The sequence below is a fragment of the Panthera pardus genome, unplaced genomic scaffold (assembly GCF_024362965.1).
Source record: "Panthera pardus isolate Hobbes unplaced genomic scaffold, ASM2436296v1 HiC_scaffold_2, whole genome shotgun sequence".
Lineage (NCBI taxonomy): Eukaryota > Metazoa > Chordata > Mammalia > Carnivora > Felidae > Panthera > Panthera pardus.
Genome location: NW_026526765.1, coordinates 864718 through 1003735, shown reverse-complemented (window position 1 = coordinate 1003735; position 139018 = coordinate 864718). Strand labels below are relative to the sequence as shown.

General features: G+C 60.7%; 2 protein-coding genes across 5 annotated transcripts; both read left to right on the top strand.

Moving 5' to 3' along the window:
* The first annotated feature begins 25403 nt into the window (after positions 1-25403).
* Positions 25404-78139, top strand: LPCAT1 (lysophosphatidylcholine acyltransferase 1). 4 transcript variants are annotated; one of them, XM_053906857.1, is made up of 14 exons: positions 25404-25427; positions 51032-51174; positions 56693-56907; positions 57907-58019; positions 60636-60696; positions 61240-61298; positions 63074-63108; positions 64260-64314; positions 66269-66351; positions 70385-70510; positions 71080-71233; positions 73515-73613; positions 74863-75001; positions 77434-78139. In XM_053906857.1, the coding sequence occupies exons 2-14, from the start codon at positions 51032-51034 to the stop codon at positions 77616-77618; spliced, it is 1467 nt and encodes a 488-aa protein (XP_053762832.1). In that variant the 5' UTR covers positions 25404-25427; the 3' UTR covers positions 77619-78139. The 4 variants fall into 4 exon arrangements, with proteins under 4 accessions (XP_053762832.1, XP_053762829.1, XP_053762830.1 ...); XM_053906854.1 differs by lacking the exon at positions 25404-25427 and adding an exon at positions 33858-34093; XM_053906855.1 differs by lacking the exon at positions 25404-25427 and adding an exon at positions 35860-35916.
* A 14841-nt stretch (positions 78140-92980) lies between these two features.
* On the top strand, positions 92981-135904 carry SLC6A3 (solute carrier family 6 member 3). The gene is given in 17 exon segments (XM_053906849.1): positions 92981-93078; positions 96844-97058; positions 97060-97171; positions 98349-98389; positions 98391-98481; positions 105183-105414; positions 112854-112992; positions 113715-113849; positions 118777-118880; positions 120078-120202; positions 122861-122973; positions 124148-124276; positions 125010-125109; positions 128567-128667; positions 129851-130018; positions 131166-131237; positions 134672-135904. Coding segments are annotated over 16 exon segments (1830 nt in total). The 5' UTR covers positions 92981-93078; positions 96844-96914; the 3' UTR covers positions 134696-135904.
* The last annotated feature ends 3114 nt before the right edge of the window (positions 135905-139018 follow it).

Below are 139018 nucleotides of genomic sequence, written 5' to 3'. Positions count from 1 at the left end.
TCCTCCTCCTGAATTAGTGTAGAAGTAATCGGGAGTGCCCACTGGGTTCATGCAGAAAGACGTTCGTTGCCAAGTTCACAGTAATGAAGAAAACTCACGACCTCTCCCGCCGAGCCCGCTCTGGCATTGTAATAAAACGCACACCGGGAAATAGCGTTGCCGCACTTAGCACTTAGTAAACCTCAGCGCTTCATAAACAATTCAGTAGAAATTTTCCTTCTGCTTCCTACACACAATAATTACCGAATGAGTCCAAGCAATCAAGAGAACGGCCAGATACTTCAGAGCATAATTTTGTTGTGATTCTGTGAACTCTCACTAAAATGCGATGTTTCCTCTCCTTCCCCTGAGACGATTCTGTCTTTAACTGGCCCATTGGTGCCAGTTACGGTGTCACCGGGTGTTCTCAGGGCTGCCGGGAATTAAGGATGCCCCAGCACCCGGTGCTCCGTTCTCCACGTGCCCCCTGCCTTCGTGCCACACCCCACAGCCAGGCTCGCGGGAGGAGGGGGCGCAGTGATTAGAACTGAATTCTCACGAAGAGACTCCCGGGACCAAGTCCCTACTCCACCTGGCCCCGGACGAGGTCCGAGGCCTCAGGCACGTCCCAGGTCACACCCTGTGTGTCCACCAAGCACCTGATTCAAGTCGGTCATGGCCCCCGATCCACCGACCCTACACTGTTTTCCTGTCCCCCACCCTTCCAAGGCACCGACCTGCCCGGCGGGGAATTTCAGGCTCAAAGGTAGCAGGAGCCCTGTGGCTGTGTGTGTGTGGTGCCTCGGGCACCCGGGCGTGGCCTCCACAGCCTCCTGACCCTGCCCCCTCGGCCCCTCCCAAGCACCGCCCCTCCCCACGCACGCCCCACACATTGGCCACAACTCGAGGCCGACGACACCACGCGTCGACGGGTCCACCAGTCGGAACTCTCACTGACGGTGGGAACGTCGAATGTGCATCCACTTTGGGAAGTGGTCGGGTAGGTTCTTATAAAACCAAGAGGGCCCCCGACCTTGACCCCCTGGCCCCGCTCCTGGGTAGTCGCCCAAGAAGAAGGCAGGCTACGGAAGAATGCTCGCGGCAGCTTTCCCCTGACAGCCAAACATGGAAACAAGCCAAGTGTCCATCAAAAGGCGGCTCGATGAGCGAACTGGAAGCGAGTCGCACGATGGAAGGTGTGCACAAGGGGGGAGAATCGAGTGCTGGTGCCAGCCACCACCCGGACGTGTCGCGCACACGGCGTGTTAACGCTGTGTTCCGTCGGTTGGTCAGCTGCCCCGGTTTCTCGCTCAAAATGGCAGTGAACGTTTACTACCTGCCAGGGTCCGTGGGCCAGGACCGCGGGAGGCCTGCCTTGTGGGCTGTAGCTGGGTGTCCCCTGCGAGGCTGCAGGACAGATGCTGGTCAGGGGCGTGGTCAGCGCGAGGCCTGCCGGGGCTGGCAGACCAGGACGGCTCGCCCCTGCGTCCGGGGCAGGGCCCTCGGGGCTGCGGGAGGCAGGGACTCGGTGGCCCCCGCGGGGGCGGCTACAGGTGCGTGCCACGGGATTCCGGCTGGTGGAGCTCGTGGGCGGCCGCCGCTCCAGGGCCATCGAGGCCACAACAGTGGCTACTCTGGGGTGAGGTGGGGTGACCCGGGGGGTGAGCGCGGAGGCCCGGACGCACACGGGAAGCGAGTGACCACGTACGACCTGTGCTCTGTACTGTCTGGACGCCAGTTCACTTCAGCGTAACGTAGGAGTGAAAGCATACGGCTGGCGCGTGTCGTGACGAGTCCCTGTGAAGGGACACTGGACCGGAGGCCGGGCGCCGAGGAAGCCAGCCTCAGGGGGAGCGCGGAGGCTCACAGGGGCGTTTGGCAAGTGCACGTCCGAGGGGAGACTGGACACCGGGCCGTGAGCCCAGCGGCCGTCCGGGCGGGCGGCGCTTGGGAGGTCCTCCCCCGGGAGACCCCGCGAGGGAGCCCCCGGCGGCTCCCGTCCCCCTCCCCGTCTTCCAGCTCGGCTGACATCTGGCCCCCACCGCAGACACCCTGAGCCAGATCCAGCCCAAACCTTCCGGAACCCCAGGCCCACGGAGCACGAGTGACGTGGCTGAAAGCCACCCCGTGTGGGAGGCTCCCCGGAGCTTTGACCTCATCCTCCTCCAGCGGCCACGCCGGACCCCAAGGACACTTGTGGCCTTTTGTGTTGTGACACGTTGCAACGCGGCTCTCAGGACCGTGTTTGAACAAATCAGACGGTGAGGATCACACTCAGTGCCCGTCCCCAGCGGCACTGGGAGGTCTGGATTAAAGTCGTCGTCACAGATGCCGACCGCGTCTTGAGAAGCTAGAGGTCCCGCGGCAGGCGGTGCGTGACCCACCTGCTGGTTGCAGAGGCCGGGCCGGCCCCGTGTCCCACCGGCTCCCTGCCCGTTTCGATGCTTACAGGCAGCCCCCAGCCGCTGACGTGAGCAAGGGCCCGAGGACAGACCGAAGACAAGGACACAGGAAGAGAGAAAGCAACTGGCGGGGCCGAGGGCTCCTAAGCGGGAGCAGAGGGGCCCCCGGGCCAGCACCGCACTTGGCTCTGTGCTCGAGGTTCCCAGCACGCCGGTCCCCTAAAGCCACATGATTTCAGATGGTGTGCGGGGCCCTGGGGGGCTCACTCAGCCCAGAGGGACAGTCACCCTCCCAAGCGCTGGGTGGGCTCTCCAAAGGGTGATGTTTGAGTGTCCTGGGGCCACAGGAACAAGTGACCACACATCGGTGGCTCAAAGCCAGAGAAATGTGTCTTCTCCCAGCCTGGAGGCCAGAGTTCGGACATGGAGATCCTGCCTCTTCCAGCTCCTGGTGCCCCAGGCGTCCCTGGGCTGTGGCCAGGTCCCTGCCTCCGTCGTCCATCAGGTGGCCTCCCCGTGTATGCACCTGATCTCTGCCCTGCCCCCTCATAAGGACACTTACGATGCATTTAGGGCCAACCGGCTAATCCGGGATAATCTCCTATCTCAAGATCTCTAACTTAATCACATCTGCTGAATCACATTTCGGCTATTTAAGGAAAGGTCACCTTCCCAGTTTCCGGGGATCAGGACGTGAACGTGGCAGCTGTGAACAGCCCACCACGGCGAGGGTGTGCGAGGATTAGGGACAGCCACGCCAGCCTTCTGCCAGCTGTGAGCAGAGGAACAGATCTGCCCAAGTCGGAAGCAGTGGACCCGTTGGCATCACATCAGACGGTCTCCGGTTTTCCGGGAAGCCCGGAAAGCGAGGCCTAGAAGAGCACAGGGGTGCGGGAGGCCAGAGGCCAGCCGAGGACCGGGTCCAGGAGTAGCCTGGGCAGGGGTCCTGCCTCAGCCACTGGACCCTGAGGGCTCCCAGTGACCTGGAACGGATTCTGCTCTGACCCTGCTCTCGGTGTGTACGGGGTCCACGGGCTAATGCCTGGGGAGCCCCAGACCACCAGGCCCCTTCATGGGAGGTACCCCTGGGTGGGAGCTTCCTGGATCAGGGGACACGGAAGGGCCCAGGTAGGGGTAAGTTGCAAATGCAAGGAATAAAAGACAAAATATATGAAGACCCCAGGGCCCCTCCCCTGCAGGACCCAGCCATGCAGCAGGAAGGCAGCTGGCGAGGGGGAAAGGTCTCCGGGGACCTGACCCGCCCGGCCACCACTAGGTCCCTTCCCCGGCTGGCCGGGCGTCACCTCTACTGGGGCTCCAGTCCGCATGGCTCACCTCCGCTGACTCCTGAGCCACCGAATCTGTGTGGTGGGGTCCCGAGTGGGGCTCCGGGAACCCGGGGCCACCAGGCCGTGCAGAGCCAGCATCCGCTGTCCTGGTTCCCTCCGGGGGACGCCTGTACCGTGAGCCCTCAGGGCAGGGCTGCCCAAACGCAGAAGGGGGGGTGGACGCAAGAAGGCCGAAATGACAAACATCTGCCACAGATGTTGGGGTGCGGCCCCCACAGAGGTGGCAGGAAACCCACAGGCGATAAGAGCTGATCTCTAAGCAGTGTGTCCTCATCTGTGGCCCCTATGTCACATACCTCTAGCGTTGGCTTTTCTTCTATTGCGAAATTCTGAAAGCTCGTGACCCTGTCACTGCGCGTCTCGGGGCACTGCCCGAACAGCCACCTGAGGCCTCGGGAATAGGAGCACACCCGTGTGTGGAATTGTGAGCCGGAGGACAGGACCCTGGCCAGCCCCGGGTCACAGAGCACAAGTGACCGTGAGCACTGAGAGCACCGATGACGGTCGCCTTCTCTGCGGGAAGGGGCTGCTCCCCCGCACCTGTCACCATCCGCCCCTCCCCGTTTGTAAACCAGGAGTCGCCCTGTATGTTTTCCGTGTGTTAGTGAAACACAGAAAGGTTAAGCGCCAAACCCAAGAAATACCTAAATCGCTGGACAGATGTGTCATGTTCCCGAGGGGCGGCGCTCGGCGGCGTGGAGCGTCCACTCCGCGAATTCACTGTAACCCTAATCGGAATTCCAACAGAATCGGAGCCCCAGGATCCCCATGGAAGAACTACCAAGTAACAAAGAACTAGCTGATGCCGCGAAGCGGGAAGGGGGGAGGGGACCCGCCCGCGAGCTGGTGCAGACACAGTCACGCCAACGAAGCAGGTCCGATCACCGCATGACTTTCATGACTTGCAGATCCACGGAGGAAAGATAAATTGCTCGATAACCTATATTTTGACAAATGAGTGTACATTTGGCGGGGGGGGGGGGGGGGCGGGGGCGGGGATGATACCCCAAAGATGAACTCCGAATACTTTAAGACCTAAACACTGACACACTACAAACGTGTCAGAAGCAAACAGAAGACAGTGGGTTTACAATCTTCGATCTTCGGGAATTCGGTCCTTCTTAAACCAGCTGCTAAAAAAAAGGCCCACCAGACAGAACAACCGGCAGAGGGACCACACGGAAACGCGAAACTTCTAAAACACAGTAGGTCAACAGACTGGGGAAATGTGCAACACACGCAGAGATCAGAACTGCCATCCAGCACGTGCGAGGAGCTCGGGAAACCCAGAAAACAGGGCGGATGTGCAACAGGTGACAGGTCACAGGCAGGCAATTCTCCGCGGAGGACGTGCCCGTGGCCAATGGCAAGCGAGCAAGTCCTCAAACTCCCCACCTCGCAATGAAATGCAAGTTAAAGTCACAACTCTTCGCTGCTCAGACTACAGTCATCGGGCCTTCCCCCAGGGGCAGGGGAGGCGGGTCTGCGGTGACCCCCCAGGTGTCCGGTGTGAGCGTCCCTCCTCGTGTCCTACAAGAGACTCTCCAACGTGTAGCTGGGGGCGTCCGTGTCCCGGCCTCCCCGCACCTGCTCAGCCACGGGGCTGGGTCCCAGTCACTGGCTCGTGATCGGGGGGGGGGCGGGGGGGGGTGTCTCCGGGTGAATGTCCTTAGGGAAGGGGACACACCTTCTTCCTTTTCCCTGGCTGGTTTCCGGGGGGACATGAGGACTGCATCTGGAACACGGGGCCCTGCCGCCGGCTGAGATGACAGAGCCCCGAGACGAAGGGGGCAGGGCCCCGTCTGACCCCTGAGCCCCCGGCAGCCAAGCCAGGACCATCCTCTAGATTTCGTTTCTGTAAGTCCTTGCTCCTTCTGATGTCCCGTCCACCATGGCTGAAGCAATCCTTACCGCCACAGGCCCTCCTCTCACTGTTGCTGAGAGTGACAGTGGGGGGGGGGGGGGGGCATTTGGAATTAAATGTAAACTGTGGATAGTGGCCTGCCTCCTGGTCCTCAAGCAGTGTCCCCACTTTCCTACCCTCTGTTACGCCAGAAACGTCCTCCTGGAACCATCACTAAAATAGCAGACTTGACCGTGGTCCAAATGGCCGTGGCCAACGGGGCAGTGGCACTGGTGGATGGAGACAAGATCCGGGTTTGGTTGTGGTCGGGGCAATGAGGGACATCATGTTGGGTTGTGGTCACCGGGTCCCGATGTCACCTCCAAAGCAGCGCCCCATGCGGTCAGCGGATGGGCTAATGGTGTCAACGCAGGGGACAGGGAAGGACGGCAACGAGGGGCCGTCCCACCCGCGTGGCCTCTTTGGGACCACGTGAAGGAGCCACGCCGGGTTGTGCACCTCCCCACTGGGGCAGACGAGCCTCGGATCGGGGTGTCTCCTGGCACCCCCCAGCCTCCTTCCGCAGGGAGCCGCGTGGACACGTGGATCTCGGGATTGGTTCCCGTGCGGACACTGGACAACGGTGCCCGGCACTTTGTCTCCTCGTCAGAGTGGCAGGAAGGCTGGTCCAGTTGTGGGTTTCTGTGCGCTCTCCCAGGCAGGACAACCCGATCATTTTCCACTGAACGGACACTGGAGAGACTCACTAATTCAAATCTTCTCTTCTTCTGAACAGAGCAAATCACTCACTGAAACAGCTCAGGGACCGGGCTCAACCCCGACATGGGGACCCCGGCCAGCACAGTCCTGCGGTGACCCAGCCTCACAAGCTCTGGGCCCAATGGGGCAGGCCAGACACCGGCTCGGGGGCCCAAGCTGGGACCGAGGACAGTGTCCGATGGGAACGCAGAGCCGGCCCCGAGGCGCGGCCGGCGAAGGCAGGTGGAGGCGGCCACAGTGCCCCGTGTGAGCAGGCTGCGTGAGCCCTGGAGCTGAGCCAATCCCGCCCCCCCTCGGCGTCACCAGAAACTCCCACAGGATTTCTCCCGGGACGGAGCCGCCCTCCCTCCCGTTCTTCCTCCGTTTCTTTCATCCGTCACCTCCCGGGCCCCGGCCCTGGCCCCGGCTCGGTCTTCACGGAGCTCCGGGCCTCGTGGCCGAGGCTGACGGTCCACAGATGAGGCAACATGGAGGGCGAAGGCCACGGGAGAGGGAGGGCAGAGGGTGCTGACGCCTCAGGGGACGGAATGGTCCCCAGTGTTTGGGAGACAGGGCGTCCCCACGGGAGCCGGAGGAGGGGTCTGCCTACGTGAGACACGGGTGGGCTCCGAGGGACCGGCCGTCAGTAGTTGTGGCTCCCACGTGGCTCCCTCGTGGCAAGGCGGAGGACACGGTCACGAGAACCTCACACACCGAACGACGCGTGTCTGTGGAGTGTCGCACGCAGAAGCCACAAGCAGCAGCAGGGGCAGGTCTCCGGGTGAGGTGGGGCGGTGGTGACAGCCAGGCGGGGCATGGGCGACTGCCGTCCCGGCCGTCCAGGTAGCCGCCACAGTGCCCCGGGCACCCGGCGATGCTGGGTCCCTGCGGACACAACTTCTGAGTGCTTCTGGAGACGTGCTTCCCTTTTCTGAGCAACAGAAGGAAGGAGGCGCTGTCGTCACGCTCCGATGGTGACCTCAGCGTGCCACTTGCAGCCCGGGCCTCCTTTCTCTCTGGCCGGGACACTGACGGCGTTCCTATCTCATCCCCACCTGCCCCCGCCCGGGACCAGCAGCTCGGAGGGGTCGGCCCGTCCGTCAGGACAGGACCCACGTGCACGCACCGCTTTGCCCCGTGTTCTCTGATTTCGTGTCCAGTTATAACTGAAAATCCTAAAACCAGGGGAGAAAATACACCCGCCCGTCCTGTAGTTCTGCCCCAAGGCCACGGCGACCCAGAGGCACACTCCATCCTGGTCTGGAACAAACCCGCCTCATGGCTGAGTCCGTGTGAGAGCAGCCAGCTGGAGGGTTTAAACAGTGCGACGGGCTGGCTGTATTTCCAGAAACTCCGGGCGGTGTAGGTGAGGTTGCCAGAAACTCCCAAAGTTTGCTGCCGGCTGGGCACGGCCGGCGGGTCTCACCCTCGCACCCTCCCCTGCTCCCCGTGGGTCCGGTGGAGGGGCCACCGTGTGGGCGAGCCACCGTGTGGGCGAGCGCTGTCCCGGCGTGGCACGTGGGGGCCACACGCGGCCTCGTCAACCTGTCTGCCCGGCACTTGGGGAGCTTGTCCGAGCAAAGAGAAAATATTGATTCAGAGCTTAGCAAATAACGCTATCGATCGAAACAGGTCTGCCTTCACGGAGAGTAGTTTGAAATCACAGCGATTTTAAGGTAATGGTTGGTTTTGAAATGCTCATTTAGGTGCATTTAAGTGCAACTGTTTTCAAAACGTTATGGTATTTCTGAGAAAGCTTTCATGACACGGGGCAAATAGTGTCATTCGTGTCCTTACCACCATCACCAGAACTCAGATCAAAAGCAGGGCACGGACGGCCTCCGCCGTGCTGCTGTCGCCGGCCCCTGAGGGACCCCGGCCCCACGCGGAAGCCACCACTCAGCTTCGCGAACCACGCGGCAGGACGTGGGCCCTCGCCGCCCGGTTTCCTCCTGTCTCTGGGCACGTTTGCAAGGCGTCTGTGGCTATCATTGTCGCGTCGCGGTGCAAACCGGGCACACGTCTTCGTCCGCCCTGTTGTTAGCGGCACTCGGTGGCCTCCGGGCTGAGGCTGTGAACGTTCCCATCCGCGTGTTCTGGTGAGCACACGTGTGCGCCTGCGTACCCCGGGTGTCCCCGCGCCCAGCTGCACACCCCCGTCCACGATCCTGCCACCAAAGATTTCTCTTTTTCACCTTGGCCATTCTGGCGTGGAACAGAAACTCTTAATTTGGGTGTAAGTCGAATGTGTCTACGTGCAAATTTGTTTCCGGAGCCCCTGTTTCTTCCAGTGTCCCCTCAAGAGCCCACACCGGTACCTGTGGCAACGTGAAAATAATCACATTTCCGGTAACATACAGCTCCAGCCTCGTTCTTCTTCAAGTTACGTTGTCTGCTACTGACTCTTTGTATTTCAATATACATTTTAGAAATGGTTTTTTGGGGTGCCTGGGTGGCCCAGTAGTTGAGATCTGACTCTTGATTTCAGCTCGAGTCATGATCTCACAGTTGGTGAGTTCAAGCCCCACGTCGGGCTCTGTGAAGACAACTCGGGGCCCGCTTGGAATTCTCTCTTTCCCTCTCTCTCTCTCTCTCTCTGTTCCTCCCTGGCGCACAAACAGACTCTCTTGCTCTCTCTCTCTCAGAATAAGTAAATAAACTTTAAAAATGGTTTGTCAATGTCTACATACACACACGTACTGAGATTTTCATCTGGAACACCTAGGAGAGAATTAATATCTTTAAACATGAGGCATCCTGTCCATGACCATGGTATATCTCTACCCTTTAGGACTTCTAAATTTTTTCTGAATGATGTTGTGTAAACATTTATAAATGATTCTTGTACACCTTTGATTCTATTTTGTTCTTGGTTATTTTATTATTTTTTGGTGCAGTGTAAAAATTGTTTCTCTAATTGTCGCTAACACAAAAAAAGACAACAAATTTTAGGAGTGCCTGGGCGGCTCGGTCGGTTAAGCATCCAGCTCTTTATCTCAACTCAGGTCTTGATCGCAGGGTTGTGAGTTCAAGGTCCATGTTGGGCTCTGTGCTAGGCATGGAGTTTAAAAAAAAAAAAACAAACTACAACAGGTTTTAAAATAGAACTATTTAGGTCTGCAGAAACATTGAGCAGAAAGTACACAGAGTTCTGTAGACACCGCCCTCTGGCCCCGCCTCCACCAGCGGTTTCCCTTGTCTGTGCCGACACTGCTACAGTCAATGAGCGGTGCTGATACATCACGAGTAATTAAGGTGCACAGTTCGCGTTAGGGTTCTTCCTGTCGCAGGTCCCACGGGTTTGGACAAATGGGTCATGACTTGTATCCAGCAGGTAGCATCACAAAACCCTAAAAATCCTCTGTGCTCCACCTTTTCATGCCTCCAACCTCCCTCACCGCTGGCAAACGCTGATCTTTCTACTGTCTCTGTGGTTCTGCCTTTTCCAGAATGTCACGGAGTTGGAATCATACAGTCTGTATGTATTGGGGCGTCTGGGTGGCGCAGTCGGTCAAGCGTCCGACTTCGGCTCAGGTCACGATCTCGCGGTCTGTGAGTTCGAGCCCCTCATCGGGCTCTGTGCTGACGGCGCGGAGCCCGGAGCCTGCCTCGGATTCTGTGTCCCCCTCTTTCTCTGCCCCTCCCCCACTCGTGTGCTGTCTCTTTGTCTCTCAATAATAAATGTTAAAAAAAATATAGTCTGTATGTACCCTTTTCAGACTGGCTTCTTTCACTTAGTGATATGAATTTAAGGTTCTTCTGTGCCTTCAGTTGGCTAAGATTTTAACTTTTTATGCGTCTTTGTTCATGAGAGAAATCGGTCTGCAATTTTCCTCTCTTACATTTTCATGAGGTTTTGTGATCAAGGTTATGTGAGTGGCAAAAAAAAAAAATATATATATATATAATATATAAATATATTATATTTTATATATATAATATAATAATAATGATAAATATATATAATATATAATTATATAATAATAAATTATATATAAATTATAATAAATTATTATAATATATATAAATTATATATAAATTATAATAAAATATTATATATATATATGTGTTTTCTCCTTTCCTATTCTCTCATAGAATTTGCTTAATGTCTATGCTCTTTCTTTCTCAAATATTCGGTGGATTACATGAGTGGATTCACTAGGGAGCGTCATTTCCTTTCTCAATATACATCCAGCTTCTTTAACAGACACAGGAGCATCCCTGCTTCTTTTCTGTCTTACGTCAGTTTGGTTAACCGGGTTTCTCAAAGTGAGTGGTGCCCATGACTTTTATCTCATTGATTTCTGCCCTTGTATCATTTACTTCCTTCTGCTCATTTGGAATTTTGTTTTCCATTTTCTAACTTTTCCAAATGGATACTCAGATTATTGATTTCCAAGCTGTCTTATTTTCTAACACATTTAAGTCTATGAATTTTCCACTAAGTATGGTGTTAGGTGAATCGCGCAATTTTGTTGTTGTTGTTGTTGTTGTTGTTGTTGTTGTTGTTGTTTTTCTGTATCATTCAGTTCCAAATAGTTTTAAATTTCAATCATTTTAGATTTTTCTTTCCTCTGCTGCCGGAGGAGATGCATAGGTTATTTAGAAGAGTGTTGCTTGACGTCCAAACGTTTGGAGGGCTGTTTTTTGAGGGATGTTTTTGCTACCGATTTTTAGCTTCCTTGTATCGGAGTCAGAAAACATTTTATTATTTCAGAGTTTAAATATACTGAAACTTGTATCATGGTCCAGCCTGTGATCAATGTTAGTAAAGGCGCTTAAAACAAGCGTGTGTCCCGCAGTCTGGTGAGCGAGCAATACCCCGTAGATGTCAATTAGACACAGTTTGATAACTGAACTGTTCTGCTTGTCCTCAGTTCCTGGTAAGGGTAGATTCAAATATCCAACTACGATTGTGCATTTGTCTATTTAGGGGTTTTTGTTTTGTTTTGTTTTGTTTCTGCTTTACATACCTCTGAGGTTAAGTTATTCGATGCGTCAAATTTAAAACTGTTAGGTCATCCCTGACTGGCTCCTGACCATTGCGGGTTGTCCCCTGTTCCCTCTAACGCAGGCACTCTGTTCCTCGCGTCTGCTCTGTTCCTCATGTCAACGCCGACTTCGTCTGACATTATTTCAGCCACGCCCGCTTTCTTCGGTTAAGGCCATGGTATAACTTTTTTCTCTTCTTTGATAACCTTTTCAAGCTGATGACCCTCGTGTTAATGCAGTTAACGATGATGTAAAATATGATTACTGGTATAATTCAGTCTAAATCTACGCTTTTGCTTTTATTTTCTTTGTTACCCCACCTGCATTTCGTTGCTTTATGCCCTCTTTCCTTCCTTCAGATTAAGCAAACACTTTCGTCATTCTGTTTCACTTCTGCTAGCCTGTGGTCGCTCGAACGGCCTTGCGCGAAGGGGGTTTGGCAACAACATTTTCCCGTCCTGGTTCGTGAAGAGTCAGGCTGCTTTCTCGCGTCCAGTCCAGCTGGCCTCTCTGTCTGCCGGCCTCATCGACCCTCCCGAGTCACGATCGCCCCTCAACTTGCTGTTGTGTTGTTGTTCGGTTAACGACTTCTTCACGCAAAAGGACAGCGAAACACAGGAAGGAGAGGGAACACGAAGGCGAAGGGCAAAAGCTTCGCCCACTGGGCAGCGGGTGGGATGAGGGGGCGGGGGAGGGGACACAGGGCGGGCTCTCTGCTGCTCAGTAAACTTCCAAAAACCTAGAGAAGACAGACAAGAGTCCTCAGTGCCAGAGACGTCACCAGGCATGTGAGCGTGTGGGCGTGCCTAGTTTATGACACAGCAGGTGGTGGCCGTCACGGGCTCTGATCAGGCCACGCTGCCTGCTGCAAAAGGAGGTGCGGCCTCTGCTACTGCCAAAGGAGACGTGGTCATGGACCCTGTTGGACTCGGTCACCTACGTCCCCGTGTGCTCAGCTGTGCTCCCTGCCCGGAAGCCCCTCCCAAGCTCACACTCTTATCCCCTGTCACCCACCAGCTTTGTGTTTCCCAAAATCCTGCAAAACCGGGAGCTGGGCTCAGGCAGTGACCCCCAAGCGTCAGGGCCCTAAAATGTCCGGGGCGCGACCGTCAGAGGACAGACCCTCCAACACCACTGGCAGTAGGACCCAGTCGGTGGGGCTGGGACCCGTTTCTCAAACGCTGCTGGTCTGGGGCCGACCTTGAGAACGATAGACTGAAAATGTCCTGTTAAATGAATCGTCGGGATCAATAAGAGGGTGGACCGAGCAAACAGCTCTGGTTGTTAAAGCTTCCGTTTTCGAGTGAAAGCTTTTATAATAAAATACGTGACCGACATATCTATTCATTACAGCGGACCCGGTCGGAATCCTTCTGGGAGGAACTTCATTATTGATTTTTTGTTCTTCAATGGGATAAGACCAGCCTGTATGTTTTCAACAGAATCTCTAATTCGGACACTTCAATAATGAAAACCAGGTCCCCGGTAACCCCCCAACAGCAAAGTCCGGGCGTAACTCACTGCAGTCACGAACCAGGCCTGGCGGGCACGTCCGAGTCGTATCTTATCTCCAGTACAACTCACTCAACAGGTACGACGTTTCCCACTGCAGGTGGGCACGGGTCCAGGGACAGAACCACGGCCTTGCCGTCCCGGTGGGGCGAGGCAGGGGAGACCCTCTGCTGATGGGCAAGTGGCCGTTCAGGTGGGGTGGCCGTCTGCCTCCCTGAACCCCATCCAGAAACACCCCCCCAGACACACCAGGATAATGTGTGACCCACTATCCGGCCACCCCGTGATCCAGGCAAGTCGGCCTGGTTAACCATCACACCGATGTGTATTCCCACAGGTGGTCCTGCTTCTGTCTTGAGAAAGTGCCATTGGATGTGGCAGGGGTAGGAGCTGGGACGCTTGGGGCTTTGCCATGAACCGGGCAGGAGTGAATTTGCCCTTTTACATCTGAGACTTCACGTGGTTTTGAGGGCAGCTGGCTTCCCGGCTTGGTGCTTCCCTCCAAGTATCTGCTTCCAGAATCTGATATGGGGCTTTCTGAGGGCTGGTGTGGGGGCCTCTAAATGCCACAGCCTCCTGGCGGCCCCTTCCTGCCCAGGAGGGACCAGCCTTCTCTCGGGTGAACTCACCGCGGTCGCCTGTGCTCTGCTGCCCATTCCTTGTTCCTCAGGGCTGTCGGGGGAAAAGGAGCAGCCCCCAGTGTGTCCGTGAAAGAGTGGGCTTTTCAGAGTGTCCAAGGCTCTGAAATGCAAGTTGCTGGTGGGGTGGTCTGCTCGTAGGGTTGGGGGGGGGGGTCCTGGATACCTCCTGGGAAGCTCAGACCCAGAAGCAGCCAGCCAACACCCGTGTTCTGTCTTCTTTAGAAACTGGTGCTTGGGCGCCTGGGGGGCTCAGTCGGTTGAGCATCTGACTTCGCTCAGGTCATCAGGTCGCTGTCTGTGGGTTCGAGCCCCGCGTCGGGCTCTGCGCTGACGGCTCGGAGCCTGGAGCCTGCTTCGGATTCTGTGTCTCCCTCTCTCTCTGCCCCTCCCCTGCTCATGCTCTGTCTCTCTCTCTCAAAAATAAATAAATGTTAAAAACAAATTTAGAAACTGGTGCTCAACTTAATCATTCAAGTGCATTTGCAGTTGAAGGAAACTGTGACCCTTTTAAAAATCTCTGTAGCCTTGGCGTTCCAAACGGGACTGATTTACCAGCCGTGACCTAACCCGTTATTTCCCATAAAACATACACCCGTCAGAGTGCACTGATCCAAGTGACCACGCGAGACAAATACACCCGAGAGGACAGCGAGTGGCAGCTGGGACACACTGAGACCATTCTCCCCTCTTGACCGTAACTCAAACCCCCCAAATGAAGGAGAATTTACGAATTTTATTTTTATATACGCTCCTCAAAGACGTTTAGAATAAAACGAAAATATTCCAATGCGTGTGAGCCGTCCTCCAGGTAAAACGTCAAATCTGAAGAAACGTATCATTTGATGGGCACATAGCAGTGAAACACTTAACGCCCACACACATCTCTGCGGCTTGCCCCTCACGAGCCCGCACGCTGGCCCAGCGGACACGCGACCGTTGCCGGGCGAGACACGGGGCTGGGTTCCTGGGGCCTCTGGCCCCGTGTCCCTCAGCCATCCACCCCCGACCTTGTTGGTGTGTTTCCGTTGAAAGGCACCGTGTGGAACGTCTGCCGTCAGCTCTTCAACCCCGGACGCCCGGCCCACGGCCCGTAACCAGGCCTGCGAGACGCGTGGCCGACGTGCGTTTTCTGTGCGGGGCACGTCACGGCCCCCGGCGCTCGGGGCCACCGGGAAGCACTTCAGCTCCACACCCAGGGGCATTTTAAGCCAACAAAGGCGCCAGCAAAAAGCACAAAAAATGCACAAAGCACGCATCTCGGTCGGCTGTGTAACGGCCACCCGTCAGAAGGAGCTGAGACGGAAGAGCCAGGCCTCAAGGTCCCGTCACGCCAGCACTGGCGCAAACGTCCTCGAAGGTGCCACGAGAGTTGGTCTGAGGGTCACGAGGAGGTTTTGGTGAGCTGGCGGGTTGGCAAGTACGGACACGGAGTGTGACGGGCACCAACGGGGCTTGTCCCTCACTCCTCCCGGCGGGGACCTAACCTTCGCCCCGGACAGGACAGCTCCTCCTGGAAAACGTGCCCAACCGGGGTGTGCGTGTCACTGGCACAAAATACACACAGGACGAGGGCTCAGCGGTGCCTACGAGGCAGGGCAGGAGCAGACACCCCTCTTCCCAGGGCCACGGTCCGCCAGCCAGGGACACGTCCGTCTGGAGCCAGCAAGCCGGACGGAAGTCTGACCCCAGCCCAGTTCCTGGTGCCAACTGGACCTGCATAAATAGTCCCTCCCGATGCCAAAGGGCCTCTTGAACCCGCACCGCCACTCCGACGTCCGTGGCACGGCGGGCCAGGCGAGAGACCACAGACGCGGAGCCCCGCGGGGAGCCGTCCTTCGCCCTCCGGGACTCGGGGGGCCTGTTTCTGGGGAGAGGAATCCCCGCAGCCGGCGACGGGGCCCCCGCGGACGTGCCAGTGGTCAGTTAATGTGCAGGAGGGACGGGAGGCAAGGGGGGAGGGGTGGCGGGGGCTACCCTGGCCCGCTTCCAGGAGGAATCTGCTGGCCGAGGAGACGTGCTCAGAGGACACGAGATAACACGGAGCAGGAGAAAGGAAGACAAAGGAGAGACGCGCAGACAGACGTCAGACGCCAGAGACGGAGGCCAGACGGAGGCCACCACGCATCTGAGCGTTGTCTCGGTGGGTGGCCACGCCTCGGCCCGCCGTGCCTGCCATGGGAACCGTTGAGCAGCATAGCCCGCGTGATGTGGGCTCCTGACCCAAAGCCTACAAGAGCTGTCCTGGGGTCCACGCCGATGTCAGCGGTTGGATCGGCAAACTCACGGGGCGAGACAGCTTCCAGGACAGAAGCCCCAGGCGACCAGACAGGCCGTTGGGCTCCCAGGGCCGAACGGCGTCCTCTCCTGCGGGCGGGCTGCACATAGCCACGCCCCGTCGGTGTGCACAGGGACCCCGGACATGCCTGAGCCAGAGGTCAAGGCTGAATCCACAGTGAGCTGTCCTCCACGGCCTTCCTCCCAAATCCCACAACCCCAGACCGTCCACGAGAAAACCCACTAGACACGTCCTAATCGAGGGACATTCTCCAAAACACCTGCCCAGCCCTCCTCAAGATGGTCCAGGTCCCCAAAACAAGGGAAGTCTGAGAAACTGCCATTGTCCAGAGGGGCCTGAGGGGACATGATGTCCGGATGTCACATGGGACCCCGAGCAGGATTCTGGGACAGAAGACAGACACCGGGTGAAAACCGAGGAGATCTCAGGCCGCCCCGGGGGGCTCAGTGGGTTAAGCATCTGACTCTTGGTTCGGATCGGGTCGTGATCTCACAGCGTGTGAGTTCGAGCCCCGAGTCAGGCTCTGTGCTAACAGTGCGGAACCTGCTTGGGATTCTCTCCCTCTTTCTCTCTCTGCCCCTGCCCTGCTCTCGAGGTCTCTCTCTCTCTCAGAATAAACAAATACGTTTTAAGAACTGAGGCAATCTGAAAAAGTGATCACCACTATCCCCCAGTGAGCAGGTGTTGGCAGTACAAGTGGGGCGAGTGAGGGTCCACGGGAACTCTGCTGCCGTCTTCTGTAAATGCAAAACAGACCTCAAGTAACAAGTTTGCTATTTCTCTCTCTCTCTTTTTTTTTAAGCTTCTGCATCCTCCCTTATCCACTTTGGGTTTTTGGGGTTTTTTAAATTGTTTTTAATGTTTATTTATTTCTGAGACAGAGAGAGACAGAGCATGAGTGGCAGAGGGGCAGAGAGAGAGAGAGGGAGACACAGAATCCGAAGCAGGCTCCAGACTCCGAGCTGTCCGCACAGAGCCCGACGCGGGGCTCGAACCCACAAACCGTGAGATCATGACCTGAGCCGAAGTCGGTCGCTCAACCGACCGAGCCACCCAGGCACCCCAACAAGTTTTCTTTTTAAAAAGTGGATGATTTGTTGGGGCGCCTGGGTGGCTCGGTCGGTTAAGCATCTGACTTCGGCTCAGGTCACGATCTCACGGTCCGTGGGTTCAAGCCCCGCCTCGGGCTTTGTGCTGACAGCTCAGGGCCTGTAGCCTGTTTCGGATTCTGTGTCTCCCTCTTTCTCTGCCCCTCCCCTGTTCATGCTCTGTCTCTCTCTGTCTCAAAAATAAATTTAAAAAACGTTAAAAAAAATAAAAAGTGGATGATTTGTATGGAAACCAATTTGACAATAAATTTCATATATTGAAAAAAAAAGTGGATGATTGGGGGATCCAGGCTGTCCCCAGTGCTAAGCCTCCCCAGAGCCACACCCTTCTCACTCGGTGGCCACACGGACACGCCTGCCCCTCACAGTGAGAGAGGAGCCTGCAGACGAGCAGGGTGGGGGCAGGGCCCCGGAGCCCCAGCTGCACAGGACAGCACCTGTCGACGTCACTGGGGAGAGTGTCCTGGGCAGCGCCTGCCTTCACCCCAGCTGGCGCATCCCCCGCCCCCGTGGCAGGGCCACCCACACACAGGCAACGACAGTGCATGAGGTGTGGAGCCCAGGCGAGCCGCGGAGCAGGGTCATGGCTGGCCTGTGGGTGCTGGGGAAAGCCATGCCTACAGCCCACCTTCAGAGTCCCACTCCCACCGCCAAGGAAACCAGAAGGAAAGGCGGAGAGGCCCCAACAGGGCTCTTGCGGGAAGGCTTGCCAGCGGGCACGGAGGAGGGGACCTGGGAGGGTCCGCCTGCCGAGGAGAGCCCCTTCCCCGGCCTTTCCTTTCAGAGGACGGCATGCTGCAGCCTCCTGGAGTGTCTCCATCCCGGGTCCCTCACGAGTAAGGCACGTGATAACCCCCAGCCTGCACGGCCACGGCCACCAACAAGATCCTTGTGTCAAACACAGTGCAGACTATAACACTTGGCTGTCACGGGCGTGATCACCGCGTCATGATAAGGCTCCTGGTTAAAGCCAAACTGTGAAAGAGGAGTGTGACTACTGGTATTTTATCGCAGAAACGGAACACCGAGCTCTAAAGTGGTGCCCACGTCAGAGGCACCAGAGTTGTGTAAATTATAATCTTTCAAAAATCAACTTTGTCTCAGAAATCACTTCTCTGGGAGGAAGGGTATCAGTGGGCCAGCCGTGGGCCTGAGTCTGGGGGACAGTCCGAGGACGGGGCTGCCGGGACAGGAGGGTCCCCCCCGATGCCCTCCCGACCCGCGTGGCTGGCGGCACGGAGGTGAGGTGGGCAGACCCGTGGGAGGCGGGGGCTGGGTTGGCTCTGGGCCGGCCCCCCAGCCTTCTTCTTCCATCGGAATCGGAGTGGCTGGAGAAAAGTCCAACCCCCACAAAGGGGTTTTTCAGAATCCCGGTGGGCAGAGTGAGTCACCCCGGGGCAGGCAGGGCTGCACGGTGGCTCAGCTTGTGACTCTGACTGTGGCCCTGGAGAAGGAACTGATGTGACTGCATTCGCTCCCAGTCGCCTTTGCTCAGCAGGAAGGAGGAAACGGGGCTCGAGGTCTGGTGCGAACGCTGCGTCTGAGCTCCCCTTGTCCCCAGAGGCCCTGGGCAGGGGTGCTCGTGTCCGTGGAAAGCAGACTCACCTCGATCCGCTGGCACAGGTGCCCTCTGGCCCAGGCCCTCGGGGATGGCGGAATGGTGCGCACCCCCGCTCCAGAGTCCCGGTCACCCTCGGGGACACTGAGCCCCGACCTTCACGTCAAGCTGGGCGTCTGAAGAGGAGGGGGAGTCCCAGACAAGGACGGCGTCTGGCCGAGCTCCAGGACCGCAGAAACTCAAGCGGAGACAGCCCAGGACCTGGCTTCTCACGCTGACTGATGGCCAGAACTGGTGCAAGCAGTCACGTGGAATCACGTTGAGTATTCTGGAAGTCCCACGTTCCAGAGCTTCTCCGAGGCTCGCTCTCACTGCAAGATGACAGCACTCCCGGAGCGGAGCAGACGCCTTCAGGCAAATCCCCGCGGCCTTCCTTCACTGGCTGCCCACCCCGCCCCCCGTCAGCCCCCAGCAGCAGGGCCCCAGACTCAGCCCCGACCTCCCCTCTGCTCAGGGGTCCACGTCCTCCAAAACCCCACTCAGATGAAGCCCCATCCAGAGCCCCAGGGTCTTAGCCCCAAGTGTCCAGGCAGACAGCGACAGTTGAGGCACCCTGCAGACCCCCCGGGGCAGGGAGGCCAGGAGCCTGAGCTCCAAGTGGAACAGAGAAGCAATGTCCCCACCCGACAGGCAGGACGGGGGAACCCGGGGAGCCGAGTGGCCATGAGACAGCCTCCCGTCTCCATGCCCCAGCGTGCCCCGTGTGGACACACCCACGTCCTGGTCCTGGGAGCGGCCCAGCCCTGGCTCTGGTCCGTGGCACGTGTCCCTGACCTGCTGATTTTGAAGAGTCAGCTGACGCGCTCAAGTACAAGTTCCTGTCTGCAGCAATCGCCAGTGCTCACGGCCCACAGTCGCTCGAGGGGCGGTGGGGACACGGTCCCTCCACGGCCCCCAGATGCTCACAAACGGAACCCACATGCCATGGTGGCCTGGGCACCGTCCCCTGCCCGGCTTAGGTTCCCCAAGTGAAAGGCCGTGGCTACAAGGAGCTTCTGCTGGGGAAGGGGCTGTCCTGACATGCAGTCACACGGCCCCGGCCCTGGACACCCAGTGGTCTGGGGCACCTGGAAGCTGTGTCCGTGAGTGGCTCCGTTGACCCTGCGGAAGAGCAAGAAACTCAGGGGAGTGAGCGTCTGCCCGCTAGGAGCTGGGCAGAGATGGCCCCTGCCGCACCCAGCTCTTCAGGGCACGCCCACCGAGGCCCAGAACCTGACCTGAACCCAGACCCTCCGTACAAGGTGCACCGCTGACAGGGACGCCTGCGTGTGCCCCCCCAGGACCCTCGTGCTCTGGGGGTTGCACCCTGTGCCCCCGGGGGACCCTTGCGTGCTGGGGGACGTTCCCTGAGCCCCCTGATTAGCATTCAGGGAGGCAAGTCCCCTGTGTCTGCAGCCTTTGCCGTGGAGGGGAGGGAAGGGGGAAGGGGGGAAGAGGGGAAGTCAGGGAAGGGGGGGAAGAGGGGAAGGCAGGGAAGGGGGACCAGGCTGCTCCTCCCGCCACAGAGACCCTACCCTGGGAGGGGGCCGCCCCCCCGCCCCTGGCAGCCTGGCTGAGGCTGGGGTCCCGCTTGCTCACGTGAAGGCCATGTTGCATCCCGGGGGCCCACCCCGGTTTCGGGGAGAGCCCCGACTGTGTCCCCCCAGGGCCCCTCCCGCCTGGGCTCACCTGGGGGCTGACCCCCTGGTTCAGGGTCCCCTGCACGCTCCCTCCAGAGGTGGTGCTGGGGGTCGGCCAGCGGCCGTCGGCCCGGCCCCTGCTCGTCCCTGGCCTGACTGAGGCCTGCGAACGCGCTCTGTGCGTACAGCTGGACCCTAACGGTTCCGGGCTTCGCAGGCCGTTCCGTGTCGGCCACTCATCCTCAAGTAGCCGCCCGGCAGCTGGCGGGGCTGCGTTCCTGGAACACTTCGTTCGCTGACCCCTGACCCATGACAGAGGCCTGTCCCCGCCCTGGACCTGCTCGCTGAGGGACATCACCAGTGAGCAGGCCCCGGGGACCGCACCCGACCCAGACACGTGCGCCCACGGCTGGACGGCAGGTGGGGCGTCCTGACTCGGCAGGCGCACGGTCCCGTCGGGCCAGGCGCGGGTCCTCGCAGGATGTGGCGGCCTAGCGAGTGTCAGTTCCACATGCCACACCCTCAGCACCTGGCTGCACAGCGGGACCTGGTCCCCGGGGCGGGGCACCCGCAGCGGCCGCCCCAGCAGCCTCGTGGCCTCTGGGCCCGGGGGCTTCGCCCGCCGGGTGTGGGTGCCGCCGGCCTCACTTCCACCTGTGGCCCCGCCGGCCACAGGACGCTGTCCACACGGCGGGTGGGCGCTGGGTCCCGCCCCCGTGCGCTGAGCTCGGGATCGTGGGCGTCCTCCCGCCCGCGTCGCGGGCACGTCAGAGATGAGCAGAAGGCAGATGGTGCTCCCCTCGCTCGGGGGCGGATGGAGCACTCAGGTTAAAGAGTGAAAGTTTAAGAGCAAGGACTGGCCGCAAAGGTCAAATGACCCTGATTTCAATAGAAAAGCGTTAGGGGAGAAAGCCTTGTGTGCCCAGATGCCCACCGCAGGGAACGCAGGGTGCCGACAGGCACCGGCGACAGCTCCTGCCTCCCAGGGCCCGGCCCCCTCGGGTCATGCCGGACGCCAGGCCTCCGGCGGGCTGCCAGAAAAACAGTAAAATTCGCCCGCGCGCGGGGCCGAGGGACCGAACCCCTCATCCCACGGAGGAAAAGTCTGAGGAGCGTGGGCCCGGCCTCAGTCAAGGACACAAAGTGACCCGGCCCTCGCCGGCCCCGCACCTGCGTCACACGGGGCTGGGTCTGCAGAATTTCTGTTTGGCACACAGACCCTGCATCGTGACGCCTCCAGGCTCTCCCGCCCTTTCCCTGCCTCGCGCTGCAGAGTTCAACCCGTTGCCCCACCTGCTCCCAGACACACTCGAGAAAAGCAGGCAGGGCAGGACCAGGCCCGCGAGGTCGCGCTTTGGCTCGCGTGGCCCTCAGCCCCGTGGGAGGGCAGGCGCCCTCGCAAAGCCCCAGGCTGCCTCCCCCAATGCAGCCATCGCCCGGGCTTGCCCACGCTGCACCCCGTTATCTCTGTGTGTTGGGAGGGGCTCATCGGGACCCAAGAGACAGGAGTGGGGGCCATACACACAGGGGTCAGGGGTCACTGCACCAACCCTCTGGACACCACGCTCCGGGGCCACGTCCCAGGCCAGAGGCACGAGGTCTGAAGGGAGAGAGGAAGGGGTGTGACTGGGGCAGGAGAGCACCTGGGGGAGGTGCCTGGAGAGAGGAGGCCCAGGGGGTGAGGTCAGCCCTGTTTCTGCCCCGGGGGTCTGGGCCAAGTGGCACTTTAAGGATTGTGCCCGAGAAGAGGAGGAAACGTGTCCCTTCCTCTCCTGCTGAGTCCCGAAAGGGGCCCAGGGCCCCCCGCACGGAGGGGTGCCACCCTTCCATCGGGACCTGAGTGCATTCCTCTGAACAACAAGCACCTTCAGAAGATCACCCCACAGCCGGCAAGAAGAAACATCCAAATGTAAATATCTGAGACGGCACCGTGACATCGCAGAGCGTCCCGGCATCTGCAGCCCGACCCTGAGTGCCCTGCCCTCACCGGAAACACTGGCCTGGGCTGGGTCCCCGGGGAGGGGGCCGATGGCGTCCAACTTGCTGCCGGGACGCAGAATGTCCAAACAGGCCCACCATGCGCCCCCTCCCGCCAGGGGCCGCCCTGCGCTCTTGTCATGACCCAGCCTCCTTCCGCAGCCCTGCTGGGGCACGTGGTGCCCCAGGGCCGCCATGTAGCCCTGTGTGGCAGCTGGGGTCCCTCTCCGGGGCTACACCTGTGACTTGTCACCTACTGTCTGTCTCACCTGTCCAGGGTGGGGGCGTCCGGGTTCAGGCCACTCTTAGGACAGGACCCCACCCTCCCCACCTGGGTGCAGAGTGGGTGATCACGGCAGCCCAGACCACCGCAGGGTCTCCCTGGACGCACTGTCCCCTGGGGCACCGGGCATCGGCGGCCCCTCCCCCTTCCTTCCAGAGAACCATCCAAACAGCTCAGGAGTCAAAGCCAAAGAAACAAAACGGACCAAGAACTAAAGGCAACAACCCAGGCGTCGGGGGGAGGGCGTCTGCTTCCTGGAACCGGGCTCCCCGTCCTGAGCACGTGGGCTGACCTCCCGGTGACAGCAGCAGAGTGCTGGCCAATGCCCACCCCCAGCACTAAACCCAGGGTTCGTGCTGTCGAGCAGGCCAAGAAGAGGTGGCTGTGAGGGCCCGCTGGACTCCAAGCGCCCCGGAAAGCGTAGGACGGGACTCCTCCGGGTTCACCTACTGAACCAGAATCGGGGTGCCCTCAGTTCCTCCCCGCCCGACGGGATGGCCTAATTAAAGAGCTTTCTCTCAGCAGGCGCCTGTCTCTGATTCGTCACCCACAGCCGTGGTGACGCAGGGACCCTTCTGTACAAAGCCTGTCATCGATGGAACAGAGGCTTTTGTCGCCCAGAGATTTCCAGCTCTGAGTGATCTCACTCCATAGACCGAAGACGCCTGGCCAGCGGCCAGTGGGGGACAGAGGGATCTGTGTGTTGTGTTGGGTCAACATCACAGCACAGCCACGGCGGGAAAGTGGGACGGCTGTTCATAAAACTTGGACTCGTGTGAATGAGGTTTCTTTCTCCAAAGCAGCCAAAATGCCAGTCCACGCTGAAAGCCCGCCAGGGCTGCGGCATGTAGATTTAAAATAAAGTTGTTATAGGATCAGAAGCTAAGATAAATTCTTTTTTCTCTTACTCTCCTTTAACGAAGCTGAATGGAATAATTGAGATCAAATCCTATCTTTCAGACACGCATTCGGCTGAGAATGTCTGTGCCGGACGCCAGCCTGGACTAACCCCTTTGCTGACATTGTAAACGCCCGAAAGACCATCCCCCACAGGCTCTGACACTGCTAGACGCGGGCGGGGCAGACGAGCCGCCACCTCTCTTTCCCTCTGTTTCGAAAACCCAGGTGCCGCGTCTAAAACCAGATGCACGAAAATTCTGTTAGCGGTGAAGAAAACCTTCCTATCGGAAAAGCAGTTTCAATCTCCAACGTAAAATAAAACTGGAAAGCCGAATTTAAAAATGCAAAAGCCATAGTTTCATTATCAAATCAAATCAAACTAAAACCCTAACACTTCAGTTTATGACTGAGCCCTCGAAAGCTTCCTCAGCACCACCCGCCTCCTCGCTCGCACCGGACCCCCTCCCACTTTTCTAAGCAGACCCCAGGGTGGTCCCCTCCCTCCCCATCCCCTGTCCCCGCTCTTGGCCGCACTGGGTTTGTTTGCCGTGGCTGAAACTTTCCAAATCACGGTCCGCCACCTCTGCCTGTCAAAGCCTGTCCATTCGGTCGCTTAGAAACATCTCGGGCCCCATTCAAAGTGCGGCCTGGGAACCCCCACCCCCACCCCCGCACTCTGCCTCCCATTTGTGCTTACGCTGTATTTCAGTGCTTCTAAAAAAAAAAACAAAAAATCCCCATTCAACTGTGGCTCTCGAGCTACGCCGGGGCATTCGTTACTCACACCAGCGGGTGCGTTTAGTTCCCGGTGGTTAATTTGACTCTGTTCGGTGCTCCGTAGGTGACCACGCAAACTTAGGTTATCACTTCCCTCCTTGATGCCCAGTTTCCATTTTCTCTCAATTCCACAATAAAAGGTGCCCTCCTCGGTGAGGTTTCTCTGGGATGTATTCCCAGGGGTGTAACTCCTAGGTCACAGGGCCTGGACATCACTTGCTGGATGTTTGCGAACTGTCCCCCACCCCAGGGGGGCTGCTCTCCTCCTTGTACCGTGTCGCCTCATAGCCCCCAATGCTTGGCCTTGTCAGAACCCCCAGGACTGTGCAGTGGCGGGGGGGAGGGGCGCACCTCCAGCGAGCGCAGGGGCAGACGCACCTCCTAGTCCTGCGCCTCTCAGACCAGCAAACAGGAGCGTCTTTCATCTGTGTTTTCTGCCGCGGGGGCTTCCTCTTCTGGGAATTGCCTGTTCACGCGCTGTGCCCATTATTTTGTTGTTTGTTTTCCTGTAAGCTGTGTACAAGTTCTTCATGTTGTGTGGACGCTGATCCATTTGTAATGGTATCCTTTGTAACTATTTTTTGCACAATTTGTGGCTTGTATCATCAGTGGTTTATTGTAAGACTTTTACACTGTTGTCTTACTTAAATGTATCAATGTTTTTCTGTATGACTTGTGCTCTTTGTGGGTTTCATAGGAAATCCTTCTCTATCCCAGATTCATGAAGATAAGTTCATGAAGAAAGATTACACTTTCCACATTTAATCACTCATGTACTGTGGGGCTGGGCTAAATAAGACCGTGTGACTGGGGCGCCTGGGTGGCTCAGTCAGTTAAGCATCTGACTTCGGCTCAGGTCATGATCTCACGGTCTGTGAGTTCGAGCCCCGCGTCAGGCTCTGTGCTGACAGCTCAGAGCCTGGAGCCTGCTTCGGATTCTGTGTCTCCCTCTCTCTCTGCTCCTCCCTGGCCCGTGTGCGCTCTCTCTCTCTCTCTCTCTCTCTCTGTCAAAACTAAATGAATAAACATTAAAAAAAAAAAAAAAAAAAAGACTGTTGTGACCACAGCCAAAACCCCTTCATCACTCCAGATCCCCACCCAGCACCTTCCAGGTGCTGGTTCATGTCAGGAAAGGAAATAAATAAACGCCCTGTCCTCTGGCGCTGACCCGCCCTCCGAGGCTGATGGCCAAACAGCGTCACGTGTAAGTGGTCAGGAAAGAGAGACCCGGGCAAGGGGCGCCAGGATCTGTCCCTCTGGCCACCACGCCCGCCAACTGGAGGTGACGAAGCTTTACACCAGCCACGCGCAGCAGCCCTGATCCTAAACTGGGAGCGGCTGTGGATCCAGGCGGTTCCCCCAGGAAAGGCGGCGAGAGCCCCTGTGGAGAAGCAAACCCCCGTTGTTGTGGATGGTGGGGTGGGGTCTGTGTATGGAAGGGAAGGCTAGTTTCCATGAAGATTTCTGCAGAGCTGAGACCCTTATCCCACGCTAGCGAGGAAGGGTCCCCGACGGACGTGTCACGAGTGGGTCACTGTGCTGGGTTCGTCTGGCAGGGAGGCACACAGCTCAGCAGGGAGCCGGGCTTCTGGAGGTATGGGCAGTGCACCCCAGCCCTGGGGTCCGGCGGACAGAGGGCGGCTCTGAGGACGGAACTTGGGCTGGGCCCATTGGGGGCCAGCGGGCAGGCCCTGGAAGCCTCTTTGCGGGTGCGGCCAAGTGCAGCCTGGACCCCTGCGGCCGACGGGGGACCCTCGCTCAGATCGCACACTGGACGGACAGGCTGATCTGGGCCACGCTCCAAGCCCCTGCTGTGAGATCACGACCTGGGCCGAGATCGAGAGTCTGACGCTTCCCCAACGAAGGCACCGGGCGCCCCTACTGTGACTTTGGACAAAGGGGACCACGCTTGATTCAGCTCACTGTGCTCCTCAGAACCCCCAAGGCGGGAGGCTCCCCTCTGGGCCCGGCCAAGTGGAGAGAGTCCTCCCACGCCCCCCAGTGCCCCTCGCTCTGAGCCCCAACCCTGGAAACGGCATCCGCGGGCAGGACGAGCAGAGACCTGCTGCATCAGCGGTGTCTTGATGTGCCCCCTGCCCTGCGTCGGCTTCTCCCAGGACCCGACCCCCACCCCGCGCCTTGTGAGGTACAGGGTGGCTGCAAACAGCAGGGGCCACGTAGATGTCCGCGTGTGCAGCCGCTCGGGCATGGGGGACTCGGGACCCCTTGTCACGGCGCACCGGTTGGGAACCAGGCACGAATTTTTCGTGAGCACTTATCCCGGCGGGAGGTGGGTCTGGAAGGGCCCCGGGGCGCACTCCGCGGGCGCCCCCCGCGGCCTCTCCCCGGGCGCTGCGCACAGGGGCAGCTGCGATCACACACGAGACCGGCTCCCCTGGGTCATGCTGCTCTGCTCTGTGCAGCACCTCCCCCGGGCTTCTGTTTTAAAGGTGGGAAGTCAGAGCTCCCTTAGTTCTTACCGCCTCCCGCAGTGGGATTCAATGTCTGCAGGTGCACGCGGGAGGACCCGGGGCCCTGACTCCCGCCCCCACGCGCCCAGCCCGCCTCCTCGGGACCCAGGCCCGGGACCACGCAGGGAGTTGTTCTCTTCCTAAATCTCTCTGATGGTGACAGAACAAGCCAGGTCTGGAGGCGGCCACTCCCACAGACACCGGGATGGAACTCGAACTCAGAACCGACGACCTTCCGGCCCGGCTGGCGGGCTCCACGGAAGCCCAGCACCCCACGGCAGTGAGGTGGGAGGTGGCCTTTTCCGATGAGGGCAGGCTTTGCCTTTGCAGACATGGGCCCGGCCACCTGTTCATACCTGACAGACCCAGGCGGGAAGGGGACACGACCTGGCCAAAGTTCCCGTCCTGGTAAATGATGGTGCCGGACCCCCACCTGCACGCAGGCCGCCCCCCGGGAGGGCCCCTCGTCGGTGTGCCTATTTACGCATAGTGGGACGTAGAGCCTTTGTTAAGTAGTAACAGACTCCAGAGTCGAAGTGAAGAACCCCATTTGCAACCCGGATCTAATTCTCGAAGCCGTGTGACCGAGTCCCTCCCCTTCAGAAAAGAATCGACACCCGCACTGACGAGCCGCGTCAAGCTCAGAGCACCGAGGATGTGGGCATGTGCCCTGGCCACCCCCCAAGCCCCCCGAAGGCGGGAAGTGAGTGCCACGTACTTGCTACGGTGGCTCACGTTCAGCCTGTGTGCCATGCGTCAGACCCCATCCTGGGCACTTCGGCTGCACTCACCTTCCCAGCCCTTCGAAAACCCTCCAGACCGGTTCAACCCGACCCCACCTTCCAGCCAAGGAGGGCACGGGAGGCGGACGGAAGCACCGCCTCCCCCCCACCCCCCCAGGGCTGCAGCAGAACCCGTGCCCACGGCCCCAGGCCACCACCTTCTCGGGTCACAGGATGGAACCCGCGTAGGGAAGCAAAACTGTGGCCTGTGCGAAACCCTGGTCACAGGCACGGTGCTGGTTACGAGAAGCTTTCTGGGGCAGTCCTATGAATTCTGAGCACAGAGGGAAGGAAGATCGCCGAAAACACTGTCAGAAATCATTACCTATGGGGAGTTTTGTCCAAAAGGACAACTGAGCCAGACCGAGCTTAGACGTGTTTGTCGTGTTGGTAGGACCCACCCTCTGTGGCGGGTCCCACGCTCTGCGGACCCCCATCGAATATTCCTCTCCAGCTGGGAACAAGTACCAGGGTCGCCTCGAGTTACCAACACATGTTCTAACTGGGGATCATTCCCCAAAACCACATGATGAACAAAACACATCCCGTGTCCGTTTTGATTGAGCAAACAGCCCAGGGCTCGAGGACGCCCCCCCCCCCACCATGTCCTGCCTCAAGCACAAACACCCGCTTCCTTGTTTGAAGATACGCTCTCTCCCGCAAGGCTTCAAAGTTGAGTAGCTTATCAAAGGCCTCCGATCCAATAAGAGAGTTCTTGGCCTCATCAAATGTTGAAAATATGTACAAGGATCCTCTTATGGCCAAATCCTGACGTGAAGAAGTCAGATCAGGTGATTTCCAGCCTCTGTGATGAGAGACCAAATGCTCTCGCTCAGGATGGTTTCCGTGTTTGCTAAAGCACGAGCCACTTGTGAAAAGCACACCTCCTTGGGGCCCGGGTCACCGCGGCTTGGGCGTCAGTGCACGTGAGGTGATGGGAAGAGGGCAGGTGTGCACGCAGGTGCAGTTTTGCTTTCACGTGCCAGTGCCCACGCACGTGACGGCTGGACACCCGTGGCTCCCCTGCCCGGCCCACCCCCACCTGCTGTGCCCACTCACCTCTGAGGGCGACTGAGGCACATGATACCACCCAGCTGCGTGACAGGCTCTGTCCAGGAGCCTGCAGCGGGCAAGATAGGGAGGGGAGGAGGGAGGAGGGGAGGGACCGGCTGGATGGGAGGGGGCAGGGAGCCGTCCCGGCTCCACGTGAGGCGCCGCCACCCGCCCAACGGCCCGGGTCTGGGTTGTAGGAGCCTTGCCTGCACTGGGGCGGCGGGCGTCCCCACCTCCTCGTGCATTGCTATCTCCCGGCCTCGTTCCGGGTCTCAGGTCCTCCTGCCCGGGACCCCTCTGGGCCCGCCAGCAGGAGCCGTTCCTCTCTGCAAAGCGCCAGGACTTGGCGGCAGGCCCCCGGCTAGGTGCCAGGCAGGCCGGGCAGGCTGGCTTCACCCTGGGGGGCCATGTGCTTCTCTATCGACAAGGAGGCATCGCAGGGAGGAGAGCCAGCGGGTTCCCGGGGCCCGGACCACTGCCCCCGCCTCACGGCGCATCTCCCCCCTTGGAAACTCGCCCTCCCCCCAGCTAAACAAGATCGCTGTCTCTGCAAATTGGCAGAAATAATTCGACACAGCGTTTTTCAAAGCCAACTAGGAAGAATTACTGTAAACGATTGTTTTTCACGCGGGATGGCTCCTTTGAGAATAACTGTTTTCATATTTGTGGGGTTTTTGACATTTGGGGAAGCAGAATTACATGTAAACATTTGCTCTGCAAACCCAAAGTGTGAAGAAAGTTGTGCTCAAGCACCAAAAAAAAAAAAAAAAAAAAATGCTTCCATGCCTCTGAGTTTCAAAACCCTCTTAAATTTTGATGAAGACCCATGGAAGAGATCATCACTTCAGATCATGTTTTACACGAGGATCGGTTTTTTTAACGTCAAGGAAAATAAAACAGACGACAGACGACGTGGCTAAGAAGTGTGCCGTGTGGATGAGTTTTTTAATCTCCGGGGCCCTTTAAAACTGCACCTCCACGATAGTCAAAACCTACACATAAAATATAACGTCAAGCATCTACGTCCCTATTTGATGTCAGATGTCTGCATATTTGAGGGAAGCGGTTCTATCTGGAATCCAAGTGTCGCAACAATAGGACCTCTCTGTGGAAAGCTGCCTGCGGAAATGGATGACCACGGGACAGTGCCCACCGGGGAGTCCTGACACGTGGGCAGAAAGAAACACCCCTGGAAATGAGGCCAGAGCCTTCTGTGGCCCTGGCTATGATCTTGGTCCCTCAGTCTGTTACGCCTCAGTTTGACTACGTATAAAATGGCCCTATTTCACTCACAGAAGGTGTCTTGGAAACTATCCTGTTCCAAACAAATGAACTTCACGTAAAATGCACGTGGGCTGCACGGGTGTACTGAGAGCCATACGCACACGAGGGGCCGGGGCTGACAGGACCCCCAGGTCTTACCAGCCAGACCTGAAGGAAGTGCGGAGCTTTGAACGAAGGTGTCCAGGCACAGGGGACAGCAGAGGGGAGAGACCTGAGGCCACCTGCCCGCAGGGCTGGGAGGCCGCTCCGGGAGGGGCCACGCCCGAGGGGCCGGGCGGAGGGGCTCCCGCCTTCCCAGTGATGGGGGAGGCATTGCCAGCGAACTAGGAGTTGGTCCGTCCCGCCGGCCTGTGGAAGGACCTCTCTGGACGCAGGCCCCGAAGGTCTGCCTTACACAGGCCTTTCCGCTTCTGCGTTTTGACACCGGGCCTGCTGACCCTGGCGGGTGGCCCTTCCCGGAGCTAGTAACTCACCTCTCACGTGCAAACCAACTCACCCCTCCTCTCTGTGGGCTCTCTACCCCCCCCCCCCCCCGCCCTGCTCACCCGGCCTCCTCTGCGTCCCCCGGGGAAGCCGCAGTGAAGGGCGTTGCCCCCTCGCCCCGCTGCCTCCTGACGGCCCCTGGTGCTTCCCGGGGAGCACCCCATCCCCATGCCTAGAGAAGCACGAGGAAAACTTCATCCTCTGTCCCACGTCCACGTCTGTGTGTCTTAGAGCACCAACCTGAAACAGACTCCAGGTACCCTTACAACACATTCTCGTGAAGTGTGCAGTTAGCACATTCCAGAACAAGGCTTCCAGTGGACTTTTTAGCGAAATAGGACAGACTTAAAAAGAGGCGGCAACAGGAACTCACCCTACCGGTCACCAGCGCACGATTCCAGAGGCGCAGCGGTTAGAACAGTGTGGTGCCACCAGGAACTAACAAACCGTGAAATGGAACATCCGGAAATGGCTTCACAAGCACTTGTGTTCGTGCCCAAAGGAGCCACAGGCCGGGGAGGCGAGCGGATGATGGTGTCGACTACAGGGTCTCGGTGTAGAGGAGAAAACGTGCGGATGGGTTGGAAACAACATGAAAGGCAGAACTGAAAAGAAGTATCAGAAGGAAACGGAGGAGAACGTCTCTGAAATCTGTAAATAACTCTAAAACTCTGCAAACAGACCCAGAACACTCAGCCCCACGCCCGCGACCACGTCCTGTGCTCTCGGTCCATCTGTGGAAACATTTCTCTCTGAACCTGCCTTCCTCAGACAGGAGCAGAGTAAGAACAAGGGGCCACAGGGACACCGCTAGCGCTTCCCAGAGCCTGGCCCGCAGCTCTGTGCGCCAGGGTGTGTTCCAGAAGGTTCCTGGAGAACGCCGCGGGATTTGCCTTCCGAGTCCGGGTCCGAGGGCCCAGCTGGCAGTTTCTCCAAACTAAGAAACTAAGTCCCAGAGATGAATGTCTTTTTCCTTTCACTGAAAGAAAACTGCATATAACCCCTTGCCCAAGCCCAACTTCTCCTAGTCAAGCCTCCAGAACACTCTGGGACTTCTAGAATATTCCATCACAGGATTAAAACTGAAGCAAAGAAAGTATGAAGCAGTGTAAGACAATGAACTTCCCTGGACTCATCCCCTTGGGCCCTCCACTCCTCACCCTTCCTGTTCATGGACCCACCCTTCTGGGCCCTCCACTCCTCACCCTTGCTCTCCATAGACTCACCTTTCTTGGCCCTCCACTCCTCACCTCTGCTCTCCATAGACCCACCTTTTTGGGCCCTCCACTCCTCACCCTTCCTGTTCATGGACCCACCCTTCTGGGCCCTCCACTCCTCACCCTTGCTCTCCATAGACTCACCTTTCTTGGCCCTCCACTCCTCACCTCTGCTCTCCATAGACCCACCTTTCTGGGCCCTCCACTCCTCACCCTTCCTGTTCATGGACCCACCCTTCTGGGCCCTCCACTCCTCACCCTTGCTCTCCATAGACTCACCTTTCTTGGCCCTCCACTCCTCACCTCTGCTCTCCATAGACCCACCTTTCTGGGCCCTCCACTCCTCACCCTTGCTCTCCATAGACTCACCTTTCTTGGCCCTCCACTCCTCACCTCTGCTCTCCATAGACCCACCTTTCTGGGCCCTCCATTCCTCACCTCTGCTCTCCATAGACCCACCTTTCTGGGCCCTCCACTCCTCACCCTTGCTCTCCATAGACTCACCCTTCTGGGCCCTCCACTCCTCACCTCTGCTCTCCATAGACCCATCCTTCTGGGCCGTCCACTCCTCACTTTTGCCCTTGCTCTCCACGGACCCACCCTACTGGGCCCTCCACTCCTCACCCCTGCTCTCCATAGACTCACACTTCTTGGCCCTCCACTCCTCACCTCTGCTCTCCACAGACTCACTCTTCTGAGCCCTGGACTCCTCACCTTTCCTGTCCACAGACCCACCCATCTGGGCCCTCCACTCCTTACCCCTGCTCTCCTGGCTGTTTTCTGCCCTTGTTGGCCTTTGGGGTTTCTCCACGGATCTGCTTGTTGGGAAGGAGTGGAAAAGCCCTCTCCTTGTTGCCTGTCCCTGGATAAATTCTCACACTGTTCCACCAGCTCCCAGCTGGGCTCTTGTGTCTGTGATCAGGGCAGTTGGCAATTGAATGCTCAGAGGTCAGCAGTGTGCCCACGGCCATGCAGGCAATGGAAACAGCGCCCACCGCAGCCCACAAGGGCTACCCTGCCATCACGCACAGCAGAAATGTGGGCACTGCACCAGTTTCCTTCTCCAGATTTGACAAGCGAGGTTTGGAGGAGAGGTCACCTGCCCCAGTCCAGCGTGAGGCTTCGAAAGGGTTTGGGGACCTCGCCCCACTCTTTCACCTCTATATAGGTGAGGCTGTGGAGGGTGTCATGGACCACCGCAGAGTCACCGGCCTCTCTTTTGTCCTGTGTTCCTCTCTCCATCTAAACACAGGAGGGCCCCCAGCAAGGTCACACTTCACCTTATCAGCTGGCCAGGGTATCAGCTAGATTATCAGAGGGTTGATCGCTTCCTGACCTGCTGCCCAAGCAGGGACAGGGCTGGGGAGCCTCACAGGGCATGGACACACCCAGGACCCCATGGCCAGGCAGTCCTACAGTAGGGTCTGGCCTTCCCCTAGTCCCAGAGCAATGCAGGAAGCATTCAGACTACTTCCTCATGATTTCAGGCATCATGTGAACCGAGGGGCTGCTGGACTGTGTCCAAGTTGCCCTCCCTCACCCATGCCCGCTGCCTGCTTCATGGGTCACCTCCTGCCCTTCAGGGTCACAAGGACAGTCACATACAGAAACTTAGCCCTGCTCACCACGTAGCATTTGCGGTAAATTTTAGAAATTTATAAATTTTGATACCTTTTGCCCAGTTAATACTGTGCCACAAATGAAGGATCCCCAAATGCCTCCCCTTCGTGCAAGGGAGTAATTCCACGAACTGGAGTAATGAGCCAACAAGAAAGAATCCTTTGATTCACGACCCTGTTGAACCGCTGGGTCCCATCAGCAAATGCCTCTGTGCACCCCTCCAGCGGATGGCACTCCCCGGGTGGGAGACCGTGCCTCTCGGGGCAGGCCCGCTCTTGGGGTGCAGCTCGCGACGGGGACGGCGGGCACAGACGGACCCAGCAGCAGCGCCCGGAAACCTCCTTTCCCTCCCGCCGCTGCCCACGGAGGTCAGGTCCCAGCGAGGGCAGGCAAGCAGGAAAAGCGGCAGGAGCTGGGTCTGGGCCCGTCCCTGTGGAGCTTCGACAGAGTCGGCGCGGGCCTCTGCACGTGCGGCCCGGCTCGTCGTGTCCCTCGGGATTTGGGCTGGGGCTGGGGCTGGGAGTTGGGGGCTGCCGCAGGACGGGGCGACGTGGCGGGCCTCGCTGCGCGGGGGGCCAGGCCCGGCCTGAGGGTCCCCGCCGTCTGGCCACTGCGGGAGGGGCGCCGCCGGAGCCTGGGCGCCCTTCAGGACCGACGGTCCGGGACGCCCCGCCACCCCCTGCGGGTGGGGGGTGGGGGGGAGGGCGGGAGCCGAGGTCAGGCGCAGGGCGCGGGCGGGGCCGCCCTCCGGGCCCTCGGGGGCGGGGCTCTCGGGACGCCCCGCCCCCGTCCGCCCAGGCCTCGCCCCGCCGGCGCCCCCCGCCCGCCCGCCCCGCCCCCCGCGTCACGCCGCCGCCGGCCTGCGCCTGCGCGTCCGCCCGCCCCGGCCGCCGCGCATCCTCGGCCCGCGCCCCGCGCCCCGCGCCCGCTCTGCGTCCCGCTCCGCGCCCGCTCTGCGCCCGGCGCCCGTCTCCCTGCGGCGGGCGGCGGTCATGAGGCTGCGGGCGCGCGGTCCCCGGGTCGCCCCCGCCTCCGGCGCGGGGGCCGGCGACGCGCGGCGGCTGGCGCCCCCGGGGCGGAACCCCTTCGTGCACGAGCTGCGCCTCGGCGCCCTGCGGAAGGCCCAGGTGGGTGCGCTCCCGAGCCCCTGCGGCCGGGGAGGGGGTCTCGCCGGCCTGGCCCCGCGGCCACCCCGCCGCCCCCCGCGGCCCGCGACCCCCACGCGGCCCTGCCGCTGGCCGCGCTCACCCCGTCCCCGTCCCTTCTGGCTCGCCCCCCCCTCCCCCCGGGCCGGGCCCCACATCCCTTCTCCCCACGCCCCCTTCCCGCCATCCCTGCATCCCCGTCGCTCTGCGCCGCGCGGTCCCCCGGTCCCGCGTCCCTTCCCGCCGCTCGCAGGCCCCACGAGGGACAGGCGTGGCCCCCCCGCCCCCGGGATGGGACTTTGTCGCTTGATGAGCTTCTCGTGTGGGGACCTCGTGGCTCCTTCGAGTCCGCGCGAGGTGCCTTGAAGGGAGCGGCAGGATGTCCGCCTCTGCGTTTGCAAGTTGTGTTCTGCGGAGCGTGCAGGGGGGTCCCTCCGGGTTCGTCTGTAACGGAATCGGCTTTATGTACTCTCGGTTCCGTGACGGGAGGGAACAGTGTGCAGTTTTGTTCGCGGCGCCCTCTGGTCCTGGCTGAGGATGGGGCCTGCAGGAGGCAGTGGGGCCCCACACTGGTCCTTTTCCTTCACATCGATCCAGGGTTTCCAAGGTGGGCTCCATTCCCTGACCCGGTGGGGTGCGCCCCCCAGTGGGGTGCGCCCACCTTGATCCCGTGGGGGTGCGCCTCCCCCTGACCCGGTGGGGCGCACTTCCTGGCAGTGTTGGGCCTCTGGTTGTTCATTGTGTTTGCGTTTCTGTAAGACTGCGCTCAGTACAGCCTTTCCTTTAGCTCCAAAACCGTAATAGAAACAGGTACAGATTTAGGACTTCAGCTGTTGTCCAGTTGACGGAGAGTATATTTTCCGCCGTGACAGAACTTTTTCGGGTGACACTTAGATGTCTTTAATGCAAAAAGTTATTCACTTGCAACAATATCAAAGTGAAAAGTTCTCGAACCCGGTCTGAAGTTGTCGTGGGCTGCCTGCTTTTTCTCGAAGCATCCTCTAGGTGGACTTGGTATTGTGGTGGGAGAGGGAAGGGTGGGCACAAGGTTGAGGACAGAGGAGAGAAGGTCGGGTGGCATCCCTTCTGGTGACGGGAGAAAGCAGGGCCATCCCGGTCGGCTCCTGGGCCTTGTCCCTGTGTCTGTCTGGAGCCAGACGCCAGTCGCTGCCTGCCTGTGTGGTCTTTGGTCCCCCTCTGCTGCGTTCCTTGGCTCGCGGACTCGAACTCCTCACCCGCGGTGCCCTACCCAGCTGTGAGGGGGTTAGGAGCGCAGCAGCTTCCTCTGGGCTCCTGAATGGCCCCCCCACCGGCCGACCCCCTTCGCGCCTGTGACCCATGGCTCTGAACCCTCTGAGGGCGACCCTGGGACTGAGCCCTGACGCTTCTTCCGGGTGGCTTCCAAGGCCCTGCCCCACCTGCAGCCTGACCCCTGGGCGCCAGCTGCTGTAAGCCTGCATCTTCCTGCCTGTGCCTCCTACCTCTGCATCCCTGTCACTTTTGCAGCCTGGCCCCCGTTACTGTGGACGGACAGGGGCCAGGTCTGTCCTGTCCCAAGCTATGTGCTTACTGCTCAGGCGAGGTGCACTGTAGACACCCAGCTGGCTGTAGAGTGAGTGAACGAGCGAAGGGGGCCGGATGTAAGAGCCGAGCCAGAAATCCCCCACACCCCTCAGGCCCCGGTCGCAGGGTCGTGGAGCCGCCGGGGTTTGGAGCAGCTCTAGGAGCTGTTCTTTAGCGCCAGGCAGAGATTCTGGTTTTAGATGTTGGCTCACAGCTTCTGGAAGACACTCAAGAAAGAACAGGTGAGTGGACTGTTTCAGCCCCTCAGAAAGGGAAGGTTACTTTGTATACACCTGGTTGCGCTCTTTCAGAGGCCGCGTCAGAATATTCGCCAGAATATTCGCCAGAATCTTCGCCAGAATCATCCTGGTGTATTTATACGTTGGTGGCAAAGCTGTGGTTACTGTTCAGCTGTCCCCAGCGTGGTCTGGAGTATGTAACTTGTAAAGGCTAACTTCCGAGTTTCGCTTTGCAGAAACATTTTGCTTTTCACAAAGCAGTGCTTTGCGAAGCTTTTTACTTCTCTGCGAAGCTTTTTACTTCTCTGCACCGTGTTATGCAAAGGTTTCCACAGAGGAAACTAGCCTGTGCAAGCATACAAAACCTGCCTCCCGAATCAGTAAATAAACCGATCCAGCAGTGACTGAGACAGCCAAGGGCCGCTCAGAGACTCACCTAAATTCCGAGTGAAGGGAAGGCGGTGAGGGCGCCTGCCCTCACCTGTGCCGCTGGGGAGGGGCTGTTAGTCACCTGCAGGCTAATGACCAGGCCATCTGTCATTTAGTAGCAGATTTAGCAAGGAGCTTAAGTATCTCTTTGGGCAGAAAATAACTCGTTAAGACATGAAAACTGAATAGTAGGGAATTGGTTAGCCTCGTGCTGATGTGCTGTTTTGGGAGTCCTAAAGCGGTGTCTGTCCCCTGGGTGTTGGGGGTTACTTCCTGTTGGAACCCCCAGGTGTGAGTGCACCCCACTTCGAGCTCTGATGTTTCCTCATTTCTGAACTCCTGTGACCTGGGCCAGGGTCGGGGTTAGGATGTACTTCCCAGAAAGCAGTCTGGCTTCCTGTACACCTTGGAACGGAGTCCTTTATGTGAGGACACTGTGGGGTTCACCCTCTCCCAGTTAAATCCACAGAGAGCATTGCCGTGAAGGCTGAACGCAGGGACAGGCTCCAACCCAGCACATTTGCAGGGAGGCCTGTGTGCAGTTTTAATCTCCCAGAGGCAGGTGATCTTTGTCTCCAAGTTCTGTCCAAATACATGAGTTTTGATGAAGGAAGGAAGGAAGGAAGGAAGGAAGAGAAAGAAAGAAAGAAAGAAAGAAAGAAAGAAAGAAAGAAAGAAAGAAAGAAAGAAAGAAAGAAAAGAAGGAGGGAAGAGAAGAAAAGAAAAAAAAGGAAAGAAAAGAAGGAAGGAAGGAAAGAAGAGGGAGAGAGGCAGGCAGGCAGGCAAGCAGCAGGTGCCCCTGGTTTCAGCCTGCATCCCGAGTCAGGTGTGGCCCTCCTGGGGCCGGGGGTCCCACACCCCGCACACTTCCAGGCCTGGTGGCTTCCAGCTGCTTCTCTGACCTGCCAGGCTTCCGGGCACCCACCCCAGTGCTCCCGCTGCCCCTCTGTCTGGGTACTCCACGCATGAGACCGTACTCTGCTGAAGAGCGTGAAGGGGTGGGTAAAGGGGAGGGCAGCTTGACTCTGGTGTTCGTGAGCCGCGGGTGGCAATGGAATTCCGGGAGGAACGTAACATGGGAATGAGGATTTCCAGGACAGCAGGCGTCGCGTGGGAAGACACAGAGGGCCGGCTGCAGCGGGGCCCGGGGCCCCCCCAGATGCCTGGGAGTCTGAGGCTCTGGAGCGGGGCCCTGGGAGCCTGGGAGCACGGCCTCCGTTGGTGCACGTGTGGCCCAGTAAGGTGCAGCGTCCTTGCCGCTGGCCGGCAGCGCAGCCCCCGAGGCAGGGGGTGGAGGCCCCACGTCCGTCCTGGTGTCCCAGGTGAGTAGGCTCCACGTCCCCGGACGCCCAGGCGGGCTCAGTGCCCATGAGCCCTGCCCTCGGGGACTGGCTGTCTCTTCGAATGCACCAAGAGCCGCCTGTAACCCGGTTCTCATTTTCCGGAAGGGCGTGCACATCGCACTTAACTGTGGCTAGAGTCGAGGAGTGGGGAAGGGGGTCCGGGGTGGGAGAGACTTGACTTTTCATCCTGCCTGCTCTCTGGCCCTGAAACAGAGTCTTAATGTGTGTGTATGCACACACACGCGAGTATGGACGCATTCATACTTCATTTCAGTCGTGTTTCGCGTTCTTCTTCATTTCAGAGTACTGAACAAAGTGCTGTCAGTTTTACGGCTCGTTTTAGAAAACGGAGGTTTTGTCCCTGACACTGGCCAGTCAAGCGCCCTGTTGCAGAAGCCGGTGCTTGCCCGCCCTCTGCCCCCCCGCAGGCATCCACCCACCAGAGGCCTCGCCCCAGATGGTGGAGAAAGTCCGAGGACGTGTCCTGAGCGCTCTGTTCCTGCGAGTCTGAGCAGGACTCCCACAAATCGTGTTTCACAGAGCTTCACCCCTACCCTGCCAGAGACCTGGGGCCTCGCTGGCACTTTGCTCCTTCACCTTCCTGCCCCCGGGGCCTTCCGCCTCTCTGACCTTCACGTCCGGGACCGAACGTCCCGTCCCCAGAGCTCGCCCCTCACGGTTTGCTGCAGTGGGTCGGGACGAGGAGTGTTTCCCACATTTCTGGTGTTCCGCACGCCGTTAGTAAGTCTGCAGATTATTTTGCAAAGGAGGCCAGAGCGAAGGGTGTGTCTGAAGCCTGAGGACAGTGCTTGTGCTTCTCAGGCCCAGTCAGTCATCCTGCAGCCCTCCCTTTCACGATGGGCAGCAGCGTGACTGCTTGGCACGTTCCCGGTGTTTTGTGTTTTCCCGTGTGGTAGCCTTGCACACTTCAGCGAGTGCACCTCTGCTAAATGCTGCCCTTAATCCCAGACGCAGCAGTGGCACCTGCCTCTTCCAGCACAGGGTCCCCTCGTTCTCTCACACCTGCTGATGCCCCACGAAGCTGCCAGGGACCGGCCTGGGCAGAGCCGCTGGCTCCGGCAGTGCTCACGCGTGGGACGTGTTCCAGGTGCCTGGACACCGTGGCCTTTTTACTCCCACAAGTCTTACTTCCGTGTTAGAGCCAGCGTAGTGATTTCTTTTCCCACATAAAGTCTTTCTGCAGGACATCTTTAGCAGTGTTAGTATTTGAAACCCGTAGGACGGGGGCACAGAGCTGGGCTCAGACAGAGTCCCTGAGGCCTGGAGGGCAGGTCTGCTCCATATAGAGCGTGTCCAGAAGTGGCCCTGCTCCGAGACAGCCGGGAATCCGAGGGCTGAGGGCCTGGTTGGGATCAGGCCCTGAATGTTCCCAGCACAGGGCCCACAGCGGAACCCCGTCCCTGTAGTGCTAAGTCTCTCACCAGCAGGAAGGAGTTGAGTCCTTACTCACTTCTGTGCCACGTGACTCACGAGCTCCACGTCCTCGTGGGCCCACGGAGCTCAGCAGCTCCCAAGCTCAGAGTCCCCCTCCCCCGCCCCCCAGAGCAGCCACGGCCACTGTTGCCTCCCGCCCCCACCCCACGCCCTCCCATCCTGTCCCGGTGGCTTTTGTGTGCTGCGCCCAGGAGCGCTTGGACCAGCCCACTCCACACTTCCCCTTCCCCAGGGTAGTTGGGGCAGCGAGCTCCCAGGCCCCTCTCCACCCCTGCCAGGCTTGGTGTGAGACCCACCCTGACCCCACAAGTGTTAGGGTGGGCCGGGAGCTCCCTGCAGCTGGGGGGTCAGAGGCGGGATCCTCCCTACATCTGAGGGAGGACACGGCCAGGATGTTCTGGGAGCTCCCTACACCTGGGGGGACAGAGCCAGGATCCTCCCTGCAGCTGGGGGGTCAGAGGCAGGATCCTCCCTACATCTGGTGGGGGGGGAGAGCCAGGATGCTCCGGGAGCTCCCTACATCGGGGGCGTCAGAGCCAGGATCCTCCCTACATCTGGGTGGGCAGACAGCCAGGATGCTTTGGGAGCTCCCTACAGCTGGGGGGGGGGGGGGGACAGAATGTACCCTCGAGTCTCCTTGCAGCTGGAGAGGGACTCACACAGCTGGGGGCTGGAGGCGGCATGTGGTTAAGGGGCTCCCTGCAGTTGGGGGACAGGGCCTGGAGGCTCCCCAGGAGCTTCCCACAGATGGTGCCCTGGAGCCATAATTTTGGGGAAGCCAGCTGTTGGGGGTGAGGTTGAGTGGAGATGTCCTGGGGGCGCTCGGTCTGTGAGGGGAGTGGGGTAGGCGGTGCCTGGACGGGGGTGTCTGCGGCTGGAGGCAGGGCGCCGTAGGGCTCCAGGAGGGGCCCCTTGCGAGGGACTGACGATGTGCTATGACCCTGGGCCCCACAGGCTCTGTGGATGTTTGCCGAATGATTGGAAGCCTCTGGAAATGCTTCAGCTCTTGAATTTCAAGATTCTTCTATTCAGATCCTGCCGAGGGCCCTAGAGATAAGGGATTTCCTGGGGCGCAAGGCCAGGTGTGTCTGTGGGGGTGAGCAGCTGGGGGGACCGGGTCTGCGTCTCTCAGGTGCGTCTGGGTGGGGGGGAGGGAGGATTGACAGTTACTTATTTTTCTCGGTCTTCTGCCCCCCTGCTGCACGCCAGCCCTGAGGCCCCCACCAGGCAGGGCAGGTTGGTGCCCCTCGCACGTTCCCTGCCCCTCGGACTGCGCTCTGCTCTGCTCTGCTCGTGGCTGAAGCAGTCCTGACCCTGAGGCGAGCGACGGTAAGCTGCTCCCCAGGACCCTTGCGCCCCCTTCCGTGCCAGGACACGCCCCAACCTGAGACACTGCTGTTAGGAGCTGCGGGCTGTGTCCTCGGATGGATGGACCTGACCTGAGCGTCACTTTGTCAGGACTGAGCTTCAGGGCCGGGCCCTGCTGTGTCCGGGGCAGCGGCTGTGGGAGGAACAGACGCTTCGTGGGCAGGTTAGCTCACAGCTCCTGGTGTGGCCAGAGCACAGGGACTCAGGTGCTCATCCCCAAAGGCCCCGCTGCATCCTGACCCTGTGCTTTGCTTCTGAGCCTCCTTTGCTCAGCGGACAGGGACAGGGGGCCTTCTCCGTGCTCCCTCCCTGCTCCCGCCTACTCCCTGGTTGGTTGGTCAGGTCCTGGTCCCTCCCCTTAGCCCCCTTAGGTTGGGGGAGGCACTGTGCCTCTGGGGGCGGGGCGGCCCTCCCCTCCCAGTCCCTCCCTCACCAGGATGTGCCACCCCCTCCCCCGCAGTGCCTCACCAGGACGTGCCCCCCTCCAGCTGTGCTCCCAGCCTGGGCTTGTACCCATCTGTGGGGGAGAGGGCTCCCGCCACCCTGTAGGTGGGAGCTCTGCCTGGAAAGCTCCCTTTCTGAGGACGTGTAATTACAGGGTGTCCTGGCCCCACAGGTGAGACGCCTGTGGAAACGGGTCAGTTGTCGCTGAGTTCCTACAGTCTTTAAATAGGGATCTGGGGCCAGTTCCTGCTCTGGATGTGAGCCTCGTCCCCAGAGTGGAACGTCCAGCCCAGAAATCTTACTCTTTATGGTGTTTCGGCTTCTGTCCCGCTGGTCTGTTCCCGAGCACCTGCCAAGAGAGCCAGGCTGGGGCGCTAAGTTCTCAGGGTGACCCGGGACCCGTGAAGGGCCTCTGGCCTGCCTGGAATTTCACGTCTGGGGGGGGGGGGGGGGGGGACAGAGCTCTGGGCTCTAGCTCAGGGGTCCTGAAGACCCTGAGGAAATGAGATTCTGCGTGAAACTCTGTGGGTGGGAGGGGCGAGGAGAGGCGGAGGCCGAGGGCGAGGGCGTTTGCTGGCCATCTGAGCCGGGAGGGGCCGGCCGCGAACACCCACAACCGCCCCCTCCCCCACACAGGTAGCGGGGAGCTCTCCCATCCCCTCCCCTGGAGGATAGGTGCTCCCTCCCCTCCCCACCCCTGCCCGCAGGCAAGCCCTCTCCCCCGCCTGCTGCTGCCCGCAGGGCTGTGAGCCAGCCAGGGCTGTCCCCACTGGTGTGCATTCCGTGTGGGCGTCGGGAGCACGCTGGCTCTGGCTCGCGATAGACACTTGGCGTGCGTGCACTGGCCCGGTGAACTTGTTCTCCAGCACATGTGTTCTGCCTACTCCCAGCCCGAGCCGCTGCCCGCCCCCCCCCCCCCCCCCCAGGGCTCCCTGCAGGTGCACTTGGGCTGAAACCCTGATGTGGCCCGGACGAGAGCTCAGGGAAGCCCAGACTGGGGGGGAGACGGGGGCACACAAGGGGCCCTGGGAGCTCAGAGGTGCTCAGGTAGGAGCGGGTCTTCAGTGGAGGGGGCATCGTGCCGCTGCCCAGCAGTGTGCTCTCAGGGCTGAGCGCCAGCGGGGGAGCCTGGGCAGCTGAGGTGGCGGCCGTGACAGTGACAGTGCGGCGGGGGTCTGGGGGTCTTCCTCTCTGCCCCCAGGCCCGTCCAGTCCTTCATTCTCTTGTCTGTGCAGCAGGGACACCGAGGTCCCTGCTTTCCCAGGCCTTTCTCCACCAGCCGCTGCGTCCCTCCCCTGCCTGGGGGCCCAGCCCCTGGTGGTTTTTCCTGGGGACCTGGAGTCTGTGTGGCAGGCATCTCCTGATGTCCCCGAGTGCCCTGCCCGCCCCCTCGGGGCCCCCCGTGCCTCCGTCTCTGCTACATTCACTGGGGGCCCTGAACTGCCCTCCCGGCTGCCCGCTGACCACGCGCTTGGCTTCACGCCTCCCTCGCCAGCTGGACTGTGTGTGGGCCCTGGTGCCGGGGGCCTGCACATGGGGCCCCATGAAGTGCCTGGTGACAGACCAGACACAGGCCTGAGCCCCTGCAAGGCTCTGACCTCCGCCCCCGGACCCTCAGACGCTCGTCAAAGGGCAGGTGAGGAGGACCGTGTAGTGCAGATTCCCTTGGTTACGGGGCGCGTGCCCCGGGGTGCCGTGGACAGAGCAACTCTGATCCCACAGGGAACCGCACAGTTGTTTGCTGCTGCCCGACGAGCCAGGCCATCCAGTGCAGTGTGTCAGGCACGATGTGTGTGTGTGTGTGTGTGTGTGTGTCTGGGAAAACGGCTCTGCCGTTGGATTGCGTTGCAGGTTGCAAACTCAGAGTGAATTACCGAAAGACTGTCCTTTTGCAGAAACTCCAGGTTGGGTGAGTGTATTCGAAATGAGGTTTGAAAGCTTCTGGACAGACAGGACCGGGGCGCCGGACGGACAGGACCAGGGCTGCCTGCGGGTTGAGGGAAAAAGCAGGTTTTAGGAACGCTATATTTAATTTTAGGTTTGAGTGGGAGAGCTGAGAAAAAATAGCTTCTGTGTAGCGGTGAGCGTGGCCCGACAGTCACACGGCCGGACAGACGGCTTCAGAGTGAGGGACCGTGGGAGCCCAGGGGCGAGAAGACTATCACCTGCACACATCAGCCAGGAAAGGACGGTCAGTCCGATGGGGATTTGGCACCAGAGTAAACAGAATGACAGTCACGCAGGAGGCCCAGTGAAGACAGAGCTGTGCCTCCGACGTGACCCCCCACGTCCCTGCGCCGCCCCCCGCCCCGGATTTCTAGCCTCGCTCCGTGTTTTGTCTTTTCGTGGAGGGGAGTCTTTGCATGAGAGCAGCCGCGTGTGAGGACGTGGAAGCATTGCGGCACAGTTCAGGGCGCGGCTCCCTCCGTCTGCTTTCCAGTAAGGAAGCTACTGGAAGGAGGTGGTCATCCCCACCCCTGCCGCGTGCGTTTGGGGCACAGCGTGCTCCCCGTCCCCTGCTCCGTCCCCCTGTGGGGACACAGAGGGGATGTGCTTTCTGAGGTCGGCTTGCTGGGCAGGCATCTGTAGGACGCTGGGTCCGCGTGGCCGCTCCCCTTCCGAGGCTCCGAGGCCGGGGGTTTGTGCAGGGCAGCGCTGGACTGCCAGCTGATGGCTCTCCTGTGACAGTTGCCGGGCGTTTTCTAAGTTCTTTAGAAGGAAAGGTAGATGTATGTGTTTTGTTGCTGCGTCGAGGGACAGTGGCCCCAGGGGACATGGCTCTGCGGACCGCCTCCCTCCTGGACCAGGCTCGGGGGGCAGGGGGACATTGGGCATTGGCTTCCCAGTTTCGGAATATTCTGTCTGTTCTAAATCAGGATTTTCAAAAACAACTTGCTTTCGAATTTTTAACTAAGTGACGGCAAAGAGAAGAGAGCGATTCCCCAGGTAGGGTTCTCCTCTGTTTATCCCACGTTGCCCTGGCGATCTTTCTGTAGACTCCGTATGTCTCATCTCTCCTCTCCTCGTGGGAAGAGCCTGGAGCGACCCAGGCCAGCCCCCCAGGGTGCTGTGTGAGGAAACTACAAGACCCACCCCGGACGCCGGGGTGCCCTCAGCCCCTGAGCCCTATGCAGGCTCTTTTCAGAAGATGAGCCCCCGCTAACCCCTGAGCCACCGGGCCTACCTGATGGGGCTAGCTGGTTCCCTCTCAGTGTGGCTCCCGGAACTGCAGCCCTTCGGGGACTTGGTCCTGAGGCGTCCCTTCAGCCAGTGAGCTGGGTCTCTGGGCTGGGAGCCCCCCAGTGTCCACAAGTCTGGGACTTCCCTGCTTGGCCCTGGGAGCCCGTCCTGCTGGGTGTGGGCAGGCCACCGCTCAGATGGCACCTCACTGCCAGCTCAGGGTGCCCGTGGTCCCCCCTGGACCCTCTCCCGTGTTCACTGTATTTGTAGCAGCCCCATTAATCCAGGCTCCACCATCCCCCCGGGCCTCGCTCCTTCGGGATTGTCTCCCTTCCCTGCGCTCACTGGGCTGTTGTTCTGGAGGAACGTGCCGTCCGAACACTGGGGTCTAACTGATGTGAAGGTGGTAGCCCTGTCTCCTCCCCCGGGAGCCGGTCCCCTTGGGTCTGTCCCCGAAGCTCCTCCCCCAGGAGCCGGTCCCTTCTGGTCCATCCCCGAAGCTCCTCCCCCGGGAGCCGGTCCCTTCTGGTCCATCCCCGAAGCTCCTCCCCCAGGAGCCGGTCTCTTCTGGTCCATCCCCGAAGCTCCTCCCTCTGGCTGGCCACCAGCACCTGTCACACAGCGACCATCGGCTCAGTGTCCCCTGGTGGCACCATCCAGCTGTGCTGTTAGCAGCAACACCCGCGCGAGCGGCTCCCAGGGAGCTGGGCCCGCCAGCTGCACACACAGGCTCCCTGAGCTGTCACCCGTAGCGCCTTGTCACGCAGCTTCGTGGGAGAGGACAGTCGTTCGCAGAACCCCAGGTGCACCTGGCCTCCACCACAGCCGGTGGGCCCCGGGGCCCTGTGTTCAGCCTCGTGGCCACGGTGCCGAGCTGTGGTCTCCCACGTTCGCTTTCTCGTTCGTCTGTGTCCAGCAGCCTCCAGGAGGGGCGTGTGTGGCCTGCGGGCTGATGGGGTGCTCGCCGTGTGTGAGAGTCATTCCCCGAGACTTTCTAAGCCGCTGGGTGGAGCTAAGTGCAGGGTAGGACCGTGTGTCACGGTGTGGCCGGCAGGCGCCTCCGCGTGTGTCTCCTGTTTTCTCAAATCACACGGAGGGTGCATCTTTCTCTGCTGCATTTGGGAACACGTTCTCGTGTCCTTTGGATGGTGGTGGTTATCCTTTCTGCAGTTAAAGCACGCTGGCCCCGGAACCCGGTCTCCCTGCAACCTGCCCTCCCCCCGACAGCACCTTGCACCGCGGGCTGGGGTCCCTCGGTGTGCGCTGGGGGCGCACGGTATCTCGGTGCCTGGCCAGCCTGTGCACGCCCTGCGAGGACACGTGTCCCTGCAGTGACCTGGCCTGCCACAGGGCGGCACAGGTGGAGACACCGGGGACGCTTCCTCGTGTGCGCCCGAGGTCTTTGTCTCTCGTGCACCCTGTCGGCGGTTCTGTGTTGATTGTGAAACACAAGGCACTTGGACCGGCTTGCGTGACGATGATGTCGGTGGTCCTGGTGGCCTTCATGGCCTTGGCAGAGAGGAGGGAGTGGCTGCCACGTGAGCCTGAGCGGGGGTGTTGTGACCACAGCTGCAGACACCAGATCCGGTGCGGTCACTGGGAATCGGGGAACGTTTTACGTTAGAACCGTCTTCCTACGGGAGGTTTGAGAGAGACGCCAGTGTGCGTGCTCGGGTGCTGACCCCACAGACCTGCAGCTTTAAGAGCAGGTGTTTATCTGTCCCGGTCCTGGGAGCTGGGAGTCCGAGACCCGGGTGTGGGCAGAGTGGGTTCCTCCTGAGGCCTCTCTCCTTGGCGTGGAGGTGCCGTGACTTCCGTGAGTCCTCACCGGCCGTCCCTCTGTGCGTGTCTGTAACCTAGTCTCCTCTTCGTATGAGGACACCTGTCCTATGGAATTAGGGTCTGCCCTGGTGACCTCATTGTACCTTAATACCCTTTCCAAGGCCCTGTCTTCAGTACGGGCACGTCGGGAGGTGGGCTGGGGGTTGTGGCATCAGTACGTGAAGGGGGGCCCACGGTTCAGCCCCTCACACTGAAGCAGAGAAAACGTAGTGAGCCCCGTGCCCACCCTCGCGCACCTCAGCAGTCTCCAACTTCCGGCCTCTCTGGCCTCGCCGATGCCCCCTCTCTCCCTGGTCTCACTGATCCACAAGCAAAGCCCAGACTTGACCTGTAGATGCTCCCGGCTGCGCATGTCTCGAGCAGGGCCGCGGGCATCAACCCCGGAGCCTCACACACGTCCTCCCCTGGAGCCTCCTTCCAGCTCCTTGCTTTTATTTTCTTACGGTGTGTTTGGGGCTTTTGTCCCTGAGCGTCTTGCCCTGCGTTTTACCGATCGCCTCCCCGTGTCTCCCGTGTCTTCTGATCCAGAATCAGGAGGCTCTGTTTCTGTTGGCTTGTCAGGTGGCTCATCCACACGGCGCCCGGCTCACATGTCTGTCTCCGTCCACACAGGCCCCTTCACGTGGGTGTGTGCGAGTGGTGGGGTTCCGGAAGCCCGCGGGGACACTGCCGGGTTCTCCCTGTGGCCGCCCCGAGGGACAGTCTCGGGATGGACAGCACAGTGCCCGATTCTTCGTGCTTGTTGGCCCGGGTGCCACTCGGAGCTGGTCTCCTGGGGTCCGCGGAGGCCCCCGGTGAGGTGGGGCGTGTGCGCCTGGTTGGTGGACCCGTGAGCACGTGTGAAGTTCCGTTACCGCATCGATGGCTCTTGCCGTGCTCACAGTGGCATGTCTGCCGCGGGGGCTCCCGGGCCCAGGGACCTCTGCCCGCCTTCCCCGTCTCCGCTGTGCCGCTGGGCTCCAGGTGCCCCTTCCACGTTTTCTGCCCCTGCTGGGAGTGCCTTTGCCCAGGAGCCCTGGTTCCGTCTGGCAGGAAATAGTGCCGGGAGCCTGCAGGCGGCCGTGAGGGTCTCCTTGCGCCTGGGTCTGCTCCAGCGGGGACTCCAGACAGAGCATACCGGGCCGGAACAGCTGCTCTGTGACTCGGGGCAACCGTGAGCCTGGAGGGCGGCGTCTGTTCCTGGGGACCCCTTTCCAATGGGACCGTGTGTCGAAGCCAGCTTCCAAGGAGCGTGAGGCGACTCAGCCAGGGACTGTCACCGCGGGCGCCCCTGGGACTGGGTTATAAACCCTCAGCTCATGGGAGGGCCAGCCTGGCACTTTTGAGGGTGACTGGGGCTCCCGACAGGGACAGGCCGCAGCCCTCGGAGCCTCTTGGAGGGGACGCGGGTCCCGTGTTAGCAGCCTTTTCCTGCTTGGTCTGCAGCGTTCCTCCCCGTGTGCCACTGCTGCCCTGGCCCCCGCCCTGTGCCATCACGGGGTGGGGGGGGGGGGCGGGGGTAGCATTCTCTCCCCGAGGCCCCGCTGACCCCGCCCTCCGGCCCAGGGCCGCCCTGAGGGGGGCTCCGGTGGGAGCGGGCACTCCCCAGCCAGGGAGTCCAGCACAGAGCTGGGTCTTACTCAGGTTGTGGGGAGCGGAGACCCGCTCTCTCCCCGGGGCCCCCCTCTGCCTCCCGGCACACTCCCACTGGGGAATGGGATGCCCCCCGCTGGCTCCGGGAAGGAAATACCGTGTCCAGCCTAGTTGCTAATTACAGTGCCTCCCGAACGTTGAGCCGGAACTGCCTGGAAACCGCGCAGTTGGCCCCTTTCGTCTGCTTGTGGCCCTGTTTGTTTTCCAGTCCAGCCAGGACGTTCTGAGCACGCGTTTCCTCGGCCCCAGCACACTTGAGAACGTCCGTGTGGCTGACACGGCTGCCCTGCCTGTGGTCCTGTGGCTGGAAACTCTGAGTGTGCTCCGACAGGCTGGGCACAGGGTGTGGTGGACAGCGAGGGCACCGGGAGGTGGCCGGGCCTGGGAAGGACGCAGGTGGGCCAGAAGATGCAAGGGGACAGGAGGGTCCAACCAGCCGATAGCCTGGAATTCAGGAGAAGTGGCCATAGCCCACAGAACGTTCTGGAAGAGGCTGTAGGAAGCCTTCCGAGTCCTGCCCCTTCTGGGGACCGTTTGCCTCTCCGGGGCGGGGCTGAGCCCAGTGGACAGCACGTGGGCCCAGTGCTGGGGCAAGGTCAAGGCAGGGTCATGGGGTCCTGGGGAGCAGCCCGGGAAACACACGGGGTCTTAGCCCAGGTGGCCGGGGCCCTCCTGCACCCCATGGGGCCCCCGAAGGTGCTCGCTTTCCCCAAGCCGCTCACGTGGCCCTCGTAAACCCGTGTCCACCTTCTCCCCGTCCTTCAGGCCCAGCCAGGCGGTCACTGCAGGCCTGTGACGCTCACTCACCACACTGTGCAGGAGCCCCGTCTGTGAGCTGGGGGCCTCGGCCCGTGCTGGGCACTCACACGCCCCCTCCCCGCTCGCCGTGAAACTCGGAAACCAGGTGGTGTTCTCGGGATGCGTGTAAGAGGTGTGCGAATTGTCATCACAGTCAGTTGTGGTCACTCACGTGCTGTGTCCCGGGTCCAACAGCTGCTGGCCACCCACGGGAACAACGTGAGGAGCGGCACACGTGCCCTGACTCGGGGGTACCGGGCGGGTCTGGGTCACCCCTGGAGGGAGCGGGACGCTGCCCCCCGGGGACCCCTCGCCGCCCCGTCACCGTCCTCGTCTGTGGCTCTCAGAGGCACGGGGCGGGGCTGGCGCTCCCACGCCCTCCAGGAACCCGTGTGGTTCCGTCTTTGTCGACCCAGAGCGGGGGGTAGGCCCGCTGGCGGGCAAACAGCATCGTGACCGCACCCTCGCAGTGTGAACACTTCCTGGCGGGCTCTGTTCACGTGCTTTGCTGCCCGGTCGTCCCTCGGCCCGTCCCGCGCGGGCAGCAGGTGTAAAGGCCGTCCGGGGCGCCCGTAGCCAGCCGTCCGGAACTTACAGTGGGGCTGGAGAAAGCTGGGCGTTCTCAGTGTGGCAGTGGGAAACGGGACGCTTCTGAAAATACCGCTCTGTGCTTTTACCTCAAGAAGTTAAGAGGGACGTTAGAGTCAGAGTAAGAGCGGGGTGCCTGTAGGAGCTAAAATTCATACGACCGACTGACTGGCCACGGGGACGGTAAACCCATCCAAAACTGGTTCAGTAAACAGACTGATAGAGTAGAAAAATACCGGTCAGCGTAGGCAGAAGAGTTTCAGAGGGCACGAACAATGCTGATTACACGGCAGGGCAGGGTGACGAGAGGCACGGGAGAGTGCCACGGGCAGCTTCTCAGGTCTCTTGAAGACGCGTGCGGGGTGGGAGATTGGTTAGGGGAGAAAAAACCTGCTGGGGACTCCCAGAGAGGATTTTCTCAGTAGCAGAGGCACTGAAGGATCACAAGAAGTGGGACACCTAGGTAAGCGATAAAAATCAAATTAGAACAGTGCTTGTGTGTGCATCTCCGTGGAAACTCCCCCGAGAGGCAGCTCGCTGGTGTGCAGAGGGGGCCACGCCACGGGATCGCCGGAGGGAAGCTGTGGGTCAGGCTTGCCCCCGACTCGACCCAGCGACGCATCGGTGAGCAGACTCAGCAGTTCCTTAAAAAATCCCCGACTCTTGGTTTCGGCTCAGGTCATGGTCTCACGGTTTGTGGGGTCGAGCCCCACGCGGGGCTCGGTGCTGACAGCGGGGAGCCTGCTTGGGGTTCTCTCTCCCTCTCTCTGCCCCCCTTGCTTGTGCTCTCTATCTCTCAAAATAAACATGAAAAAAAAGAAACCCCAGCGCTGTGACCAAGGTTCTCACGTCTAAAAGCAGCATGTGGCGGACGCGGGCTGAGCAAACAAACACTAGAAGCAGGAAGGACAGCGGGTCGCGTTCACCCATTCGTGACGTAGAGCAAACCCAACTCCCAGAAACCCAGGGGCGGGAGGGTACTTTCTCGTCAGCAAAGCACATCTGCTAGAGCCCAGAGCAAGTCCGCGCTTGGTGGGAAACGTCGTCACCAGCATCAACCACAGGACAGCAGATGTGATGTCTGTGCTACGTTCACTTCCTCACCTTGTGGGGCCACTAGACGGTTTAAACTCACACACACGGCTTGTCTCCCACCTGCTGGGTGGTGCTGCTCCTGACAGGGGACCCGGGAGCGCCTGCAGAGAAACCGCAGGGCCGTCCGGTGTGGGTAACGGACGAGCAGGGGGGCGGCCGTGGGCCGTGCAGCCGGTCGGCCGGGAGCTGGGAGACGTCGCTGTGCACTTTCTCCTGGCCTGTCTTTTCTGTCCTCCCTGCGCCCAAACCTACACGTTCAAAGCGTTTTTTACTGCAAATAATTGTAAGTTGCATCTGTTGATCACCAATCCTTTGTAAGTTTAGGCTTTGCCATCCGTCCCCTGCCCTGTTTCCTCCCTGATTGCTGAGATGCTGGCCCTCTGAGACTGCGTGTGTCCCCAGGCGTGTGCCCCCAGGCGGGGACCACAGCCTGGTTCTGTGCGCACGGGCGCTTGGTTTTAGGAATGGCCATCTGTCCACCGTGTTCCTGCCCTGACCCCTCTGGTGAACCATGTGCCCATCCCCACAGAGCCCCTCCCATGCTGTCACCCCGACCAGACTGCCCGTTTGGAGGTGGGCTGGCTGTGCCCCGTTCTCTGCTGGGCTCCCGCCCGTGATGCCCTGGGGCTGGAGAGTCACGGGCGTCCCCAGTGCTCCCTGAGCTCCCACATCCGCCTCACCGCGGGGAACCCCAGCGCTGCAGAGGCGTCCCCGGGTTGTGCTGGGGCTCAGGCGTGTGCCGGGGCCGGCCCCAGAGGGGCTCAGGTGCGGGACTGTGGGCTCCGGGGTTGGGGGACGGCGGTGCAGCCCAGAGCCTCGGCAGGACGTCCTGGCCACTTACCGCCACGTGTGAGGGCAGGCGTGGCATTTCCACGCCAGCTCCGGGGCTGGCTTCCCGTGTGGAGTCCTCCGGTTCTGGAATGACCTCGCCTCTGTCTTCCCAGATGGCCTTCATGACGCTGACACTCTTCCCCATCCGGCTGCTGCTTGTCCTGATCGCGATGCTGCTCGCCTGGCCCTTCACGTTCTTCGCCACGCTGGGGTCCTCGGAGAGGGAGCCCGAGCCGTCCCCGGCCTCGTGGCGGAAGTAAGTCACCCGTCTGCAGGGCCACTGCGTACCCCGGCCTCTCCGGCCTTCCTCCCCCGCCTGGGCCCGGAGCACGCCAGGCTGCCCTCTCCCGGCCGGGACACCGCCGGCCACATGCCCCCTTCCCCTCGGGGAGTGGCCGGTTCCGCCCCTGCCGTGCCCCCACCGCACCCCTGCCCTGAGGGGGTCCTTCGGGGCCGGGCTGCTGTTGGCGTGTCCTCAGCACAGAGATTCCCCGCGGGTTTCCGTGTCCCCAGCCCTGCGAGGCTGTGTGTCGGCCGGCATCTGTCCTTCTCGCTGGTCTGGTCTCCCCGCAGGGTCCAGCGACCCTCCCTGCTTTGTACACCTGGAAGGTCCCCTGCGTTTGCTCACCAGATACTGACAAAGGAGAGCCATCTGTAGACGGACGAGTTGTGAATACGTCTCAGCCAGAGACCCAGCGTGGACCTCAGGAAGTTAAATGAAACCACAGTGTTTTCTTGTTTCTTCCTAAAGCTGTTCGCAGAGTATACGCGTTAGTAAATGAAGGTGGCGAGTGTCAGGAGGGCTGCGAGAAGTATTTCCAGCGTCCTGGAAGTTGTCGTTTCTGTCGTAAACCCGGAGACTTCCCCGCTCTCCACACCCTAACGCCTCCCGTCAGCCATACGGGGCCCTTGAACGGTCTGTTCAGAAAGAGTTACTACTAGGCCCGCACAGGGGTCAGCAGAAAGGTGCACACGCCAGGTCCAGCTGCACTCGGTTTACCAACAGCTCTGCCGGAGCCCAGCCACACCCGCTGACCTGCGTACCGCCCAGGAGGGTGGAGTCGCCAGGGCAGACGGAGCCCAGGGTATTCGCTCCCGGGCCTTAAGGGGTTTGAGGGACAGGCTCGACTTCCCGCACCGGGAGCGTGTCTGCTCTCTGCTCTGCGGGAACACCATGCCCACGGCCGGCAGGCGGGAGCTGGCGGGTCCTCGGCGCCCGTGCTCCCGACACGCACCTGTCGTGCTCACACAGGGCACTGACATGCGGGGCAAAGACGGCCAATTTCAAGTCGAGCGTTTGCTGAGCCAGTGAGGAGTATGGTGTGGCCGTGCCTGGGGACGGTCCAGGTGCCTGGGGGACCCCACACACAGGGTCTTTGTGTGCACCCCCTGCCGTGTTTCACGTTCTTGGACCATCATCGGTGCCAAGTGAGCCACGGTCTGTCTCCCTCCCGGAGGTCCCAAAGGCAGGCCGTGACCTGTTCCCATTCTGTCCCCAGCACAGCCCCTGGCCTGGGGACGCCAGGAAGCAGGTCCCGAGGGAGGGACAGCTGCTTGGCATTCCTGTCCACTGGGGTCATCACTGGCTCTGGGGTCCTCGTTCTGACTTTTTGGGTTTCTTAATTCTCTTTGAAGAGCTTGCTTAACCTGGAGGGTGTTTTTCAATGTTTTAGCCCTAAAACAGGGATTTAGTATCAAATATGTAATCAAACAAAATCTACACCGAATAGAAACCAGAATTTCAGTGTCGCTAGGTTGAGAATCCATAGCTAGAAAGCAGAATTTTTTGTAGTTTTTGACAAATTACAAGTGATTTGACTAAAAATTTGAGGTTTGAGTCATGATAGGTTAACACGACTTCCTGGCATTTTTGTCTTAATTCCTTCCTTCTTCAGCTCTGGGCTGGGATCCCCTCCTCTGTCCACACACACAGTGCAGATTCTGTCTTTTCAAAGTACGGGACTCCGGGCTGCTCTCCATTCCCCGTGCCCACCCCGTGCGGCTCCACGTGGCTCCTTCGGTGACAGATGGGCCACTGCCTCCCAGGTGCCTCGTGTGCCCAGAGCATGCCTGAGAAGTGTCCTCGGCAGCGAGAAGTAGAGGTGTCTGTGTCCATGGAGACCGCACGTCACTGTGCACACATGTATGAGTGTGTATACGTTTATATGTGTCTGACCAGGAATACATGCCTGTGTGGGAGTGCAAGCATGTGTGTGCGTGTGTCCAAGCATGTGCACGTGCATATGTGTACCTGTATGTGAGCATGTGTGTATGTGTGTGTACAAGCATGTGCATGTGCATATATGTATGAATGTGTATGTGTGTGTGTGAGCATGTGAGCACATGCGTACACACATGTGTGGGCATGTGAGTGTGCGTGTGTTGTGTGTGAGCATTTGTGTGTATGTACATGCACGTGCAGGTGTGTATGTGTGTGCACACGTGTATATGCATGTGGGTGTGTACATGAGTGTGTGTGTATATGTGTGTACAAGCATTGCATGTGTATATACGTGTGAATGTATATGCATGTGTGCAAATGTGTGCACGTGTATGTGCGCATGTGGGTGTGTGCATGAGTGCATGCGCATATGTGTGTACAAGCATGTGCATGCGTATGTGTGTACAAGCATGTGCATGCGTATGTGTGTGCACATGTGCAAGCATGTGCATGTATACATGCATGTATAGGTATGTACGTGAGTGTGTATGTGTGCATGTGTGTTTGTATACAAGCACGTGCATGTGTATATATGTGAATGCATGTGTATATGCAAATGTGGGTGTGTACACGAGTGTGTGTGTGTGTGTGTGTGTGTGTGTGTGTGAGCGAGCCATGCACAGCCCTGTGCTGGGTCTGGTGCTGGAGGGAAAACACGAGTACCATCAACACTGAACTCCTTAAAGGAGAACGTGGAGACGAGATGCCTGATCCAGGGACTCAGGAGTTAGGAGGAAACGGATTAGTGCGCACGGGCCTGTGCGGGAGAGTCGTGGGGTCGGCTGGGAGGTGTGCAGCTTTACGCCTTGCAGAGCCGTGCGGGTCTGAGCGGGCTGATGCTCCTCCGTCCGGGAGGGTCTTTGCCAAATGTAAGCTCCTGCCATTCGGACTTGCTAAAGCAAAAGCCTTGGGGCTCCAGGGAAGGGAGGAATGAGCAGTCTCACAACACACTTCCAACCGCAGTCGTGGAAACAACCGGCCATCCTCTTGCAAAACCCGACCAGCGGGCCAGCGGTGGAGGATGGTCCTCGGCGTTGCCTCTTGGGCCCGCTCACGTGGTTAGGAAGGGCCGGTGGTAGTCCCCTTGGGCCGCCGCAGCCACGTGCCACAGGCTGGGGAACAGCGCGAGGTTGCGGGGGCTGGAATCGGGCAGATCCGGCTCCTGGCCTGCGCAGGTGCTCTCTCGAGGTCCTCACCTGGCGGGCAGCTGCGGTCTGTCTCTCACGGGACACCTGTCCCATCGCGCCAGAGCCCCGCTCTTAGGACCCCATCGAACCTCCTTTCCAGTTACAGACTCTCGTTCGCCTGTTGCTAATGGGATGCTGAGCCCGAGCATAGCCTGCACTTCTGCCCCCTCGTGTCCACGCTGCGACGATGCTCTCCTCCTGGGGGTCCCCGAGCCCCCGGCCCCCCCTCACACGCTCCTCTTCTGCTGGGTGCAGCGACTTTCTGCAGGTTGGGGCGTCGTCTGTCTCCTCAGCCTGGTTTGGGGTTCTTTTTTTCCCTTGTTTCTTTTCTCCAAGATTTTGTGGAGCATCGGGGTTTTTTCTCAGAGGACAAGCAGGAGAAACTGAGGTGCGTTTCATGTCCGGGAGGCTTTGTTTTCCCCTCGGTGTTGACGGGTAGCTTGTCAGGGCGCAGACGACGGGTTCCAGACCTTCCGTCCCCGGGGCCGCGAAGATGTGAGTGTGCCGTGGTGCCCGGGTAGCCCATCTGCTCTTCTGGAAGTTTTGGCATCTTCTGTCCGTCCTTGGGAATTTGAAAAATTCTCGAAGGAAGTTGTAGGAGTCTGTGGTTTCGTGTTAAGTTTTTCGTGTCCAAAGTGCCGTCCTTTCTTCCCTGCCTGTTCCCGGGGGAATCCTGCTCACTCCTCAGCTTCCCAGGGAACTGGCTGCTTCTGCAGCAAGAGACTGGATTTGCCAGACTGTTGCCTCGTCCTCTGCTCCTTTCACAGCGCCCCGTTCTGCATTCTAGCAGCTCGAGGACGGTGTGGACCGCAGCCTCTCCCCCGGTCGGTCTCTTCTCCATCACGGGGCTGGTTGTGCTCACGTCTCAGGTTCTTGGGCTCCCGCCTGGGCGATGCAGCAAGAATGCCCTTGTGCGTGTAGATCTGTGTCCTGCCTCTCTATTCCCAGGAAGCGCTCCGGGCACCTCAGGCTTGTCGTTGCTGCCTGAGCCTGGCCGGGAGGCGTCGGGCCAGGAGGCCTGCTCCACGTCCGCAGGCCGGCTCTTCCCAGTGGGCGGTGTCCTGGGGATGGCATTCCCCGAGATCTCAGAGAATCGTCACGGGTGGTGCATCCGCCCGCCCCGCCCGCTTCTGCTTAGTGCCCTCTGGCCTGCTGGCCTCAGGGGTGGTGGGTGTGTGTCCCACAGAAGCATCAGGATTTGGTGCCCACTTCCCACCAGCCCCCCTCGACTGCACCCGACCTCCCGGGACTGGCTCCCCTTCCGCCACAGCCTGCCCGGTGCCTCCTTCCTCACGCATCCGCAGGTGTCGGCCGGCTCTGATTCTTGCACGTGATCTTGTTAGGAAAAGTGGCACACACGCACACAAACACGGTTAGCGGTGTGCGCTTGGACACGTAAGCAACTGATCACACCCGGTTGTGGGGATGTGTGAGCCTGGCCCCCAGCAGGTGTACAGCCACACCGGGATTGTTCATCCCCTGCAGGCGACGGCGGCTCAAGGCGGCCCCGTGAGGGACTGCTGCTCAGAGCCGTCGGGCCTCGTCTTCCGGAACTCTCTTGAGGGGATCCGTCCCGTGAGATTTCCGGCTCTTTTCTGTCGCTCAGTCCTGTCATCTGCGTCCACACAGAGGTGACCCCTTCTCGCCGTGGACTGCACCGTGGACAGCCCGTGCCACTGGCCCCGGCGTAGTTCCGGTGACGTGGAAATGCTGGTCAGAGATTATGACGGAAGGATGTGCGGATTCAAAATGTCTGTATTCTCGTACATCTAAAACTAAATAGGAAGCAAATTCAGTTCATCTAGGCTGACTTTTACTTTCTTTCCAAAGTCATCGTCCACCTGATCTCATCTAGAAAAGGCTTAACAGCGTGGCATCTGGTCCTGGGACCACGGGCAGCCTGAGGGAGGTGGGACCGTGGTTTCTCACCGCAGGCCTCTACTCCTGGTCTCGGCCTGACTTTGCTCCTGATTTTAATTGCATTTCGGGTGTTTTAGCGGGCTGATGTTTCTTTAAAACCTCCATGCTCAGGGTGCGAATCTGTCACCTCCCAGTGCTTGCGGCCCCGGAGTCTGTGAGGTCGGGACTCTGTGTCTTTACACTGCTGCGGAGCGTGGCACAGCCACTTCCGTTTTCCTGACAAAGTCACAATGTTGCACATCTACACAGAGGGACGAGAGCACAGCACCTGTTTTCTTCCCTCCTCCGGCCGGTGCACGTTTCGGATCAGCCTGGACGGCACCCTGGATGGCCTGACAGGTCGGGTCCACGTGCACGGGGCCGGCCTCACGCTCACAAGCCGCGACGGAGCCGGCCTGCGACCCCCCTGCCCTGCCTCGGTTTGACCACAGCACCTTCTTTTGCAGGGTCGTGGACGTCCTGCTCAAGGCCATCATGCGCGCCATGTGGTTTGCCGGAGGCTTCCACTGGCTGGTGGTGAAGGGGCAGCGGGCCCCACCCTCTGAGGCTGCCATCCTCACTCTGGCACCCCATTCCTCCTACTTCGACGCCATCGCCGTCACCATGACGATGTCCTCCATCGTGATGAAGGCAGAGAGCAGAAACATCCCAATATGGGGAAGTGAGTGAGCTCCCCGTCCCCATGTGGGGCGTGAGTCCCCCCTCCTACTGGGAGCGAGTCCCCTCCACCTCCTGCTGGGAGCGAGTCCTCCCCCCTCCTGCTGGGAGCGAGTCCTCACCCCTCCTGCTGGGAGCGAGTCCTCCCCCTCCTACTGGGAGTGAGTCCTCCCCCCTCCTACTGGGAGTGAGTCCTCCCCCCCTTCTGGGAGTGAGTCCTCCCCTCCGACTGGGACTGAGTCCTCCCCTCCTACTGGGAGTGAGTCCCCCCCCCACCTCCTACTGGGAGTGAGTCCCCCCACCTCCTACTGGGAATGAGTCCTCCTTCCCTCATACTGGGAGTGAGTCCCCCCTCCTACTGGGAGTGAGTCCCCCCACCTCCTGCTGGGAGTGAGTCCTCCCCCCTCCTGCTGGGAGTGAGTCCTCCCCCCTTATGGGAGTGAGTCCCCCCCACCTCCTACTGGGATTGAGTCCTCCTCCCTCCTGAGAGTGAGTCTTCCTCCCTCCCACCGGGAGTGAGTCCTCCCCTTCCAACTGGGAGTGAGTCCCCCTTCTACTGGGACTGAGTCCTCCCCTCCTACTGGAGGTGAGCCCCCCCGCCTCCTGCTGGGAGTGAGTCGTCCCCCCTTCTGGGAGTTAGTTCTCCTCCCTCCTACCGGGAGTGAGTCCTCCCCCTCCTACTAGGAGCGAGTCCTCCCCTCCGACTGGGAGTGATTCCCCCCACCTCCTACTGGGACTGAGTCCCCCCCACCTCCTGCTGGGAGTGAGTCCCCCCCCACCTCCTGCTGGGAGTCAGTCCCCCCCACCTCCTACTGGGAGTGAGTCCTCCCCACTCCTACTGGGAGTGACTCCTCCCCCCCTTATGGGAGTGAGTCCCCCCCCCCTTCTGGGAGTGAGCCCCCCCCACCTCCTACTCGACTGCAGCCTGCCCCTCAGGTCCACTGCTGTCCCGTCCTCCCGTCCTGTGGCCTGTTCCCACACGAGTGCCTCCCTTCCCTTCCAGCTCTGATAAAGTACATCCGGCCGGTGTTCGTGTCCCGGTCGGACCAGGATTCCCGCAGGAAGACCGTGGAGGAGATCAGGAGGCGGGCACAGTCGAATGGAAAGTGGCCACAGGTAGCACAGCCGCGTGTTCGGCACACCTGTCCTGAGAGATGCGAACTTAGAGGTGGGGCCGGGCCCCTGTGCCCCTGGGCTGCCCCACGCTTGAGAGCGGCCGCGTGGCCACGTGAGCCGTATTTTCCAGCGTCGGGGAGACTTCTATTATGTCGCCGGGGTCAGCGTGAGTCCCAGTGATTGCAACTCCGACTGGGGAGGAGTTTAACCGCGTGTGTGGTGTTGCCGCTCTGGCCCGGCCCGGGTCCTTCCGCCCACGGCCTCATCTGTGTGCCTTCGCTGCCTGTGTCTCTGTGGGCGCCCACTCTGCACTGGCAGTGTGTCCCCGGGAGGCAGCACCTGGGCCTCATAGCAGCTGTGAGCACACCCTCGCGAGCACACCCTCGCGAGCACACCGCTCGTGAGCACTCCCCTTCCTGAGCACTCACCCTCGTGAGCACTCCCCTCGTGAGCAACCCCTCATGAGCACACCCTTGTGAGAAATCCCCCTTGTGAGCACCCCCTCGTGAGCGCTCCCCCTCGTGAACACTCCCCCTCGTGAATACCCCCCTTGTGAGCACACCCCTCGTGAACACACCCCTCGTGAGCACCCCCTCGTGAGCACTCCCCCTTGTGAGCACCCCCTCGTGAGCACTCCCCCTCGTGAATACCCCCCTTGTGAGCACACCCTCGTGAGCACTCCCCCTCGTGAGCACACCCCTTGTGAGCACACCCCTCGTGAGCACACCCCCTCGTAAGCACTCCCCCTCGTGAATACCCCCCTTGTGAGCACCCCCTCGTGAGCACTCCCCCTTGTGAGCACACCCTCGTGTGCACTCCCCCTCGTGAGCACACCCCTTGTGAGCACACCCCTCGTGAGCACTCCCCCTCGTGAGCACTCCCCCTCGTGAATACCCCCCTTGTGAGCACACCCCTCGTGAACACACCCCTCGTGAGCACACCCTCGTGAGAACTCCCCCTTGTGAGCACCCCCTCGTGAGCACTCCCCCTCGTGAATACCCCCCTTGTGAGCACACCCTCGTGAGCACTCCCCCTCGTGAGCACACCCCTTGTGAGCACACCCCTCGTGAGCACACCCCCTCGTAAGCACTCCCCCTCGTGAATACCCCCCTTGTGAGCACCCCCTCGTGAGCACTCCCCCTCGTGAGCACTCCCCCTTGTGAGCACACCCTCGTGTGCACTCCCCCTCGTGAGCACACCCCCTCGTAAGCACTCCCCCTCGTGAATACCCCCCTTGTGAGCACCCCCTCGTGAGCACTCCCCCTTGTGAGCACACCCTCGTGTGCACTCCCCCTCGTGAGCACACCCCTTGTGAGCACACCCCTCGTGAGCACTCCCCCTCGTGAATACCCCCCTTGTGAGCACACCCCTCGTGAACACACCCCTCGTGAGCACACCCTCGTGAGAACTCCCCCTTGTGAGCACCCCCTCGTGAGCACTCCCCCTCGTGAATACCCCCCTTGTGAGCACACCCTCGTGAGCACTCCCCCTCGTGAGCACACCCCTTGTGAGCACACCCCTCGTGAGCACACCCCCTCGTAAGCACTCCCCCTCGTGAATACCCCCCTTGTGAGCACCCCCTCGTGAGCACACCCCCTCGTGAGCACTCCCCCTCGTGAGCGCTCCCCCTCGTGAACACTCCCCCTCGTGAATACCCCCCTCGTGAGCACACCCTCGTGAGAACTCCCCCTTGTGAGCACCCCCTCGTGAGCACTCCCCCTCGTGAATACCCCCCTTGTGAGCACACCCTCGTGAGCACTCCCCCTCGTGAGCACACCCCTTGTGAGCACACCCCTCGTGAGCACACCCCCTCGTAAGCACTCCCCCTCGTGAATACCCCCCTTGTGAGCACCCCCTCGTGAGCACTCCCCCTCGTGAGCACTCCCCCTTGTGAGCACACCCTCGTGTGCACTCCCCCTCGTGAGCACACCCCTTGTGAGCACACCCCTCGTGAGCACTCCCCCTCGTGAGCACTCCCCCTCGTGAATACCCCCCTTGTGAGCACACCCTCGTGAGCACTCCCCCTCGTGAGCACACCCCTTGTGAGCACACCCCTCGTGAGCACTCCCCCTCGTGAGCACTCCCCCTCATGAATACCCCCCTTGTGAGCACCCCCTCGTGAGCACTCCCCCTCGTGAATACCCCCCTTGTGAGCACACCCTCGTGAGCACTCCCCCTCGTGAGCACTCCCCCTTGTGAGCACTCCCCCTCGTGAGCACACCCCTTGTGAGCACACCCCTCGTGAGCACTCCCCCTCGTGAGCACTCCCCCTCGTGAGCACACCCCTCGTGAGCACTCCCCCTCGTGAGCACTCCCCCTCGTGAATACCCCCCTTGTGAGCACACCCTCGTGAGCACTCCCCCTCGTGAGCACACCCCCTCGTGAGCACACCCCTTTGCACACTCGAAGGAGGCTGTGTTGTGTGTAGGTCTGCACTTCCAGACTTTAGTAGAACCTGTGCTTGGAGAGGAAATCCGTCCGGGTATGCCTTCGTCCTGTGTCTGACCCGTTTCAACGGAGTAGATTAAACATCTGAAGTATGTCAGCAGCAGAGAAAATAGATTGTATTCTGAATTATGTCTAAGATCCTCCTTCTTTCCTTTTCATTCCTCCAAGATCATGATTTTTCCGGAAGGAACATGTACCAACAGGACGTGCCTAATTACCTTCAAGCCTGGTATGTAGGGTTTTTTTTTTAATTTTTTTTAACGTTTTATTCATTTTTGAGAGAGAAAGAGCATAAGCAGGGGAGGCGCAGAGAGAGAGGGAGACACAGAATCCAAAGCAGGCTCCAGGCTCCGAGCTGTCAGCACAGAGCCCGACGCGGGCCTCGAACCCACGAACTGTGAAATCGTGACCTGAGCTGAAGTCGGACGCTCGACCGACTGAGCCACCCAGGTGCCCCTGTAGTTTTCTTAATTCCACAGAGAAATTCCTCCTCGAGAAAGCAGGGGAGCCCTTGCTCCCACCGGTGCCTCCCAGATTTCCCACAAAAGTACACCCCAGGCCGGAGACGCTCCTGCGGGACGGGCTGTGAGCCTGGGGTTCCCCTGAGATTTCACAGCTGGCAGCCATGTTGAGGGTCCCTCCAGGCACCTTAATAAGACTTCTGACCAGGAGGGCGAGGGAGAAAAGCTCACGTTAACTCCAAGACCAGCATGAGAGGCGCCAGCGCGGGGCCCGCGGCTCGGGAACTAGGACGCTGCCCTTTCCCCCGCAGGTGCGTTCATCCCAGGAGTTCCTGTCCAGCCTGTGGTTCTGCGGTACCCGAACAAACTGGTGAGCGTGTTTCCCGGGGATTCCGGTGATTTACCTGGGAATGAGAGTTTGAAGACGTTTCAGGCGCCATTTCTAGTCAATCCCGACGTTCCAGAACGCTTCAGTATTCGTGCGTGAAGTCCTGTTTTCGTGGGTCGTGAGCGGAGGCCCTTCCTCTCTGTTCGGTCTGATGGTTTGATGTGAGACGGGCCCCCATGTCCCCAGGAGCCTTCACTGCCTGTTTACCGGGAAACATTAAAATTAAGAGTACTTAAGTTCTGAAAGGCTGGAGACGGCAGGAGGGAAAGGAACTAAGTGACTTGGTATTTAACACGCCGTTGTCGTGCATCTGGCTCCGTGCAGAGGTCTTTGCTTGTGACAGAGCAGAGTAAAAGAAGGGGCGTGGGGGGCTCCGAGTGCCTGGGTGATCCTGACGGACCCCCAGCTCAGGGGAGGCAGGGAGCTGGACGAAGCCTCAGCAGGTTCTGGTCACAGGCCCCCGTGCCCTCCACTGCCACCTCCGCAAGAGCATCTCACTTCTGCCAGAACCCCTGCCAGGGGGACGTCCCTGTACCTCGACAGGCGTCGGGCTCTCGTAGCTGAGACTGGGCCACAGGGACTCGTGTCCTTGGGCCCTGCCTGGGCACTGGATGCGCTGGACTGTTTCTTGACGGAGGACACAGGAGGTGGGTTTGTCACACCGAGCTGCGTCTCTGTCCCACTGTGTCTTTGTGACAGCAGAACAGAAACTCCCCAGTCGCAGCACGGTGGGGTCTGGAGTTGCTGGTACGGATGGGGGCAGGATTGTGGGTGACGTCTGTGGGCGTGAGGGGCCTGGCCCACCTTCTGCTGGACCAGACCCCGTGCCTTCAGGTGCAGACGGACACAAAAGAGGCCCCCAGAGTGGCCAGTGAGTAAATGTCACAAGCGGAAGCCACGGAAACTGACAGGTGGCGCAGTCTCGCGGTAGGTGCGTCAGCCGGCGTCTGAGAGAGAATCTGTCATCGACGTGTAGAATTCTAGGTTTTCCGCTTCTTAAATTTGCTTTGTCAACTTAGGTTAAGCAAACTGCCTCTCCTGGGTTCTTCTAGAAGCATTCAGCCTGGCTGCTTTGCAGTCTTTTCTCGTTGGTCTGTGTCGTCCTCTTCAGCTGCATAATTTCCCGGAAAACCGCCACTGACCACTTTGCACCCGGTCCTGTGCGGAGGAGGGTGGGCCAGGGCCCCGGGGTCAGCGGCCGGAGAAGCCCCTGAGGTTGGGGTCGGGGAGGGGAGGGTGTTCAGCAGCCTGTGGGAAGGACTTCAGAAGAAAGCCCATTGGGGGACTGGCGTCAGGGTAGAAACAGGGTGTGTGTCCTCTGACGTCCGTCCCCGCCCAGTGCTGGCACAGCAGCGAAGACCGAGGGTGGGGGGCGTCCACAAGTCTCGGGGTGCTGGGCACACACAGGCCCCGCAGTGGGGGTACAGGTGGGTGTGGGTTGGAACGCGCCTCACGCGGTAGGGACCGCTCCCGAGGCCCGCACAAGGCAGGCTCCTGGGCCGTAGACCGAAGCTGCGGGACGGCTTGAACAAGGGACAGGACGAGGGATTCACCGGCCCTGGAGCCGTGGGAGGAGAGGAGTGTGTCTAGAGCGGCCCCGAGGTGATAGCCACCCGCCTGCCCCCTTGTCCCAGAGCAGACTGGGGAAGAAGAGGGCGCCAGCGTCTTGGTGAGAGACGGGCAGGTCGAGGCCAGGACGGAGGGCGGGCACACGCTGGGTCAGCTGTGACTCATCCTGCTCCTTTCTTGCCCCCCAGGACACCATCACGTGGACGTGGCAAGGACCTGGAGCGTAAGTGAGACACCGTGCGCTCTCACGCGTCCTGTCCTCCCCAGAAAGCACAGTGGCCACTCAGGCGACTGGCCTGCACTTTGGCCTGCGTTGTGCACACGTGGGAACTCTGGACGCGTGACCCGCTGCTGTTCAACAGCAGTTCACTTCTGCCCCCTGTGCAAACCAGGTGTACAAACCTGGCCCGTTCTCACCCTCCTGGCGTCCAGGACCTAAGTTCGTTGTGGGAAGGTAACTGGGAGTGGCTCTCCTTCCCACTTGCGCCTGTCAGCTCGGTGACCACCATCACGTCTGACATCTGCAGCTGCCAGGAAGGGAGGGGAGCTGCGGGGACGGCCCCCGTCTCGGGCCCGGGGGCTCCAGGACAGCAGGCCTCCCCACAACGCCAGCATTTGAGCTGCTGTTTGGCGGTGGGAAGGGGCTGGTGGAGCCAGGCCCCCAGGCCTTGCCAAGGCATTTGGAACGGGATGCTGGGAAGACTCCCTAAAGGGCAGCGTCTGCGCCGGCGAGGGGTGGGGGGGGAGTGATAGCGTTGCGGGGGCTGGAGCGTGGAGGGTGGGTGGCAAGAAGCAAGAGGGAGGCTGGGAAAGGCAGGAAGGGGCTCCTCTGGGCTGTGGCGGTCAGGCTTGGGGGTGGCAGTGATGGGGCAGAAGTCGGGTGTGCACGGAGTTAAGAGGGCGCTTGTCCACTGTGGAGGGTGAGCGATGGCCCGAGGACGGGACTCGGGTGGCTCCCCTTGTCCGACTTCTGCAAAGAACAGGCTGGTGATGCTGGTCAGGAGCTCTAGGGCCGGGCCCGGAGAGGTCCGCGTCCCTGGGGACGGCCAGGTGGGGGATAGTGTCAGGCGAGGTGTCCTCGGCTGGAGGACACACGGGGGAAACGTGGCACTCAGGGCAAAGGAGAGCTGCAGGGTCGGTGCATTTAGTAGGGACGGGGAGGTCCCCTGTTCAGTAAAGGTAGCCCCATCCTCCTCGCTGCTGCGAGGTTCGGGTCAGGCTGTGGGAGGCTCGGCGTCCGCTGAAAGAATTCACTGCACAGTGGTGCCCTCTGCAGGGGAAGGCATCCGGAGGTTCTGCTCCGGAATCGAAAGTAGTTTAAACAAAATCGAGAATCCTTTAACCAATGCTGTAAATCTGTTTGTTCGTTTTAAGGTTGAAAATCCTGTGGCTCACGCTCTGCCAGTTTCACAATCGAGTGGAAATCGAGGTTTGTATAGACGCGGTGTCCTCTACAATGTCATGTCGGGGTTTATAAAGGGGGGTACCGTAGTGTTGGCGTCGAGGTCTGCGTAGATGCACCGCGATACGGTGTTACGTCGGGCTCTATACGGATACAGCGTCGCACAGGGTCATCCTCTGTGCAGATACGGCTTAGGCAACCTTCACTGGGGTGTATACAGATACAACGTCGTATTAACGTCTGTACCAACAGATGTGATACAGCGTCTGCAGGTAAAGTTGTATGTTGACGTCTACACGGATACAGCGTTTCACAGTATGTGACTGGGGACTCTACGGATACGAGTTGAGCATTGTTACGTCCTTGCCCGTACAGATGTAATACTGTGTTGGTGTCGTGCAAACACAACGTGACGTTACCTGTGTGGACGTGGTGTTAGCGGATACTGTGTCGTATTTGTGTCTGTGGAGATGTGTTGTACGACGTCGGGGTCTCCACAGACACAGTGTTACTTACGTGTTGTCGCGGCACATATTATACAGTGTCACGTTGTGTCTCAGCGTTACACGCATCTGTCTTGCTCTGTAGCTCAGAGGTACTTCCCGTGGCTTTTCATCAATCACATTGTGTCTCTTGCATGATTTTGAATCCATTTAGATAGGATTTTAAAAATCCACAACCGTCTTTTAACACGGTTAGCAAATTGGCGCATACGCCGTGAGTTATGTTTTGGCGTTTTTACGTGGTCTGATACTGGCGACTTCACGTGGCACGTGTCTCGTACTGCCGTTTTCTGTTTGATGTTGGGTCGGATCGCATAACCTGCCTCCCGGCTTGCAGCCCGTTGGGTGTCCCCGAGTCACGACTCCTGTTCCCTCCGCTCTGTTAAATAGTCAACAATCGTGCAGCCTGCATGTTTCATCCAAGTGCATGAGGGAGGAGGGTTCTTTTTAAGAAGGGAACCAATAGGCTAGTCCCGCACCGCAGAGTAGGGATGGCCTGTTCGTGGCGTGGAGGGTGTCACGAGACAACTTCCTTCCGGTAAAAGTTGTCGTGTTGCACCGAACTTACCGATGAGCCTGGCTTTCGGCCGGCCTCCGGGTTTGTTACTTCAGGAGAACAGAAGCCACTTAATCACAACAGGCTGAAGCAAAGGGTCCCCGGCCCACGTCCGAGGGGTGGCGGGCCTGCCCCTTAGAACTTTGTATGTGGCTCGTGTGCCGGTGGCCCGGAAGCAGCCGGTGCAGGGGCCTCGGAGGACCGTGCCTCTGGTGAGAACTCCATTTCACGCCTCGTTTCTGATGTTCTGAGTTCAAAAGACACAATGACTTTTTGAAATCGCTCTAAGTGTCTTTACTCACGCCATGCTTGCGGGTGTCCGTGAGCACCTGTTGTGACTTCCACGGCGTCCAGTTCACGGTGCCGGGCGAATGAAGTCACGTGACGGGGACTGGTGGGGTTTCGGGATGTCCTTGTACCGTCAGACGTCTGTGGTAAAGAGAGAGGGCGCAGTGACGCCTGCACACAGTGGGGCGGCAGCAGAGCGTGGGACTCACTCGTTTAAAGCGCCGCTCACAGCGAACGCACACTTCCGTGGGACGGTTTGTCATAACTGAAAATGCGGCGGATGTCAAATCTGGTGCGTTTTCACGAGGAGATAGTTTGTCGTGTTACCCCAGCACCAGCTGAGGCCTTTCGAGAGGAAGGCACACGAGTAACTTTTTTTGCATCCGTAGAGGAAGATTCCGTGTGAGATTGTCATCCCGTGCGCCTGCAGGCAGGGGGCGCTCCTGCCGAGGAGTCGTGGGTTGTGAGTGTTCACACACGTGTCCGTGCGTGCGTGCACGCGCACCGTGGCCACTTTGAAGATGGTTCTCACGGAAAGTGCTTTGACAGACCTTAATCGTGTCAGACTTGCGACCGTCACCTCCGGTGGCCTGGTGATGCCCGTGGAAGTAACTCGGCCTTCTCTGTGCTCAGTTTCCTTCCCGTGTACAGCCCCTCGGACGAGGAGAAGAAGGACCCGGCCCTGTATGCCAGCAACGTGCGACGCGTCATGGCAGAGTGAGTGCTGTCCCTCCCACGCCCTGGGCGCGGGCCCCTGCCGCCACCCTGGTGCCCCTGTCACTGCCCGAGCATGGCCCGGGGCTGCCCCTCAGCCGCCGCTTCCTCCTGAGCCCTGGGAGCAAACTAGCCAGTAGCTGTAGGAAAACGGTCTCTGCAGAAGCGAGCGAGGGCCTGTTGAGGGTGCACACGGGCGGGGGGCGTGCGTGGCCACTCTTTTCGCACCTCCGTTGGCCGTGGGGTCACGGTTCTGCCTCTGCTTCGTTGCTGAACTTGGTGAATTCAGACGTGTGGGTGGGAACCAGTCAGCCCCATCCAGGGTCTGCGCCCGAGGGCGAGGGGCCGCACCGCCTGGGGGCCCACGGGGCTGTCCTGTGTGTCAGCTCTCTGTTCACCCGCTGCAGTAGCCGTCAGCACTCTTCCTCCCTCTTCCCAAGTCTAATCCCGGAAGATAAAGCGCTTCCGCAACGAGTGTGCGTGCCCTCAGGGAGTTTCTCGCTTCTGTTTCCACATCCTTCCCGGCCGTTGTGGACGGGGAGACATCAGCCTGCGCCCTCCGCACCCCCTCCCCCCGTGTCCCGTCTCCTCTCTCCTCCTCTCTTCTACTCCCCGGCAGCAGGGGCTGCCTCTGTGTGGCCACTGAGGTCCCGGGAGGGGTTCTCAGAGCTCAGGGGCTCCGCGGGGTCCCCGGCGGGAGGTCTGCGTGGCCTTGGAGGCGTTTTCACAGGCACTTTTGCTGAGCTGGTGTGGCCTGGGTGTGAAGTCAACCCTGTCCCCTCCCTGTATACAGATCGCACCCCTGTGGCAACATATTCTGTGGGACTGTATAAAGCAGAACCCTAACCTGAACACACGTAAATTCGAACTCCGCGTGTCCACACGCCCCTCAGAAAGCTAGGCTGGGGACAGAGCCCAGCAGATGGCTCCGGTCCCCCTGGGTGCCCAGCCACTGGCAGCCCGTGTCCCTCCCGCTCTCAGAATCCCGGACACACAGGCAGCAGCTGGCCACCAGGATGCGCGTGACTCAAGGCAGGGCGTTCGGTGACACCTTGGTTCAGCCTCTCCGTAAATAATCCCTATGGAATCGAAGGCTTGACGGGTGTGAGTTCTTTTTAATTCCCATTCAAATAAATTAGCCATTAATGTTGATGAGTATCTCACAAACTCTGCCTGTTAACGGAGGACAAGCATCATACGTCGAGTGGCAAAGGGCAGAGAACCCAGAAACGGGGATGTGGGGTGTCCCCTTCCTGGTTCCGGACCCACCTGGGAACAGCCCGGGTCCCTGAGGGACAGTCTAAGACGCTCCGGGTACATTCCGGCTCCTGTCCCCACACGGGGATCATAGTAGCTGTGGGAGAGCCGCTTCAGAACCCGCTTCCTTACCCACGATCTCTCGTGGGACCGTCTTGCCACGAGAGGCTGTGGCAACGGTGGGAGGTGCTCTCCGTCATTAGGGGAGGGTCCCAGGGTCCAACACTTGGTGAGTTTTCACCATCGAGGTTTCCTTTAATGGGAGACGCACATTTTTCAGAAGCCTGATGCAAGTCTTTAGGATGGCTGAGCCCCGCCTCTGACCTCAGGGCACTGTCAGTCTGATGAGAGCGGCCCCTCGCCACCGTTAGACCAGCGGGACTTCGGGTGAGACCCCCCCCTCGCGGGGCGGTGTCCTCTTGGAGGCACCCGCCGGCTGCCTGGCAGGGGGACCGTGGTAATACTGTGCTAGCCACGAAGCCTGGGGCCCTAGGGTCCACGTAACTGAAATTTGGGGTTTGCTCATAAGCTTTTCTGTTTAGTGCCACGTGTGGACTTGACACGTTGCCTTTCTGTGCACGTCGGCGTGCTGAGCACCCGCCACCCCGTGGCTCCGGTTACGGGCTCGTACGTGGCGGGTGCCCACGTGGGCTTGCGTGAGAACACTGGTGCAGGCTCTGGGGCGAGGGCTGCAGCCAGGGCTGATGCTCTGGAACCACGCCGCCCCTGCTCAGACCCCCCATCCTCCCCCACCTTCCTCCAGGTGGGGTCCGTCTGTCCTGCTGGGGCCCCACCAGACACCCCCATCTTGGGGGGATGCAGGAGTGGACAGGAGGGGGCACTTGGGAAACCACAAGGGTCCTGGCCCAGAGGGCGTTTTTCAGTGGGTTCCTCCCACCCGGCCTTCCCCGCTTCACCTGCCTGAAGGCTACTGGGTGCCAGAATCGCGAGGGACAGCTGTGCTGTGCCCGCAGGATCCAAAGGGACAGAGCGCTGGGCCGGGTGACGAGCCCCTGAGAGGCAGGCTTGAGAACTGCTCATCTGCTTATTAGAAATTTTCACATATTCGTGTGCTTTAGTCCAGTTTTTACAAGTTTTTTTTTCTTGTTTATTTGTGAGAGAGAGAGAGAGAGAGACAGAGTGTGAGCAGGGGAGGGGCACAGAGAGAGGGAGACACAGAATCCCAAGCAGGCTCCAGGCTCCGAGCCGTCAGCCCAGAGCCCGACACGGGGCTCGAACCCACCGACCGTGAGATCGTGGCCTGAGCTGAAGTCGGATGCTCCATCGACTGAGCCACCAGACGCCCCCACTTTTTAAGACTTATAAATGTTGGCGTACTTCCGACGTGGACGGTTCATCCTGCTTCTGGGAGTTCTTTGTCAGCCCCCAGCGCCACAGACACGCCGTGGCTTTCTGGTGCGAATCTCTTCTCCAGCTGCCGTCGCTGTGGTCGTCCAGTGGGTGTCCCTTCTTGGGAAACATGTTCTGTCCTTGACGGCACACCCACCCCGACACCACCTGTATTCATAGCAATTTCTTCCCGTTGTCGAACTGAAACAGGTTTTCACGGGGCCACAAGAGTACCACAGAAACGTGGCTCGCACATAAACCTCTTAGACCCAGAGGCAGCGATCGCCGTCCGCAAGCGTAGGTCTTCGCGCCCCAGCCACCGTGCGCCTCACGTGGGACGTGTGGGGCGGCAGGTGCTGCTGCTGTTGTGGACGAGGCAGGAGCCACAGGGGAGGGGCCTGTGAGGTTGGGGGCCGCTGTGACTTTAGCACTGGTGGGGTTTTGGAGGGGTGGGGGGTCCGGAGCTGACGGCCAGGAAAGAAGTCTTGAGACTCTTCGGTGCCAGAAGGGGATTTCGCCGAAGCGCGGGGACAGGGCCGTGGGCAGGAAGAGCGTGGTGGGGCGGTTCTGCATCTGGGAGTTCGGTTTTGTAAAGAACCCGGGAAGGCTGGCAGGAGGGCTCTCGTGTGCCCAGGAGGATCCCAGGAGAGGAGGCCTTGCCGTTGTGAAGCTAAGGCTGTTTTCCCCCTGGGGAGGCATTACCACTGGGACAATAGGGGGTTCTGGGCAGGTGTTCTCCTCTGGACCTGCCGCAGGCCTCTGTCCGTGGGCTGCAGGTCACGAGGAAGTTTGTTTTTTTTTTTTTAATTTTTTTTTTTTTAACATTTATTTATTTTTGAGACAGAGAGAGACAGAGCATGAACGGGGGAGGGGCAGAGAGAGAGGGAGACACAGAATCAGAAGCAGGCTCCAGGCTCTGAGCCGTCAGCCCAGAGCCTGACGCGGGGCTCGAACTCACAGACCGCAAGATCGTGACCTGAGCTGAAGTTGGACGCTCAACCGACCGAGCCACCCAGGCGCCCTGGTCACGAGGAAGTTTGACGTTACCTGCCACTTCTTCTTCGTTCCCACAGCGCTGTGGGGGGTGATGTTGGGGCTGCAGGGAACGGAGCCTGCAGGCTTCTGGAGATCGGGCTGTTAATAAGGTCGCCTTTTCTTGTAATTTACTAAGATGTTTGCAAACCGACTGAGACTCACGTCCCGCAGGGCCGTGAACTCTATCGGGTAACTGTGTGCTTTTTCCTTCTCTCAGCTTTAGGGCAGCCGGGAGTGTATGAGGAATGTCACCCGTGTCCCACGGGGGGAGGGGAGGGGTGCCAGCTTCGCCCTCAGCCCGCCCCACGCCCTCCCCAGCGCCGGGCTCCCGGGGTCACCCTGCACGGGCTCCTTGCTGTGGGGGGTGCTGACGGGGTGCCCTCCTCTCCCGCAGGGCCCTGGGCGTCTCGGTGACCGACTACACGTATGACGATTGCCAACTGGCCCTGGCGGAAGGCCAGCTCCGTCTCCCCGCGGACACCTGCCTTCTCGAGTTCGCCCGGCTGGTGAGGGGCCTGGGGTGAGTCTGCTTTTTCTCACTCGAGCCGTCAGCCCGGAACGGCCCTCCCTCGAGGCTGTGGCGGGTTTGACGAAGCTCGAGTGGTTTGCTCAGCGACGGGAGAGCTCTGAAGGGCACTGCCGAGATGCTGCTTCTAAGACGGGAAGCTTCCGGAAACTTCTGTCAGGCCCTCGCAGGGGCCCCCACCCCTGCAGTTGTTGGTGATCAGGCTGGAGACGGCAGTGGGCGCGGAGGGTCCGCGGGGGCCATCGAGCAGATGAAAGGGCTTGTTCTCAGGGTTTTGGGGGGTTTTCCAAATACCCACTTCAGACCCCCAGTGCTCGGCAGCGGTCTCTGGGGGCTTTACCCGGGAGGACCGTCGTGCCCGAGGGTGGGTCCCCACAGCTGGCGGGGCCTCGTTCCCGTAGACGCCGAGGCAAAATTATTAGAACACTTTTTTTTTTTAAACGAACTTGCCTCTTGTTGTAAAAGCAACTTCACTCTTTTCTTGAATTTTCTAAGAGTACATTTCCTGTTCTTAGCATGCTGTAATTTTATCGAAAAATGTCCTTCCTTCTCTTTGTGTGTAGGTTGAAACCAGAAACACTGGAGAAAGATCTGGATAAATACTCCGACCGGGCCCAGACGCAGGGGGGACGCAGGGTGGGCCTCCCCGAGTTCGCCGAGTACCTGGGCGTCCCCGTCTCAGACGCACTACAAGACCTGTTCTCCCTGTTTGATGAGGTGGGGCCATAGCCCTGTGAGCGGTTTCGAGGCAAAACCTCCAGCCTTTCCGTGTATATTGCTTTGTTATATGTTTGAGATGTTTATATGTTTGATGTTATATGTTTGAGATGTTATATGTTGAGATGTTTGAAGCATCTCTTGGAGACTTAGGAAGCAGGGCGGGAACGACCCCTCCACGCCCGTCCGACCAGCCCGCCCGGAGTTTTCTCCCGTGCTGTTAAACGCACACAGAAGTCGGACATTTAAGTTAACGTCTGCTGATAAACATACCTATGGTTTGGGGTTTTACGGTGGGACCGCCAAAAACCTAGTAATATCAGTGTCCCCTTCCCCAGAAATCCAGAATTCCCAAATAACGGGCCTGTTTCCCCATGATCGGCACGTGGGGTCGCCACGGACCTCCCGTCCAGCGCGAGAGGACCCCCCCAGCACAGCGTCCCTCACCCCCGCCAGCCACGCGTCACAGTCGGGTCACATGTCGTGGCTGGACCGGGGGTCCACGGCCACCCGCACCAGCTGGGCCCCGGGGGTGGATCTGGGAGACCACACGCCGGGAGCCATGCCTGCCACGCCCGCTCTTTCCCGGATGTTGGCGTCGAGGGATGGACCCCCGTGGCGGCCAGTCCCACGGCAGGCCATGTGCCGAGCAGCCCCTTCAGCCACAAATGTGTGTGAACAGCACAGCACGCCACGTGAATATCACAGCGTGTCCTCTGTGGCGACGTGCCACGTTCTGTGTGGCCTGGCCCGTGGTGGGACCAAGGAGAGGCAAGCGTGTGACTCGGGCACGTCAGAGACGCCGCAGGCACTCGCGGGTCACGGTGACAGGCGTCCTGCTGACGCGTCGCAGCGCGTGGCCCCGTGTGCCGCCGTCACAAACCGGCGGGCTGGCCTGGAGGGGCCCCCTCACGGAAAGGCCGCGCGCTCCCGTCGTCGGAGCCCCAGCCGTGGCGGTGTTTTCACGCTGGCGCTTTGACACGGCGCGTGCATCGGGTGGGGACCCGCAGACCCCCCGTCGCGGCACGCGGCTGGGTAGGTCTTACTTCCCACCCCGGGCGCCCAGTGGCCCTGCGACACAGACACTCCGGTTCCACACAAAGACCCTCAGACCCAGAAGCTAAAGGGCCGGGAACGCACAGGCTGAGGGGCCCGAAGTGAACTCACCTGCCCGGCCCCTGAGCTCGCTCCGGAGGCCACCCTGCCTGGACCACGGGCGTGGGGCCATCCCAGGGAAGCCTGTCCCTTCCCTTCGGGGGACGGCAAGGGACCCTTGTGCCCCCACCCCTGTGCCAGGAATCTCCCCGCCCTCGAGGCCTCCACCTCCCCGTCCGACCCCCGGCTCATCCCACGCCCCGTGGCGGCCTGCTCACTCAACAGCAGCCCGGCCCGCAGGCTTCCTGGGGACGTGCATCGTGGGCGCACGGCAGGCCAGGCTGGGTGCCCACCTTTCCACGTGCTCACCTAGGTTCTCGGGGCACAGATGAGAGCCTTGCTGTCTGCTGGGGTTTTTTCTAGAAGGAGAGCCTTAGGCAGCGGGCACCGCATCGCGTGAACTTTCCGGAGGAGGATTCACGTGCTGGTCGCGTAGACTTTGAGAATCAACTGTAACGTCCTAAAAGGGTGTGTGCTGAGATCACCTTGTAAAAGCCAGTCGGCCGTGAATGTTCTTACAAAATACTCGTTTCGTGGGGCGCCTGCGTGGCTCATTTGGCTAAGCGTCCAACTTCAGCTCACGGTCCGTGGGTTCGAGCCCTGCGTCGGGCTCTGTGCTGACAGCTCGGAGCCTGGACCCTGCGTTGGACTCTGTGTCTCCCTCTCTGCCCCTCCCCTGCTCACGTTCCATTTCTCTCTCTCTCTCTCTCTCTCTCTCTCTCTCTCTCTCTCTCTCTCTCAATAAAACAGATAACCACAAAAAAATTTTTTTAATATGCATTTCATGTAAGCAGGTAATAGCAAATCAAGTGGAACTTTTTTTTTTTTAAAGTTTATCTTGAGAGAGAGACAGAGACAGAGAGAGAGCATGTGCACACACGGGAGGGCCCGGGAGAGAGCGAGAGAGAGAATCCCAAGCGGGCTCTGTGCCGACTCGGCTCCATCTCAGGAACCGTGAGGCGTGACCTGAGCTGAAGTCCGGAGTCGAACACTTAACTCACCGAGCCACCCAGACGCCCCTGACCTTTCCGCTAATATCCAGGGATTAGCGTTAACACCCCAGCACCGCCCCGCACACGCGCGCGGAGGGACCGAGCGGCGCCCTGAGGATGTGTCTCTTTCCCAGAGTGGAGACGGCACGATGGATCCTCGGGAGTATGTCGTCGCCCTGTCCGTCGTCTGCCGGCCGTCCCGGACTCTGGACACCGTCCAGCTGGCGTTCAAGGTAAGCGTGGAGTGCGTACGAGGTTAGTTTGTAGGGACAGTGAGGCGCGGATCACATCAGGCCTGCCGTACCCGATTACGGGCCCTTGCGGTACGGACGGACTTCCTCTCTGCCCAGCCGCCGTTCTCACGTAAGCTCGTATCGGCCGTCGTTTGTGAAAACGCCCAAAACGTCCTCAAATCCATTTCCTCCTGCAGTCCTGATCCACACGCACAAGAAGGGCGCGGGGTGGGATCTTTGTGAGTTCCGGGGCGCCCGGACAGGGCCGCCCTACGCCGTCCATCGGGCGCAGCCCGCACCCGGTCCGCTCTCCCACCGCGGCCTCTTCGTCAGCGCGTCGGCTCAGGCTGCGGAGCGGCTGTGTGCCCAGCGCTGAGCCTTCCACCACATCCCCGGGATTCTGAGAGTCTGAGAAACACCCGTAACGGGGTCCCGGCTCACGTGCCCTCACCCGGCCGCCTCCCCCGGACACTGTCAGCTGGGATGGGGCTGGGCCGGCTTCACTCCCCAGAAACACAGTTTTGTCAGGGCCTGAGAACGGCTCCTTGTTACAGATGCACCTCCTATTCTAATATTTTTTGAAGGTTTTTGTTTTTGAGACAGAGACAGAGCGTGAGCAGGGGAGGGGCAGAGAGAGAGGGAGACACAGAATCCGAAGCAGGCTCCAGGCTCCGAGCTGTCGGCACAGAGCCCGACGCGGGGCTCGAACCCACAGACCGTGAGATCATGACCTGAGCCAAAGTCGGACGCTCGACCGACTGAGCCACCCAGATGCCCCCAGATGCAACTCCTGTTAGCCAGACTCGTGAGAGCCTGATGTATAAGCCAGGCAGTGCTTGTATCTCAGTGCTGGGGTCCCACTGGGCGGGCAGGCTTCTCAGGCCACTGAAGGAGGGGGAGCCCAGGAGAGGGTGGCCCCCGGCTAATGGGCAGACCGATGGTGACCAGCCCTGGGGTGCTCACGCTGCGGTTGGCAGCTGGTGCCAGCCCCACAGGGACTCTCTCAGTCACTCGCCAGAACCTAAGCAGAAGCTGTTGGAAAAGGTCAGTGGGTCAGCCACCCCCTCAAGGTCAAGCACGGTGATGGCACATTCATTTCATTGAGCACTCACGCGTCCCACCACCCGGAGGCCCCCTGCTAGGGCAGCCGGGTGCGGCGCAGGCCTCCGTGCTCCTGGGAGTGGGAGCCGTGGGGTCAGGGCCTCTGCACAGTTGGGGGATCGTGGGTGACACCGGCCTCTGCCTGCAGATGTACGGGTCACAGGACGGCTGCGTCGATGAAGGCGCCCTGTCCAGCATCCTCAAGACTGCCTTAGGCGTGGCCGAGCTCACCGTGACCGACCTCTTCCGGGCCATCGACAAGGAGGAGACAGGGAGGATCACGTTTGGTGAGCGGCCCGGGCACAGGGGGAGGACGGCTGCATTGTGCAGGCGTGTGCCCAGGAGGCGGGCCGCGGGAGACACCATCCATGCTCGCCAGGGCCCCGCGCTGTCTCGGGCTACACAGGATTGTCCGAAGGAAGATTCTTCCCCAGACCCGGCGGGGATGGGTTAGGGCATTTGGGATCTGATCCCTGCAGGGAATTAACAGGGCCAGACTTCAAGCCCAGGCTCGGAACCCCAGATCCATGCCACCCCCAAGGGCAGCGGGCGGTGTGTGCTGAGGCCGGGCCGTGGCCGCCCACGGGGGTCCGCGATCCGGGTTCTCCGTGGAGGCGGGGAGCCAGACCCCTCAGGACTGACCGCTGCAGGGAGGGGGTGGGGGGTCGGCTCATCGCTTTCGGCCACACAAAGTGGGACAGCCAAGATCTTCGGGGACTCAGACCTGAAACCCACCCGCAGGCCAAGGAGGAAGGGGGAGGGGCAGTAGGACTCCCAGAAGGCAGCCCCCTCTGCACACCAGCCAGTGCGCACGTCTGAAAGTGAATGTTTCCTCGCTTAAAAAAAACAGTAGACATTTGCTCAGGAAAGGTCATTGTTCGTGTCTTGTTTGGATGTGTTTTTAAATTGCATCCAAATGTCAGACACGTGTGTTGGTTTAGCGTGAGCGCGCGCGCGCGTGTGTGTGTGTGTGTGTGTGTGTGTGTGTGTCTCCGTCTCCGCCTGAGGGCAGGTGGTGGTGTCCGGGCGCACTGAGGCGTGGTGATGACGTGCCAAGTGAGCACCTTCCAGAAAAGCCCTCCCACACCCAGACCTAGAGCGTCTCCAAGCCGTTGGGGCGCCCCGGGGGCACTGCCCACCCCAAGACTGGGTCCCAGGCCTGGGAGACGACGCGGGGGCTCAGAGCCACTCAGGTGATCGGCCGGGAGGGCGACCCTGCTGTCTCCAGCGCATGGATGAGTCCCCAGTGGCGCCTGCCTCGCAGGCTGTCAGGTCACGGTGTGGACACCTTGTCCTGCCTCTGAGCCGACTCCTGGGTGAACAGCGGCTCCTTTGCACGTGTCAAGCACCTGGAGTACGCCTGCGCCTCGAAGAGCACGTTCGCCTTAGATTTCCCCAAGGCGGCAAAGCCGAATGGCTCTGAGCCCTGTTCATGCGCAGCCCCCCTCCCCCCCATGGACCCCAGCCCTCCCCCCTCCCCCCCATGGACCCATGCCCTCCCCCCTCCCCCCCATGGACCCATGCCCTCCCCCCTCCCCCCCATGGACCCATGCCCTCCCCCCTCCCCCCACATGGACCCCAGCCCTCCCCCCTCCCCCCCATGGACCCCAGCCCTCCCCCCCATGGACCCATGCCCTCCCCCCTCCCCCCCCCATGGACCCATGCCCTCCCCCCTCCCCCCACATGGACCCCAGCCCTCCCCCCTCCCCCCACATGGACCCCAGCCCTCCCCCCTCCCCCCACATGGACCCCAGCCCTCCCCTCTCCCCCCCATGGACCCCAGCCCTCCCCCCTCCCCCCCCATGGACCCATGCCCTCCCCCCTCCCCCCCCATGGACCCATGCCCTCCCCCCTCCCCCCCATGGACCCATGCCCTCCCCCCTCCCCCCACATGGACCCCAGCCCTCCCCCCTCCCCCCACATGGACCCCAGCCCTCCCCCCTCCCCCCACATGGACCCCAGCCCTCCCCCCTCCCCCCATGGACCCCAGCCCTCCCCCCTCCCCCCCATGGACCCCAGCCCTCCCCCCTCCCCCCCATGGACCCCAGCCCTCCCCCCTCCCCCCCATGGACCCCAGCCCTCCCCCCTCCCCCCACATGGACCCCAGCCCTCCCCCCTCCCCCCATGGACCCATGCCCTCCCCCCTCCCCCCATGGACCCATACCCTCCCCCCTCCCCCCCCACATGGACCCCAGCCCTCCCCCCTCCCCCCACATGGACCCCAGCCCTCCCCCCTCCCCCCACATGGACCCCAGCCCTCCCCCCTCCCCCCACATGGACCCCAGCCTTCCCCCCTCCCCCCACATGGACCCCAGCCTTCCCCCCTCCCCCCACATGGTCCCCAGCCCTCCCCCTCCCCCCCCACATGGTCCCAGCCCTCCCCCCTCCCCCCCACATGGACCCAGCCCTCCCCCCTCCCCCCACATGGACCCAGCCCTCCCCCCTCCCCCCACATGGACCCAGCCTTCCCCCCTCCCCCCACATGGACCCCAGCCCTCCCCCTCCCCCCCCCCACATGGACCCCAGCCCTCCCCCCTCACCCCACATGGGCCCCACCCCTCCCCCCTCCCCCCACATGGATCCAGCCCTCCACACACACATGGACCCAGCCCTCCCGGGAGGGTGTGAGATGTAAGCTGGTTGCCCATGCAGAACCAGGCACAGGGGCCCCAGGTTCCGGACATCTGTCCCCCTATAACCCAGACGCCCGTCTTTTCAGCCGACTTCCGCAGGTTTGCAGAAGCGTTCCCCGACTTTGCAGAGGACTACCTCTACCCTGACCAGACGCGTCCTGAGAGCTGCCCGCGGACGCCCCCAGCTCCAGCCCCCAACGGCTTCTGTGCTGACTTCAGCCCTGAAAACTCGGGCGTTGGGAGGAAACCTTTCCGGAAGAAACTGGACTAGGATGAAGGTTTCTGGCAAGATGAGGCATCTCCGTGGCCCAGTCACCACCCGCCTCCACGTGGCCGTGCGCCCGCCGGCCTCAGGCCCATCCACAAGACTCGGGCTCGCCACCCTGCTCCTCCGTGGACAGCCCTGCGTGAGGGAGGCCGCGTGGCCGGGTACCTGTCCCCATCGCCCGGACCATCCTGGCTCGTTTCCACCACGGTCTCTGCCACGTCCCCGTTCGTGTCCCTTCTCGGCGGCTCGGCCGGCGGACGGGCCTCCACGTGCACGCGCGACACACACTTGAGACCAGGGCACGTCACGCGCGTTTCCATCCCAGCACAGACCGTCCGCTGACCTTGGGGGGTCACAGGCTGGCAGGGCCGCATCTAATTTTAAACGTTTCTGTATCTGTGGGCGCTCACGGGCGTTTTATAAACTTCGTTTAGATACTTCGGGAAGCTCACAGCGTTTTTTAAAAAAAAAAAACAAAACTTGTTTTCTACTTCATTTTTCCTTTCAGGGCTAGAGGATATTTATTTATGGGCCCTTTTGTGATCAGGCCTGAGGCTGTGTGGGGCTTTGACTTCAGCCTCTTGCCAGCCTCTCTCCACCAGGTCCACCCGTGTCTGGGTCCCCCACACACGTGGCCCAGAGCTCCCATCTGCCTCTTTAACCCTTTTCAGACCCCTCTTTTCTACAGACCTTACCAGCCTGGTGTCTCCGTGTAACGGGACGTGATCTGCCTCCCCGCACACACAGCGGCCTCAACGGTGGTGCTGGGCCGGCAGGGGGCTGCACCGGGCCAACGGGCCGGGCCCGCTGGGAGGCCAACCCTTGCCCCTGCTCCCGGTGCTGGGTCCCACGTGTGCAGGGGGAGGAGCTGTGGGGGAAGGGAACCATGTGCAGACCGCGGGAGCCGGTGCCGGGGGGACAGCCCGTGCGGATGGCAGGAGGTCCGGGGAAGGCCGTCAGGCCTCTGGTGAGCCCGAGGGGAGGAGCACAGCCTCCAGACACAGGAAAGGGAAGGTTCCTGTCGCCTCTCCTGCCCGGAGCTCAGCCCGATCACTCCCTGGACACACAGCTGGAAACCTGTCCTTAAAGCACAATATAAGCCCCGCGGTCTCCACTCCGTTCCCTGAAGCAAAGCCTCTGGGTTTGCCTAGGGGGAAAGTTCTTCTGAATTTCTAAATAAGTTGTATTTTGTTCTTGGGCCTCTGCGTAGGAAGTGACCGCCAGGCCCCAAGTACAGGAAAAAGCGTTTGTAACCTCCCCAGGAGTTCTCGGTGCGCATTTCCATCCACGGCGACGGCCATGAGTGAAGGAAAAGCCCCCCGGCCTCGGCTGTGCCCCCTCCCCGACCACACCAGCGTGACAGTGCCAGCTGGGCGCCCGCGGTGGCCAGACACAGCCTGGCGGTTCACGGCGATCCGTTTTGTGACTGTAGATGCATAAAGTTTTGTTTTTAAAAGAGAAAACGTACACGTGACGGATGAAGGAGGTGAATAGACGAAGATATCCCGAGGGGAGGCCCCTCCCCGTCTGCGCATGAAGGGCTGTTTGAACGGAATGCCGTGCGCGTTTTCAGGAAAAAAGCCTCTGATAAGCAGACTTGGGATGGATGTTTGTTCCTCCTGCGCTTCGTGCGGCCTCGCACCTGCGGGCGTTCAGAACGTGGACGTGGATGGACCCCTTTTGTGGGAGGTGGGGACGGAGACGATGGGGGCCCCGCGGGGACCGGGGGTCGGGGGTGGGCTCCGTGAAACAGCTTTGGTCTCCACTGGAATGAGTAAAGCGTAAAGTCGTACGTACCCGAGGACGCGCTTTGTCACGTGTCGTTCTTTATCGGAAACGCGACCGCAGACGGTTCTTGGGCCACGACCGAGAACCCGTCACGATGGGGTTTCTCGGGGCAGGTTTGGAAAGCCCCGGAATGGAAATTCTGCGGCTGACACCTCGGGAACCCAAACGTGTGCGGCCGCCCGCCGGCCCGGTGGGTCGGTTCCTCGGATTTCGCACACACCGCACACGCTCCGCCTGGCGCAGCCGCGAGAAAGGGTCCGGCGCTCGGGCCTCTTCTCAAGGCCGTAAAGGGCTCAGAAGTGGAAGAAGAGAAACGGCCAGGTCACGACCGTCCCCAGAAGTAACCGCAACAAGACGGTTAAGTGGCCGCTCGCTCCAAGGCGGGAGAATGCGCCACGGCCCTGCTCGGTGAGACGCGCCAGAGAAGCCGGCGACCGGTGGGCTGGGAGGGTGCGCCCCGAGGTGGCACTCACCTGTGAATCGGTTTTTACCTCTCTGCCCTGTTTCTCGTGGTAACTGGGTGTTGCCTCTGAAGGGGTTCAAGTCACATTCGAAGCGGGGGGCTTCCGGGTGTGGCGGGAAGCGGCAGCCGCCACGGGCTGTGGGAACCGTGGCGGTGACAACGGTGTGGGCCTGCCGCGGCCTCTGGGCACTCGGCACATCCACGTCCCCGCCGGGCACGGGCTTGACGGGGACGCGCACCCTCGGGAAGTCTCCATCAGGGACCAGGGGCAGAAGAGGCGTCTCCGCGGCCCCGGCCAGGCCCCTGCTGCGCCCCCGGCAGCCGCCGGTAGGAGAGCGCCAGACCCCGGGCCTCGGCTGGTGGAGCGGCGCTCTGAACGCTCCACGGGCACTGCCCGTCCGTCCCCTGTCCGCTCCCGCACGCGCCTCCCGTCCGGGGTGCTGCCCCTGAGCCACCGCTCCAAACAGACGCGTTACCTTCTCCCCGGGACTATCCCCGCCCGCGGGCCTTCGCGTCCAGTCCTGGGCAGCTTGAACGCGGACGCGGTCACACCCCCCCCCCCCCCACCCCCACCCCCGGATGTTGTCTAACAACACAGAGCTCACGTCCACCGCCGTTCACGTTCCCACACACAACACGGGAGTCCACGGAGTGGGGGGAGTGAGTGAACGGCCAACAACCTGCGGCGTGTGCTCCGTCGCACGAGCACACGCCGTGCACGCGCACACACCAGGCCAGGAAGGCGTCCGCGTGGCCGCTTACGGGGTTTCCCACCCGCACGCACGTGGCCTTGGCTCCCGCCGTCCCCAGAAAGCGAGTGTCCTTACCTAGCGGAGCATCTCCGTCCCGAGGTATCTGGAGCCTTTATCAGCCACGATCTTAGTGATGAAAGTGCCCAGAGGGCCACGGGGCTCCGCCCTCCCCGTCCTGCGGGGGGGGGGGGGGGGGCCGCTGAGCTCAGTGCGGGGGAGGGGGGGGTCAGCTGTGTCCCCAGGCGGTGGCGCTCCATCCTTAGGAACCATGACCTCAAAGCGAAGGAGCCCAAAGCCGCGAAGAGAAGCGGAAGTGCGTGACCGGCCTCCCGGGAACGAGGGCATCCGGCAGGCCCCCCCCTCGCCCCGGGGGACAGGCCACTTGCGGACCCGGCGGTGTCTGGGCGGCGAGCCGGTCCGCCGGGCGGACGGCACAGGGAGGGGCGGGGAGTCTGCGCAGGAAACACGTCAGCGCTGCTCCCGCTTCCCTGGCCAGAGAACCACGAGCAGCTGGAATCGGCTACCGGGGGGGGGGGGGGGGGGTGGGGGGGGGGTCTGTCCGGAGGAGGCACCCGCCACGAGACGAAACCACACCAGCCCCCCCCCCCCCCCCACTACCAGGTGTCAGAAGAGCCGCCGCCCTGCCTGGGTCACAGGAGTGTCTCCTGCTAGGATACAGCCCTCGGGACACGCCCACATCACGGGAGCCGCCCGGGCCGGGTCCTGTGCCTCGGGGCTCCTTCGTCCAGCAAGGCCAGCTGCTTCCCGGCGGGGGGAGCTCGGTAAGAGCAGGGGTGCAAGCGCACGCCCGGGCTTCCTTTGGCAAAGCCCCGCCCCTAGTGTCACACACGACACGCCGTGCGGAAGGAAGCCCCCGGTTAAGTGTGCAGACGGTGCTGGCAGAGGTGCCCAGGGCAGAGGAGACAAACGCATCCCTGGAAGGAGCGTATTAAATGAGGACACGGCCTCCCTCGGTGAAGGAGGATCCAGGGTGATCGGCCGGACTCCAGGGAGCGGCAGCACCTCGGGGGCCACGTCCGGGACCTGCTTCTGTCAAGGGGGAACCAGTGTGACCACATCGGCCCCGGGGGGGGCTCCCGGTTGACCAACTCTGCTTCGTCTCAGTCCCCTTCCAGGGCCGCCCTGTGCAGGTGTCCACACGCTGCGTTGGCTGGGAGAAGAGGAGGCAGCCGCCGTCCACCCCGTGTGTCCTGCCCTGGACCGAGTTCCAGAGACCAGACCCTCTGGGGAAAGTATTCTCAAGAAAACAGCCGTGTGCGGTCCCGGGGACACACGGCCCAAAAACAGAAGGAAACATTCAGTGTTCTGTCACTTGTGATGGAGTCCTGGAACGCAATATCAGGGCAAAAAAATTACTTGACAAAATAACAGCCAGGATTTTTGCAAATCTATATACTCAGGCATCCAAGAAACACAAGAGGCCACAAGCAGAGTAACTATAACAAACATACAGCAAGCTGCACTGTAAGAAACAAACAAAGGCCACTTACAGAGAGACCGTTGTCCAAGCAGCCAGAGAAGGGAAACCTCCACGGCCTGCACATGGAGACCGTGTGCATGAGGACTGTGCACGTGGAGGCCCTGTGCACGAGGACTGTGCATGAGATTGTGCATGTGAAGGCCCTGTGCACGAGGACTGTGCACGTGGAGACCCTGTGCGCAAGGACTGTGCATGTGGAGGCCCTGTGCATGAGGACTGTGCACGAGATTGTGCACGTGGAGACCCTGTGCACGAGGACTGTGCACGTGGAGGCCCTGTGCATGAGGACTGTGCACGAGGACTGTGCACGAGATTGTGCACGTGGAGACCCTGTGCACGAGGACTGTGCACGTGGAGGCCCTGTGCGCGAGGACTGTGCACGTGGAGGCCCTGTGCGCGAGGACTGTGCACGAGGACTGTGCACGAGATTGTGCATGTGGAGACCCTGTGCACGAGGACTGTGCATGTGGAGACCCTGTGCACGAGGACTGTGCACGTGGAGGCCCTGTGCGCGAGGACTGTGCACGTGGAGGCCTTGTGCATGAGGACTGTGCATGAGATTGTGCATATGGAGGCCCTGAGCAGGAGGATTATACACGTGGAGACCGTGTGCATGAGGATTATGCATGTGGAGACCCTGTGCACGAGGACTGTGTGCGTGGAGACCTTGTGCACGAGGATTATGCACGTGGAGACCCTGTGCACGAGGACTGTGCACGTCGAGACCGTGTGCACGAGGATTGCAAGGATTTGAAAGTAGGATAGGATCGATGTGTATCCTAAGCCCCCAAAGAAACAAAAATGTAGAACGAAGAAGCCAATAGCAGAAGTAAAATATATTTTTAAATAATACTTTATCCAAACTAAGCAGGAAAGTGAGAAAAGGGAACAAAGGACAGACAATACAAACAGAAAACAGATAGCAAACGGTAAATTTCGATCCAACCATACCAATAATTATATCAAATATAGACTAAAAAACTCCTAAATAAGTTGCCAGGCCAAATTTTTTAAAAACCTAACCATTGCTATTTAAAGGTATATCGACAATGTTTAAATGGGAGGTGCACGTAGCGTGCAAACATAACCGTGAGGAAGTCTGTGCGGTCAGGCTGTGGTTCCAGTGAGTGTGGAGGTGAGGGGTCACCTTCATGACCGTCAAGGGCCCCGTTCAGTCGGCAGACACAATAGCCCCAAAGGTGTATGGACCTAACGACGCGGCTCGAAACACACTTAGCGAACGCTGGCCGAATTAAAAGGAGAGATCAAGAAATCAGCAAATCTAGTTGGAGGCTTGAACACAGCTCTCTTGGTAATCAATGGAACCACCAGGGAAAGAGACATAATTATGGAGGAAATTCGAACAACCCCGTTGACTAAATTGACCGAATTGCTCGTCCAAGCGCACGTGAAGCCGCAGACAAAACAGATGCGATGCTGGGCTAGAAGGTGCATCTCCGTAAACTTGGAAGTATTTGCACCGTGAGGAGCATGTGCCTCCTGGGACCGAGGCTGCAGAACACGGGCTCCGCCGGCTGCAGCCCAGCCCACCTGACCACACCGGAGACCGGGTGTCTCCCGGGGGCCGAGCGGGGCTCCTCCCCGAACGCGGGGCCAGTCCCTGCCGGGTGATACCGCCAAGGGCTGGTCGGGCCAGTTAATTCTTTTGAAGTGAATAGAAGTTAACGCGTCCACAGTTTTGCTCCTAGTGGCTGTGGAGGAACCAAGACCGCCTTGGGTCACCCTCCCTCCGGGAACAAGCCGTCACGGAGGAGACACTGAGGAGGCACCAGCCCTGGACGAACGCTGCGCTGACCCGGCCGAACGCAGCTTAAAAGCACGACCTGGAAGAATGAGCGGGCTGTGTGTAAGTGACTTACCTGCGGCCGCAGAAGTGCCAGAATACTCTCAGGAATGCAAAATTGTGCAGCACCCGACACGGTAAAATTCACAACGCCTGCCATCCAGTCGGAAATCACCAGGATGCAGGAAAGTGGAAAAGAGATCTCTCGTCAACAGAACCAGCCCCGGCAGGGACTCGGGTGATCGGATTTGCGGACCAGGCACTGACCGCTTGTCTCACTACACAACCGTATCACCTGCTCAGGAACCTCGTGGAGCCAACATGCAACGTGTTCAGTGGAGAATTAAAAATATCTTTTGAAAGACACAAATCTAAATTCTAGAGAAGAGAACGACAGTGTTTGAGATGCGAATGCACGTTTGGGATTAAGGATGGGTTTGACATCGCAAAAGACGCGGCAAGTAAACTTGAAGATAAAGCCGTACAAGCAGCTCAAAACGAAATAGAGAAAAAAGAAAGAATTGAACCTTGCATCAGTGAGCAGTAGGAGCTCAAGCTGGGTCCCCAGAGGAAAAGGGCAAAGAAAAATATTTAAAGAAATAACTTTCCAAATCCGATTCAAACTGCAAACCCATGGATCCAATTTGCTCGGTGAGCTCTAAGCACAGGAACCATGACAGAAACTATACCAGGCACATCATGATCGCTAAAAGACAGTGGGCCGAGGTCTTTAGGGTGGGGAGACAGAAGACCACCAACCCAGGATTCTTTACTCAGAAAACAGAGAAATAAATGTTTTTTGAGAGAGAGAGAGAGAGAGAGCACACACAAGTGAGCGGGGCCGGGGGGGTGGGGCGGGAGGTGGACAGAGGGAGAGAGAATCACAATCAAGCCCAACTCGAGGGGCTGGATCCCAGGACTCTGGGATCATGACCTGAGCCAAGATCAAGATTCAGACGCTCAACCGCCTGAGCCACCCACCGCCCCGAGATGTCTTTAGACTTAAAAAAGCTGAAAGAATTCATCGCCGGCAGACCCTACCCAAAAGAAATACTAAAGTTAGTCCTTAAAGCAGAAGGACAATGATACGGTTTTGAAATCTGGACCGACAGAGCATGAGGTCCAGAGATGGGAATTACACTTCTTTTTTCATTATTTAAATCTTTTTAAAAGACAATCGACGGCCTGAAGGAAAACCGACTCCACGTGCTTGGGTTCCCAGCGTGCAGAGGCCACACGTTTGACCACAACATCACAACGACCGGGAGGGGAAAGCAAGTGCCTGCAAAGTCCTCCCACGGTGTGAGGAGGGGGTCACATCACTCAACGGAAGACTGGGACGGGCGCTGAAGTAACACAACAAAGAGACGTAGCTAATGATCCCAACAAGAGGGGAAGTTGAATTTTAAAAAACGACTCGACCCGAAAGAAGGCAGAAAAGGAGGAAAAAGGGAACAGAGAACGCATTGGAAAAATAGAAAACAAATAGCAGATGGTAGGTTTGAACCCAACCATATCAACATTCCCATCAAACGTAGATGATCTCAACACCCGCTCCACCCCAGTGACAGGAGAAACTAAGGATTGGGCTGAAAAGCAAGACCTAACTACATGATGCCTGAAAGAAACACCCTTGAAATAATGGGTTAAAGGGCAAAGGACAGATGCCGACGCTACTGGAAAGAAGGAGGAGTGATGGTCCTAGCATCAAAGTCAATTTCGGAGCAGAGGTTATTAGGGCTCAGCTCCCCAGGAGGACGGAACGGTCCTACGTGTGTGACCCACACAGAGCTTCACGATCGGTGGGACCGGGACACGCAGGGCCGCGGGAGAAACGGGCGGGTCCACACAATCCCCCTGGGGTCTCGGCACCCGCCTCCCAACCCGGATTGGACGAGCGTGCGGAAGCGCACAAGGATACAGACGACAGAAACCGTAAAACCAGCTTGCCCTGTTTGAGTTTGCCTATCACCCAGTGACACAGAATATACCTTTTCAAATGCGTGTGAAGCACCTACCAAGATCGTCCGTACTCTAGAATGTAAGATGAGTCCCAGCAAACTTAAAAGGATCCGAGTGTGTCCTCCAATGAGAAAGTAAGTAAATTAGGTACCGATACAAGAGATACATCCAGAAAAGAATAAAATATACACAGAAAATCCTCAAATATTCGGAGACTAATTTGGCACATCTATAAATGACAATGGTTCCAAGAGGAAGTCAAAAGGGAAATTAGGAAATATTTTGAAATGAATGTAAACAAAAATATTTCAAACTTTACGAACTTTATGGCATCAAATGCTTAGATTTAAAAAGAACAAAGGTCACGAACGAGTGACAGCCTCCACCGAAAGCAACCCCAGCAGGATTTTTTCATGGAAATTGGAATGTTGACTCTAAAATTCATACAAAAATGAAAATGACCCAGAATAGTCAAAACAGCTTTGAAAGAGGACAAAGTTGTGTGACTTTTATTACCTGACGTAAGAATGCATCACAACACAACAGTGACCAAGATAGTGCTGTGCCAGTCGGCTCAGCCGCCATAACAAAAACACCATAGACTGCATGGCTCAGACCACAGCAGGTTATTTTCGCACGGAGGCGGGGAAGTCCAAGACCAAGGTCTGTGCAATTCAGTTCCTGGTGAGAGCTCTCTTCCTGATCGCAGAGGGCCGATGTCTGGCTGTGTCTTCACGTGGTGGGCGGGGAGAGGGGTCATCCCTTGTTACGAGGCCACAGTCCAACTGGACTGATGACCGCATTTAACTTTGCCTCCTAAAGACCCCATCTCCCGTACAGTCACCCTGGGGTTAGGGCATTTTGGGGGCGGGGGGACACGATTCGTCCATAGCAAGAGTGGAACCAACAACAAAATGGAGGAATAGGTCAAGGAAACAGCCGAGAAATAACCCCACACCCACATACAGGGCAACGAGTTTTTCAACCAAGGTGCAAAGGCAGGTCAGTGGAGAAAAGATGTCTTTTCCACAAACGGAGCAGAAGCTACGGGCTGCCCACCTGTAGAATAGCGAACTTTTGTCCTTATCTCGACCATGTCAGTTAAAATGGGTCATCTACCTAAATGTGCAACCTGAAATTTCAAACGTTTCAAAGAAAACCTTGGTGAAAATTTTTGTGATCTTGGGTTAGGCGAATATTTCCCAAATACAGCACTTAAAAGCAAGATCCATAAAAGAAAAAAAAAAGTAAATGAGGTTTCATCAAAATTAGTGTCTCGTTTTTTGACAAACTTCATGAAGAGAATGAAAACATAATCCAAGACTGGGGAAAGGATTTGCAAATTACCTATCTGATAAAGGATTTATAGCTGAAGCATGTAAAGAACTCTTAAAACTCGAGAATAATGTAACAATCCAATGTGCAAAATGAACAGACACGGACAAGAACTTGATGGCAGCCACACACAGGGAGATTGCTGAAACATCTCTGTCGCTAGAGAAATGACAACTTAAACCAGGAGATACTATTACCAATTAGGACAGCTGAAGTGAAAAAGACTGACCATACTAGGTGTTGCAAGGATGCGGACCAACCGAAACTCTCATACGTGGTTCACAGAAAAGTAAAATGGTATAACCACTTTGCAAAACAACCTGGCAGTTTTTAAAAACAGACACACATCTACCAGACGACTCAGCCGCTCCACAACTAAGTGCTCACCCAGGGGAAATGAAAGCAGATGTCCATACAAAGTCTTGTACACAAATGCACATAGTAGTCTTATTTATAATATCCTAACGCCCGTCAACAGGTGGAGGGTGCGTGGGCAATGCTGGAAGTATATAGTATTTCAGCAAGAAAAGGAATTAACTGCTGATTCACACCATGACATAGAGTCCTCTCAAATATGCTGAGTGGAAAAGAACATATTAAAAAACAGTGCTTACTGTATAGCTCCAAGTATATAAGATTCTAGGGAACGTAATCTAGAGCTACCACATCACAGGTTGCCTGGGATGGGGTGGGGTAAAAATGGATCACCAAGGAAGGGGGAGCTTGGGAAGGACGAACATATTCATCATCCCGATTGTGCTCATGTTTCCACAGCCACACAAATAACCTATCAAACTACACTTGAAATGTGTTTGTTGTGTATAGCTCAACAGATCTGTTTCTTTTTTAACATTTATTCATTTTTTAAGAGACAGAGAGACAGAGCACGAGTGGGGGAGGGGCAGAGAGAGAGAGACACACACAGAATCCGAAGCAGGTTCCACGCTCTGAGCTGTCAGCACAGAGCCCGATGCAGGGCTCGAACTCACAAACCGCGAGATCATGACCTGAACCAAAGTCATACGCTCAGCCGACTGAGCCACCCAGCACCCCAACAACAACGCTGTTTTTAAAAAGAGGACACAAGTGGCAAAATAATGACAGAAAAAGTAAAATCGGTTTTGTTAGGATGGTGGGATTATGAATGGTGGTTCCTCTGTCCCCCACTTTCCTTCTTCTTTTTTAAGACTGTTTTGGCTGCAGTTGTCATTTCCATCTCCATATATTTTCTAGAATCTGTTGGTACATTTCTTCAAAAACAGCAAGATCGGATTCTGGTTAGTATCCAGTTGAATCTCTACGTTAATTTGAGAACTAACATCTTAATAGTGAGCCTTTCCACCATGAACATGGTATACCTGTCCACTGATTTAGGCCTTTGTAGTTTCTCAGCGACGTATTCTAGTTTTTAACACAGAGTAGGTTTTTTACGAGATCTGCACATATTTTAGGCCGAGGCATTTGTTTTGGGTGGTACTGCAAGTGAAAGTATTTTAAATTGTATTTTACAGTTGATTGCTGCTGGTCTATAGAAATACAATTGACTTACGTTACACCCCACGACCTTGCTAAATTCACTTATTAATTCTAGTAGTTGATTTTAGGATTCCTTAAGACTTTCTGCATAATTATGCAGTCTGCCAATAAAGATTTTGTCATCTTCTTAATTTCCTTTGAAGTCTCTTACGATACAACCAAACCATTAGTCAATGCCCGTGAGTCAACTGAGACCTCTCTCTGGCCATCCCTCCGTCTTGGCTAAGTAACGGCCTGACACACTGCTTGCTTCTCTGCCCACTGGGAACGTTTCCTGCACCGGTGCCTTCTGAGTGTCCCTGTAATGCTGCAGCCCTCCACCTCCTGGTGGGGCCAGTGTGTAGTCTACAACATATGGGATCCCCGTGTGCTTCCTCAGGCAGCCATGAAGCTAGAGGTAGGGGCTACACTCGTGCAACAAGAGCGGGCCCTCGTCCGTGCAGCCTCGTGTGTCTTCAGCACCTACTCGAGCGTGATTCCGTAGATATAGCTTCCATTTCATGATGGCAGGTTGCTGTCAATACCAAACTTTATGGGTTTGTGAGTTGGTTTATGATGGGCTGTTGCGGTTATGTGCTCACTTAGAGTTCCATAAGTTTCTGCATGACTCAGGAACACACCCATTCAAAAGGAGAATAAGTATTTTAAGAAGACTATTTGGCTATTCTCCAAAACTCTACGTGTCTGCACTGTGGTCACCTACAGACGCTCCACACCAGAGGCTCCGTCTTCTAGAAACCCCTCCCACCCTATTGGTTCTGCTGAGAGGGGGTCCCTGAACCCGCAGCATTAGTATCACCCGGGAACTCGTTAGAGATGAAAGTTCTCAGGTTCCACCTTAGACCTACTGAATCTAAATCTGAGGGTGAGCCCCGGAGATCTGTGCTTAATGCACCAGAAACGCAGTTTATTTAGGGGATTTCAATACATGCTACAGTCTGAGAATAATCACACCCTTACGGAACCCTTCCTGCTCTGGGCTCTCCTCGAAATTGAACACATTGGGGGTAACTCAGGAAATGGGTCAGAGACACATTCCCAACTGGAAACCCCAAAACCCAAAGACATTCACCACATATGCTGATTCTTCCTTAGAAGTAGATCGCCAGAAGTAGCTAGCTTTTATTTGGATGTGTATCTTGCCCAGTCCCAAACTGTAGACCCATAGAAATTTCACCAAGATGGCAAGCTTTGGAATATTTATATTTCTATTTTTTCCCGATCCTTAGTATGCTTGTGTCTCACTGAGGCATCTTGGTATTTTCTATTTCTTGCTCACCTGGCTGATTCAGCACGCCGTTGGCGGTGTGGACCAATGTCGTGCGCTGTGGGGTGGGTGACAGGCGATAACTGTCTGTGGACTGGACGTGACGCTGAGCTGGAGGGTTGATATAGTGCTGAGACGGGGGGCGTACTGCTCTCCCTGCCATGTGAGGGGAAACTGGCCTTACGGTCTTTCCGCATAACTGTTGGGGTGGGGGGCATTCACTGCATCGGTGGCTGCATAGACCAGGATGTGAGTTGAGTTACTGCAGTTAGGAAACCAGCCCTGAAGGTGGAGCTGAGCCCTCACGAGCAGGTAAAGCAGGTGGTTCTGAAAAGGTGCCAGGGGGCGGCTAAGAACTGAACAGGTGCCATCAGAGCTGGCGGCATGCCTCTGGGGGGCAGTGGCTTCCACTTTGCCTCCGGCTGTCTGGTCACTTATGACTGTCTCTTACCGGCAAATTCTAACCTAGAACTGTATGGGGCAGGGACTCGAGGACATAGAATTCCTGGTTCCTCCCTTGTGGTGCAGAGGAGATCCGAGAAGCAGGCGGTGGTGAGGTCAAGATGATAAAATAGAAGACAGAGCGCGTGGGGTCCTGGACACGGGGGCGTGGTGGAGGAGAGCGTGTCCGAAATTCCCAGAGTCGAGGTCATGGGAAATGCCGGGACGATGGCTGGGGCCAGCTGTTGTACCGGGCAGAGGCAGGAGGCTCTAAATCCCAACTGCCTCCCAAGGCTTAAAAGATGTAAAGGTGATTTATACTTTTGCTGGAGAGTTTGGAGTTGAATTAATGACAGGAGCGTGGAAAATGAACAAATGAGAAAACAGGTAATTCAAGGGACAGCAAAAAAATTCCACGAAAGGAGATGAAATCCTAGGACGGTGCAGCTCGGTGTGAATAACATCAACACCTCAGTCCGGAGCTGTTGCCCACAGACAGTCTGTGCGCCTCCAAAACTGGAGCCTCAACTCCCAGGGGCCCCAGTGTCGTGCACTGGCCGGAGGGGTCTGGGGAGCTGACTGGGGGTAGACGAGGTCATGCGGGAGGGGCCCGCGATGGGATCAGTGCCCTTTCGAGGAGAGGCCGGGAAGTGCACTCTGTCCATCCATCTCCACACCCACTCGGCTCTCCTCCCCCAGCACCCCTCCCCGCCCCCCATGTGAGCGCGACCCCGAGAGGCTCTCCGGATGCAGACCTGCCCGGCACCCTGACCTCAGCCTTGCGGACTCCAGAACTGAGAGAAGTGGACGTGTGTCCGTACGTCTGAACTCCCCCCACCCCCCCCCCCCACCGTGTGCCTTGGCTTCCCTTGTTGGAAAGAAAGCCTTTCTGTCCTTGTCCTTGTTGATTAAAGCTCTGTCGCTCGGCCACTTCTTTCCCTGAAACCCGAGTTGTTGAGCCCGTGTGGGGAGAGGCAGCCCTTGAGCGACGGCCACGGCCGGGTGACGCATTCAGGGTGGTCTGGCCCCATCTTCTGAACTCCCTGTCACCTCCCCGAGTTCTAGGGACTGAGTTGTGTCTCTGTCACAGTCACGTGATGAGATCTTACCCCTCTGGGGGTGCTTAGGTCATGAGGGTGCAGGGAGCTCCCTCCAGGTGCAGACGCAGAGACCGCTAGGGACCAGGACCCCGGTCGCCACTGAGTGCCTTGACCCTGAGTTGACAGCCTCCGCAATGAGGACAAATAAATTTCTTTGGTTCATAAGCCTCCCGTCCTGTGGTATTTTTATTCCTGTGGCCACGCAGCCTGAGGCCCCCAGTCTGCCTGGTTGTGGTTGGGTCTGGGAGAGCAGTTCCCGGGGCTCCGGGGAAGGGTCCTGGGTTAGCAGGAGGCGGGGTGAAAGGCAGAGAGGGCGGCCTCGGGGCTGGGGCTGGAGCAGTGCCGGCATGGTTCTGAGGGACAGGGATGCTCAGGTCCCCTCACACAGAGCGCCGCTGAGCGACCGCAGGGGGCCCAGACGCACGGCGCAGCCCCGACTGGCGAAGACGCCCCGCGGCCGCGAACGCACAGGGGGGAAATCAAAGGCTCCCCAGGAGGAAGGTCACGCCAGAGACTGGGTCCCCCGGAGGCGGCCACTCACCTGGACACCGTTCCCCGCACCTCGGGGTCCTGCGCCTTGGTGGTGGCCTGGAACATGTACAATCTCGTCGCGGGCACGTCGACAAAGATTCCGGGCCTGTTGGGTCCCAGAGTGGGGCGGGCACCGACCGCCGCGGCTCTCCAGGCCCCTCCGGAGAAACCGGCTCCCGAGGCGCACCGTTCGGGCCTATGGTCCCAGCGGATGCGCGGGGCTCCAGAAGGCCCCGGGCGACCGCCAGGTACCTGGCGGCCCAGAGGCCCTGGCACGGGGTCCCAGGGGGCAAGGAAGTGCCCCGGGCGGCTCTAGCAGGTGCAGGGGTCAGCCCCGCGGGGCCGGGGACGCCGACGGGACAGCACCCGCCGGACCCGGGACCCCGCGCCGCCGGCCGAACCTCGCTCCGCGCGAGCCCCGGCTGGGAGACGCCCGGGGCGCCGGCCGCGGGAAGGGAGGCTGCTGGGGAGGAGTCGGTGCCGCCGGACGGTTGGGGACCAGGGTCCGCGCAGCAGAGGGACGGGGCGAGTCGGGGCGCCCAGCTCGGCCCGCGAGTCCCAGCGCTGCGCCCGGCGCGCCCGCCGCCCCGCTCCCTCCCCGCCCGCCGCTCCCCCGGGGCAGACGCGGGGACACCGAGACCGGTTCCTCCGGGCAGCCGCCGTCTTGGGCCCGCGGCACCCGGAGCCCGGACGTGTCCCCGCTCCCACGCGTCCGAGGCGCCGGGATGCGCGAGGTCCCCGGCGGAGAGGAGCTGCGCGGGCTGCCGGGTCCGGGGGCGGGGGCGGGGACGGGGGCGCGCCCGGGTCTGGTCCTCCGCCCACCCGGGGCGGGGAGGGGGCGGGGCGGGGCGGGGCGGGCCTGCGACACCATAAGAGCCCCGAGGCCGCGACCGCCCGGCGCTGCGGGACCCGAGCCGGCGCTGGAGCTTTCGCGGGCGCCCGGCGGCGGGACCCCAGCGCGGCGACGAGGCCGGGGCGGGCAGGTAAGCCGGGGCGCATCCGCGGGGCGCGCCGCTCCCCCCGGCGGACCCCGAAGCCCTTGGCCCGGAGGCGCGGAGCCGGGGCGGGCACCGTCGGGGGCCCCGCGGGCTGCGGACCGCGGCGTCTCCAAAAGTGGCTGACGGGGGCGTGCAGCGACCTTGAGGCGGTGCCGACAGGTGTGCCGCGAGGAGGCGGCGCGGGGACGATCGCGCCGCGGTGGCCCCTGGAGTGCCGGGGTCGGGGGGGGGGGTGGGGGTGGGGAGGGAAGAGGGCGCACAGGCCCGAACCGGGCGAGGCCGGCGGGAGCGAAGCAATCACCGATCCGGGTGATTTTCTCGGCCAGCGCCTCGTCTCGGCAGGAAGACTGTGGGATTGCAAAGAAGGGGTGCGGGCGCGGAGACGCGGGGCTCCGGGCCCAGGCTGAGGGTAGGGAGTACAAGAGCGAACCGGTTCATCAGCCAGCGCAGTGCCTCGTTCTGGGCACAGAGCGAAGCTTTCTGAGAGGCCACGCCTTGCTTTCTGTACCCAAACCTGGCCCCTGAGGCCGTGGCTTCAAGATTTGGGTCTGCTCGCCCCAAATACCAGCGTGGGCTTCTAGCAGGCAATCCGGGGTGTGCCTGTAGTGGGGGGGTGGGGCTTGCTGTGGGCCGTGGGCACCCTCCAGCCCTCCCTGCTGCACCCACAGGCCAGTCCCACTGGTCCTCAGTCCCTGCAGAGCCAGGCCCGGGTTTCCGATACATCTCGGGAAGGCTGGGTTTGTCGCTGGAGGAGAAGGGGCCGCACACAAGTGGTGGGGAAGTAACTTGTATCGTGAGTCCTTGTTCCAGTTTGAACGCAGAGGAAAATGACGCCCATTAGAGCCAATGTCGGTTATTCTGCTTCAACCGGGGCATGTGTGTGCGCAAGTGTGCGTGTGCATGTGTGTGTGCATGTGTATGCACGCGTGTGTGCGCGCACATGTGTGTGCGTGTATGTGTGCATGTATATATGCGTGTATCTGTGTGTGCATATGTGCGTGTATGTGTATATGTGTGTATGTGTGTGTATATGTGTGGGCACGTGTATGTGTGCATGTATGTGTGTATGTGCATGTATATATGTGTGTACGTGCGTGTGTGTGCATGTGTGTGTGTGTGTCTGTGCGTGCGTGTGTGTGTGTACACGCACGTATGTACAATGGAAACAATCCTGATGGACCCCAAAGCCAGGGGTCCTGTTTGAAGGCACCGTCGCAGCCATCGGGGCCACCTGCTATGTCTGTGCGTAATCCTTCTGTTCTAATTATGCTGCGCGGAGTTTTAGGAAAGTATCTTGGAAGCAGTTCCTTGGGAAAGTTTCTGGCCAGGGGACCCCGTCTGCCCCCAGCTAAGTGACGACAGTGCTGTGGTCTGCCCGCCTGCAGCGGGGGCGCCCGAGTCCCCGGCCACAGGTGGAGGGCATCACGGGGGCATTCCACGAGGAACGGAATCACCGTGGGCGACCCTGGTGGTAAAAATTTGTTCTTCACCTTTACTGTGTGTGTCAAGAACACATATGCACCTGCTATGAAGACTTAACTTTTGAATGCTGCGTGAAGATTGTAAAATGAGTCCCTGGCAATGTGGGCAGAGGAGACGTTTTGCATTATTATTAAAAGTGCAATCACGGGCGCCTGGGTGGCTCAGTCGGTTGAGCGTCTGACTTCAGCTCAGGTTGTGATCTCACGGTTCGTGGGTTCAAGCCTCGCGTCGGGCTCTGTGCTGAAAGCTCGGAGCCTGGAGGGTGTTTCAGATTCTGTGTCTCCCTCTCTCTCCCTCCCCCTCTCACGCTCTGTCTCTCTCTCTCTCAAAAAAAATTAATAAATATATAAACCTTTTTTAAAAAGCAGACTTAGAGATGACACAGTGTTGAACTTTGATAGGAACAGAGAGGGTGCTGGGGGGGGAGCAAGGCAGGTGTAGGAACAGAGAGGGGGCTGGGGGGGAGCAAGGCAGGTGTAGGTATAGAAAGGGTTCTGGGGGGGGGAGGAAGGCAGGTGGCAGGTGTAGGAACAGAGAGGGGTGCCGGAGGGAGGGAGCAAAGCAGGTGTAGGTATAGAGAGGGTGCGGGGTGGGGAGGGGGAGAGCAAGGCAGGTGGCAGGTGTAGGAACAGAGAGGGTGCCAGTGGGGGGAGTAAGGCAGGTGGCAGGTGTAGGAACAGAGAGGGTGCTGGGGGGGGGGAGCAAGGCAGGTGTAGGTATAGAGAGAGTGCCGGGGGGGGGGGGGAGCAAGGCAGGTGTAGGAACAGAGAGGGTGCCGGGGGGGGGAGCAAGGCAGGTGTAGGAACAGAGAGGGTGCTGGGGGGGGGAGCAAGGCAGGTGTAGGAACAGAGAGGGTGCCGGGGGGGGAGGAAGGCAGGTGTAGGAACAGAGAGGGTGCCGGGGGGGGGAGCAAGGCAGGTGTAGGAACTGAGAGGGTGCTGGGGGGGGGAGGGAAGGCAGGTGTAGGAACAGAGAGGGTGCTGGGGGGGGGGGAGGAAGGCAGGTGTAGGAACAGAGAGGGTGCCGGTGGGGGGGGGAGCAAGGCAGGTGTAGGAACAGAGAGGGTGCTGGGGGGGGGAGCAAGGCAGGTGGCAGGTGTAGGAACAGAGAGGGTGCCGGGGGGGGAGCAAGGCAGGTGTAGGAACAGAGAGGGTGCCGGGGGGGGAGGAAGGCAGGTGTAGGAACAGAGAGGGTGCTGGGGGGGGAGCAAGGCAGGTGTAGGAACAGAGAGGGTGCTGGGGGGGGAGGAAGGCAGGTGTAGGAACAGAGAGGGTGCTGGGGGGGGAGGAAGGCAGGTGTAGGAACAGAGAGGGTGCCGGTGGGGGGGGGAGCAAGGCAGGTGGCACGTGTAGGAACAGAGAGGGTGCCAGTGCGGGGAGTAAGGCAGGTGGCAGGTGTAGGAACAGAGAGGGTGCTGGGGGGGGAGCAAGGCAGGTGGCAGGTGTAGGAACAGAGAGGGTGCTGGGGGGGGGAGCAAGGCAGGTGTAGGTATAGACAGGGTGCCAGGTGCGGGAGAGGAAGGCAGGTGGCAGGTGTAGGAACAGAGAGGGTGCCAGGGGGGAGCAAGGCAGGTGTAGGAACAGAGAGGGTGCCGGGGGGGGAGCAAGGCAGGTGGCAGGTGTAGGAACAGAGAGGGTGCTGGGGGGGGGGAGCAAGGCAGGTGGCAGGTGTAGGAACAGAGAGGGTTCTGGGGGGGAGAGCAAGGCAGGTGGCAGGTGTAGGAACAGAGAGGGTGCTGGGGGGGGAGCAAGGCAGGTGTAGGAACAGAGAGGGTGCTGCGGGGGGGGAGGAAGGCAGGTGTAGGAACAGAGAGGGTGCCGGGGGGGGAGCAAGGCAGGTGGAGGAACAGAGAGGGTGCCGGGGGGGGGGAGCAAGGCAGGTGGCAGGTGTAGGAACAGAGAGGGTGCTGGGGGGAGAGCAAGGCAGGTGTAGGAACAGAGAGGGTGCTGGGGGGAGAGCAAGGCAGGTGGAGGAACAGAGAGGGTGCCGGGGGGGGGGGAGCAAGGCAGGTGGCAGGTGTAGGAACAGAGAGGGTGCCGGGGGGGGAGCAAGGCAGGTGGCAGGTGTCTGTCCCGAGGTTTCCACGGGCTGTCCCGCACCCCCACAGGAACTTCCCCTCTCCTAGTGTCCTCCACCTTGGCCGTGGCGTCTCAGGTGCTTGGCACGTGCTTGTTCTGCCCGAGTCTGCTCTCGCGGCGAGGCGCCCCGCGGTCCGGGCTCCTGAGCCGCTGCCCTCCTGTGTGTGCTTTCTTCCTATGGTGGCTGAAGGCCGGAGGAGGACGCACCGAGTCCGAGGCCCCAGGCTGCGCACGAGTGAGAGCCAGCGCCCGGAGGTGCCGATGTCTTCCGGCGTGGCCCCAGCTAAGGAGCCCGACGCTACGGGCCCCAAGGCCGTGGAACTTGTCCTGGTCAAGGAGCAGAATGGGGTGCAGTTCGCAAGCTCCACCCTCATCAACCCCACGCAGACCCCCGTGGAGACCCAAAGAACGAGAGACCTGGAGCAAGAAGGTCGACTTCCTCCTGTCGGTGGTCGGCTTCGCCGTGGACCTGGCCAACGTCTGGCGGTTCCCCTACCTGTGCTACAAAAACGGCGGCGGTGAGTCCGGCCCAGCCCCCCCCCCCCCCGCCTCGCTGAGCAGCCGGGGTGCAGGGTCCCTGGGGGCGGGGGGGAGCCCGCAAACACGGAGGCAGAGGCGGGGCCGGTGGCCGGAGCAGGCGAGGAGTCACCTTGCGGGGAGCATTCTCAGGTGCCCGCAGAGCGGTACCCTTGGCCGACTTAAACCAGTGTCCGCGAAGAGGTGCGGAGGCCCTTGAGTTTAGAGTAGCGGAGAAAGTCCCGAGGCGATCGCACGTCCCCTCCCCCTGCCCCGAAGCCAGCCAGCCCTTCCCCCACAGCTGCCTCTGGACTAGAAAACGAACACAGGCACGGGTCGCCCAAAGCCCTCGGGCGGAGAAGCCCCTCGAGTTGGTGGCCGCTCCCCGTGGTCACTCAGTGCCGCACACGAGGGCTTTGGAAGAACCTCCGTGGGAGGCCCTCCCAGCCCCCACCCCGTGCTGAGGGGGAGAACACTGGGGCCCAGGCAGGTGCAAGGAGCCGTGGGGCCTCCCTGCCTCCCCCTCCCCACCCCAGGACCGGAGCCGTGGCAAAGCCCCCTCGTGTGGGCCAGGACCCATGAGGCCCCGAGTTGTGTGCCTAGGACGGGGGGGGGGGGGGGCTGCCACAAGAGGGCCAGGCGCCACCCTGGAGGGACCCCGGCTCCTCACGCGGCACCTGTCAACATAACCCCCGGCCGAGGCAGGCTGTGAGGACGGAGAGCTGGGGGTGGGTGACGGAACCCACGAAGGGCAGCACTGGACCTCAGCTCCCGGCGGGCAGTTACAGCTCACGAGGGGCGGAGGCCGGCGTCTGCAGGGCAGGGGGGAGGCCGGACCCAGGAGCAAAGACGGTGTGTGGGCAGGGGCTTGATCTGCTCTGCTCTTGGGTTGATTTCAAGCTTGGCCCAAGGGACGGCCGGGGTTTCAGTGGGGGGGGACGTGTCAGGGCGCTGATGACAGTGGGGGGCCAGGCAGGGAGGTAGGGGGCTCACCCAGCCCAGCCAGGGACTTCCCCTCGGAGGGCGGCCACGCAGGGAGCTTCAGGGGGAAACCGGCGGGAGATGGGGGAACGCGGTCGTGCCCGCGACCTGGTGTGGGTGGCGCTGGGCTGGCCGCGCCCCGGGGAGCACACGGGCCCGTCCGCAGCCCGCGGGCTGACGCGCTGTCCTGTCCCACAGGCGCCTTCCTGGTCCCCTACCTGCTCTTCATGGCCATTGCTGGGGGTGCCGCTCTTCTACATGGAGCTGGCCCTGGGGCAGTTCACCAGGGAAGGGGCCGCGGGCGTCTGGAAGATCTGCCCCCTGCTGAAAGGTAACGGCGGGACGCCCCCACACCCCGCCGTGGCCCGGCCCAAGCCGCGTGCGTTCGCTCCCGCTTTGCTCCCCGTCTCTGCCCCCGGACGTACCGTCTCAACTCTGGTCCTCCTTTCAACCTGCGATGACGGGATTCAGGAGCGTGTGTCCCCGCCGTGAGGCCTGCCGTCCGAGAGCCGTGTTGTCGGCGTTTACGCGCTAGATAGGAAAAAACACCGTCTGTCTGTCGGTCTGCCCTCTGCCCGTCACGGTCCGTCCATCCACCCGTCGTCTCTCTGCGTCGGTTGGCCACGGCCGTGTACAACCCCCCACGCGCTGGGCGGCCTGAGGAGTAGACGTTTGTTGCCTGACGTTTCCGGAGGCTAGAAACCCGAGATCAAGGTGTGCTGGTAGAAGGCATTCCTCCTGAGGCTGTGAGGGACAGTCTGCTCCAGACCTCCCCCACACGCGTCTCTATAACTCTAAGGACGTCGGTCACACGGGACTGGGGCCCACCCTCACAGCCTCAACTTCCCTTGATTACCTCTGTGAAGACCCTGCCTCCAAATAAGGTCACACCGTGGCGTACCGGGGCCTAGAAATTCAGCAAGCGAATTTTGGAGGGGACGCAATTCAACTCATCACGTGATCTGTCAACTGTGTCCGTCTGTCTAACTGTCAACCACCTATCACCTACCGTCCAGTATCTATCCACCTGTCATCCGTTATGTATCAACCGCCTGTCATCTGCCTGTCATCCTTCTTCCATCCCCTGTCCCCCATCCCCCTGTCCCCCATCCCCCTGTCCCCCTGTCCCCCCATCCCCTGTCCCTCTGTCACCCATCCCCCATCCCCCATCCCCTGTCTCCCATCCCCCCGTCCCCCCATCCACCCATCTCCCTTCCCCCATCCCTCTGTCCCGTGTCCCCCATCCTCCCATCCCCTGTCCCCCTCTCCCCCATCCCCCATCCCTCCATCACCCGTCCCCCCACTTGTGCATCCCCCATCCCTGTCCCACATCCCCTATCCCCCATCCCCTGGTTCCCTGACCCCCCATCCGCCCATACCCCATCCCCCCGTCCCCCCTCCCCTGTCCCCCATCCCCCATCCCCTGTACCCCCATCCCCTTCCCCCCCATCCCCTGTCCCCCATCCCCTGTCCCCCCCATCCCCAATCTCCCGCCCCCCCCATCCCCTGTCCCCCATCCCCCATCCCCTGTCCCCCCATCCCCTGCCCCCCGTCCCCCATCCCCCCAGTCCCCTGTGCCCCCGTCCCCTGCCCCCCATCCCCCCATCCGCCCATCCCCTGTCCCCCCAGTCCCCTGTCCCCCATCCTGCCATCCCCCATCTCCCGCCCCCCCACCCCCCTGTCCCCCATCCCCCATCCCCCATCTCCCACCCCCCCCCCCACCCCCTGTCCCCCATCTATCTCCATCTATTTCACTTTCTATTCTCTAGCGGGCCACCTGTGTGTATCTAGGGATCTAGTTTTGTGCTGGGCCCTCCCTGCAGTCTCCTGCTGAGATGCCAGGGCGCCACGAGGCAGGGGCGCCTGGTACTGAGCCGAGGTAGGGTGCCTGGCAGCCAGGTCCTCCGCAGTCGCCTCCCTCCACCTTTGTGAGAAGCCCAGGGAAGGGCCCTCTGTGTTGTCCCCATCCCGGAGACTCGGGCACCAAGGATGATGTCCCCTGGCCGGGGGCAGCGTGGGATTGAGTCCCGGCCGTCTCCCCCTGAGCGCGGCCTCCAGGCCACACGGCGCCTGCGGAGCCCGTGGCTCGGGGAGGATTCGTGGGGAGATGCGGGCGCGCTGCCGGGTTTCATCACGAGAACGGCTGCTGAGAGATCAGTCCAAGGACTTCCCGAGAAATCCTTGAAAAGTCGGTGTGTTTGCGGGAGGACGGAAGCCCCCCTGGTCTCCGGGACGCGCGAGGATGGGCCGGTGGGTCGTGGTCAGTGATGGCAGCTGCCGGGGCCCGAGGAGCGAGGACGGCGCGCGGCCGTGTGGCCGGGGCTCCGGGGGCACCGCCCCGCCCGGCAGCGGAAGCACGGGGACTGGCCCGGCCCGATGTCCCCTCTGGCGCTGTGCGGGTTTCCTTCTCAATGGCCCGCTTGCCGAGCTTGGGGATGGTAGCAGCTTGTCCCTCCGCTACGTGACCGGTGGGTCCCCCAGACAGAACTCAGGAGAGGCCTGCCACTCCCCCCCACCCCACAACCTCAGAACGAGGCCCGCGGCTGTGGCTTCTGGTGCCGGGCCTGGGCGTCCCCTCTGCGGGGCCACACCAGAGGCCGGACGCTGGTCTCTTCCTCCGTGAAGCCCCGATGGAGGGATGTGGCGGGGGAAGCAGCTGGCGCCGGCGCCGAGAGCAGACGCCGCGGCGTCTCCGAGCGGGCGCGGCGTGGACGCGGCCGGAGCGGCCCATCTCCCCGGCCCACGCACCGCCAGCGCCGTGGTCAGTGCTGTCCGTGCGTCCTCGGGTGACCCCCGGGGGGCAGTGCGGGGCGGGGGTGGCCTCCCGCTGCCGGCTGCCTTGTTGGCTTTGCGGGCAGCGGCCCTGTGCGTCTGCAGCGTGTCTGCTTCTCACGTGCCCCAAGCCGGGGCCCCCCGCTCCCGCCCGGACCCCCGAGCACCCACCGCCCTGCATCTGTATGTCCTGCCAGGGGAAGGAAGCTCTCCAGAGAAGCTGCCAACATAGATAGGTTTTTATATTGCAGTTTATAAAGCGTCAGTAGTGACTGATTCCCGAAGATCTCAAAGGACGACTTAATCCTTCTTTTTTAAAATTTTTGATGTTTATTTATTTTTGAGAGAGAGGGAGAGAGAGTGCGAGCAGGGGAGGGTCAGAGAGAGGGGGAGGCACAGAGTCCGAAGCAGGCTCCAGGCCCGAGCTGCCAGCACAGAGCCCGACGCGGGGCTCGAACCCACAGACGGGGAGATCATGACCTGAGCCAAAGTCGGGCACTTGCAGACTGAGCCCCCCAGGCGCCCGTTAGGACGACTTAATCCAACGGAGGGGTTAATAGGAAAACGTGAGCCCGGTAGCAGGAGCTCCAGCACCCTCAGGGAGAAGGGGAGCCCAGATGTGGGGCGTCTCACCTCCCTCCGGCCCGGAGCACCCCCGGGCAGACACCGCTTCCTTCAGATTTCCCTCTGCCCCACAGCCCCACGTCCACACTGCGTGCAGCCCAAGACACCTTCTGTCCAGTTCTGGACACCCATCCGTGCGGAGGGCCGTGCTGGGGCTGCGTGGCCCCTGTGGGTGGACTCTCTCTCTCCCCCTGTCTCTCTGTCTCTCATCTCTCTCCGTCTGCCCCGTCTCCCTTCCTGTCTCTCTTTTTGTCTCCCTGTCTCTCTCTGGGGTGGGGGGTGGGCTCCACCGGGATGCCCCCGCTTAGGTGGCCCAGTTACCTGCCAGACACAGACCTGCCTCCCGGTGCTTTGGAGACACGGCACCCTGTTTTGCCGAGTGTGAGACAGTTGTGATATTTTCGGTGTGATTCATCAAACTCTTCTTTTTAAAAAGAATTTAAAGTAGCTTAAAACGAGATAAAATACACACAGTTAACTGTAAAGGCTAAAGTTTATAAAGTGAACATAAAGAAGTACTGAGGAAAACAGAAGCTTCAGAAACCAGACATTAAGACCCGTGGCTGGAATTCACGGTTAGTCCCGGGGTCCCAGGAGCAGGAACTGAGCAGGAGCCAGGGCTGGGCGTGGCGGGCGGGGAGCAGGGGTGGGAGCAGGGGCTAGGGGGGAACAGGGGCGGGAGGGAGCAGGGGCTAGGGGGGAGCAGGGGCTGGGGGGGAGCAGGGGCAAGGGGGGAGCAGGGGCGGGAGGGAGAAGGGGCTGGGGGGAAGAAGGGGTTGGGGGAGCAGGGGCTGGGGGGGGAGCAGGGGCGGGAGGGAGAAGGGGCTGGGGGAAGAAGGGGTTGGGGGGAGCAGGGGCTGGGGGGGGAGCAGGGGCGGGAGGGAGCAGGGGCTGGGGGGGAGGAGGGGCTGGGGGAAGGAGGGAGGTGGCGGAAGTGGGCGGGTTTCCCATGTTTTCCTGGGAACTCAGGACAGGGCCCGCTGGGGGACGCTGTCCTACGCCATCCGCGACAGAAGAGTTCTGTCAGGTGCAGCTTTATTTGAGGCTCCTGCAAGGAGGAACATCGCTGCAGCCGCCGGGAGGGGGCCCAAAGTGACACGAACGGGAGCGTGGTGATGGTGGCCCAGCCCGTGGGCTCGTGAGGCTGTGTCCACCTGGGACAGACTTGGAGTGACCCCACAAATAGCCCACCTTCACAGCCACCTTCCTGGGGACTGGGCCCTCTGCCCAGGCACGTGGGCACCTGGAGGGCCGCCCAGGGGAGGCGACCCTCGTATGTGGGAGGGCCTCTGGTGCCCGGCTGCCACGGGGCAGGCCCTCTTGCTCTGGGAGCCACATCGGCCCACGGCGACCTTGTCACGCTGGCAGGAAGGTGGAGAAACCTAGCTTGGAAGGGGGCTGTGCGCGGGGCACGGGTGCAGGAAGGGCCGCGGCCAAGATAACTCTTCCTTCGCAAGGTGGATCTGGATCTGCTTCGGGTTGGTTCAGAGGCTCCCTTGACTTCCCCAAGGGTCAGGCTGCACACTTTTAACCTCAGAATGGTTTCAAGTCAGGCATCCACAGTCGGCCCCCTGCCAGGGAGAACCTTCTGTGATGCTCTTCTAAACAGCACGGCTTCCCAGCACCGTGGCTTCCCCACAGCACGGCTGCCCGGGCAGATTCGCTGTAAACCGTGGCCCGGCCTCTCTCCTGGGAACCCAGGGAGCAGAATTGCAATATAGCTTGGTTTAGTGCTGACCAAGTCCACGTTGGAGAAGACCTTGCACAGAAGATTGTGTTGTGGTCACCACTGCTGCTGCACCCGTATTCCGAGAGGGTTTGCACAACAGGGCCCGTTTGACTTTAGGGCCCTCCCGATACGGGATCTGTTTAATGTACGTGCACCAATGAACTTTACTGCCTCTTTCTGCTTCCGGGGTAGGAAGGCGACTTCGGTGCAGTGCCCTGAGCATTGAATTACTTCTGCTCAGGGTTCCGTTCATAAAAGACAACCCAAGCCTCTTCCTATAAACACCACCTCGAAGGCATGCTCCCCGCCCTCCTGCCCCCTCCCGGCCACGAGCAGGCAGGACGGGGACGTAGCAGCCAAACAGACTTTAGTAAAGCAAGCCGGAGCTCTCGTCCACACGAGTGCTGCCTGCGAAGCCGAGACGCAGAGCTGGAAGGAAAATAGCCGTGCGTGGGGCCTACCGCAGGGAGCCGCCGTAGCAGGACCGGGGCGGCCTTGCCTGGCATTGAGCAAGGGCACCTTGGCCAGTGGGCGGAGGCCAGACCCGTCTGCCGTGAGTCAGGACAGCACAGCCCCAAAGACCGCTTGTCACTCTGCCCTCGTTCACGAGGGGCCAGGAGCCCCTCGATGACAGATCCCAGATGCCAGGTTTCGTGACACTGGAAAGGTCACTTGAAAAGGCCATCAGTGGCCTCAGGAGACTCTGGATGCTCATGCATGGCCCCGGGTGACTCCAGGTGGCTCTGGGTACCTATGAATAAACCCCGATGACTCTTTGCCCTGGGTCGTCTTGAGGGGGTGTGAGCAGCCATGGGTGGCCATAAATGTCTCTGAGTGGCTCTTGGTAGCTGTGTGTGGATGTGGAGGACCCTGGTTATCTAATGGCCATTGGTGGCCCTGGATGGCTCTGGAAGATACCGGGTATTCTTGGGTGACCTGTATGGTTTGGGGTGGTCTCTGCTGGGTCTTGGTGGTGCTCTGCATTCCTGGGTGTCCCGGATGGTCCTACATTGTGATGGGTGGCACTAGATGATTCTGATGGCTGTGTGTGGCCTGGGGGCCCTGCATGACCATGTTGATGCTGAGCGGCCGCAAGTGGTAGTGGATGGCCACAGATGGCCCTTAGTCACACTGTCTGCGGGTACCTGGTTCTGCCAGGGTGGCCCTGGTGACCCTGCATGTCTCTGGGTGCACAGAGATGGCCATGGCTGTTTCGGGGGGTTGGGCACCGTCCTGAGCGCTCACTGGTTGTCTCTGGTACTTAGAAAAATTGCCGGGCGTCCAAGGTCCAAGGAGCCGGCCTGGGGAGGGGAGGGCCTGCTGACGCCGGGTGCCCCCGCCCAGGCGCGTGCTGACATCATGTGTTCCCTGCCCAGGCGCGTGCTGACGCCGCGTGCTCCCCACCCTGACGCCGTGTGACCCCACCCAGGAGCGTGCTGACGTCATGTGTTCCCTACCCAAGGCGTGTGCTGACGCCGTGTGCCCCGCCCAGGCGCGTGCTGACGTCATGTGTTCCCTGCCCAGGCGCGTGCTGACGCCGCGTGCTCCCCACCCTGACGCCGTGTGACCCCACCCAGGAGCGTGCTGACGTCATGTGTTCCCTACCCAAGGCGTGTGCTGACGCCGTGTGCCCCGCCCAGGCGCGTGCTGACGTCATGTGTTCCCTGCCCAGGCGTGTGCTGACGCCATGTGCTCCCCGCCCTGACGCCGTGTGCCCCCCCCGCCCGCCCTGACGCCGTGTGCTCCCCGCCCAGGCGCGTGCTGACGTCATGTGTTCCCCGCCCAGGCGCGTGTTGACGTCGCGTGCTCCCAGCCCTGACGCCGTGTGCTTCCCGCCCCCGGCGCGCGCTGACGGCGTGTGCTCCCAGCCCCCGGTGCGCGCTGACGGTGTGTGCTCCCTGCCCTAGGCGTGGGCTTCACGGTCATCCTCATCTCCCTGTACGTGGGCTTTTTCTACAACGTCATCATCGCCTGGGCGCTGCACTACTTCTTCTCCTCCTTCGCCGCGGAGCTGCCGTGGGTCCACTGCAACAACACGTGGAACAGCCCCGACTGCGTGGACGCGCGCTCCGCCGGCCCCGGCTCGGGCCCCGGCCCCAACCGCACCCTCCACACCACGCCCGCCACCGAGTACTTCGAGTAAGTGGGGGTCCGGGGACACGGCCCTTCCGTGGCTGCCTTGGGCAGGGCGGGATGCGGGAGCCCCGGGGGGGTCGGGCGCCCCGGCCGCGCTGCTGCCCGCGAGGTGTGCCGAGGGCCCTTGCCCTGTGCTGCGCCCCCGTCCCGTGCCCGTGGGCTCTCGGGGGGCGCCGTGCCGAATCCCACCTCTGGTGGCCCAGCGACGCTCTCGCGGGGTGAGTCCTCGGCAGCCTTGGTGTGGGTGCGGGAGGCTGGCGGAGGCGGCGCACGGAAGGCAGGGGGGCGGGGGCACCGGGCTCTGCCTCGTCCGCTCCCCCCGCCACCCCTGCACGCTGTGCGGGACTCGTCTCCAGCCTTGTTCAACACGTTGACTGTTGCTTTTTCCGAGATGTTCTGTTCCCGGTACAAACGCAACATTAGTTCTGGTCCGAGTCTGCCCTCGGTCCCCACGTCCAGTGGCGCTCCCCGGTGCCCCCCCTTCCAGCCCCTGCCCTCCGCGCCACTTGGCATCCACCACCTGCGGACACGTCGCTCTGGCCGAATCTGTTCTTCTCGGGGTCCTTTCTGCCACGGCTCCTGCCCGCCTCGCTCTCATCCCACGTGGCCCGACCCAGCCTGGAAGGGCCGTCAGTGGCCCGATGGGTACATCGCTTCTCCTCAGAATGCACACACTTGCCGAGGACCCGCTGTGTCCCAAGGCCGCCCTGCCGGGGCGATGCCGACCTGGCCTTGGCGGACTGGTGTGCCAGAGATGCGTTGGTAAACGTGGGCGGGCCGGGTGGCGTGTGGAGCTCTAGCGCTGGCGGCTCCGGGAGCCCCTCCCGGGTCCCCGCGTAGCTCAGGCTGCCCCAGCGTCCCCACAGGCAGCTTCTTCCGGAGATGAGCACAGGGCATCCCGGGGGCTTCCCGCTGACGCCAAAATTTCACAGCCAGTGGGACGTTTCTTCTGGGGACTGAGTCTCGGCTGCCCGCTTCCATGTATTCTGTTAACGTTTCTATGTGGAAATGAGTCTGCTCACAACTTAGCAAAAGGAACTTCGACCGACGAAAATAAAACAACTCTGGTTTCACCAGCAAATAGGCACGTTTGCAAAACACGCGTGGAGTTGAAAACCGTGAGCTGAGAAACACAGTGTCTGGGTGCCTAGGCGTCAGCCCCGTCCTTCCGAGAAGACCCAGGGACTGGGCAGGTGGACAGACACCCCCCCCCCCCCCCCCCAGGATCTCCATTTCTGTCCCAGAACGGTTCGAGGAGGCCTTTCCTGGGAGAAAGGGGCCCCGTCCCGGGCACAGGGGAGAGAAACAGCGCCTCCGGGCAGCCGGGAGACCCGACCCGCGGACGTCCGAGACACCGCCAGCAGGGAGGTGGGTGTCCTGGATTTGAGCTGCGTTTCGGACACTGAGACTCCGAATGCTTTGTTCTGGGATTCTGAGCCCCGAGCGGGGACCGAATCTCTGTCGTGGAAAGTGGCCTCGAGGGGCGGGGACAGGTCAGGTGGGTTGGGACGGTCTGGGGCGATGCCGGGAGGATGTTCTCCCCGGACCGTGGCCAGGAAGAGCAGTCAGGGTGGGTGACCGCCGTGTGCCATGGGACTTGCTTGTGTTTTTAGGACGCCGTCGGTGGCGGTTGGCGACTGGAGGGGAGTGAACGGGGGGTTGAGGGGAGCGGGGGGGCCGTGAGCCCCGCCGGCTCTCCGGGGTGGCCGGCTGGTTTCAGAGGTCTGTCTGTCCCTCTTGACTTGCCCCAGAGACGCCGGCCAGGCGCGTCTGTGAGAAAGGAGAGCGGGGGAAGTTTATCTGATGTGTGGGTGGGACTCACAGTGCGACGAGGAAGCGAGAATTGCCCAGAAAAGGAGGAGTCGAGTTTGCCGTCGCTTGCCGCTGCTCGCTAACTGCTCCGTTTCCCAAACGTGACGCTGACGGGCCGGGCCCCGGCTGCGTGTGCCCTCCCCCTGTGGCCCAGGCTCAGCTTGGCTGGGATCAGAGGTAAGGGGTCCGCAGGGGACCCCCTGCACCAGAAAGGGGAGATGAGGACCCAGTGGCGCGCGAGCACCTGGGGCCCCGCGGTCAGGCCCACCACGCTGAGGGACGCTCAGCCCGCTCGGTGCTGGCTTGGGTCTAACCCGTCGCTACACCAACAAATTGGGGACTAAGGTTGCGTGCTGAGGCGTCTCTCGCTATTTCGAGATGGCTACCCGTGCAAGTTTGAAGTTTGGAGAGCTCACGGAGGCTGGAAGGTGCCAGGTGACGCCATTGGGGGCCACCTGTCTTTTGTTTGGAGGCGTGGACGGACTCACGGGGGAAAGGACTCCGCCAAGCACGTGGCTCCTCCTGAGACCCCAGAGTGAAAACTGATGGTGCTGTTACTCTCGTCACATCTTCCCCAAGAAAGCGGAGCCCCAGAACCGCTGTCCTCAGCAGCCCCTGCGCCAGCCGAGGGTCCCGGTTTCAGTCCCTGGTGGGCGTGCCCGAGGAGACCCTGCAGGCTCGGAGCAGAAGCCAGAGGCTCGTGGCTGTGGCTCCCAGGGCTGAGAAACCGTGCAGGGGACTCGCTGGACGGCCATGAGGGCCGAGCCAGGACTGCGCCTGTGGGCTTGGAGGCCCCCAGACAGGCTTGTGTAACTCCAACCACTTTAAACGTCCCCGAGTCCCACAGACGCTTCTCAACACCACCTTCACCTACTAGAGAGCTGTACGTTTAAAGCTACTTACACGTTTGCCTCTAGGAGACGGCTTTAGCTGCTCCCCCAAAGCTCCTTGTGCTGTTTTCACTTCCATTTGGTTCCAAGTATTCCCTGATCTGCCTGGTAATTTCTTCTTTGACTCATGGGAGATTTTGGAGGCGTTCCCGTTTAGTGTCGAAAATTTTGGAGGTTTTCTAGATACGCTTCTGTTCTTGATTTCTGATTTAATTCTGATTCAGTGACATAATATACGTATAAAGCCTCATTGTTCCAAACTCTACTGAGACCTTTCGCGCCTAGCGTGTGGTTTACGCTGGTGGGTATTGTGGGTGCACTGGCACAGGACGTGAGTCCTGCTGTCGCTGGGAAGGGACTTGCACCCCCGGGTCGTGTGAGCTCCTGTGCCACCCGCCGGGTCTTCTGCGTCCTCACTGTCTGCCGTGCTACCGGCTGTGGGACGTGCTGTGGGAATGTGGGCTGTGCATGTGCCTCCTTGTCTTGATTCCATCGGCTTCAGCTTGACTTGTGCTTCTGGGACTCTGTGGCGAAGAGTGTGTGTGTGTGTGTGTGTGTGTGTGTGTGTGTGTGTGTGTGTGTCAAGTCTTTGAGCGGACCCATTTCCATATAAAACGTCCCCCTTGGTCACGTTCCTCGTCCTGGAGCAGCTTTGTCCAGCAGCAGCGTTCCTCCCCGGCCCCCGATGGGCCGTGTCTGCACTGGCACCTTTTCCATCCTGTGTTTTTAACCCACGTACGTCATAGCGAGCGCGCGTTTCCTGCAGGCGGCGTTGAGATGGTTCTTGCTGTTTCTGCAGAACAACCACCTCTGCCTCGTCATAGGGCTTTCCGTTCAATAATCACCCACGAGGTCGGGTTTAAGTCTTTCGTCTCCATGTTTTTCCTGTGTGTCCCATCTCTTTGTGTTCTGTTTCCTCTACTTGTCCCTCCTTTTGAATTCATGAACACTTAGGCTTCCGTTTGAGTTACACCGTTGGCTAATCAGCTGTAGCGGCTCTTTGTTTTAATTTCTGTGGCTGTTTACCGGGTTTATGACCCACATCTGTAACTCGTCACGGTCTACGTTCAGATGGCGTCGTGCCACCCCACGTGGAAACTAGGAGCCTCACAACAACGTGCTCCCCTTCTCACTCCTGCCCTTTATTGTCACAGATTTTGTTTCCACAATCTGTTATAAACTCCACAACATGTCGCTACTATTTTTGCTTTAAACGGTCCGTTGTATTTCGGGTACGTCTAAGTGGAAAAATACCTTTCACGTTTACGAGCACATCCGCTGTTTCTGGTGCTCTCCCTGCCCTATGCAGATGCAGATTTCCATTTGGGCATCATTTCCTCCTTTCTGAAGGGTTTCCTTTAACACGTCCTACAGCATAGACTTGCTGGCAACGAATTCTCTCTGCTTTAGTTTTTCTGAAACATGTTGCCTTCTTCTGGGGGGAGTTCCGTAAATTGTGGTGAACTATACATAACAAAATACATCTCTTTAACCGTTCTAAGCGTGCGGTTTTAACATTACACAGTCACAGCACCGTGCAGCTGTCACCACCACCCATCTCCAGGACTTTCTCGTTCTCCCAAACTGAAGCTCTGTCCCCGTGAAACACTAACTCCCTCCCCACCCCCACCCCAGCCCCTGGCGCCCACTATCTTGTGCTCTGTCTCTATGAATTCGATGACCGTAGGGACCTCATGTAGGAAGAATCGTTCAGCGTTTGTCCTCGTGTCTGGCTTATTTCACTCAGCGTGATGTCCCCAAGGGCCATCCCTGCTGTAGCAGCTATCCATTTCCTTCCTTTTAAGGCTGATCACTATTCCACTGTATGGATGAACCATATTTTTCTTGTTCATTTGTCGATGGACACTTGGGTTGTTTTTCTGTCTTGGCACAATGAACACAGGGGTGCAAGTATATTTTCGAGTTAGTGTTTTCGTCTTCTTCGGATAAAGGTGACTTTTCATTTTGTTGGTGGTTTCCCTATGCTGTGCAGAAACTTCCTAGTCTGATGTAGCCTCACTTTGCCCATCTTTAAATTGAATTGTTTGGGGTCATTTTGTTACCGAGATACAAATCTTTCCATATTCTGGTTGTTACTCGCTTACCTATTTTCTCATTCTGTGAGTTACCTTTTTCTCTGTCAGTAGTGTCCTTTGATGCACAAAATTTTTGTTTTGATGAAGTCGGTTTATCTATGTTGTCGTTGTCGCTTGTGATTTTGATGTCATATCAGAAAACCCATTGCCAAACCCAAGGTCACAAAGACTTGCCCTTTTCTTCCAAGAACGTTATCATTTTACCTCTTCCATCCAGTCCTTTTCCCGTCTCGACTTAAGTTTTGTGTTGTGGTTGTAGGCCATGTGTTCCGCCTGTGTGTCTGCTAATTTTCTTCTTCCACGTCGGACGTAGTAAGTTTGACTTTTGCATTAGGTTTTGTCGTCTTCCTTTAAGGACTGTTAGTTGCGTTCTGGCGGGAAGTTAATTTGCTCGCGGGAGAGCTTTATCGTCTTGACGCCGGTCCGTAAGCTGTCTCTCGGTGGTTCTGGGCACTGCCGTGTGGCGCTTCGGGGCCTCCCCTGAGCTCCCCGTGTGACCCACAGGTGCCCCGCCCTGGCCTGTGGGAGCCCCTGGGTCCTGCACCGTGAATTGGTGGACACGGGGACACGTCCTTCCCAGACCTCCGGCCGCCCGAGCTTTATCGACACTGCCGTCACTTGCGGTCCTTGGGACACACCTGCTCCAGCCTCGGGGACGCCCTGCCAGACAGGAAGCTGGGGCGTTACTGGGCTCACCTCATCCCTTGCCTTCTCCTGGGGGGGGGGCAGCCCTGCATCATCTCCGGTGTCGTCTGCAAACACACGTTTGGTGTCCTTCGTCCATCTTCCGATTGTCTGCCACGTCGCAGACTGGTACACGTGTGTGAGGCCTTGCAGGGAGGCCGAGGTGTGACTGGGCCTTCGGCCACGCGGTCTCCCTCGGTGCTGTCGTCCCAAAGAGACTTCTGTTGGTGAGGAGAGGGCCCGGGTGAAGTGGTCTGGCTGGGGGGCCAGGACGCGGGGGCGTCAGGCAGGGCCAGGGCTGCGGGGAAGGGAGAGGAGAAGGAAGTCGTTGGAAATCGTGCTGCCAGAGGAGGCCCCGGGGAGGACAGACTCAGGGGAGGGCAGCCCCCGGGGAGGATGGACTCAGGGCAGGACGGGCAGGGCACAGCTGCCCGAGCGTTGTTGGCCCCAGGGATCTCCACTCCTGGACCTCACACAGAAGACAGCATGTGTGTGTGTCGGGTCGGGGGCTCCTGTCACGTGAGGGGTGGCCTGCACTCCATAGAGGAGAGAGGTTGATGTGACACTTTGGTGGTGCTGAGGGAGCTGGGAGTGTCGAGTTGGGCTCTGTTCGTGCCCGTCACCCCCTCCCCCCGCCACGAAACTGTGATTCCGGAGTCTGAAAGCCCGGATTCCTCCACCATGGCTCCGGGACGCCTATAGCTGGTGGGAAGCTCTGGGGTCCGCAGATTTCTACCGTGGGCATCGGGATTCTTCTCTTAGGACCTCAGCAAACCTGGGCAGTGATGGCTCCTTTCATAACGGGGCCCCTGCGCTTCCTGGAGCAGCGGCACAGCCTGCCGTCAGGGTCAACCCGAAATCCCGGCCGCCGAGGCCAGGCAGCGGGTGCACGGCGAATGTGATGGTGCCGCTGCCTTCCCCGCGGGCGGTCACGGGGACCTAAGGGACTACGGTGCAGGGAGGCGCCCAGGACCCCACAGGTGGCCACGGGAACTAAGGGTTCTGTGTATCTAAGGAGAAAGCCTGTAAAGAGGCGCCCAGGGGGGCGTCTGGGTGGCTCAGTCGGTTGAGCGTCCGACTTCTGCTCAGGTCACGATCTCGCGGTTTGTGAGTTCGAGCCCCGCGTCGGGCTCTGCGCTGACGTCTCAGAGCCTGGAGCTGCTTCGGATTCTGTGCCTCCCTCTCTCTCTGCTCCTAACCCACTCGCATTCTGTCTCTGTCTCTCTCAAGAATAAATAAACATTAAAAAAGAAAAACATCTTAAGAGGTGCCCAGGACCCTCGCACACGGGCACGGGATCTAAGGGGATGCCGCGCAGAGAGGCACCCGGGACCCCCGCGGATGTTCGCAGGGATCTAAGGAGAGACCGGCCCCCAGGGAGTGCTCCGTGGGCCACGAGTCCCGCTGCCTTTCTTCGTGGCCTCGTGTTCTGCCCTTAGGATGGGTTCCCTCCACGAGACGGGTTCCTGGGCAAGCCTGGAGCAGAGTCGTCCTGAGTCCGTTGCCCGCGGAACCCTGCTCGAGGCAGCTGGAGCGTGAGAGCGGGCGCTGCCAGCCGTTCCGCCGTCCCCTGAGAGAGCGGCGAAGGCGTGTGTGTGACCCGAGCTCAGTCTCGTTTCTGCCGAGGGCGCCCTGGACCACCGCGCAGGGCACCACATCACCGAGCACCTTCCCTCTGGTTTCTGCAGCTCCGCAAAGCGGGGGCGCTGAGCGCGAGAGGTCGGGGCTGGGCTTCTGCGGGCTCCCGGCAAGATACAGCCCTGGAGGGCCCGGGCCCCGCGCCCCAGCCGCGCTGGTGGGCCTGACCCTTCTGAGTGGGGTCTCCGGTCCCATTGGGCCAGGGGATTTCCGCCAGGCCTCTTGGGGGCGGGGAGTTCTCTGGGCAAGCTCAGCTTTCCGGTTCCGGTTCCGGGTAGGGAGGCAGCACCCCCGAAGCACCCGCCTGTCCCACCCTCTCCAGGCGAGGCGTGCTGCACCTTCACGAGAGCCGTGGCATCGACGACTTGGGCCCCCCTCGGTGGCAGCTCACATCCTGCCTGGTGCTGGTCATCATCCTCCTCTACTTTAGCTTGTGGAAGGGAGTGAAGACTTCTGGGAAGGTGAGGCCTTGCCCACTAGGGAGAGGACACACGGCCATGCTCGGGGAGTGAACTTGGGGGCCGCGGTTGGGGTGGGGAGTGGAGAGGTGGGCCGTGGTACGTCGGGGAGGGCACAGGTGGCTGTGGTAGGTTGACAGGTGGACAGGCGGCCGTGGGTAAGGAATGGCGTCAAGAGAAAGGCACTCACGGCAGGGTGTTTCCAGCGTGAACGCAAGCACACATAAATTGGTTTTTGCCGATGAAAATATTTTGGTGGTTATCTGGGCACCCAAAGCAATTTTGACCAAAACATGCATCGCTTGCTGTATGCATGGAGTAGGATACCAACCCCCGGGAGCCTCTCGGTGAAGACGGGTTCCTTTCCTCCCTCCGTCTCCCAGCCCAGAGTCGGTCGGCTACACGCCGACTACGCGTGCGTTTGCACACCCAGTGCAAATTCACTCTCACTCATCAGAGACTCAGCCACTCCCGCCCACTGCTGCAGACCAAACGCAGAAGAGGAATGTCCCTTCTCTGCCAAATGGTCTGTTCCATTTTAATCCCTGGGAAAGTTACAGGGTAGAGGGCGTTAACGGTGCGCTGCAGGGAGACTTTGCTGAGCTGGCATCCTGTGACTGTTTGGGACGATGGGTTTCCCATCCGGAGGCCACCAACCATGGAGACGCCGTGCCCGCCCTGCCGGGGGGTGGCCGGTGACGCCTGGTGGCACTCTGCTCTCCCAGGTTGTGTGGATCACGGCCACCATGCCGTACGCCGTCCTCTTTGCCCTGCTTCTTCGAGGACTCACTCTCCCTGGGGCCGTCGACGGCATCCGAGCGTACCTGAGCGTAGACTTCCACCGACTCTGCGAGTCTTCTGTGAGTACGGCCTCGCTCGTGGCCCCGCTGTGCGCACGTGCTAGCAGGCTCCGTGCCGCGGGGCTCCCCCCGCGTTTTGGGGCAGGGACCCCGAAGGCGGCAGCGGGGCCGGAGCCTCTTACTTGCCCTGCTGTGTCCGCCGGCCCCGGGCCCCGCCCGCCGAGTGCACCGTCAGGCCAGAGGGGCCTGCGGGCGCGGCAGGGAGCTGAATGGACCCGATAAGAAAGTTGGGGGAGCAGGTCCCCTGCTCAGTCTCTGCAGGAACACAACAGAAGGCTGCTTCCACCCGGCACCTTCCGCGTGGCCCACCCCTCTCCCAGACAGAGGCCCTCGGCTTCCTCTGCCCAGCCTGTGCCAGCAAGTGTGGCCACGCACCTGGAACGCAGCCCGAGCTCTGGCTCCCTGCTCAGCACGGTGTGCACGGACCAAGGCCCCCTCCCGGGGAAGCCAGACCTTGTTGGTGACTCACGTATGGTGCCGTGGCACACGGGAGCCATCTAAGTCACGCCACGTCAGAAACTAGGTCTGCGGTGGGCCGTGCGTTTCTCCAGCACAGGACGCGTTCGTTCTGTGTGCAGATATTGGGGGACGGCCTCGTGAAGGGAGGAAGCCTGGCCAGGCCGTGGGACAGAGGTCTCCCAGGACGGGGAGAGAGAAGCCACAGCGGCATTTTAGGGAAACAAAACCCAGAAATGGGGGTGGCCATGGGCAGAGGCGGGCGGTGATGGAAAAGGCATTCAGGGCAGATCATTGAAAATTCGGGTGCACTAGATTTTAGCAGATGGTGGGGATCCCAGTGGCTGCCCGGGGAATGGCCTCACGGGGAAGGGCGGCCGGGATTTGGGGGGACGAGGCGGGGGACCGGGGGCCTTTTGGATGATTGTTGCCCGATGCCACTAGGAGGCGGTGAGAGTCAGGTGTGGCGCTTAGCCGCGAGGAGGGAAGGCGCAGCCCCCAGGTAGAAATGGGGGCAACAGGTAGGAGGGAAGGCAGGTGCAGCTCCTAGCCCCCAGAGAGCAGGGGAGTGGCGGGGCAAGGTTGTGCAGCTGCAGCAGCGGTGAGAGGCACCCACAGGCAAGGGCGGGGTGAGCAGCACACAGCGGTCCACGCGAAGACAGGCAGCGAAGCCGTGAGAACAGCAGGCGGGTGCTCCGTGAGAGCGAGGAAAGCGGGAGAGCATCCACATGGTGGAAGGCCGATGGGCAGACACGGTGTTCTTGCAGGAGGAGGAGGCTGTGGGTGTCAGAGGCCAGTGGCGGGAGGAGGAAGAATTCGAAGAAAATAACATGAGAACAACGTAAAGAGGCTAGTACTTCGAGCAGGAAAACCAGGCAGTGCACAGGAAGAAGCCAGACTGATGCTGCGGAAAGACGCTCATGTGTGAGGCAGAGAAGAGGAAATGGCAGACGTGAGAGGTTGCCGAAGATCAGGTAGATGACGGATAATAGAAGGAAGGTAGAATTAATAGATAAATGGATGGATAGACGCATCGATGGATAGGTAGATAGGTCTGTAGGTAGGTAGGTAGATGATGGATGGATGGATGGATGATGGATGGATAGATAGGTGGGTAGGTAGATAGATGATGGATGGATGAATAGATGAATTGATGGATGTTTATAGAAGTAGGTAGGTGGATAGATGCATATATAGATGATGGGTGGATGGATGGAGAAGTAGATAGATAGGTGGGTAAATAGATAGATGGATAGATAGTGATGGATAGATAGATGATGGATGGATTGGATAGATGGATGATGGATGGACAGGTAGGTAGATGGATGATGGATTGATGGATGGATGGATGGATGGAGAAGTAGATAGGTGGATAGATGAATAGATAGGTGATGGGTGGATGGATGGGCAGATGGATTGGATAGATGGATGATGGATGGATAGATAGGTAGGTAGGTGGATAGATGGATGAAGGATAGAGGGATGATGGATGGATGGATGGAGAAGTAGGTAGGTAGATGGATAGATGATGGTTGGATGGATAGGCGGATGGATTGGATAGATGGATGATGGATGGATAGATAGGTAGATAGATGGATAGATGAAGGGTGGATGGATGGATGGATAGATAGGTAGATGGATGATGGATGGATGGGTAGGTAGATAGGTAGGTGGATAGATAAATTATGGATGGATGGACAGATGGATTGGATAGATGGATGATGGATGGATAGGTAGGTAGATAGATGGATGATGGATGGATGGATGGAGAAGTAGATAGGTAGGTTGGTAGATAGATGGATAGATAGATGATGGATGGATGGATGGATGGATGGATGGATGGATTGGATAGATGGATGATAGGTAGGTAGACAGATGATGGTTGGATGAATAGATGGATTGATGGATGGATAGATAGATGATGGATTGATGGAGAGATAGATAATAGATGGATGATAGATGTTTGGATAGATAGATGATGGTAAAACAGGTGATAGATGGTGGGTAGTTGCTAGGATGAGTGGATGGGTAGACAGTTCGGTGACCAATTGACGGACACAGAGGACGGGTGATGGACAGATGATGACTATCTTGGACCAGTCAGTGTGACCCGTCCTCTCCAACCACTCTGTCAGCTCAGGGCCAGGAAGGGACGTACACCAGGACAGAGCAGGCCCACGGCCCCTGGACTCTGGTGAGCCCGAGGTCCCGAAGAGACAGGTCCCTGCGATCCCGGGTCCAGAGGGCAGAGCCACTCCTGTCCTGCTGTGGGGTCCCGGCTTCCCTTTGCAGCAGCTCCTCCAGGCCTCCGGTGGGTGCGGCAGAGATGGGGCCTCACTGGCTTGCCGATGGTGCTGGGGTGTCCTCCCAGGGCTCCTCAGGCCCAGGCGCTGCCGGTATTTCCAACCCTCGACTCTTGGTGGCCACACACAGACATCCAGTGACCCGGGCGTCCTTCCCTGGGGCGTGGCAGCGGAGCCGTGCCCCACAGGTGCACCCGGGGACGTGGTTGCCCAGGCTGGCCCCGATCAGGTCACTGGCTCCCTGGCAGGCCCCCCTCCCAGGCTCGGCCCCGACCCATCCCCCGGGGCTCGGTCCGAGGGGACCTGCTGGAAGCCCAGCCGGCACCCTCACTACTCTCGGGAACGTCTGGGGCGGGGCTTACGCACAGGCTCCTGGCAAGCAGACAGGGCAGAGAGAGCGTCTGCCCCGTCCCTTCCCGTGTCCCTGCCCCTGTCCTGACACAGAGGCGGCCCTGCATCCTGAGGTTCCGTTTCCGGACCCCCGTGCGGACAGGGGGCTCCTCCTCGGGGGTCAGCATCCTCGGGTGCATCCAGACCCTCGCTCCTCCATCGGCCGACCTTGGGGCCGCTCCACGGGGTGGGCCAGGTCCAGCGGGGGCGGAGGAGACCCGTCTGGGAGAGCTCCCCTTCCAGCGGGGGAGCAGAGGTCAGGAAGTGAAGGAAGGAAGGGAGGTTCCAGGTCAGCCCAGAGTGGCTGCCAGGTGGGTCCCAGGGTGGGTCCCAGGATGGGTCTCGGGCTGGGTCCGGAGCTGGGTCCCACGGGTGGCAAGGAGCAGAGGCCTGGACCAAAGTCCGGGAGGCACATCCTGGTTGGCGAGCCGCACGTGCAGAGGCGGGTGCACGCTGACCCCGGCCAGGGCTAAGCAGGAGGCAGGAGCCCCCGGTGACCTCAGCTCCTGCCTGCAGCCGCCTGGCCAGGCCAGCTGACCGGTGACCGGCACACGGGGGCACGGGAGATGGCCGAGCAGGCGTCCCTTGGCCCACTGCCCACTCAGCCACCCTCGGCCTCGTGCTGAGGCCCAGCCAGCTGCCTGTAGCACACCGATCGTCAGAGTGATCCCAGCACCCTGAGCGTGCCGCCCAGATGACAGGAGCCCTGCTGGTCCTGAGCGTGGGTGGACGGCCGGCCCCCGGCAGCCCTGGAGGCACTGCCTGAGGGTCCCGCCCACACGGGCCACCACGGCCCACAGGGTCTTGCAGACACGGGCCCCGGAATGAGCCAGCCCCTTCAGACGGCAGCTGTGGCCTCGACTCTGCGGGGTGGTTCCCCCAGGGAGGGGGCCAGCTGCTTTCCACCCCCAGCCAAGGCCATGCGGGGAGCGAGGCGGGGTGCCCACCTCCCCGAGAAGCTCCCGTGTCACCTGGACGCAGACGCTCCTGTTGGACTTGAGATACCGTATCGGTCCAGTCATCGGCCACACGCCTTGTACACGTGCGTGCAGCCCCGGTGTCATCCGTGCTGGGCCGAGCAAGCACACACCAGTGTCTGAGTTGCAGTCAGGCCTCCCGGGCCCGTCCACGTGGGTCGCTAAGTGTATACCGTGTGCCACGGGAGACACATAAAGCCGTGTCAGCGGGCACAGGTCCAATCGAGGCACCAACGTCCGTAGCATTAATAAATGAGTGACGGGGTCTGGCCGCGTGGGATGACCTCCTGACGTTCCGGGGGAAGCTGCAAACAAGGCCCTAAGACACGGCCCCTTTGCGTGCTGGGCTCTCGGGCCAGCGACACGGCAGGGTTATTCCCGGAGACGGCATTTGCCGCCGATCATGTGGTCGCTGTGATTTGCTGTTGGTAACGATGTCGTGTTTAAGTTCAGCCCTGTTTCCACGGCCCCCGGTGGCGGTCTTTCGCATGGTTGCCTGTGACAGCCACCTCTCCTGAGCCCCTCCTGTCCCCTCTCTCCTCCCCGGCCCCTCTGGCCCCTCTCTGTCCCCTCTGCCCTCCTGAGCGTGCCCTCTGCACCCCTGCCCCTCCCTCCCCACTGCCCTCCTGAGCGCCGCCCCCTGCACCCCTGCCCTCCCTCCCCTCTGCCCTCTGAGCGCGGCCCCCTGCACCCCTGCCCCTCCCTCCCCTCTGCCCTCCTGAGCGCGCCCCCCTGCACCCCTGTCCCTCTCTCCCCTCTGCCCTCCTGAGCGCGCCCTCTCTCCCCCTGTGCCCTGCGCAGGTCTGGATAGATGCCGCCACCCAGGTGTGCTTCTCGCTGGGCGTCGGCTTCGGGGTGCTGATCGCCTTCTCCAGCTACAATAAGTTCACCAACAACTGCTACAGGTGAGACCCGAGCGCCTGGCCCTGCCCCAGAGCCCTCCAGCTCCCAGCTTTGGAGAGAACGTGTCCCCACACGAAGGGAGGGAGTTTGCTGTTTGCAGAGCCTCTGAGCCAGGATGGCTTTTTAAGTGGGAACTAAAAGGCAGAAGTTACAGGCAAAATGTCGATTTTCCCTGTAAAGGAGGTACAGAGAACACACGAAGTGGCTCTTCACGCCCCCGGGAGGAAGCCCCTCCCACTCCCCCCTGAGGATCCCCCTCCTCCAGCCCCAGCTGCCCCTCCCCCCAGTGCCCAGGCTCAGGCCTCCCCCGAGACCCCCCCCCACGACGAAGCGCCCACGTGTCTTCCCACCGGTCCCGCACCGAGGGAGCGGAGGCCCCAGACCCGGTGCAGGGCGCCCGGGGAAGGCCCGGTGAGCTGCAGCCACATGCTGGACCCCAAATGGTTGCAGAAACCAAAGCAGGTTCATCTGGGACCTGCTTTCTTTGATCCTTATGGGGTCGTGTTTGTTTTCTTCGCGTCGTGGGGACAAAGACTGCAGTGAAAATACAGTGTGCACGGCCAAGTGGCCACACACGAGGGAGGACAGCCTCTGCCCAAGCCCACCTGGTCCTCACCCGGGTCCGGGCACCGTGCAGCCGCCCCTCCTCCACTCTGGCGCCCGATGGGCTGCCCCTGCCCTGCTGTCCTCCAGCCCTCTCAGTCCCCAGCCTTCAGTGCGGGGCCCCCGGGCCGGCGGTACGGGCACCCCCACACTGGGAACCAACAGAAGTACAGCATCTGGGCCCCACCAGACCCTCCCCCTCAGAACCTGCATTTTACCAAGATCCCCCCGAGGCATCTAGGAGCCCTGCCAGACATGGCTGGGGACACCCTGGGCTGTCCGTTCTGCACCCCCGGAGTCCCAGCATTGAAGGTGGGCACCGTCTCACCTTCGGTGCCGGGACACGGACGGTTGGTCACCCCGGGGCCCGGCCGGGGGCTGCAGCCTGGACACACCCGGAGCCTAGAGCTGCTCGGCCAAGGGTCCCGCCACCGCGAGCACCAGGCCGTCTGCGGTACAGCCCGTGGAGAGGCTGGCAGGGTCCCTCAGGGAAAGCGCCCCTCCAAAGCCACCTGCCCCAGACGCGGGTACGTTAAGAACAATGGCAGGAGATTGTCGCTGCGGCAGCACGTGGCGGGGGCTGTCTCGTCCCCCAGAGACGCGGTCATCACCACTTCGGTCAATTCCCTGACGAGCTTCTCCTCCGGCTTCGTGGTCTTCTCCTTCCTGGGGTACATGGCCCAGAAGCACAGCGTGCCCATCGGAGACGTGGCCAAGGACGGTGAGTCCCCCTGGGCAGGCCCGGGGCGCCCCCAGCTCTGCCTGCTCCACGGCCCTGGCCACCCCACCCGGTCCTCCCAGCGTTTACCTCGCGCAGTGGGAGGGAGAGCCGGGGCCTCAAGTGCAGCTCACGGGAGTGTCACGTGTTCCAGAGCAGAGAACCCACTGTACTCGGTGAAGCGACGCTCCCGCCGCCCTGCTCCCTCCCCGCTGCCCACGAGCTCCCGCCAGAGGCCTCAGAGCTGCAGCACCAGGCTGTACCGCCCAGTCCCTGGGGTGGGACCTGGCACACAGCTCCCCCCTGGACCTCGTTGGCACTTCGGCGGGGGGCCCTGCAGCTCGGGGTGGGGTCCCTGAGCTACTCCAAGCCACACAGACGGCAGGGCTGGAGAGAAGCCGGGTGGCTTGGGACAGATCTGGAAGGGATGCGCATAATGGCCGGAGAGATCCTGAAGTCTCAGACACACAGGGCAATGGAGACGCATGTTCCCAGCCCACGCCCCCAGCCGACCCGCAGACAGCAGGTGTGTGAGTGCAGAAGTGGCCACAGGGGGGTGACACGGGGAGCAGGAAGCGTGCCCGGAGGCCGGGCTCAGGTGTGGGGTGCAGACGGGGCCCTGGGCATTTGTGGGGGCTGCCCGGTCCTGGCACGCGGGTGCAAAGTCCCGGCATTGATTGGGTCGGTGCGGGACTCCAGGGGCTCCTGAGATCACGACAACCCCTCACCTGCCCAGGACTGCCTGGCGGGTCAGCGAGGAGGACTCTACCCCTGCGCCTCTGTCCTGACCCCTCGCTCCCTCTGGGAAGGCACCTCTCCTCCTGGGGGCTGCTCCTCAGGCTCGGGAAAGCCCTGAGTCTCACTGATTCATTTCCTCCTGGGTCTTTTCACTCGAGTCAGGGGCAGGGCAGCTGCTCAGGGAGGGGAGGAGGGGAGCAGAGGGCCGCCCCGCCTGTGCCCGCCGCTGGCAGCCATCACCCCGTCTGGTCCTTGCGGCGCTGAGGCCTCAGACTGCCTCCGTGAAAGTAAGAGGCGGAGGTCCGGCCTTCCGGGACTGGTAGGGAGGTCAGGGGCTGGGCGTGTGCTTCCTAAGTCCACACTCTTTCCTCCAGGAAAAAAATCCAATAAAGGCAGGAGAAAGGGAACATACTGCAAATAAATACAGAGCGGTGAAATTTACTCACTGCTGCATTTATGCATTTCTTCTGCTTTTGCCCTTCTTTATGGGAAATAGTAATCGCTTACAGAACCCCCATTAACCCCTGAGCACAGAGTGAATGTCTTCTATGCGTTTCCATGGCCAGCAAAGTAAATGTCATTTAGCTCTAATTCTCGAGAAAACAGGGTGAAATGTTAACTGAGGTTCAGAACTGAAAGGCAGAGATACCGATACCACGTTCAGTCGGGCTGACCGCCATCTTTCTGGGTCCAAGGCTTAAGGCATTTGGACTTCAGAGCATCTCTAATGAGCCGCCCCTCACCCCCATGCTGGGGACTGTGCCCCTTCCATGGGAATAGGAAATGCAGGGAAGCCCAGGTCTGAGCACGGGGTCCCACGCGGACCCTGGGACACCCTGGCTGTGGCCGCTCTTCCATTTTCCACCAAGATCCCTCAGTGCCCCAATCCCGTCAGCTGGGGCCTGCCACGGCCCTGCTGGAGACTGAAGGAAGATTCGGGAAGCTGTAAGTTATGTCCTTACACGCACAGGTGCAGCAGGTGTGCTAGTGCCCGTGAAAATAGTGAATTACCAGTTTCTCGTGGGAATATTTTTACTTTGGGATCATTTGAGACCACACCACACTGAGTCTGGTTGAGTCCCGCACGGCTCCCATCCCTGCCTCCCTGCCGGCTCGGAGCCCACGGCCTCCACACCCACCCAGGCCGCACCCACCGGGTAAGAGGGCGGGAGTATGTGTGTCCTGCACCCAAAGCCCACTCCCGGGGATGTCCCAGAAGGGGATGATCCCCAGGGCTCAGATGTGAGCAGAAACCTGCCCCTTCGAAGCATTCGCTGAGCTGGTATTTTCTATATTCGTTATGTGGTTTTCAAAGATCAGACACAAGGCGATTCGTTGACACAGAAAGCCGTTGACGTGATGTTACGGGTGCCATAGCGTGAGCGTGTTCGTGTGTGAGCGTGCGTGTGTGTACGCACATGCATGAGCGTGTGCAAGCTTTTACGTGTGTGGGCACATGTGTGTGGGCACGGGCATGAGTGTGTGAGCATTGTGCGTGGGCACACCCGTGTGAGCACGCGTGTATGAAAACGTGCATTTGCGTTGGGGCACGAGTGTGTGTGTGGGTGCGTGTGTCTCCAACGTGCAAGGGAAAGCCGACCCGGAGGTGTCCCTGTGGTTGTCAGGGCCGCCGGGCAGGTCGCCGGAGCCCCTCCTGCCCTGTCCCGTGTCGGTTCTGACCCCGTTTCCTCTGCAGCCCCCGCACCTGGCCCACCGAGGGACTGGAGGAGCGTGGCGCGGGCCCCCGGGCTGATTTCGGGTTTCCGTTTGCCGGAGTCCTGGGCCAGGCGCCCACCGAGTCCTCAGGAGAGAGGGCTCTTCCGGGAAAACGGGGAAGAAGGCGACGGGAAGGACCCTGCCCCCTCCCCGGGCCGGGGAGGCAGGAGGCTGCGAGCCAGTAGCGAGTGAAGGGTCTGCTTTCAGGGCCCGGGCTGATCTTCATCATCTACCCCGAGGCGCTGGCCACGCTCCCGCTGTCTTCGGCCTGGGCCGTGGTTTTCTTCATCATGCTGCTCACCCTGGGGATCGACAGCGCCGTGAGTGACCCCCCCCCCCCCCACCTCGTGCACCAGAGGGGCCCTGCCCGTCACAGCCGGGTGCCCTCGAGGCCCCCCACAGAGTCTCTGTGCTCACCCCCAGCCCCTGCCTGGCGGGAGGGAGGGACCCCACGACTGCTGGAGACCCTTCCGGAGGCGGGGGGGCTGGGCCAACTCCCCCTTCTTCCGCTCGGGGCCACCAGCCCCGCCCTGTGCCTGAGTCCCACAGACCCTAAGTGCACCCGTGCGGGGCCAGCGGCAGGGGCAGCACAGGGAATGGGGTGAGGACCACCCAGAGCCGGGGCCGGCCCCTCCTACTCACCGCTTTCCGGGACCCCTGAGCCCCCCGGGGGGGTGGACGCACCTGCAGGGCAGGGCAGCAATGGCGCCACAGCCCGGCCCCGGCCCACCGAGTATCTTGCCCGTGGCCCCGTGCGTGTGCGCGCGTGTGGGGCGTGGGTGTGGGCGTGTGCGTGTGCGCTAGGGAGGCAGCACGTGGGCCTACAGGACTCCCTCGGGCTCCTCTGTCCCCAGTGCCTGCTCGGGACCAACAGCTGAGACCTCGGGGTCCCCATGGCTTCCTGGAAGGTGCAGAGAACCACGAATCCCTCCCTGTGTGTGGGTCACGGGCCCTCGTCCTGGGCCCCGTGTCCCAGCCATCTGGTCAATGCCCGCTGGGTGACCACGGCCCCGGGCCCCACAGCTGGTGGGGATGAATCCCATGAACAGCACCTCCCGGAGGAAGTGGTTTCGACAGAGTAGGGCAAAGAGGGCCACCAAGTAGGAGGACGCTTGGAGGACGCCCCTTCGCGATGGCACACGGAGTCCGGGAGGTTGTCCCCAGTGAGCACGGGGGCCCGTGGCCACGCCAGGTGTCCCCAGGAACCAAACAGGCCGTGCTGTGGGGAGACGTCTGTTTAGAGTAGGCGGGCGGGGCTGAGGTTTCGTGGCGGTGCCACGGGTGGTGTGCTGTGAGTGCGTGGCCCACGTTGGCCACTCGGGGGTCACCGCGGGGGACGGCGTCCGCCCCCGGGTCCGCGTTCCAGCGGCCGAGGGCACTCGCACCCCGGATGCCGTGCGGCCCCTGCTTGTGTGCACACCCCGGGTGTGGGTTCGGTGGGCTTTGCGTAGACCGAGGCCCGCCCGCAGTGCCGCACCCCTGCTGTTGCTGCAGATGGGCGGCATGGAGTCGGTGATCACCGGGCTCACCGACGAGTTCCAGCTGCTGCACCGGCACCGGGAGCTCTTCACCCTCTCCATCGTCCTGGCGACCTTCTTCCTCTCCCTCTTCTGCGTCACCAACGTAAGTACCGGCTGGCGCTTGGCCTGACCATTCTCGTTATTAGCCCTTGGGGCCGGACAGGGGGCTGGTGCCACCAGGCCAGACAGAACCGCGGTGTCCGAGAGCCTCCCCCCAGACAAGCCGTGACTTGTGACGCGGGTAGTGTGGTCATACTCGGGGTAGTTGTGGTCACACGTGGGGTAGCCGCGGTCACATGTGAGTAGCCGCGGTCACACGTGGGGTAGCCCTGGGGCATGTGAAACAGCCTCAGGTTACTGCAGCTCCTGGACGCCCCCCCCCCCCCCGCCACCCGCCGGGAAAATGCCTGTGGCTGAGTACCTGCCTGTTGGATCTGTGGGGTTGGGGGCTTGGGAGAGGCCTGTCCGTGAGGACGGGGGCTCCCTTCCCACGGAGGCCCTACTGTGTTTGGCATTTGGTTGCTTTCATCTCTGCACCCAGAGCCCCAGGAGGGGAGGGGAGGGGAGGGGAGGGGTTAGAGGAGGGGAAGGGAGGGGGAGGGGCGGGGCGGTCCTTCCGGTCTCTGCACGGAAGGCACATCCCCGAGAAGCTGCGTGTGGACTGGTTTTCAGTGCCTGCAGCCGGCCTGTGTGGGGAGTAAGAACGTCTATAGGCCGAATCCACAGGCCAGGTGTACGTTTCGGAAAAAGCGTTTTTGTGAGCGAGGGTTCCGTGGGCGGGGCGGGGCGTGCCACGCCGGACACCGCCAGCTGAGCGGGCTCTCCCCCTCTTGCAGGGCGGCATCTACGTGTTCACGCTGCTGGACCACTTCGCGGCCGGCACGTCCATCCTCTTTGGAGTGCTCATCGAGGCCATCGGGGTGGCCTGGTTCTACGGTAAGGACGGAGCCTCCGCCGGGGCTGGCTCTGTCCCTGTGCTGCCTCCTTTCCCACAAAGCCGCCTCGGAAAGGGGTGCGTGTGGACTCCCGGAAGCTGAGCGTCGTGGTTCCCGTAGCGTCACCGAGGACGGGAGGCTGGGGAACCGTCTGCCGGGCGGGGGTCGATGAGGACGGTTCGCCTGGATGGCGCGCACGTGCTTGCCGTGGTCAGAAGCTTTCAGTGTGGCCGCCTGATCGTGCCGTGCAGACGTCCTAGCTGGCCGCTGGCAGAGGAGGGCTTGTGGTGACTTGGGGACGCTAACGGCCGGTGGAGGTGAGGCGACCCACAGAGAAACAGGCCCGTTCCTTCCTGGGGAGCCTGACCAGCGACGCAGTTCACCGAGGTGGGAGGTGATCGGAGGCTTCCAAAGTGCCACCGCTGCTCTCGTGCCCGGCGTCCCCGCCGACCTGGGTGGCAGACCTCCCCGAGTCAGCCGCTGCCTCCTGAGTCCCAACTACGAGCCCCTTGTGGTTGGGAGCCGCTGCGGGGCAGGCTGCCCCCAGACCCCTCCCGGGCTGCCGAGCTGTGTCCCAGGGCGCCCAGGTGTAGTCGTGACAGCCACGGGCACCCGAGCTGGAGAAGGCCCTACCCTTCCCTGTCCCGGACGGTGGGGCCATGGCGCTGGCCCCACCCGCCTGGCCGGGCTTCTGAGGGAGTTAGCAGAGAAAGTTCCGTGCGGCAGGCCCACCTGTCCGTGACCCTGTGCGACTGAGCCCTGAGCTAAAGGTCTGTGGTGCCACACCAGGGCGGCTTGTGCAGGAGCCCCAGGGCCCCTCGAGGGGCACATCTCTGCCTCAGAGCCACAGACGCTTTAGCCTGAGGAGACACGTGGGCTTTGAGAGCCTTCCTGACAAGTAGCTCCTATTCCAAGAACATTTTTCCTATTCTCTTTTCTACAGAAAAGGGAAACCTCGAACTCTGTGCTTTCATCAGCACCTGGAGTCAATGCTTTATCACTTTAAGCGGCGCTCTCTCCCCCACCCCCCAATTGAGCCTCGCAGTGGAAGAGAAAGCGCCTCAGACCCACCTCCGGTCACGAGCTCAGTGCTGGTGGAGGTGCGAGGGGCGCCGGGGACCGCCAGCTCCCCAGGCCTCAGGAGACGGAGTCCGCGTGGTTTCTCCAAACGGCAACTCACGTCCCCCGATCTAAGCGCACAGCCTGTGTTGCTTGTGTGGCTGCGTCGGTGTGCGGGGCTCTCTGCACCAAGCATCCCGAGCCGACGACCAGGTGCCAGGAGGGGCCGCGGGGGCCAGCCTCGGCTCTGCCCGTCCCCGTTCCCCTGGTCCGTCCCCGCGTCTGGGGTTCTGATGATGGGGTTGGCGTGTGCGGAGGGAATTCCGAATGGAGGTGTCTTCTCGTGACACCCCATCAGACTCAGAGCAGCTGTGGTCGTAGGAGCAGAGGCCAGACTCAGGGAGGGAGAGGTCACTGTTGAGGTCTAGAGAAGTGCCAGTTCGTTAGGCTTCCAGCAACAGCTTTCCTTAAAAGATAGTGATTGTGGACGTAGGCTGGCACACCATCCAGCCTCGAAAGGAAGGACATCGTGACGCCCGCTGGGGGGCGCCATGCTGAGCGAGACAAGCCAGGTCAGAACGGGCGGGGGAGGGGAGTCAGCACTTCATGGGGTCAGAGCTTCAGTGTGTGTGTGGGGGGGGTGAGGTTCTGGATACGACGGTGGTGACGGCTGCACAGCAGTGTTGAGTTAATGCCTCTGAACTCAACGCTTAAAAATGATTAAAACAGTCAATTTTACGTCATGTATTTTACCACAGTTTTTTAAAGGGAAAAAGGAGCAGTTGAGGCAGAAAGGCAGGGACAGCGTTGGGGCCTCACACGTGTCCCTCGGTGATCATGATGGTAGAGGAGCCCATGTCACCCGTGTCACAACAGTGAACGTGCATGGGGACCTTGGCCAGCAAGACCAGTGGGCGGTGTCGAGGGGGTGGGGTGGGGTGGGGAGGGGAGCACCCCGGCACAGGCCCGGGGGGGTGGGAAGCACCCCAGCACAGGCCCAGGGGGTGGGGTGGGGAGCACCCCAGCACAGGTCCGGGGAGGGGGGTGGGGAGGGGAGCACCCCAGCACAGGCATAGGGATGGGTGGGAGTGGGGAGGGGAGCACCCCAGCACAGGCCCAGGGGGTGAGGGGTGGGGGGGAGCACCCCAGCACAGGCCTGGGGGGGGAGGGGCGGAGGGGGAGGGGCGGGGGGGGGAGCACCCCAGCACAGGCCCTGGGGGGGGAGGGGTGGGGGGAGCACCCTAGCACAGGCCCAGGGGGTGAGGGGTGGGGGGGGGAGCACCCCAGCACAGGCTCGGGGGGTGAGGGGCAGGGGAGGAGCACCCCAGCACAGGCCCGGAGAGGGAGGGGCGGGGGGGGAGCACCCCAGCACAGGCCCAGGGCGTGAGGGGTAGGGGGGCGAACAACCCAGCACAGGCTCAGGGGGTGGAGGGGGGTGGAGGGTGGTGGGGGAGTACCCCAGCACAGGGCCAGGGGGGAGGGGTGGGGAGGAGAGCACCCCAGCACAGGCCCAGGGGGTAAGGGGCGGGGAGGGGAGCACCCCAGCAGAGGGGCGGGGGGGTGGGAGCACCCCAGCACAGGCCCAGGGCGTGAGGGGTAGGGGGGCGAACACCCCATCACAGGCTCAGGGGGTGGAGGGGGGTGGAGGGTGGTGGGGGAGTACCCCAACACAGGCCCGGGGGGGAGGGGCGTGGGTGGGAGCACCCCAGCACAGGCCCGGGGGGGAGGGGTGGGGAGGAGAGCACCCCAGCACAGGCCCAGGGGGTGGAGGGGGGTGGAGGGGGGTGGAGGGGGGTGGGGGAGTACCCCAGCACAGGCCCAGGGGGTGAGGGGTGGGGGGGGAGCACCCCAGCAGAGGGGCGGGGGGCGTGGGAGCACTCCAGCACAGGCCCGGGGGGGAGGGGTGGGGAGGAGAGCACCCCAGCACAGGCCCAGGGGGTGGAGGGGGGTGGAGGGGGGTGGAGGGGGGTGGAGGGGGGTGGGGGAGTACCCCAGCACAGGCCCAGGGGGTGAGGGGCGGGGAGGGGAGCACCCCAGCAGAGGGGCGGGGGCGTGGGAGCACTCCAGCACAGGCCCGGGGGGGAGGGGTGGGGAGGAGAGCACCCCAGCACAGGCCCAGGGGGTGGAGGGGGGTGGAGGGGGGTGGGGGAGTACCCCAGCACAGGCCCGGGGGTGAGGGGCGGGGGGGGGGAGCACCCCAGCAGAGGGGCGGGGGGGTGGGAGCACCCCAGCACAGGCCCGGGGGGGTGAGGGGCGGGGGGGGCGGGAGCACCCCAGCACAGGCCCAGGGTGTAAGGGGCGGGGAGGGGAGCACCCCAGCAGAGGGGCGGGGGGGGAGCACCCCAGCACAGGCCCGGGGGGTGTGTCCTGACCAGCCTGCTTGGCTCCCTCCGGCCCAGGCGTGCGGCAGTTCAGCGACGACATCCAGCAGATGACCGGGCGGCGGCCCAGCCTGTACTGGAGGCTGTGCTGGAAGTTCGTGAGCCCCTGCTTCCTCCTGGTAAGCGCCCCGCGTGCGCACACGGCTGGGTCCGGGTCTCTCCGGGGCCGCACACGCCTGGGCTTTTCCCGATGATGGGAGGCCGGGGTGGGGCCTGCACGCTGGCCTTAGCCAGAAGGGCGGCCTGGCCCCGAAAATCCTCTGTGGCCTCCTGACGGCATCCCCGCTCCCCCTCCGGCCGCACTGAGAAGCCTCACCACCGGGTCCCCCGTGCATCTCACCTGTGCCGCGGGGGCGAGGCCAGAGAGGCCGGCGAATCTGCACCTCGGGGGTGGGGTGCGGCACAGGGGCTCTAATGCCGAGGACGGGAGTGACTCGGGCTCTGTCGCGAGCGCCCCCCTCGGGACTCTCCCCGGGCACCACTGGCACGTCTGGGAGCTGCCTGGCTTGTGTCATCAGGCCCGGGGCCGCCTGTTTGATTAGCACAGGGCCACACGGGTTCAGTAGGGATCGTCCCCGGCTGCTTCCTCAACAGCAGAGCGGAGCAGTCGCGGACCGAGGCCCGGTGGCCCAGAGCGCCTGGACAGGTGACCCCAGGAGGCCGTTCGAGGGCGGTCTAGGGCTGAGCTGCTCACCGGGACGAGCATCCTGACCCCTTGGCCCTCCGCCCGGCCAGGCGGTCCCCAGCGGCGTGTCTGCAGCTGCTGGCCATCCTGGGCCAGCCTGTGGCTAGTGAGAGACGGAGACAGAGAGAGACGGAGACAGAGAGACAAAGACAGAGAGACTAAGCCAGAGCCAGAGCCAGAGCCGGAGAGGCAGGGAGACGGGAGGAAGCGGGAGCCCGGTCGCCAGCACGGACAGGGTTTCTCCCCAAGCTGCACCCAGACACCCCGAAGCCGCTGACGGCCCCGGCTGGCGCCTGCCTCCAGACCCTCGCGGCGGCGCTCCGAGAGCTGAGGTGGCCGGGGGCGCGGTGTGCGGGGTGGGGGGTCTCCTGGACACGGTGACACGGACCACGTGCGCCAGGCACGGGCACCAGGGGTGAGGGGGCGCGCAACCCCCATCCCACCTCCCGCCCTCGCAGAGCGGCACATGAGCGCCCCCACCCTCTGAGGGGCACGGTCTGCAGGGCCCGGACCCCAGAGCCGCCTTGCCCGGGAGACCCTCCCCGTGAAATCCTTGCTCCCGGGCCACCTGGTCTGCCAGCCGAGAGCCGCAGCCTGAGCTCTGCCCTCACTTTTAGTTTGTGGTCGTGGTGAGCGTCGTGACCTTCAGGCCCCCGCACTATGGAGCCTACGCCTTCCCCAAGTGGGCCAATGCCCTGGGCTGGGCCATCGCCTCGTCCTCCATGTGTATGGTGCCCGTCTACGCGGCCTACAAGCTCTGCAGTCTGCCCGGCTCCCTGCGGGAGGTGCGTGTCCACACGGGCCCCACCCTGTCCCGCCCCGCCCCCACCGGGAGACCACCCAGCCCTGTGGGCGTCCACCCCCCCCACCCCCCACCTCCAGCCCTGCTCCTGCTTGTGCACCCCCATGACTTCTGACCTCCAGGAGGCGTGGAAGGGGCGGGGCCGCAATGGAGAAGGCAGGTGCAGGAGGAATCGCGGCTGTCTATGTGCGTGTCCGTGGGTGCGCGTGTCTCACGTGCCCTCCCGTGCGCGCACGTGTGTGTACCTGTCTGTGCACACTCGTGCTCCACAGAGCCTGGTGAAGGTGGGAAGGCAGCGGTCAGGGCCTGGGGCTGGAATCGGCGCCCAGTCTGTGTGGTGGGGGTTGCCCTGGGGCCCCCCCATCACACACACGCTCCTCCACCTGTAAAGGAGGTGGGGGGGAACAGCCACCACTTTATCTCCTGGCCCGGGATTCCTGGAAGCAACAAAGGACCCAGGCCTCCTTGGAAGGAACAGCCCGAAAGGTCGCTCCGAGGCCGCTCTGTGCCCGCGTCCCACACGGTTTCCTGGGGAGAGCAGGCAGCCGAGCCCCGTTGCTGCGCCCTGGCCAGTCCGGGGACCCTGCTGGGGCCACACGGCTCCCCCACAGGCTGGAATGAGCAGGCCTGGCCAGTCGGGCCGGGTCTGGGGCAGGCACGGCCCCAGGTCCCTGGGATTCCCCGGAGCCTCTTGGGAGGGAGGGACAGAGGGAGCCCCAGGGTCACCGGAGCCCCAGGCAAAGCAGGCTGGCATGACGCAGGGGGACCCCTCACTGCCTGCGGGGCCCAGCCTGGGGCCCTCTCTCACCCTGGAGCAGGCAGGGCTGCAGCTCCAGGGGCCAGACTCCGAACACAAACCACATAACCTCTCAGTAGGTGAGGCAGGTGGGCTGTGGCGGCCATGGAAGGTCCCCGGCCCAGAGACTCCCAGGGGGAGTGTGTGCCATTCACTCACCCGGAACCCACGGCCAGCTTGGTGTCGAGACAGAAACCTGCCCTTTCACACGGGCTGGACTCTGCTCCAGGGTCTGGGGAGGCCAGGCCGTCAGCCCCAGCCTCACGGCGTGTCCTAGGGGCCTGTGCACTTCACCGAGCGCACGCCTGTGCCCACGCCTCCCCTTCCCTTCTAGAAACTGGCGTACGCCATCACACCCGAGCAGGAGCGCGAGCTGGTGGACAGCGGGGAGGTGCGCCAGTTCAGGGTGAGTGCCCCCCCGCCGTCTCGGGCCTCCCTGAGCCACGAGGCCACGTTCATTCCCTGAGCAAACACTGGGAGTGGGCCGTGCGGTGCCGGGCCTGCCCCCCGAGCACCCCTGTACCGGGCGGGGTGGCAAGGGGGCAGAAAGAGGGAGCAGAGGGGTCGCGCGTGGGGCGCGGGCCCCGGGAGGGGGGCCTCCCGCGTGAGGGAGGGGGCTGCCCCACCAGGGACCAGGGAGGGAGACGGTCTGAAACAGCTCAGAGCCTTGCCCGCCCTTGCCTTTGGGGGGCAGGAGGCCAGAGACCGGGAGGTCTGGAGCCCGACCTGAGGGGGTCACTCAGGCTGCTTCGGGTTGTGGGGGGGCTGCAGAGAGGCAGGAGGGCGCCCGGGGTGGGAGGAGCCGGGTCCCACGGGGCCCGCGGCAGAACTGGGTCTGTCCCGTCCTTGGATTTCTTCCATTTAACTTTGGCGAGTTTCTCAAGTGAGACCCTGGGCCCTCCGTCTCCAAGCCCTCTTCTTCCCTAACAAAGCCCTCCACCACGTTTAACCTGGTGTTTTCCCGATCACTTAGTGCTAAGGGTATTTTAATTTTCATTGTGACTCCTCCACCCCGCGAGGTGCCTTCGAGTCCCCAGATGTGCAGGGATGTCTCCTTGATCTGCCTGCGGTCTGTGTGTGAAGCAGTCGCATTTCGCTCAGACGTCTGCGACCCTGTTCCTGGGAGCGAGTGCGGGCCTGTGTGCGGCTGAGCCCCTGACCCTTGGCAGATGCTAGCGCATCCTGAGATGAACGTGCCCTCTAGCCGCTGACCGCGCTCCCCCTTCCGTCCGCCCCGCTAGGCTGTGGTCGCTGCAGTCCGTCTTGGACCCGCTCTGCCTTCGCCTTCGGCTTGGCTCGCCCAGAGCACTGGGAAACACTAGAATATCCCACCTGGGGAGCATACCTGTCCACGTTCCCCCTGTAGCTCCAACAGATTTTTGCTTTATATCCTAAGGCTGCTTCTGAGGTAAAGACACATTTAGGACGGCCACATCTCCCCCGGGACTTCACACGTCTTCTCTCCCTTGTGGTGCTTTTGCTGCTAAAGTTCTCGGGGGCTGAGATGAGTGTAGCTGCACCAGGTTTCTCCTGAGTCTCCCAGAAATATCTTGTGTAATCCTTTAAAAATTTTTTTAATGTTTATTTTTGAGAGAGAGAGCACAAGCAGGGAGGTGCAGAGAGAGAGAAGGAGGCACAGAATGTGAAGCAGGCTCCAGGCTCCGAGCTGTCAGCACAGAGCCCGATGTGGGGCTCGAACCCGCGAACCGTGAGATCGTGACCTGAGCCACCCAGGCGCCCCTCTTGTGTAATCTTTTAACTTTCAACTTTGCGATGGCCTCAAAATGTAGGCCTCTTTTGCAAACCTGGGGTACACCTGGAATTTTTTGCTCTGACAGAGAGGTTTGTCCATTTACATTTGTTGTGATTGTTAATGTATTTAGGCTTGATTCCATGATCTTTTTAACTCTTTGCTGCATTTTTAATGTTTCTTTTTTCCTTTATTACCTTTTTATGGGTCGCTTTTTGGAGGATTTGCTCTTTTTCGCCTTTTTCCCCTTTTTTCTGTTTGGAACTTACATACTCATATACTTTACTTACATAATTACACTTTATTCCTTTAATAGTTACCTTTGAAATCATACATACGTATCTCACTTTACATATATAAAGTACCCCCATCCTTAATATTACAAGGACTTATTATGCGATTAGCGTCCGATTTCTGTCTTTTTTTTAACCCACAGATTAGACACTTATTATCACAATTATTGCTGTGTTGTATGGAAATGCTCTCTTGGGTGAACGTGCATGTTGGCTGTTGATTTTTCCTCCCGACGTTTTGGCATATACATCGCCCCTCTGAGGATCGTTTTCTTGCTTGAAGAAACAATCCTTCAGACTTGCCTTTAAGGAGGGCTCCCGACAAGCTTCCCGACTCTCGTGTGTCTGTGAACTTGATTCTGCCCTTACTCAGGAGACCGCTTCCGTGCGCACACAGTTCTCCGTGGACAGCTGCCGCCTTCTGGCATTTTGAGGCTGCGCTCGGCGGCTCCCTTTGCACAAGACATCGTGCGTGTCCGGGGTCGGTGCACCGGTGGGTGTTGCCGGTTCTGGGAACTTGGCAGCCCACACCTTCCACCCTTGCCCGTTGCCTCTGTTCCCCTCGGGGCTCCGGTTGTGACACTCGCCCGGTCCTCCGGGCCTCGGCTCCCTCAGAGGTTCCGTAAACTCTGCGACACAGGCACGAGGACGTACAGCGCCCTCTTCTCGTTCGTGCACACACAGCTCCTCCTGTTAGATTTATTTGTCTAAGTAACAAAGCCCCGCGAACTGCCACACAGACGCCACGCTGAGAAACGCGTGCACCTGCCCCGCCCCTCCCCCCACCCCTGAAGCGAACACGGTCCCCACCACTTTGGTCTCTCGCTTGACCTCTGCACCGTGTGGTCCCCGCACATCGATAGATACTTCCGTGTCCCTGAAAAGCGGACTGGTCCGAAGTGGGGCGTCCCCGTGGAGCTCTAGGGCTCCAGCCCCTTCCACCTGCCTGCCCTACACGGCCCTGCTCTGGCCCCCGGGGACCCCGGCGGGCAGTGTGTGTCCCAGCCAGGACTGCGGACGCGCCCTGCGGGTCCCCCTGGAGGGGGCGGGGAGCCCTGCCCCACCCGCGGGAGACTCCGCGTCTTCCCGCCCCTGGTGCGGCCGCGTCAGGAACGAGCCTGCATGTTCTCGTCTCGAAGCGTTTAAAACCTACGGTTCTTGCCATTTAGCGATCGAACGGCTTGTGCTCAAAAATAGGCCGAAGTAACAGCTGCATAATAGCAGGTGGTGACATTTGCGGAGGACTAAATACCACTCTTGTCGGTCTTGGCCTCCCGGAGCGGAAAGTGGGGCCTGCCCCCGACTCCTCCGGGGCTGAGCAGACACAACGGAAGCGCAGGGCGCGGCCGTCCACGGGGACGGGGATCAGAGGCGGCCCCGGGGCGCCCGGGGCATCGCCGGTCGGCCAGCCGGCGTTGTCCGCCCGGCGGCCGGCGTGACACACGCCCCGGGGGCCCCGCCCCGGCCCCCCCACCGCAGCCCTGCTCTCCGGCCGCTCCTCGCCAACGGGTTTGTGTACCTGTCTCTCTGAGGCTCGGCGTGTAAGTATTCACGTGTGGTTTATGCACGTATATTTACATTACGTGGAAGGCTGTTCACGTGAGGCGTGTTCCTAGAAGCTTACCGTGGGCGTCCGGCCCGTGGCGCCCCAGGCCAGCGTGCCCGGCTGGGCGTGCTGCGTGGCGGCCGGGCGCTCTGCTGGCGGGTGTCTCGGCCCGAGCGGGGCCCGCAGCCCAGGAGCCGCCTTTACCCAAGTGGCTCCCCGCTCTGCTCCTGAAGAGGCCGTTTCTTTTCTAGCTGCGCCACTGGCTCCTGGTGTAGAGGACGCAGAGGCCGGGGGGCCCCGCCGCGGGAAGCCGGGCTTCGGGAGAGACGGCTGCTCGGAGGGTCCCCCTTCTGCATTCCTGGGACCGCACCACGCAGAGGCTCAGCCCTGACCCCCTGCGCCCCTTCCTTGCCGCCAGGACGGGACTGGCCGTCCGTGCCGTGTCGCTGTGATCGCTTGCCGTAGATCTGTGCCGTCCCCGCAGGTAGAAGACGTCCGTCCGTCCGTGTTCCGTGTGTGCCCCGCCAGCTCCCCTCCCCGGCCGCCCTGCAGCGCGGGTCCTGCTGTCGCCCGTGTGTTGAGGAGAAAAGTGGTAATTGTGGATGCCAAGAGCCCAGTGCTTGTAACTTCCTGGGTGTTCCGTTTGGGCTCAAATTAAGAAAGCCCGCTGTCATATTTCGCCTCATTGTGCAGAAGGCACAGCGGGGAAACCGCACAAGGCAACAAACTGGGGGCCACCACGTGTCCTCCACGCCACGCACCCAGTCGCTCGCGGCCCCCCGAGGGCCCCGGCGTGTGCAGCGCAGATGCTCTGTATTTCCTTCTAGCCGAGAGAAATAAAACTCCGCGGGGTCCGAGTGAACCCCAGTCAGCCGTGGCCACCTCACGTGGACCCCCGGCCGTGGGAGAAGGCGTGCTCCTCACGCGTGGAGTGCGTATCTACCTGGCGGGCCCTGACCACACAGCGTGCCCGTGGCAGGCGGCCTGGAGACCTGGGCCCTGGAGAGGAAGCCCCCCGGGACTTGATTTCTCGCAGGCACACGTCGCATCAGTAACAACACCGTTTACGTTAGGGAATGGCTGTTTTAAATCCTTTTTCCCTGTGAATCAAAGCCAGTTCTCAGAACGCAGGGTTGGTTTCTGAACGTCTGCTTGCCAACGTTCCAGTTGTCGGTTAAGGAATATCAGCCACGCCGGTGCAGACTGCGGCCCGCGTCGCCTGGAGGGAAGCAGCTGCAGAAGTCAGAACCCTGCCGCGTGGTGGCCCAGCGAGGGGACCCTGGTGCCCGGGGCCGAGGAGCTCCCCGCTCAGGGAAACCAGCTCGTGGACTGTCGGGGGTCGTGGCCAACAGGAACCGGGTCTACCTCCTTCTGAGGAGCTGAGTACTCTGCATAGATAACGGGTGTCGCATCTGTCTGTCTGTGTCCGTGGTCGGCATCTTGTGTGACGCATCACCAACAATAAATCCATGTGGGAAAAATCACCGTAGCTCTGTGGCTTCCTTTTCTTGGCTGGAGCTGTGGCCTCACCCACCTGGTGCCTGAGGCTCTCACTCCTGACTCGGTTCTTCTAACCCAGCTCCTCCCTCACCCACAGGGAGCACAGCTGGGCCTCTGGGGAGCAGGCCTTAACCCGAGCCCCCCGCCCACACCTACAGGTGTCCCCGGTGCCCACTGGCTCAGCCCCACCCTGGCCTGACTCTCCGGAGCCCTCATGCGCTCGTCCGCTCCCCTGCAGGCTCCCCACCTGTCCAGACTCCAGCCCTGCGGTCAGACCACCACACCCCCAACCCAAGCCCTTCTTCTGGGGACAGGACACCAGAGTCCTGTGTGGCTCCCTGCCCTTGGTCCCTGAGAATCTCTCGTCCAGTCTGTGGCCAGAGGGGTCCCTCTAGATGCCAGGCAGCTCTGCCCCTCAGCTGGGCCCTCCCGCCAGGCTGTGACCCACCTCCCAGGACACCGGTCACTCCTACAAGGCCCCCAGCCCTGCCCCCGGCCGGCGGATCCCGCAGGCACACCCACATCCGGGCCCTCCTGCCCCCACCCATGTGACCATGCTTGCCCCAGATCGCCCTCCCCAAAGAACACCTGGCTTCCTTCAGGGGCCGTGGGACACGCACAGAGAGTCTTCCTGTCAGTTCCACGGCCCCAGCCACGTGCTGCTGACCCAGGCCTCGACCATCCGGAGCTTCCTGCGCTGCTTCCCCGGGGTCCTGTCTGCTGCATGGCTGCAGCCCACCTTCCCGGGCCCCCAGGTGTCTCCACCTCTGCCAGCCTCTGGAGGTCGAGGGTGAAGACGAGCCATCACGACGGGCCCCGGTGGGACAGAAGACCTGCCCCAAGGGGATGAGCCACGTGGGCCCTAGCGTGGTTATGCTAGGTCACCAAGGTGCCTCGGGAGCCGGCAAGGTCCACTCTGACTCAGTGTCCGTGGCCTCCGGCAGCTCAGGCAGGACCCTGGCCTGTTCCGTTCCTGCTGTAACCTCCCCCGGGTGCCGGTGGCCACGGTCCCCCACAGGGAGGCCTCTGGGCATCACATACCTGGGAGAGCGGTGGGGCCAGAGGTCTTGGGGTGGGAAGGACGTCCGAAACTCCTGGAGGCCAGGTTGTCTACGTCCCTGGACACACAGGGACACGCACGTACACACACTGTGCGTGCTGCACATGCCACATACGTGAATATGCGGACACGTGGGCTGCCCTCTTCGTACATGCCCCCCCACGGCACGTGTACGTGGACACACACACCACGCACGCTGCACACATCACACGCGAGCACGCGTGTGCACGTCCACGCGCTCTCACGCCCGGTCTGCAGCAATCAGCAGAGATCCTCCAGAAAGCCAAGCGCGTGCAGTGCCTTTCTGGACGGTGCCAGGAGCTGCCTTCCCAGAGCCGCGCCTCCCCAGAGCTGCCGAGAGACCCGGTCTCCACAGCCCTTGGGTTATGACGGGAGTTTCGCTGGTGTCCTGGCCCCAAGTGTCCGGGCTGGGGTCCTGCCTAGGCAGTCCGTGGACAGACAGCCGTGGGCTTCCCAGAGCTGAGCCACGTATGGAGGCGACGAGGGGCTTATCCCTCGAATATATAAAGAACTCCTACAAGTCAATAAAAACGGGACGTTGTTGCTCAGTGGTCAGTGTTGACTCTCAGTCCAGTTCTGACACGCGGGGGTTTTCCCCACGTCGGGCAGTTCTGTGTGACCCCGGCGGGCTGTCCGGAGGTTTGGCTACTCCTGACACCATCCGCCAGATCCCACAGGCTCAGGGCTCGGTCCCGCAAGACGTCCACTTCCGCTCTGGGTGAGTCACGAGTGCGGGCTGTCACCCGCGCTTCTGCCCGAATGGCCACAAGTCAGAGGTTCCCACAGCCCCCTTTTCAGGTTCAATGCATTTGCTCGAGTGGCTCACAGATCTCAGAAAACCAAAGAGCACTGGTTTGTTACCAAGGATGTCAAAGGTGACAGGTCAACAGCCAGAGGAAGACATACACAGGGCGACGTCCCCAGCCAAAGGATTTCTGGGATCTGGGCCCAGCACGGTGCTGCACGGAGCGGCCCCGTCCGCCAGCCGGGATGCCCCCTGGACCCCGTCCTTCTGGGTCGTGGGAGGCTTCACCGCGCACTGTGGCGGACTGAGTCACGGGCCACTGGCCGCTGATCCAGCCGAGGCTCCCCCAGAAACCAGGGGTGGGGCTGAACCTTCCAACCCTCAATTCAGGGGGTTCCTCTGGCAACCAGTGCTTCTGCGGGGTTTCCCACAGTGCCCCTCGTCGAGGAAGCCCAGCGGGGCTGGAAAAGGGCTGCGGGTAAGACACACACTTCGCCCTGGTGGCTGCAAGTGATTCAGGAGCCGGGGACCAGGGACCAAATGCTGTAATACAAGATGCTCCCATGACTCTTCTCTCAGGAAACTCCAAGAGGTTTTGGGAGCTGTGAGCCAGGAGCCCCGGATGAAAACCAAACGTACACAAGTATGTGCATAAGGTGTAAGTTACAACGTCACGAAAACCCAGTAGGGAGACGGGCGGGTGCAGAGCAGAGGACGCGTGTCCCCGTGGCCGATGTGCCTACGGAAAGGTACTCAGGCTTGTTAAAGAAACGAGGATGTGCGAGGCAGACCAGCGGTGTGTGACACCGCCCGTCACCTGCCCTACCGGCAAAATTTGAGAAGTCTGCCCCCCGCCCCGTGCCAGTGAGCAGGCAGGGGCAGGGAGCCCCCGTGCATTTCGGGCAGGAAAGCAAATGAACACATCTACTCGCGAAAGCGTTTGCACGGCCTACAAAGTTGAACGTACCGTCACAAGCCCAGTTTTGGGTGCTCCGGGGCCCCACCCCACGTGCGGTATTTCTTCCGCCACCAGGTGTGACCGTTCCCCACCTGCCCGGGCTGCAGCCTAGCAGTTTAGGTCCGGAGCACCCCAGGGACTGCCTCGCCCACAGATGCCTGGCATTCAAGGCCCGCCCAGGAGTGGCCGGTTGCCAAGCCCCGGCTGAGCCGGGTGTACACGAGCCGGGCACCCCACCTGAGGCAGAAGTGTGCTCCGGGCCCCCCGAGGGTCGGGCCGGGCTCCACTGCACCTGAAACCAGACCTGTTCTTGG

Coding starts and splice junctions, on each gene's coding strand:
- LPCAT1 (XM_053906854.1), top strand. CDS start 33,959: ATGAGGCTGCGGGCGCGCGGTCCCCGGGTCGCCCCCGCCTCCGGCGCG. Junction 61,299..63,073: donor TGCGGTACCCGAACAAACTG/GTGAGCGTGTTT, acceptor CTTGCCCCCCAG/GACACCATCACGTGGACGTG. Junction 71,234..73,514: donor TGTTCTCCCTGTTTGATGAG/GTGGGGCCATAG, acceptor TCTCTTTCCCAG/AGTGGAGACGGCACGATGGA.